The 115972-nt window shown below is 40.3% G+C and overlaps 5 protein-coding genes across 9 annotated transcripts; 3 read left to right on the top strand and 2 right to left on the bottom strand.

Moving 5' to 3' along the window:
* Positions 1-1964: 1964 nt before the first annotated feature.
* LOC135470635 (serine-rich adhesin for platelets-like) lies at positions 1965-28091 on the bottom strand. The gene is made up of 24 exons (XM_064749670.1): positions 27916-28091; positions 27708-27748; positions 22655-22726; positions 22346-22409; positions 14921-15058; positions 13995-14085; positions 13426-13520; positions 12823-12941; positions 12414-12462; positions 12078-12177; positions 10990-11096; positions 10428-10469; positions 9816-9887; positions 9242-9451; positions 8820-8922; positions 8482-8610; positions 8173-8301; positions 7516-7607; positions 7034-7135; positions 6553-6690; positions 6125-6184; positions 4493-5747; positions 2239-3857; positions 1965-2051 (listed from the first exon to the last, which is right to left on the bottom strand). The coding sequence occupies exons 1-24, from the start codon at positions 27988-27990 to the stop codon at positions 1965-1967; spliced, it is 4989 nt and encodes a 1662-aa protein (XP_064605740.1). The 5' UTR covers positions 27991-28091.
* A 4722-nt stretch (positions 28092-32813) lies between these two features.
* LOC135469648 (DNA repair and recombination protein RAD54-like) lies at positions 32814-59068 on the top strand. Of its 3 annotated transcripts, none has more exons than XM_064748192.1 (20): positions 32814-32895; positions 33926-34051; positions 34787-34847; positions 36578-36716; positions 38053-38122; positions 39435-39512; positions 40160-40207; positions 40926-40994; positions 41757-41850; positions 43126-43250; positions 43790-43940; positions 44966-45072; positions 45757-45829; positions 47038-47193; positions 47678-47788; positions 49733-49856; positions 53875-53953; positions 55300-55479; positions 56859-57022; positions 58618-59068. In XM_064748192.1, the coding sequence occupies exons 2-20, from the start codon at positions 33983-33985 to the stop codon at positions 58817-58819; spliced, it is 2100 nt and encodes a 699-aa protein (XP_064604262.1). In that variant the 5' UTR covers positions 32814-32895; positions 33926-33982; the 3' UTR covers positions 58820-59068. The 3 variants fall into 3 exon arrangements, with proteins under 3 accessions (XP_064604262.1, XP_064604260.1, XP_064604261.1); XM_064748190.1 differs by having other exon boundaries at positions 49664-49856; XM_064748191.1 differs by lacking the exon at positions 32814-32895 and adding an exon at positions 32930-32953 and having other exon boundaries at positions 49664-49856.
* A 6797-nt stretch (positions 59069-65865) lies between these two features.
* Positions 65866-67380, bottom strand: LOC135470123 (dnaJ homolog subfamily B member 4-like). The gene is given in 2 exon segments (XM_064748881.1): positions 65866-67165; positions 67167-67380. Coding segments are annotated over 2 exon segments (1065 nt in total). The 5' UTR covers positions 67248-67380; the 3' UTR covers positions 65866-66181.
* An 8142-nt stretch (positions 67381-75522) lies between these two features.
* On the top strand, positions 75523-81343 carry LOC135470037 (uncharacterized). Its single transcript, XM_064748739.1, has 4 exons — positions 75523-75680; positions 77431-77589; positions 79753-79883; positions 81202-81343. Exons 1-4 carry the CDS (start codon positions 75616-75618, stop codon positions 81270-81272), a joined length of 426 nt encoding a protein of 141 aa, XP_064604809.1. The 5' UTR covers positions 75523-75615; the 3' UTR covers positions 81273-81343.
* A 19136-nt stretch (positions 81344-100479) lies between these two features.
* LOC135471387 (eukaryotic translation elongation factor 1 epsilon-1-like) lies at positions 100480-113844 on the top strand. 3 transcript variants are annotated; one of them, XM_064750604.1, is made up of 7 exons: positions 100480-100582; positions 103782-103824; positions 105430-105532; positions 107195-107298; positions 107993-108088; positions 112780-112839; positions 113635-113844. In XM_064750604.1, the coding sequence occupies exons 2-7, from the start codon at positions 103801-103803 to the stop codon at positions 113719-113721; spliced, it is 474 nt and encodes a 157-aa protein (XP_064606674.1). In that variant the 5' UTR covers positions 100480-100582; positions 103782-103800; the 3' UTR covers positions 113722-113844. The 3 variants fall into 3 exon arrangements, with proteins under 3 accessions (XP_064606674.1, XP_064606672.1, XP_064606673.1); XM_064750602.1 differs by lacking the exon at positions 103782-103824 and having other exon boundaries at positions 100482-100582; XM_064750603.1 differs by lacking the exons at positions 103782-103824; positions 113635-113844 and adding an exon at positions 113233-113619 and having other exon boundaries at positions 100482-100582.
* The last annotated feature ends 2128 nt before the right edge of the window (positions 113845-115972 follow it).

Below are 115972 nucleotides of genomic sequence, written 5' to 3'. Positions count from 1 at the left end.
GAGTACAGCAGAATTCCTTAGGATTTGCTTGTATACATTACTTGTACTTAATCCACCCAGGCCATTTTGTTGACATGGTGGACACAAGGTCATGCATTATGTCCTGTGTTCCAACGGTCAAATGTCAAAAAAACTCCAAACAAAAACTCTGTTATACGTGGCAAATCTGTCCACATCCACGACATGCTCAATCTAGCATTTGTTACATCCACGTCTGCTGTCTACTTTCTCTGCGCTCAATCTAGCATTTGTTACATCCACGTCTGCTGTCTACTTTCTCTGCGCTCAATCTAGCATTTGTTACATCCACGTCTGCTGTCTACTTTCTCTGCGCTCAATCTAGCATTTGTTACATCCACGTCTGCTGTCTACTTTCTCTGCACAACAGATTTGCAACTGTTCACTTGTGCAACGTTTCAGTTTCACCTTGCTCAGGCAGAAATACAGGGATGGCAATAAATAAAGCATGATGTTATAAATACTGATGGGGCAATAGACTATGATAATATGCGCTCTTTCTTAATATCCAATGCCCAGTAATGAGGTAGACCTGCCTTGAAAGGCCTGTCACATGATCAGTACAGTGGTTGTTACTGTCCCAGTTATGTACTTCACCATGGCCTGGATCTAGTTCGATGGGATGTTGCTGCCTTAGATATGAAAACTGATGACAGATGATTGGCTGTGATATGGCTCACTGCTGCTGATTGGTCCACACTGCTCTGGTCACTTATTGGTCAGTTCAGGTGTGGTTGTTGTGAGAGTGAGTGTGTGTTTAGGCATACGTTGGTGTTAGCTGATCATCAACCAACCTGTAAACACAGGAAATGAGAAAGTTTTAGCATAGAATTCACACTTCGACAAATTTGCAAATGCTACACTACTAAAGGATGTAAACTTTCATACAGAAAACAAATATGTCTATCTTTCAACAACCATATAATTTTTTTTTAAAAAAGCCATTGAATAAGAATAAATTTTATTCTCCTTACACTCATGATTAAATCAATAATAAAATTAAGGTTTCATTTTTCAGCTAAAAAACAGAATTTTAATGGAATGCTGAATAGAAGATTATACTAATTTATTATGCACAGCAGTCTGTAAAATAAATAAATACATATATATGATTAGATTGCAGATGGAACTGAGAGAATAAAATATATCCTGAAACCTAATATTTAACAAACATAGCAGTATTACAGATAGCAGATTATATGTCATATTAGATTGTAAATGGTTTACATGTACCTGTAACCCACATGCAATCTACATGTGTGAGAACAGACACACACAGACAGACCACACAGTCCACTACAACACCACTCTCCTCACAATCCTCAACAGGGGGAGATCACCCCACCAGGGGCAAATAACCACACTTTGGAGGTTACATGCAGCAGTTGGTATAAACATTTGGAGATGAAGCGTTAGCTGCATTAACTGAGCAGAGCAACATGCAAATCTAGGAGAAGTCAGCTACGGGGTTTGTGAAGCACGCTGTCCGGGATTGGCAGGATTCCGTAAAACTTCTTGCTGTCACAGGCTATTCTACACTGCTCGTTTTGCGGAAGAACAATGTTCCGTGGGAAAAGATGTGAAACAGGAGAGAAAAGAGGTGAGGAGGGGAAAGATGTGAGCACTTCACAGTAACCAAGATAGGCATAGAGGGTGAGAAGCTAAGAAAAAAACCACCAGAGAAAAGTGCTAAAAAAGAGAAAAGAGTGAGAGAGAGTGGAATGCATACCTAGACGAGATTGTAGAGCCGATGCCCACATGGTGTTGCTAGAAGCGGCCCATGCTAATTCCACCACCACCCACACTTGTGACGCCAATCGACGACCAAACGTCCTTACCCTGTCCAAAGTGTTGTCCAGGTGTCCCTCCGTAACTCCCAGCCATAAGTGTCAGCGTGCTGGGCCCCATGTCACTAGATTGGGGGGTCAGGTAACCGGGTGTACTCTTCAGCTCTGAGCCAGAGCCCATGGGCGGAGGTGGAGGTAACAAGGGGGGAGGCATGTTGGGGGTCTGCCCCAGAAAGAGTCCATTTCCTGGCAGAGGTGGGACACAGAATCGAGGGTTATAGTTTGGAGGGGGGCGACTGAAGTCTGCATTACACGAAATAGAGGAAGAGCCTAGTCTAGGCATGTCCGTTGGGGTGGAGAGAAGAGAAGGGCGTGGATGCTGCAAGGGGGTCGACTTTCTGTTGGGGAGCTGCAGACCTGCAGCTGGAGTTACCTTCACTTTGCCGCTATTGTTGTTGGCATGCAGTTTGCTTCCACAGCCTGGTGAGCTGCTGAAGTAACAGGAGGAAGGGAAGCCATTCATTGTAACAGCTGGCTTGGGAAGTGAGGGAGGTATCAGCACTGGCGTCTGTGAAGTGACCCTCATGTTAGGTGGGGGTCGGGTGACGTCTGGAAAGAGCACCGGGATGGTGTCAGGCAATGGTAGCTGGGGAAGCTGGCTGGGGTAGCAGTTAGACACCTGTTTTGAGGGTATGGTTGTAGGTGTTTTATTAGGGCAGGGAATGTTGGATGGCGGGTGGTTCTGGGGGCACTGAGCTGGCCCGGCTCGCCCTTGGGGACAGCTGTTAGCCTGTACAGGAGAGGCCTGCCCTAAACTTGAGGTTGGGGACTGGAGATAGCCTGGAGTGTTGTATGGAGAAATGGTTTGGGGTGTGGTCTGCCTGGGGCGTGGGGGCGTGCCCTGTGTGGGTGTGACTGTCGGGGACAGGCCCTGGAAATTTCTTCCCACGGGTGTGTTTGGCATTAAGGTGGCTTGAGAGCTGTGGTCGTATGGGGAGGACTGGGCTGAAGAGAGGGTAGATCCCAGGTAGGGCTGGGTGGAAACAAAGCCCTGTGGGGTCTGTGCCTTCACTGGGCTCTTGCCTGTCCCTACTTCTCTGGGATATCCATTATACTTGATTTTCTGGCTCTGCCAGCTTTGATCCCTATGGAAATATGTTGAGTTGTTTTTATTGTTCTTCACCGGGACCATCTTCTCTAGTTTGGGCGGGGTGGTATGGTTGGCACTGGGGCGTGGTATATTCTGAACCTGAGAGATGGACTTGTGGTAATTTGGCAGTGACACTGTTGTGACTGGCTTCTTCACGGCAGTACCTCTCTTCCGGGAACTATCACAACTACTGCTGCTGTCACTACTAGAGCTGGAGCTTCGGTGACGCAAGGTGCGACCACGACTTCGGCTGCGACTATGGCTGCTGCTGCTGGAATTACTGCGGCTGGACAAGGAGCTACGGCTTGAGCTACGACTACGGCTGCGGCTGCTGCTGCAGCTACTGCTGTCCGACCTGTCCCTTGTGGAGGGCTTGAATCTGAAGAGGCTGCCCTGGTGGCCGGGGCCTAGTGAGGGAGCGGTGTCAGGTGAGCCGGGTGGTGTTCGGGGTCCACTCATCCCCTGTTGCTGACCCTCCTCCTGGAGGAGGGGTGGTGGAGTGCTAGGTGGTGTGCCGGGTGGTGTGTGAGGCCCCCGGGGCTGTCTAGCCGTAATGCTGTTAGTGTTGACACCAGTGAGGAGGCAGTCTTTAGTAGAAGATACAGCAGAGGTGGGGAGAACCGAACAGATCATGGGGGAGCCCGCTTCCCTCTCATCATCACTACAATCCTCCACGCTCAACTTACTTGCTTTACTCTTCTCCTTTCTCCCCTCTCCCATCTTGTCTGGCGACGGCTGTGATTCAGGCTCCGAACTCTTGCGGCGTAGTTCGCGGTTGCGATCCAGCTCTGAGGAAGCGAAGGCCACCAAGGCATCAAATCCACTGCTGAATGTCTGCCACATCTTGTTGGGAGATTCTGTTGTTTGCTGGGATGACTGCTCTAAACTAGGGTGAGCAACATCTGAAACACACGAAACCAGCACCCCAATGGTTAACTAAGCAGCAAGTGCTACAAGGCTAATAATCACCAATAATTCGGCAAGTCAGGTTTAATGTCTGACGGCCTAATGTCAGAATTTTACATCTCCAACAAAAATACATTCAAAAGCAACGAGAAACCTGGAATTAAATAATACATCTTAAATGTGGAAATGACAAGTTAGAATGGACATGTTATCGTTTCCACTCCTTTTTCCATTACTCAAGAGAATGCTGTATGTATTTAGCATCAGGCATGGACAATGGACATCCAAGAATGATCCTAATGTTGCAAATGCATGTACCTCACTTGTAACAAATGGAGTTTATACAATACCACAAAAATGCATTGACAGGTAATGCAAAGGCAGTTCTTCTCTGTTGTCCATATCTTTCACATCTGCATTTGGCACCAGATTTTTGCAGCTTTTCCAGCTATGCACTTAGACAGTGTTGGGGATATATTTTTAAAAAGGGGTCTCTTTTATAAGAAGCTGCATATACAGTGTAGTGTTTCACTTACACATGATAGATACAAATGTTACAAAAAAAAAAGCCTGTGAAAAATAACTCTTACAACTATAACAATAAGCAAGTACAGTAACACAAGTTACTTACATCCATTCCTCCATGCAGGAGGTTTGCTGGAACAGCCAACGGAGGAGCCCTGGGTAGATGCAGCAGACACTGAAGGGGTACCAGATCTGCTCTCTCGACCCTCAATGCTTACACCAGATAGTGCCAGCTTCTTAGTCTCCGGCTCACAGCTCTTCACAGGTGTCAGACGCTTGCGCTTCATTTTCCGTTTACTACTGCCTAAGTTGTTGGCGTTAGTTATCGTGGGCGTCTGTCCATCAGCTCCAGGTTTGCTAGAGGTGAGGTAACAGTTAGTGGTGATTTGGACAGTGCCTCCAGAGTCTCGGCTACCTGAGCTTACCTGTGTCACACTAGTTCTTTTCTGAACCACTGTCGGGGAGGCTCTGTTAACCAGAGAGGGCTGAACCAGACTGTAGTCCGTCTTCATACCTGATGTCCTTGTCACGGAGTTACCACTAAGCCCTGGCTTCCCGCCCATGCTGTCATTTACAGTTGTCATGGAGAGGAAATTGTTCACAGCCTTCTTCCTCCTCTGACAAGACTGGCTAAGAGGCTCTCTAGAGCTGTCCAAGTCTTCATCAGGAGTGGTTTGAGCAGATTCTGTACTGCTCGAGCTACGCTGCTGATCGTTGGCACCCACCTCTTGTTTAGCATTCTTCACACACGGGTCTACAACAGTCTGCACTCTGCCATACACCTCTAATGCCTCACTGTCCACGGCCTCTGTTTTGATCACAGTTTTGGAGTTGAGTTTGTGTCGGAGGCTATCGCGACCGACCTCTGACAGAGGTATGCTGATTGGTAGACTGGGGCGGGATTCCGGACTAACAGTCCTCAGGCCCTCGGGCGTCACAGTCTTCAGGGATATGCTAACAGGCAAGCTTCTCATACCGTTAGGTGGAGTCACAGCTGCTTTAGCCAAGTCGGCGCCCTGTTTTTGACTCTTCTTTCGTTTGTAAGCAGCGTTAGATCTGAGCCCGTCCTTGCTGTCGACCGTCTTTCCAGCGTCACCCCCTCGAGACTGGGACTCCATCAGTGCCGATGTGATGATGGACTTGAGCTGAGAATCCATGTCTGACCGTGATGACTCGTACTGCTTCACGTCTGCTGCATTCTCCACCTTGGTGTGGAGGGGAAACAGCGACAGACCTGAGGGTGTCGTCCCTCGACTAGACCCTGATTTGACACACTTCAGTTTTGGCTTGGTATCCACTTCCATTCTGCTTGGTTCGCTTGACATGCTGCCTTTACACACATCACCTACATGGTAGCCATTCTGAAAACAGTAACGAACACAATCGGGATAATGGCCTAAATACTTTGGCGGAACCTGTTTCAAAGAGTGGAGCATACCTATCTCATTAGCCGCATTCCCCAAAATATCATTCTTTTCTTTTCAAGTCTAACACCCAGAAAAGTATCTGAAGGTTTGTGCTTAACATCTTCAACATGAGCCAATCCAATTTCTCATATCTGATGTTGAAAAACGATGTTGCCATAAAACATCACAAGGCAATGTCAGTACTGTTTACACTATTACAACAAACAACAGGTTTTATGCAGCTGTACTTATCTGCAATGATAAATTAAATCTACCTTGCTTTGGTTAGCTGAATGATAAACCACCCAAATAAACTGCTGTCAATTTCTCACCTTTCCTAGAAGCTTTTCAAGCAGTTGACCTGAATTTCCTGAGTTTTGATACTTTGATATCTGAAATAAAAGATGAAACATAAAAATTATCTTCCATTTAACTTCTAATACCTGGAGAATAATGTTAAACAACACAGGCATTAGATACAGTCGTTACAGTACGTCACCTGATTCACCCTAGAAATTCTCAGTTATTCATTGTTTAGGATTTTTCTTTTCATTTCCTTTTTACCTCCTTCCACATCCCCATTTTATTTTAACCTTCTGTGTTCAAATTCAGGAAACAACATGTCTTGGAACAGCACTGACCAATTTTGCTCAGGTTTAGAATGTTGCTGACCATTTATATTGCAGTATAAGAAGTTACTGACCAGATTCTGCTTGAGTTTAGAATGGCCATTTAAGATGCAGTAGAAAAAGTTACTGACCAGTTTCTGCTGCTCGGCCTCCAGGCTGGTAATCTGACTCTGCAGACTGGTCACCTGTGTTTCCAGGTCCTTATGACACTGTACAATCTCCTTAGCCTTTGTCAGGAATTCGCCAGGCGTTGATGAGCAGATGCCCAGCTGTAACCATGAAAACATTTTGTATACAGCTGTGGACTGACACGCAGCTCTAATATGGCAGCCCACATAGATAGGCTTTAGTAGGTGCAACGCTTTACATACTGGCATGTAGCCCAGCTCAAATACTGATCAACAAAGCACTCTCACCCTATTGCTGCTCGCTGTCATGTAAGTGAAATGTTCCTGAGTGCAGTGGGAAACTCCAATCAAATAAATAAATAAATGAACAAATCAACACTGCAAGTCGATTACAGTTGTGATTTGCAGTTTTCTGACATAAAAACTAGGCAGCCTAAATACAGCAAGGCAAGGTTACAGCAAAGTGATGCTGTTTTTTCCTTACATCGGTGAGTCTCTCCTTGAGCTGCCGGACACTATCCTGCTGTAGATAGAGAATCTGCTTCTCCAGAGTAGCCACTCGGGACTGGAGCTCCAGCTTACGCTCCTGCCAAATAACAATGACAACCAATAACTCAATGTTTTACTTCAGTTGGACTTTAGTCAAAATCTAAGACATCGTCACATTGCTTAGTTTTTGGTACTGGATGTTAAAATTTTGACACATTGTGAGATAACATTGATAAAGTGGTCAGAAATTAATTTCTGGGGCCCAAAAAAAACCCCACCAAAACCATATTTTAAATTTTTACTCAAGTCAGAAATGGCTTTGTAGAACTGTCACCAGATCTTAAAAAGATCCTGATATTTTAAATTTCAGTCCAAACAAACTCCTCATCCACTGTTCTCTGCTGTCCAAATGCATCCACTAAAAGCACATCAAGAGACAGACAACTAGCTGTACTTGTAATATCTGTAACATCTTACCCGTTCTATTTCAATCTGCTGTTTAATCAACATCCTGTACTGGGGAGTCTGCATTTGGGCCATCATGTGTAAATACATCTGCCTGTAGGAATCTGAAAACAAACCAGTACAAAGTCATGAGAATAGGCCGCTATAGGAGGAAATGTGATGTCATAACAATAGGCTGCTATGAGAACAGGCTGTCATGAGAGTAGACTGTAATGTATAAGGCTGTCATGATAATAGGCGGTTACAGGAGAATAGTATGAAATAACAGGCTGTTATAGGAGAATTGGGTGACATGACAACAGGCTGCTACAAGAATAGGCTGTCATGAGAATATGTTGTCATCAGAAAGAACATTTTGAAATAAACCTAAATCCACTGAAATAAATGCCCCTTTTTCCAGCAGAAACAGTGTACCCTCACTTTTGGGACAAGATGTTTGAACTGAAGGTTAGCATATTTATAAATGCTGCTTTCTTGACAGTACTTTCATACTTATCTTTACTCGCATTAAGTATGCGGTCAAACTTCAATCAGGATTTTCTGCACAATGATTTAAAAGATTATATTTTTTAGATTTTATAGCGGTTTCCAAGACAAAGAAGTTTATGGTAAACGTTGGGTATCAACAGTACCTGTGACACACTATTCACATACTGAAAGTAAACTCACCAAACAGAGCCTGGAGTCCTGGAGGTGTGTCCATACTGGACAGGGTGTGGTTATGAGTGGCAGATTTGTAGTATGTGTTGGAGAAACCTGTCATACTGCGGTCGTTACAGTTTAGCTTGCTGCTCTGGTCTGCAAGAGATTTTAGGAGACAGTAAACCGACTGAGAAAAAAAACCTGCTGTGAATAACCTAAAGATTCTTTTAAAATCAGCAATCATCAGCTGTATTATAACTGACGATTACCATGATTACCAATAATGTGCCTATACTATATGATACAGAATGGTACATGTACAGGTTTAGGACTTACCTGGTGATGTGGATAGCACAGTCTGAGTATGAAGCAAGTTCAAACATTCCAAACTCGGAACCTGCTTTTTACGAGGAGTCAAAGCAGCCTTTCTGCGCGAAGCTGTCAGCTTGGCTTTTCGTTGACGACCTGAAAAGTGATGTAATTGACCTTTTTTCATTTTTCCGAAGTAAAATTTTGCAAGCCAGGTCCTAATAAAGTTAAAACATACAACATACAAGAGCCGTTTTACCAACTCGTACGAATAAATTTGACTAAATTAAAATGTGACTCGTATGACTAAATGAACAAGCTTTTGATTAAAGATTCACAGCATGTCACTGAAATAATGTTCTTACGTAGGTTCTGTGCAGAATTACGCTTGGTTCTCTCCCTTATGGCACCATTCTGTATCCTATTAGGCCGGTTTGTTTTTCTGGTCTTTTTCTTCGGTCCAGTCGTCTGAAATATCACAGAAATAATTTCTTTTGTCAACAGCACATTAGTCAATACCACAAAAAGAGCCAAGCAATTTCTTTTAATGTCTTCTTCTCTTCTACTTTTTTTTCCTCAAATGAACATATTTAACATTAATAAATTTTATTTGCATTAACTGCTTTGACAACTAATTCAACTAAGATTTCCATGTACAGGCACATCAAGAAACATGGAATGTTGAAGTAATTGTCGTATGCAGCTTATGCCTCTGATCATCAATTTGTAGCTGTATCAAGTCTGCTCAAACCTAGTACACAACAGCGACTACACGACCTGCCCTCACCATTTCAACATTCTCCTGTTCTGCTGCAGAGGAATTGGGGCTCTTGGCGGGCTTGGTGACCCACTCAGACCACTGGCGGCGAGTTGTGGGTCCCACCAGTGAGCCCTCGTCCCCTGTGCTCTGGTTACTACAGCTGTCAAAGTCCAGCTCCTTAGCTGACTGGTAGGTGTGGTCCTGGTGCAGGCCACGCTTCAGCTCACTCTCTCCATCCTGATCACAATAAGCATGGCGAGTGGGTTTATAGATTGCTGCAGCATCGTTATTAATTTATAATAAAATTCCTTGACCCAATTATGGTAAATGAGCTTAAATTTCACCCAAAAAGTGCATTCTTAAAAAGAAATAAATGCCATAAAATACAACTTTTGGTGCGGATACATATATTTTTCCATTAGGATACCTTCAAATTTAATGTTATAAAACCTTTCATAAACGATATATTATAGTGTATTTTATCGTAATGTTGGCACAGGCTGTTTTCTCTCTCACATACACCTGGCTCTGGTCACTCACAAACATTTTTTCCTATACCATTTATTTTCCTACTTTTTACAATCATTGCACGACCACTTACCTGTGAGATAATGTTGCCTGACTCTTTAATAACACGGCCTCGTCTATCCCTCCTGGGCTTACATTCCTCCTCCTGTTAACCACAAACAATCTGTATGTACATGTACTTAGTAATATTATAGTTATATGACGACGATCCACGTCAAACAGGACAAAGTCAAGCATCAGTTATTACACAGAACTGCTCAGTTCTACTTCTCACATAATTTTTCAAATTTATAAATGCTTTGATTTATTTATCAAATAAAATTCACCTTTCATTTATATTTCAAGAATAGTTTGCTTATATTTATATATTTTAATTTAATGTTACACTGAAGGACTTTTCACTTATAATTGCAGTCCGGTCCAACCAAAGTACCTGTGTACACAAACAACCTCTATCAAGTACCTAACAATAAAACTGAATCAAAGCCACAGCCGAAAGAGCAACAGCTGGATTTGAACTGGGACCTTATTGGTTATTGACAATAATGAAGTTTATAAGTGGAGGAAAATAGGTAGATCACATCAAGCAGAATCAAAATTGAATACATGAAGTTTCATTTAGAGATAATGTTCAACCTGAAACTTGAAAAATCTCTGAGACACATTCTTTTAATGTTGTACTTACCCTCAATTTTGGATTTTTCATTCTCAAGAAATACTTCTCAAGCTGTAAAGAAAACAACTCTCAGCATTCCATTATTGTTCCCAAATGAATACACTTCACCCAAATCCAACAAAATGAAAGAATATCACTAACAGTTAGATAGGTTATATTTCCACCAGTCACTGGCAAGAAACTTTTTTTTACATAAAGATAAGTAGTTTACTTACATTCAAGAAATGAGATGAAAAGAAATAAGCCCCAGGGACTGTTAAATGAAACGAGTACCTGATGATTATCAGCCAGGAATAAATTTAACAAAGAACCAAATTATTCCAATTCAAATAAATTGGAAAGAAAACTAAGAAATTCAAAAGTGTATAATTCACTACCTTTCAATTATCAAAAGTGTTAGTAAAGGCAGAAACCATTACGAAAATTTAACAAAACTTTCCAATAAACATGTGAACACTGATGTGAGCAATATATTTTGATTTCAATTTCAAAATCACTGTCCTTTTTTGCAGAATTACCCAAGCTATGTTGTTGTCATTTCCTCCCTCCCTCCCTCCCTCAGCATACTCACCAAAGTTCTATCAATGGTGTGTAGATAATAAGCAAAGGCTTTGCCAGTCCAGGACACGGCGCCACTGAGGGGAGACAACTCTGTGACGTGCATGATTGTCCCGATATCTGGAGGAAATGGCTACAGTTAAACTGGGAAACTCATAAAAAGTCGAACTTCAACCCTCCTCAATAATGGCTACAGTGCTGCACAAAAAGGTTTCAGATGGAGCTGGTTTCACAAAACGGTTTAAGCTGGAGCTACATGCAGCTTCACAACTGTTTCAGCTGGAGTTAGCTTCTCAAAAGGGTTTGAGCTGCAGCTAACTTCTCTAAAGGGTTTGAGCCAAAAACCTAAACCTAAAGTTATGAAAGGGTGTGAACTGAAGAACTTCAAAGAGGACCTGAGATAGAGATAGCTTTACCAAAAGGTGTGCACAAAGCAGGGTTTGTCTTGAGGTCAAATTCACAACATGGTTGCAGATGAAGCATCCCTAAATATTATACTTTGACTATAAAACCGATTGAGACAGAATATTTGTAGTATTTCTCAAATAATTGACTGAGATTTAAACGGTTCAAAAATTTAGTCTTCTCTGAAACAAACTGAATGTGAAGCACTGTATAAGGGGAGAAATTGAAGTCAACTAGAAACAGAACCTGTTAGTAAACTTAAGTGAATAGGGTAGGGCACTTTACTCACCAAACTTCTATCTACAGTATGAAGATAATAGGAGACAGATTTGCCCGTCCAAGAGACCCCGCCCCGAAGAGGGGATAACTCATTCACGCGCATTATTGTACCAATATCTGTAAAAGGATTGCCGCGACCTCTCGTTACTATATCTGTTAGCATGAGCAATTTTAACATTTTAGAGAACGTATGTGCAGTTTGAGTTCTGTCTTTGCTTGACATGCATATGGTCACATTTTTTCTGGTCAACAAGAAAGGTAATAAAGAATTAACAGCGTTTTTTTTCACTTAAAATAATACACAACACTCATCCTTTTGGAATAAATAATCATCCAAACCCTTGGCATTTCCTAATCGAACCATGAAAACAAATCAACAGGCCAAGCGAACATTTGTACAATATTATGAAGACTTACCACTAAGATTTCTATCAGTTATACGGAAATTAAGCGGACAGAAAGCCTTGGAGGACACGATTTTAGCACCTTCCTTCATGTTGGCAAACCGTAGCTTAAGCTGAAATCAAGCCCAAGAAATGCTTAAGAATCTGTAGTCGCTTAATCATAAGAAGAAAATAATACTCTCAACAGTGCTTAAGAAAAATTATAATCTCTGCTTAGCAACAGTATGAACCCAAAAGCTCAACTGAAAATAAGCCTAAATTTTCAACACAAGTAAATCTTTTACGGAGAGTCAAGTGGGCTTCACGAAGGTTCAGCATATAATGAGTCTATACACATAATGAGTCCTACCTGATGATCTACTTGTGGCCCAAATGCAAAGTTGTTCACAAATATAACCCTGAAACAAAATGTACAACCTTATTACAAATGTATAGATAAATGTACATCGTGTTATCAGAACCAACTTCATTTTTCAGCTCGTACAGTATAGTTTGTATGCAAGACATTCTGGCCAGCTAAAATATAGACTATGTTAAATTTTGATGAAAAGTAGGAGCTACATTTATACATATATTCTACCATTGTTTGAATTCAGTTAACCCTTAAGATGGAAAGATAATAAGGAAAGTTTGACTCTGGTGGTAATGGCAATAATGTAAGTGACTCATGGTGCTGGCAGTAAGGAGACTTTGCCCATGTGGTACCGACATTACAGAAACTTTGGCTCACGGGGCTGGCAGAAAGGAAATTGACTCACGTGGCACCGTTGATGCGTTCTTTCATGTGATCCTCCAGAAAGTCCCCTTTGTCGACTTGGTACGAGGTGTGTGTCTTACCGTACCATTTTATCCATCGTCGGAACTCCCTGTCCATTACCTGCAACAATGACAACATGCCAAAATTTCGCAACCCTCCATGACAAGACTGATCAAACAGAATGATATATCCTCCACTGTTAAAATTCCACACCTATGAACAGCTCTGTCTAACATTCGGAGACACATAATATGGCTCACCAGTTCCCACAAAGGGAAGCTAACCTTGTAACTCATGGGAAAATAGTGCCCTTTATGTACTTCAACAACAAAACCAGCATTTTTGATAACAGTACAAGTGATAATGAATGACTAGTTTTTGATTTAAGTCAGCAGAGGGCACTGCTTTTCCATGGGTTACAACATTTACTTCCCTTTGTAGCCGGCTTTGTGAGTGCCATTACAACTGTTAACCACTGTGTAAAAACTTTGGTTAGTGTTTTAAATTTTTCCTTAACCCGGAATTTTCAGAATTTCACATCAACCACTTGTGGTTCTACCTCTCACAATAGAATTATCTAAGTAGCAGAACAAAGCCAGCTTACCTCAGCATAATTTGCAGGCCACTCTGCCTTCTCTATCCCGTAACAGAACTTACAGTTGGTGGAGGCTGCTACCTGGAGAACCACCTGACCAACACCTGCAAACAACAAACATCACAATCCTTAACTCTGGTTAACAAAGATCTCCAGCATTAATTCAGGTTAACAAACATCACCAATATTAACTCGGGTTAACAAACATCACCAGCATTAATTCAGGTTAACAAACATCACCAACATTAACCTGGGTTAACAACATCACCAGCATTAACTCAGCTTTAAAAATCATTACTGGCCTTAACTCTGGTTAATAAAGATCACCAGCATTAACTCAAGTTAACAAAACTTAAACATCATTAACCCTGGTTAACTATCACATTCATTAACAATCACAATCATTAACTCAGGTTAACAAACATCATCAACATCAACTACTGTTAACAAACAACACCAACATCATAGCAGGTTAACCACCATTATCTCAGTAGAAAAAACATCACCAATAGTACTAGTTCCACTAGTAAGCAGCCTTTAATATTACCACAATTTAGGTTAGAAATGCTGTGACTTACCACTTCCTAAATCTATGAAGACATCATCTTCTCCAAACTGAATAGAGCTAACCATTTGATGCACAAGCTCGAAAGAGGTCTCACCGTACACCTAAGCAAAGACATTTATTTAGTTATTTATTTATTTATCTGTCTACTTCAGAAACATTTCACTTTACACAGCCACAGTTTGCTTTAAGGGTCAAGGAAAGGCTCTGGTTTATATATTTACACTGTGCTTATACGTTTCACTTATACGGCAGCATTTTCGTGGGACGAAAAAGGGCAGAGCCCAGGAGGAAACCCATGGCCATCTGCATATAGGACCACAGAAGGGGCCAGCAAAAGCTGAACTTGAACTCAAAGCAACCACATTTGTGACAGGCTCCTTGGTCACTGTTCTGCGCTGCACGTTAACCAATAGGCCATGGAAACCTGGTCTGGTTTAAGGCTAAAGGAAACAATCCCAGGGCTCCTTTACAAACTTAAAGGCCAGAACTGGACAAGCGAGAGCAGGATTTGAAAGCAGCATTGGTCAACAGCTTATCAACTGCTGCATGTGATGGAATCAATTTACCATGTACTCAATTTTATCATGTAGCATTACAAAATAAACTAAAAATTTATCTTTGTTTACTTTACTTTTGTTTACTTAGAGTAGAAATGTGAATAATCTCAAGGAATGTCACAGAATAATTCATTAGTTTAGTGGACGTCATTACAACACAAAGAAATTCTAGCCTAAAATGTAACATTATACAAATTTAATTACAAACTGCAATCGTATTTGCAACTTGTTGACATTTGAAGTAAATTTAAACGATGGTAATGCATTTCCAAATCATGTCTTCTATAGCAGTTTTCCACAATCGTTTAAAGATTTTCAGCATATTTCATCACATCTGCCTAAGTCCCTTTCCCACATGGATGCTCTTCCCCTGGCCTACCTCCGGTGAGAAGGGCTCATACTGATTCAGCTTCTCAGGGTCGCTGACAGCGTGGTTGTAACATTGTTGTAAAATGTGCTTAAGCAAGCCAGTGGTTGGGCGGGTGTTCAGTCTGGACGGGCGTGCTGTTCCTTTCCACTGAAAAAACATAAACCACAAATTCAACAAACTATGATGACCACCTAAAGGCTCATGTGTGTATTTGGACAAAAATTTAGTCCATTGTTTGCCTGATTCTATAAGTTCTATTCATCTTAGAAAGAATTTTTTTTCTTGATGTTTTGTTTTTTTTCTGCAGGTAGGGTGATGTCTAACTGGATATAGATGTACTTTAATTTTTCAACCTTTTGCATGTCTGCAAGCTGTTTCTTCAAGCACATTCTGAGGCACTGCTGTGTTGACTGAAAAATTTGTAGTTTTTGTGAAGCCCTGAAACTGACTAAATCAACCCAGTAGTTTTGTCTCAAAAATCAAATCATAAATGTGCATAAATTGCACTGAAAGTTGCTCTTTTATATGCTGAAATGTAGAGGAATTAGGGAAAATGTAAGTTTCAGCATTATGTTTTCAAAAAGCAACATTTTATGATCTTCATCTGCATCTAAAAATGGACAAATGGAACAATGAGGGCAAAAATTCCTAGCCAATAAATCTGAGCCCGACCCAAATATATAAACACCTCCAGTTTTATGTACATGAATCAGGCAACTGCATGACCTTGTCCCAACAGTGAAGAAAACAAAATTAAATGAAACAGAAGTAAAAACAAAAAAACAAAAAAACAGGAAGAAAAAACGGAAGTAAAAGAAATCCACAAGGAGAGGTGACCCTGTAATACAGGAGGCAATCCTCTTCTCTGGGTGCATTCCCCTGAGGTGACCCAGCAAGACAGAGTAAACACATCCCCCCTCCCTCCCCCATCCTTAACAGGATTGGTTATATAATAGGAAATCCCTGACAGCCAACATGTTCCTGGTTCACATGGCACTCATATCAGGTAAGGTTTAACCCGAGTCAGGGAAGGATCAATCTGTAATGCACCTGTTAAACACTTCCCTTTTGGTCTGCACTAATCCTGTTTCTTTTAACAATTTATTTATTTATTTATTTATTTGATTGGTGTTTTACGCCGTACTCAAGAATATTTCACTTATACGACCGCGGCCAGCATTATGGTGGGTGGGAAACCATGACCATCCGCAGGTTGCTGGCAGAAGCATGAGCTGGTTTCTTCTGTACCGGTACACATAGATGTATAATTTGCAAGTATTTCTATAAGGTCAGATAATTATGAAAGTCTCATAGAGTTTGCTTAATGAAAATTGTTAGAATCTGAATCACACCTGTGTCAATCAGTGAAAATTCAAAAGTCTTAATAATCAAGCCCAATGTATGATTTAAAATATAGCAGATGTCAGTGATGTATAAAAATATGAATAAGGTGAACTGCCTCACTGCAGTTACAGATGAAATCTATACAGTGTAAACTGCAAAACGTGGAATAAAAGGTGTCTGCGTAAATTCAAATAGTTAGACGCCAAACATGTCAGTCTAATTATTACATGTGTAATGAGAAGACAATAATCAGCAATGCCCCAAGCCACAGATACAGATAAAAAGAGACATTACAGAGGATGGAACGTCAACGAAGTCATTCAATGCCCTTAGATTTATTCTTAGAGCTCACTTCTAGACCCTCTTCTTGGAAGTGTTAAGACATCTCAGCCAATGGCAAGCCTTCATCTGATGAACGTCACACGAATCGCAGATTAAGACCAGCCCCAGTGCGGTGCGCACATAGCATATTCCCTCTGGCGTCAGCACTCCTCAGTTCACGCCAGCCAATCTCTGGCCACCTGTCTCATGATGACCGCTGCCGTAGGGCCATCCTTGTGACATCACCACAGCCTCTCCGCCCACAAACAACCAGCTTTTTCTATGGCCTTCCCACAGCCATAGGTCAGCTGCGGCGATCGATAGCTGAGGTTATCCTCAGCTACTGAGTACAGCGGCCAACCAGACACCAGCAAAAAGCACAGACATTTACCTACACCTATTACAAAGGTGTGCATCTCCGGCAGAAAAATCAATATGACAGGGTTTTTTTTGCCTAAAGAGTGTTCATCATGAGAAATCTGTGGCTGGAGCCTAGAGGGCCTGGGACAGATAACAGCATAATAGCCAAGTCATGTCCCGAGGAATATGCAGTGCTATGACATGTACATAAGCTCCTGGTTATGTTCAGCAATACTTCACTGCTGTGACATGTATAATGCTCACAGCAGACTATGATACTGTGAAGCAGGAATCTCTGGGGGTCACAGATCTGCTTTACACAATGCATGTACACGTACATACTACACAATGCACGTACACGTACACACTACACAATGCACGTACACACTACACAATGCATGTACACACTACACAATGCACGTACACATACACACTACACAATGCATGTACATATACACACTACACAATGCATGTACACGTACACACTACACAATGCATGTACACGTACACACTACACAATGCACGTACACACTACACAATGCATATACACACTACACAATGCATGTACACGTACACACTACACAATGCACATACACGTACACACTACACAATGCACGTACACGTACACACTACACAATGCACGTACACACTACACAATGCATGTACATATACACACTACACAATGCACGTACACACTACACAATGCATGTACATATACACACTACACAATGCATGTACACGTACACACATCAGTTACCATGATGTAACAAAAGAAAAAATTTAGGTTTCCCTGTCAAATTTTCACAGAACACAGAATGTCAGTGTACATGCAAATGTAATTCAATGACATCCCAATGCAATGTACATGTGTAACTAGTTTCCTATATGTGTTATGCATATGATCATCACATACATGTATGTGGCATAAAATTAAACATGAATGTACATGTAGCTTAGCAAAACTCAAACCCACATTCGAAAACCTTCCCAGAAATGGCATGGTTTCTGTGTTTTCATGGTTTCTCTGTTATCATGGTTTCTGTGTTATCAAGGTCTTCTGTAACACACATTCCCTATATTATTATTGCCATCAAATCCAAAATTTTCATTTTGAATGACCTTTCCTGTAGGTACATGTATATTACATGTAAATTGGGATGGTGTTCGACACAAACAACATGGCAAACTTACTTACCATATATATTAAGTTATATGGCTTTTCATTTTGGTTACATACTGTTTGTGTAGATCAACCGATCGACAGATAGACGGATGCACGGGTGGGCATAATCCCTCAGCACATTATGACCATAGGGTAAATAATGCATGTCCATACATTAGCCATATCTCTGTGCATCTGAGCCAGCTGTAGTGACAAATCCATTAAGACAGAGACAGACAAGCTGGCCTGCAGGGGCAATGCAAGGAGATTGTGGGTTGTTGGCAGGGCTGGGGATACAGGTGGAGAGGTTTAGTGGTCTAGCATGCCTAACAGCCAGACACCAGCAGCCCTGACACTGGGGAGAAGGTTATATAGAGGCCAGCCTGGCTGTGCTGCACATGTAGGCCAGCCACACTGACAGAAAATCAATAAGGATGCGAGAATGAGGTCAGTGGGAGAAGCAGAGGCTGGGGGGAGCAGTAGCCAGCGCAGAGTCTGAGAGACAGAGAGAAAAAGAGAGAGAAGGGGGGTGGCAGACAGAAAGATGAGGGAACAAGACCATTGTTCTTAATATGGGACAGGGGGGTGTTATAAAACACCAGGCCGGGACATTTTATTATATAGTTTCTTCGCATCAGATCATCACCAGACAGAGTAAAACACTGATGCAGCACTGGAAATCATGCATCATCAACTTCAATTCCATCTTTTATAATTGACAAAAACCTACATGTACACACCACAATTAAACGCTCCATCTACCTGACAGTGTCTGAATTTGTCCCAAGCCATAAATGATACCTTTATTTTCCTCTGTGGTTTAACAATAAAGAGCTGCATTTCACACAAGCACAAGTCAAGCTTCTCTGAAAATGGCAAAGCTATACTGACATGTATATAATTTACCATGACAGAATAAGTGCATGTTATTTGCAGGAGAATTAAACTTAGATCCTATTATTTATAGCCTGTATTTTCTACGGCTATTTCACTAACATTAATAGTGTTAATACAGGAAATGATTCTGTAATTATAATTAATATCCATCAATATAAGCCTTTTCTTAACTAAATCCTCACCCACACTCGGGCAAATCTAGGCCTTGACTTATACTACATACACGTCAAGGGTCCTCACAACTTAAACAGTTCCAATTACTCATCTGATCAGTTTTTTTCTTAAATACGAGATTAAGAACAGAAAAAGTAAATTGAACATAAATCAAACCAAATTGTTCACATCATCAGCAGGGAAGGCACTCTGAAGGTACAAAAACCCCACCCTTCATATTTGCTGAGATTACATACAGAAAAACTGAATGCTTTCGTAAAATCATGCCATGACTAGACTTAGCGACACTCCTGGTAAACATCTCTCGCAAGTAGAGAACTAAGCCTATGACGTAAGCACTCCTTTCCATGGTACAACAATGAGCATGGGGCCGACGCATGATATTTTGCAAGATCAGCATTTATAATGTATTGATTTGTCTGCTTTATGAGGGTTTTATTTTACCACCTGTATAAGGCTTTCTGCACAAGCCTTAACACAGGCCCTACAGGTGAACTAACAACGCCCCACAGTGAGCCAGCCAGCCAGCTACCTGTGCAGCCAACGAAACTAATCAATGCCTGCCACTGCCATGGTTTTGCTGCAACAGTGTTGATTTACAGCAGTCTCACATTGCCTATGCAAGTATCACTACTTTTACATGTACACCTTATGTGCCATGTACATGTAGCATTTCAGGTCACAAGTACTGGGTGTATAGTCCTACATCAACCTATTACATTCAATACCATTACCAAAAGATGTCAAAAGGCCTGATGGAAATACACTGCAAAAGTTCATCATATTTCATATACAGTGCTTCATTTCTTTATGAGATGCATAAGGCAGCATATACAAATGAATACCCTTATCCCATAAAAACGTTTTGCTGCTCTCAAAATAGCTGTCTGACAGCCCTATATTTAGCCGGCATGCCAGCAGGCATGGGCTGGTTTTCCCGCCATCCCTGAACCACAAGCACCCACCCTTGTCTCTTCACATTGTTTTCTGGGAGCTGGCTTCGCTCCTAGAACATGATGTTCTACTTCTGATGACCTCTGGCCTCTGATCACCTGTCTAACAGACAGGTGTAGCATGGCTCTCACAATTAACCTATTCTGCAACCCTGGTCTCACAGAGGCAATATTTATCATCCTTTGAGCTTGTGTAAATATGTGTTTTGTGCAAACTCACTTTCTGTATCATTATGATGTGAAGTACATGAAAGACATGGACATGAGAGAATATAAATATATGCCTAGGCTCTAGACTACCCGCTAAAATTCAGGATGCCACTAACAAATGAAATCCAGCAACAGCCTAGATTTGCTAACTGGGCATCAAGTACATGTACTTGTATATCATGTCCTGTTTACTTATTCCATTTGTGAATAATGATAAAAGTTGCAGTTTCACACCTATCCACACATGACTGAGGTAAACGATGAGAAGTGAGACCAGATATTTCTCATAAATGACTTGCCTGGGCAAAGTCGGTGTATACATGTAAATACACCTCACAATACTAACCTACATGTGTTCTCTTAACACAGATCACTTTCAAATACAGGTGGTAAAGTTCACAACAAAAGGGTTTCATTTACTGTTTGGTAAAATTTCGTTTCAGTTTCAGAACACAACAGCAGTGTGGAATGCACACTCATACCAGCAGTGATACATGTACAAGTATCAGAAGTAACATCAGCTTCACAAGGTGAAAGCAATCATATTGGAATGCTTACAACCAAAGTCAATATGAATTGATTACTCCATTCACCCCGCCTACATATATTTGATCGTTTTTTTTGCTTGAATGTTGCTTTCAGCATTGTTTCTACCTTATCATGACTGACTCTTTTGTGCTGCCTCACTGTGATGCCTTGCCAAACACACCAGACATGACACCTGTCATAACACTGGCAACAGACCAAAAAGTACCTTGCATTAAGCTGCACGGTTTTTATACCTCAACCATACCTACATCAGCGTAACACTAAAAAAGGCACTACCATACATAATTGATCATGAAATTATGTCAGCCATGTTTATCAATCAACTTTTGATAGTCAAGTCCAACCAATGACTACATACGTCATCACTTAAAAATTATTCCAACTGATCTTGTTTGATGACAAACTGAAGACATTTCTGACACAAATATAGATATTCATGATTAATTTCCCAGAGCACCAGTTGGCCAAAATTTTACAATACTAGCAAACTCTGCAACTGATAGGTAGTCCTGTGTGTGACATAATAGCAAATCAAACTAAGCAAATGGGTTACAACATACAGATGCTTCATTACAGAAATATCCAATTATGATACTGAATTACATGTACCTGCAATTGGTTTCAATATACATTGTTTTGGGTATGAGGGCCTTGGAGGAAAACAATTTTTGTTGTAAACTGGCTTAATTACATGTACAATGTACAACCATAAATACTGTTTTCATTTCAGTGTTTCAGACTTTCACTTTTGACTGTTGTTAAATACTGTTGACTGTTGTTAAATACTGTGCTCAACAAGCAAGATATTGGGGAATGAGTATGATACATGCAGGAATTGTATTCCAGAAACATACACTTAAAACTCAATTTCCATGCTTTGAGGCTTGTAAGCTGAAGAGGAAAGTACAAGAAGGCAGATCTGACTCAGACTGACAACATGTCAGCTGATAGCCCTTCCTGACTCACAGTCTGACCATGGGACTTAAATCAAATCTCAGAAGCATTGGAAATTATGAGTGAATACCACATTATTACAGGGTTTGGCAGTGTTTTGACCGTCAACCGACACTCCCTGATGACCAGCCTCTGATAATGATTCTCCATAAACAAACCCACACCATCCCACATGTGCCTCCTTGGCCTTCCTGCAGAGTTAAGCAAACCCATTATGTCCACCTGGTAGATGCCATCTAACAAAACTGTATGAACCCTATTTCTAGCACACATCACCTTTTGGATGAATATTTGGCACTAAGCCATAATCATTCTTTCATTCATTCATTCATTCTTATGAATACAGTTAGATGGACACTTGATATATTAAGAGAACATATGGACATGTGTGGAACAAGTAACAACAGAAGGGTGGCTGAGCAGGCGGGGGTTGGTTGTGGGGGAGGGGGGGGGGGGGGTTGTGAGTGTCTGGGGGTCACTTATGGTTTTAAAATTGAAATTTTTACTCACCAGCTGAAGAATGCTGTCAATGGCTCGGTTATATTTGTCACACAGACTCTTCATACTGTCATAACTGAAACGTAATGTTTGGCTCATATTACTCTTACTCATTTATTTACCATAAACTCAGAAGAAACAAAGCAAGAGAATTACGCAAGAGTTACATGTAGGTTTTAAACACAACATTGCACCGAACATAGCACAGTTCATGTAATTCTATTATCAAGACATATCAAGTAGAATCACAGTGTGCCATGTACAAGTATGCATAGAACTAAAAAAACAACACAAATGGAAAATAGAACAGGTGAATCATACCTTTTTGGATCGTAGTCATGAAGAATGTTTTCCATGGCCATCTTCAGCTCAGGAAAGTCATCACACACCCATCTGCCAACAAAATAAAGTATCCCATTCCAGAACAACTACAGCATTCAGTCCCAACAAGCTAAACATGGAACATAAAATTTGGAATAGTGCCCTATGTACCCCCAACACATATTGCTAGATTGCAAGGTTTTACAGCCTCTATAAAATTCCAGGGGGCATTAGTTTCTGTTTAAAGGCAACCCTTTCTTTGATACTCACAATAGACTTAAAGAAGACAGGCAATGCCATTAATTATGGCCAGTTAGTTTAACCACAGTGTTCAGCAGTCTGAGCATTTCCACACGCGTCATTCAACACTGCGTTCCTGGCAGACACAGACACAAAAAAATCACTTCACAGAATCAATAACCTGATCTCACAGTACATGTGCCTGAATCTACCCCAGACATGGACCCAATGATCCTGGATCCTGTGATCGGCCTATGTAAAAATGTACTATAGAATCTGCTACAGAAATGTTTACATTAAAACAGCGTTCATGTACAGGACCCTCGTAACATTGGCCATGCTATCTAATGGGTTCTCCCAAGGTTGAGTATTCCATGACCAATGAGGTCGCATGTTGTCAGAATCCTGCTCCCTGTGGTTATGTAGCATCTCTGGTTATGAGATTTACATGTAGGCCTACCCAGCTAGCTGCAGATGCATGTATGATGTCAGAATCCTGCTTCCCGTAGTTATATAGCATCTCTGGGTACCAGATCTACCCAGCTAGCTGCAGATGCATGTATGTTGTCAGAATCCTGCTCCCTGTAGTTATGTAGCATATCTGGGTACCAGACCTACCCAGCCAGCTACAGATGCAAGTATGATGTCAAAATCCTGCTCTTTGTAGTTATGTAGCATCTCTGGGTACCAGATCTACCCAGCCAGCTACAGGTGCATGTATGTTGTCAGAATCCTGCTTCCCGTAGTTATATAGCATCTCTGGGTACCAGATCTACCCAGCCAGCTACAGATGCAAGTATGATGTCAAAATCCTGCTCCCTGTAGTTATGTAGCATCTCTGGGTACCAGATCTACCCAGCCAGCTACAGGTGCATGTATGTTGTCAGAATCCTGCTTCCCGTAGTTATATAGCATCTCTGGGTACCAGATCTACCCAGCTAGCTGCAGATGCATGTATGATGTCAAAATCCTGCTCCCTGTAGTTATGTAGCATATCTGGGTACCAGACCTACCCAGCCAGCTACAGATGCACGTATGTTGTCAGAATCCTGCTCCCTGTAGTTATGTAGCATCTCTGGGTACCAGATCTACCCAGCTAGCTACAGATGCATGTATGTTGTCAGAATCCTGCTCCCTGTAGTTATGTAGCATCTCTGGGTACGAGACCTACCCAGCCAGCTACAGATGCATGTATGATGTCAGAGTCCTGTTCCCTGTAGTTATGTAGCATATCTGGGTACCAGATCTACCCAGCCAGCTACAGGTGCATGTATGTTGTCAGAATCCTGCTCCCTGTAGTTATGTAGCATCTCTGGGTACCAGATCTACCCAGCCAGCTACAGATGCAAGTATGATGTCAAAATCCTGCTCTTTGTAGTTATGTAGCATCTCTGGGTACCAGATCTACCCAGCCAGCTACAGATGCATGTATGTTGTCAGAATCCTGCTCCCTGTAGTTATGTAGCATCTCTGGGTACCAGATCTACCCAGCCAGCTACAGATGCAAGTATGATGTCAAAATCCTGCTCTTTGTAGTTATGTAGCATCTCTGGGTACCAGATCTACCCAGCCAGCTACAGGTGCATGTATGTTGTCAGAATCCTGCTTCCCGTAGTTATATAGCATCTCTGGGTACCAGATCTACCCAGCCAGCTACAGATGCAAGTATGATGTCAAAATCCTGCTCCCTGTAGTTATGTAGCATCTCTGGGTACCAGACCTACCCAGCCAGCTGCAGATGCATGTATGATGTCAGAATCCTGCTTCCTGTAGTTATGTAGCATCTCTGGGTACGAGACCTACCCAGCCAGCTACAGATGCATGTATGATGTCAGAGTCCTGTTCCCTGTAGTTATGTAGCATATCTGGGTACCAGATCTACCCAGCCAGCTACAGGTGCATGTATGTTGTCAGAATCCTGATCCCTGTAGTTATGTAGCATATCTGAGTACGAGATCTACATGTAGGCCTACCCAGCTAGCTACAGATGCATGTATGATGGGTTTTTTATACACATACCAGATTTCTTACACTAACAAACCCTACTCAGTTCAAAAGATGTGAAATAATTTTTTGGGCTTCAAGAAGTGTTATATTTTAGAAATCCTACTTCAAGAACAGACTAAACCACAATTTCAGCATAAAGGGAAACCTTAAAATTCAAATATAACACATTTTTAGATAAAAGTCTGTTTGCTAATGCTTACCCTGTACGCACAACAATTATCACAGCTTTTCATTTTCAGTTTACGAGTTATTTGTTGTTAAGTGTGCATTTATGATTTCTGAGGAGCCCCTAAAATCATATCATCTTGTTTTATTGCTTTCAAATTGTATCATAATGAAGTTACATATAAGTAGGTCAAACGTGGAGGTCTTTGTTTCCCTGCAGGACATCCTGGCCTTCACAAAAATAGAAGCTACTAGGAATTCACACATTTATGTATGGACTACATCAAGTGCAGTGTATGTACATGCATGTACATGTGTATATATACACTAACTTATCAACCCATGTCAAAATTAATCACTCAGCATTTATCTGTCCTGTAGCCCTAAACATAAACTGTATAAGGTTATAAATAAAATCACTCCGCATGGTTCATGCCTTACCCTACACATTATTATACCTAGAAACGATAACAAAATCATGAATGATTTACTCATAGACCCATATTTACAGCCACAAATTGTCAACAGCTTGTATCCTCAACAATATATAGCAGTTTATACCATATTGATTTATCTGATTGGTGTTTTACGCCGTATGCTCAAGAATATTTCACTATGACGGCGGCCAGCATTATGGTGGGAGGAAACCGGGCAGAGCATGGGGGAAACCCACGACCATCTGCAGGTTGCTGGCAGTTTGTACTGTAGGACAACTGACAAGAAAGCATGTTACATATGTATGTACAAACAAATGATTGGTCAAATCATATTAAAGATATAAATAATTCCAGCTGATGACAAAACAACTGTGATCTGAAAAGAACCTTGCACACAACTTAATAACAACATCCTTTTAATGTTGCAGAAAGAGTTCAGTAAATAATAGAATGATCAAGCTTCGCTATCATATATTCTTGTATAGAAACTGAGAGAACATTACTCATACAGTACTGACATATGTAGCATATGTAGCCTATGTATCATATGTCAGAATGCCACAATAATATCACATCTCAAACTGTTTGCCATGAACTACATGAGCACGTATAAGCTATTGTTGTACCATACACATATCATATGAACATATATATGATATGTAAAATATTCTGCCTGCAGTCACGCACTACCAGCCATCAGACAAGTATAAAGCTTGACCTATTTACTTGGCCAAGTGCACATTACAGACTGTTCCCCCTCTAGATCTGGTCATGTGACATTTCGGGATAATGTCCACCATCCCTCCTGTGTCCTGCTGTGCTAAGGTCAATCTTAGCTAACTCCAGTTTTAACAAATAGCTGACATGTCTCACGTACACACGAGGTCACCTGAGATGACATTTTAACAAATGTAACTGCCTTTAATATCAGAAAGACTGAATACTGTAAAGCTGCAACCTTTTCAGCCACTTTTTTCAGTGGAATTTATGCACACAATTATTATGAAAATGACGTCAAAAATGATTTGTGTTATCAAAGATGCGAGATTTGTAAGACTGTGCAAATTATCACTCTACACCTCACAGTTCTCTCAGAATGATTCAAAACATTGGTTGCAGAATTAAGGTACATTAGTCTCCTTTAGTACAATTCTTTTAATGTAACTGTCAACAGAAGAGCTACAGAAAATAATTTTTAGATGTATCTAGCCAACTAGATTGTGGCCATCATATTTTTTTAAAATTTTTATTTTGAAAATTCTTTGTTCAGTGGGAATAATCAATATGCTTTACTCCCAATACTATACCCTTCAATGCCATCAGTTTTGTTGAAAAGTTAAAGGGAAAACAGTGTGCAACAACTGATTGTACACATGTAAGAATTAATAACAAAGCTTGAGAAACAACTTACTCACTCGTACTTAATTTTTCAGTGAGAACCTTTCCTATTCTTATTTTCCAATGCTGATATGGCTCATCTACTTATTTATTTGATTAATGGCAAATTCACTCATTTTCTAAGTTTATGAATGAATGAAACAGGAACGCCCAAAGTAAACCTCTTGACTCAAAGCCAAAACCAAGCCAAAGAGAGCTCAATTTGGACAGTGAGAAGGCAACTCAGCCTCCAACATGGTTAATGTTGACAACTTCTTCTCTTCAAAGAAGAAACTTATGTTCAGAAATGAGAAATAGTGTGAAACCAATAAAACTGCAAAAGTTCAACATGCTACTGATAAACCTTAAATTATTGCAATAATCTTACATGTACACTATAATGCACAACATTTTACTGCTGTTTTTTGCCCATGCTACACACAAACAATACTTTGGAGATATCCACTACATGTTTTAATTTGTTTGCAAAAGTTTACATTGTAATAGAAAATGACTGGCGAATTGAGGACCGATTATATGGTGTGAAAAATGCCTGATCCTTTAACATGCCACTGATCAATATCATTAGTGGCATACTGCTACACAGTGTGAAAATCGGACAACTATACAATTGTGCTGAGAGTCTTGACGTTTGTAGTGCAGTTGTGGGTCAGTGGAACAAAGTGAATGCTTTTGTCCCACACTGATGACGTCAGGTACGTCAGGTACATCGTGCCGACAAAATTATCCGGTACGTGAAACCTAGATGTAGGTCAAGTACGAGGAATGTGGTGGGGAGAGAGGGAAAGAGAGAAGAAAACGCCTACCGTATTGTGTCAGTGATTTCGTGGGCTCCATCCCTTCCTTCCTGTAAATTGTAGAAAAATAAAATTTACACTTCAATTTCGAAAGAAACTTTACCCACATGCACTTAACTTCAAAGGTAACTAAAAAAATCGTCCAATTTATTAACCCATTGATCAAACAAAGTGGACGTGCTATAATTTTAGAAGTCTAACCCAAGAGCATGCTTACCGTCGTGGGCAAAGGCCACTTGTACACGGCGGCCTCAGCCCCGGCCGGGCTGTGTAGTCTAAGTTCCAAAGTCATAGTTAAATCTCAGCTTCCCCTTCCGCCATCCGATGGTCAAATAATGAGGATGGAAGTCAAAATTTGACCATTTCTTTCACCCAAATCTGACCCACTAACAGCGTCGGTCCCACCATGAAGGGAAGCGCCGTCTCCACCAAAGTCGATTTGATTGGTTGTCTCCGTGTGACCTGGCCGGAAGTCAAAGGCTACGTTCTCTACGAAAATGGCGGCTACTTTCGAACACGAGTGTTGAGAAGATCGACGGTTCTTTAAATCAGCGTTTTTGGTGGGGACGATTGATACAGCGAATGTTCTAGAGTGTAGAACAATGTGACGGTTGTGTTTTCCACACCGCTTATGAGTCAGCGTTATTGTTACGCAAGACTGAAATAAAGGATGGTAGGTGTTTCCTCTAGTATCGGGAGGTGTTGCGTCACAAATATCCGCCTACAATTTTTCCACGGAAAGGAAAATAATTTGCCGTGTTTAAGCTTTGTAATGAGGAAATACTTCGGTTTCTTTCGCTTTCGGGGATATTGCAAATTGAATCCCCTCCCCGGAAATTCGCTTGGAATGAAGCTTAGGGTTGATGTATCCTACATATATACACACTCGACTCGAACGGTGCCTGTCGTGTGAGGTGGATCGATAGCCGTCACTAGCACTCATTTATTATGGCTTGACGTCACACAAGACAGCCTACACGTATCCAAGGCATAAGCACACAATGTATGGCTTTTCAGTGATGACAAACCTTGAAAAAAATAGCAACAATTATTCAGAAAAACATGAAGTGACAACCATGGGTGGAAAGTGCTGTATATAGTAAGATACTCATTTTCTGTCATTGGTATGGAAGGCATTTGTTAATTTATTTTGAAAAGTTGATGTATTTTGATATCCCCCCCCCCATACAGGTATCTGTTTTTTTACACTAAGCACCATTCTAGAGTTCTTCAAATAATTGGTATAAATTCCTTCCTTAAACGTCATGAGGTTAATTGCCAGGCAGTATTCATAATTTTTATAGTTAATATAACATTTTTATAAATACTCCTCATGATGTTTTTGTGACATAAATCCTGTACATAATTTAAAAACAGCTGTACTTCAAAGCTATGAATGTTTACTATGAATGGGTGAGAAAGGCAGTGGACTACATGTACATTATGTAGGCTTCTAAAATTATTTTAGCATTGAGTGCACTTGAAAGACGAATAAATAATTTAAAAAGTAATAACTGAAAACATAAATAGTCAAGGGAAAAATAAGATGAATTTTAAAGATGGTGGGCATACCACAAAACCTGTGCAGTCAACATGCAATTGTTCAAAATTAGTAAAACGGTCAAGAAGAAGGCAAATTATCAGCAATAGAAATGTTGAAAATAAAAGAACATGCACTCCATTTCAAGAACAGGTAATTATTTTGAAAATATGAAACATTTATTGAAATGTTTGCTTTAGCTTGCTTTCATTCCTACAGTTAATTAAGAAGTGGAGTGAACAGTTAGAACACATGTGAATCACTGATTTGCTCAAACATGGCAGTTTTTCTGTCTTTACGAAGCCATTTACCAGTTCTAAGATAAATCCACCAATGCAGTTTAGGAATGAATGAATGAATGCTAGGGTTGTAAGGTCTTACTTAGCATTTTTCAGTCATATGACGATAAGATGTCAGTAGGTGTGGATACATATATCGTGTCTTCTTGTGGCAGGATGAGTCCATGCCATCAAAGTGCTACTACCACTGAAGTATCATGCCAAAGACACCAGATATGACACCCCACCCAGTCACATTATACTGACACTGGGCCAGCCAGTCTTGTTTCCTTGCTCTAACCTCTCAGTGCTTAGAGCCAAGCAAGGCAGCAACAGGTAGCATTTTTAGTCTTTGGTATGAACCGATCCGGTTTTGATTCTGATTCTCTCGACTTCGAGTGAGTGGGTGCTTGGGATTTATCTTCCAGCTTCGAGGTGGCAGCTTTGAACCATTAGGCTGCTAAAGCAGTCAACAGTTTAGGAATGAATGAATGATTATGGCTTAATGCCATCAACAGTTTAGGAAGACACCCTTTTATTCACTAATCCTGAATTAGAAGTGTACATTTTCATTGCCTTGTCGATGATCCAAGAGGATTTTTTAAGCAATGAGGCAAAGAGAAATATCAATTTTGACTGATCAGTCCATTCACATCTTGTGCTGGTATCATTTGATCTGGGAATAGGAATTTCCGAGTGAGACTTACTGGCTTGAATAGGGCCGTGCCGAATTACCTCCCTTTAGGTTTGGTGGGACTTCATAAAATGGCTATTGCCATCTTTTGGAGTCACAGGGGCGTAGACTAGTTGAAAACCTAGCTTTATAACAGATCTAAATTTTGTACATTGATTTGGAAAGTCTGGGCTCCAGAATAAACCTTATGTTTTGTTTTTTTTGTGTGTGTGTGTTTTTTTTTTATCCATTCAGAGGCAATTTAAAAATCCTGACCTGTAATTGATTACTGCAGACAGTTTCATCAAATAAGTATATTCTGCCTAAGCTGAAAAACATCAGCTTCATTTAAGATCATACAACATTTCTGTGACTCTCAAAGGCAGATGTCTTTTTACATTCTGTTGCCAAGAAAACACTTGTCACTGTCATGACGTAAATCACATCCTGTGTACTTCAATAGGCAAGGTCCCACTTCTTATAGTTTCACGCCTCAAAAACTAACCTGGCGTTTTATCATAGTCTCTGAATGATTGTATTTTCTTATTATTATTTTCTTGTTATTAGATTCATGTACATATACCATAAATTATCACATGAAGTAGCTAAAAATTCATAAATTCAGACAACTCACAACTAAAAGTAAAATTGCCAACATTTCCTTCCACAAATTTTTACGGCTTTAAATCTTCAACATTTTTGCATGTTTTCATGGTGTTTTTCAAGCACATTCTGAGGACATTATTCATGTAGACTGACACAATTATACTTTGTTTGAAGCCCTAAAATTGAACATCCCAACTAACGTTTTTGTCTCCGAAATCAAATTAAAAAGGTGCATAAATCGCACTGAAATTGAGGATTTACGATACATGTATATATCTATTTTATGAAAAACAATAAATTTTTGTGCCTGAATTTTTCTCTGGATGAAATGCTGAAAGCGTTACAGTACAGTTAAATATGCAGGAGTCGTAAAGTTCACAAGCTCTCGTGATGTACACGTGTGCTGTTATCCAACGGATTTCACATTTATTATCTACTATTGTCTACTGTTGCTTGGCATGTTGGCACCATTACTCTTCCTGAAAAAACAGGACACTTCACCTCCTTAATTTTGATTGGTTTGTACACGTGTGTCGCCTACGGGCAGGGCTGTGTGGTTTGACACAACAGTGCCGTGACGACATGATTGTGGATGGACGTATATGGTCTTTGTCACAGCCTCGATATTGTGCCAGCTTACTGGCACAGATACAGTGTACATACACATAGGTCTGTCAGTGCCTCTTTTTCCGTTACTTGTATTCTGCACATGGTTGCTATGGTGATGTTAAGGCTGGAGGTGTTTATGGGACTGTCGGGAGTGACATTTAAGTGGCTCTTTCGAAAATTGGTTGTGACCTAAGTAAAAATTCTTAGCTGAGCAAATGATCAGTTCGTAATCAATGCAGTGTAAATGTAATTGTAGTATGTAAAGAGGTACTGCAGCATACGATTATCATATTCCGTGATCACAACATGCACAACATGGCATGTTCCATCACAACATGCAAATAATGACTGCCTTGTGCATTGAAAACTGTGAAGGTCTGTTAACGCGACCGTCAACACCTGTTATCATGGAGATGAAGTACGGGTAATTGTTTATTTATTACCTCTTAGCTCAGTTCATATCTGTTAATGCTGGCTTCATCTCTGTCTGTACAGGTGGGAAGGTCTGCGAACAACCTGTTAGTTTGCTGGCGGCCATCATAGAAGTGAAATATTATTGAATACTGCGTAAAACACCAATCCAATAAGTAATCATTCAGCCCAGTAACCGTAGAAAGAGAAATTAAGAATACTGACCTTTTTTGCAGTATTAGAACAAGATTGTAACATCCGATTTAAATTACGGGTTATTGTTGGTTTGTTACTTAGTTCATTTGTTAGTCATTCAACCCAGCAACAGTAGAATCAAAAATTCTGTCTTTTAATGTTGCATCCATAACAGTCTTCACCTACAAGGATGTTCATGTCCCATTAAAGTTCACTAGAGTCTCCTGCTTTTGTGTATTATCAATGATCTTGTTTCAGTATGCTACAAATGGTTCAGAATTCCGTATCCATGGTAACCTGTCTTTCATGGGATGAAGAGCTTAAAACCCCTCATCTTCACCTTGTAGTTGAAACTCTACCTTTACAGTACTCCAAAGTTAGAAAGATAAGCCTATGGCTTTATAGACGTGGAAACGTCAACTGTCAACCTGTGGATGGTTGTGGGTTTCCCCCAGGCTCTTCTCTGTTTCCTCTTACCAAAATGTTGGCTGCCATTGCATAACTCAAATAACCAAATCAAATTTCTTGTATTTATCTAGAAAACCTGAAATTATTGCCATTCAGTTAAATTCTGCAGAGGCCAAGAAAAAGGTACACACGGTTTTGAGTGGTCAGTTGGGTCATGCCCCACAAACATATATTTATAATCATGGCCTACAAGCATCTGATGTGACCTGCAGGCCAGTATCAGTATGTAACACCTGGATTAGTATTTAACTTTCCAAATATTAAGTAACATTAAGCAGCAGTGAAATATCATGCATTAGTTCATTGCCCTTGTTTTTCACTGATTTTCAGAGAAGAAGTCATGCCCCCAGTCAGATTGGGGCTACTCCTACATGTAAACGAACAGTGGTGGAGGATGACATCACAGCAAATGACAAGGTGAGAAGCCAGGTGAATGTTACGGTAAACACAGGTAGTCCCAGGACCATATTCCAGGGTAAGCGATCGAGGTTGTTAGTTCTGTTACCCCTTCATTCGTTGTGAGATGTACATGTGCTCACGCCACCATGTCGTGTATGTGTACAAACTAAATCTGTGGGCACAATAAACACTGGTCACAGTTTTGAAAGGATTTCAACAGATATTTATGCACAGCGTGCAGTTATCAAGAGGACGGACCATATTAATTTTCAGGTCAGTCGACCAAAGATCAAACATACCCTACCCGACCCTTAACCACTTACCTAGTTATAGGAGAGGACACTGACGGCTAGGTTTGTTTTGTTAGTAAAGCACTGGGAATTACATCAGGTGACATTCTAAGTCAGAAATTTTCCTACTGAGTGTCCTAGAATAATACTTTCCATGGCATGTACTATGTGTTCTTTAAAAAAAAAAGAAAAAAGTTTCAGATAACAGTGACTCAAATAAATCTGAATATTTACAGTTTGTTTTGATCATGTTTGAGATTCAGTTGTACAATGAGGAAAAGTACACTAAACAGAGTAAAAGATACAAATACTTGAAGGCCACCATGTTCAACTCATTGGACACTGACCTGTTCAGTGTCTGGAGGTAGTAGTATATCTTATGATCTTGAATGCTTTCCATATTTACCTCGCTGTCTATATCGAGGATGCCATGTATCTTTTGTGTCGGTAACAAAAGGAGATTTCCATAATTCTGCCTTCTCATTGGCTAACGGACCACAGATCTAATTATAGGCCCAGACAATGGCAAATCCAACAGAGGTACATCTTCTGCTTGGTTTTCTATGTTCATTTTTTTTTTGCGCCATGTAGTTTTTCAAAAATCAAAAAAAAAAATTCAAAATTCTTGCTATAGGTACTTATAACTTTCATTTCTATGATAACTGAGACTTTTCTCTTTTTGTTCTCATGAAAGGGATCTTCATGTACCTTTAGCCATTATCTCTGACACAGGTGTCTTTTTTTTTTCTCTTCTACAGGTTAAGAGGCGAAAGTCTTTATCAGAGTCGGGTGACGGACACCCCAGCTCTCAGTTCATGTCACCATACCGCAAACCCCTCCTGTCCATCAGTAACCAGCCACTGCTGTTAGACAGCTCCAGCCATGTAAGTATCGAGACGTAATTTGTGTCATCTCACAGTAAACCCCTCCAGTCCGTTTGTAACCAGCCCCTGCTGTTAGACAGCTCCAGCCTTGTAAGTACCGTAATTTGTGTCACCTTACAGTAGACCCCTCCAGTCTGCAAAGTTGACTTTAAATGTATTGTGTGCCCGATTTTTAAAGTTTATTTATTGATTCTAAAAAAAAGGAATAAATCACCTTACAGCACACGAAATTGATTTTAAAGCTCGCAAATTGCCAAAACACGTGTTGTTGCTTTGCTTCAACCTTCTGTTGTGAGAGTTATTGCCCTTTGTTAACAAACTGTGTCAGAAAGGAAAGTGATGAAGAAATTATCATCTTTTTGTATTTTGTATACATAGTAATTTAATACATTTGTATTTTCAATATAATTTAACAACTGTCAGCATTGATTCAACCATCTAGATAAGTGCAGAGCAGTAAATTAGCTGGCTATGGTAAGACTACTGAGCTTTAGACAGTTTTATTTTTCTGAAACAGCCTAGTCAATTTTTTTTACAGTAGTTGATGAAATGACCCTTACCCAACTAACAGACCTTAGACGGCTACAGAATTTTTGTGAAACTGGACCCAGCTTTATTAGTACATCTATTGCAGTGATTGTCTCTCTATATACAAAGGAAGTCTAGCATGCTCTTGTGGTTTTGAAACCTCTAATTGGTGACATTCAAAGCATAGGTTGTTTTCCTATTTCACAGGAAGCATTCATTAGGAAGATTTTGAACAAACCTTTCAAAATCCCCATACCAAACTACAAAGGTAATAAACAGTATTTGGTTTTATTTATTCACTATGTAGTTCTTGTTGACAGTACAGACAACAGCGAATGTTTAGAAATTAGAATTATATGAACATATTGTGATTTCCCAAAGATAATATAATTATGTAATTAGTATGCATCAGTAAATAAATATACCATGTATTGATGTTAATATATATGGTAAATGACCTAAAGTTTTGCACGTGAGTTACTGTCGTTTACTTTCACACAATCTGAGTTGGCAGCAAGATGACAGAAGAGAGTGGTTAGCCCCTCGCCAGTTTCTTTACCCTGCATTGCACTTAGCAGCTCTGGTTGCTGATCCTCGTCACATGAGGTCAAGTCACTGACAATGAGGTGTGCAGGCCTCTAGACTAGTAGGCCTACATGTCTAAATATACCAATGAATGAAATCGAAGGAAGTATCAAGACAGGCGATGTCTATTCCAAACCTTTTAAATTCCAAACACTGTCTCAAAGCATGACCACGCCAAACAAGGAATGTCCATGCACAACGTACACTGAGGACGAATGGATTATTCGGGTTAGTCCTACATGAAAGTCACCTCACGCCCTTATCACATGAGCGGTTGTCTGCTGAGAGCCCTCATTATGCAACAAGTATGCATGCAAATGTATTTCAACTAAAAACGAATTTCACTGAGAAATATCTGTTATTAGCTTCCTGTGTTCCTGTAATTCAAATTTAGCATGTCAGTCTACATGCACATTTTGTTTCTTTACAGCCGGAACTGTCCTCCTCTTGCAGAAGAGTTCCGTTTCAATTTTTTTTATATAGGAAATCTCCCATTAAACACAGAAAACATACTCCATGCAAGGTTTCCCAAAACTAGCATGATTTACTTTTATCCTCCTATCACTGTGCGCGAGTCTGGCATATCAGGAGACAGGATTTGTTTGCGTTCGCACAACACCGTCATTTGTATCAAAATGAAATGCATGTTTTAAAATTTCCTGAATACAGTTTTGCCAAGATGTGATTTACATGTCGACTGATAAGATTATTGTTTTGCTATTCGCCAGCAAAAATCATTTGATCGATGAGTAAACACATGGAAATTTCAAGCCCTGCGATTGTAAGTGACTTCTGTTTACCTATAGATAAAACTATTCTTTGACACTAAAATTTCATTCAAGGGGCCTCACTTAAATCTCAGTTTGACATCTTGATCTCGTCTACTGGTAGGCCTAGTTTTCAAGTAGGTTTTCCTACCCCGGCTACAGCTATGTATACAGAGAGCTCTGCAGTGTATAAGCAGATATTTGACATGACACTCCACATGTGTAAAGGCACTATGTAGTCAGGCTTAATCTCCACAGGGTTTTCTCCAGAAGTCCCATTATCACAAAATAGTGACAATAAAACAATGAACCTGTTGCGAAGTGCTTGTACTAAAATCATTTTGATTAAAACTGAGGAAAACATGAAGTTATTACATTCTTGAACTGTCAGCATAATCCCCTGGTCACCCCTGATGCTCTCCCACTGGGCCCAGTCAATAACAACCACAATCAAGGCAGTGATTCATGGGATACACTTTCCAAGTCCCAGGGCGAAACTTTAGGTCATTTACCATATGTATTAATTTTTATTTGGAAGCTTTCTGCATTCTTTTTTTTTTTGTCATTTATTTATTTTTTTTCTTCATTTTTTTTTTTTTTTTTTGTATGTTAGTCATTTTACAGTAGTTTGCCAATATGTTTGTAGGAGCATGTTTGGGAAACCGAGCCTTGGGCCTTCGTCGGCAAGGGACAAGACAGCCGCTCCATGACCCTTATGAGGAGGGTGCCTTAGTCTTGTACACACCACCGGAGTTGTCTGCCCATGACAAGCTTAAGGTGGACATGTGAGTACACCAGTTAAGTAAGAGAAAGGATTTTGCAAGACTGGTCTGATCTGTCGTGTGGAGTTTCTTATTATTATGGTTATGTGAACTGGTGGGTGAGCCCAAACTGGTAGTGATGGTATTTTCAGAGCACTGGTAGGGCCTGTGAACTGCAAACTAACTGTCCTTGGTCTTCGTCATTGTGGCTTAAAGATGGTGTGGAGCAAAGGTGAGATCTACGGGGAAACAAAGAAATGTAGATAACCTAAATTTTTTTCCACAAAAATGTTATAAACTATTATTATTTGTGCTGAAACTTTTTCCAGGAGTTTATCATCCAACATGTACCTTCCAAACAAAACCACAATAGAGTGTCTGCTTTGGGAGCGGTAGATCCAGGGTCAGTCCTGGGTCGAGTCACACCTAAGGCCTTAAAAGAGAAAGTTGTAACTTCCTTGCTTCGCATTCAGCACAAAAGGGATAATGCAACAACTGGTTGACCCGTATTAGTATAATGGCTTGGGTAAAACTTGTCTTCAGTAAGGCATTTCAGTGAAGCAGCACAAGATAAAAGAGCGGTGGGAATCATAACCACAAAACCCCTTTCTAAGGTCAATAGAACTCTCTGAATCAGGCAACGTGCTGCATATGCATGGGTGAAGTTGGGGGACATTTACCTAGTTTAAATCTTTTTCAGTGTAGTTATTTGAAATTGGAAGTGGATAATTGTAACTAGATTGGATTCACTAAAGCTGGCTGTCAAAGTCAGTGGACAAAAATGCAATTTCTCATGACTAAAAGACATGCTTTAGTTAGAAATAGATGTTAAATTTTATGCGTTCGAACTGTGATAACCAGTATTTTAATGCATGAACTATGTCTTGCTGCAGTAAAATAAACAGGGCCATTGAAGTAGGCTGTAGATGTTTTAGGTAGCCCAGAGTCCTTGTAAGATTCAGGACGACATGGTAGGTATGTTTTTGTTGCTTGTTTGTGGTTTGGTTAACCAGGCCCCGGGATCATAAAGCGATCTTAGATTTGAGTCAAAAATTCAGTCATTACATTTTTGTATATTCTTGTCATTATTTTAGCTGAAATTTGTTGTACAAATAACTAACTTAGAATTTACGTTGTCAATCAAAATTTTTACCTAGTAACATAAACAACATCTTTAATGTGCTGTAAAATATTGACTTAAGTCTAAGATCGCTTCATGATCTCGGGGCCAGGGGTCTCAGTGTGACCAAATTTCTAATAGTGCTGCCTCACTGTATGACATCACCCTGCCACAATACACAGGTGCTTGGTTGAAGAGTCTGTACACTTAATGTCACCATGTCTGTTATTGGTTTGTCAGGGAGAAGCAACCAGTTCATGTGGTGGTGGATCCTATCTTATCTAAAGTCCTGAGGCCTCACCAGAGGGAGGTATGAGAGTCAGGGGCTGTATCAGGCAGTTGTCCTGTTATTTCTGGAAATAGATACTGTAAATGATTTAGGAGCCTACATGGGTCAGGTGGTCAGTGCGCTAGCGTAGCGTAATGACCCTGGAGCCTGTCACCAATGCGATGGCTGTGAGTCCAAGTCCAGCTCATGCTGGCTTCTCTGTGGCTGTACGTGGGAAGGTCTGCCACCAACCTGCGGATGGTTGTGGGTTTCCTCCTACCATAATGCAGGCCGTCCTCTTATTAGTGAAGCATTCCAGAGTCAGCATAAAACACCAATCAAATCACATAAATAAATAAAGTAAATGATCTAAAATTTAGCTCAAAGTGGATTTGTGGACTCCAATAAATGTCATAAATTTTTTTTTTTTTTTCAGTCTTAAAATATACATTTTTCCAGTGAGATACCCACCTTCCAAAAAAAGCTCAAACTCCTTTCTACAAGCAATAGAACTCTTAGAATCAAGGAGCAACTTTGTCTTGGACGACATTTGGAGTCATTTAGGATAGATCTACGACAAGACTAATCATCAGTGTTGTGTACATAATGGTTACTTAAAGAATGCGTGAAAAGAATCTCTAGAACAAAAATCATGGTTATATCTGTAATGCAAAACATTATGCCAAAACTTTTTTAAAAAGTTGTCTTCTTTCAAAATTATCCGTGTATTTTTGTTCATAAGATGAAAAGACATCGATAGTGAGTATGACTGCCAACAGCTATCATCATCACAACTGCAGGTTGTAGGAAAACTTTTTTGACTTTAAACGTGTAAGAACACCTCCTCAACTACATGTTAAGAACTAAAAACCATACATTCCATGTATCTGTTACACGATGTTAGTTTCAGAATACCAAACTCCATTGGTTTCTTTCTCACAGCAGATTTAGCTAAAACAAAGAAATTTTATTACTAGTTTTGAGGATCAAACTTGATAAACTTTGTAAGTTGTTTTTATTTCAGTAGGCAAAGTTTTTGTGACGATTGACTATATTAGTACACAGTTATTTCATCTAAAGTTTAAAGTTTTTTTCAGGTGATAAATTTTGTTTGATTCTTATCGATTCATCTGCCTTATGGGGCTGCTTGGGAATTTTCTTGTGAGTTTTGATTATTTTCTTGAGTTTTAGCTTTGAAAGTATACTTTTAAGTCTTTAGTAAGCTCCTGGAAATATATTTGTACATACCAAACTTTAGATGAAATACAGTATTTAGCTCATGAATAACATTTCCACATATATTTATGCTAAATGTGTTTGAATGATATTATTTGTTGCATCAATTTTTTTCCAGGGAGTGAAGTTCATGTATGACTGTGTGACTGGCGTCCAGATTGAAGGCAGCCATGGCTGTATCATGGCAGATGAAATGGTGAGGAAAACCTGCCTTGTAGGTTGTCAACTCTATCCTTGCTAAGGGTCTCCAGGCTCTCTTGCCTGCAATTAACTTTACTTGCCAGTTTAAAATAAAAACATTGAGCCCAATTAGTGTTTTTAAGACTTTCTGTGTTATTTACATGTGAACTTTGTTGTACACCAGATGATTTGTACCTGACAAGATGTGATTTGATATTAAGCTGCTTATTTGCAGGCTTGCTCTTGTTGATATCATCAGTCTCGTGGCCAATTTTTGGTCATGGTTAATGCGCTGTATTATAGTAAAACAGGTGGTCTCTGTGACCTTGGTGCGTATTGTGCCAGGGCGTTGCATTGACCGAGGAGCCTCTCAGTTGCTGTAAGTTCAAGTCCAGCTCCTTGCTTCCTCTCGAGCCATACATGAGAAGGTCTGCCAGCAACCTGCGATGTGAAAAATTGTCTGAAGCTATGATATAGTATCATGTAGTGTACTGTGTACTGTAACTCCAGATTACTGTTAACATTATGTTGACATTGATTGACCTGTTCTGTTTTGGTTATTTTTGCCAGTACTTGAAATCCCTTATGCCAATAATCCACTGCATCTGGTATCTTTTTGGTGTAAATTTGTGGATTTGTGAGTGTGAAACTTATGCATTTCAGGGCCTGGGGAAGACTCTACAGTGTGTCACTCTAACATGGACTTTGCTGGTAAGGTATCAGACATAAACTTTGTTTATCCATTTTCGCATAAATTTAGTTGGAAATTATGTTGTATAGGTTTAATGCCATTAATTGATAAGAAAACTGAAAACATTTCCAACGAGGGATTAAATAGTTCTGTACAAATGACTCTGAAAACATTTGTACCATATTTTAAGGTTTTAAGTTTTCTTGAATTTTTTTGGTGAGTGGGGAAGAGTGGGGGGGGGGGGGGCTTTTAATTCCATTAGGTAATAGGGTTTCTGAGGATTGTTTGACTAAGTTTTATATTGGAGTTTTTGTGAACTGGACTTATTAATGGCCTGGTTGACTTATATGTGTTTACTTTCAATAATTATGTCATCTGAAATTTGAATGAAGTCTTTTTAAGTAATAGAGCATCATGAGGTAACCACATACCAGTTTACACGAAAAAGAATTTTAAATAAAATAGTTGCCCTTTGAAATCATGCCTGAAGTCTTATGCTCAAGTCTACAAGAAAAGATTATTACCTTACTCATTTTGGACCGCTTCGGTGGGCTAATGGTGAGAGTGTTCGTCTGAGAGTCGTGAAGCCCAAGATCAAACCTGGTTCAGGTTATACCAAAGACATTAAAAATGTATTATCTTGGACTTTTTTTGGACTCCCATCATGTCAGTCTGGAAATAATAAAAACAGGGTACAGATTTTGATGTTGACCATGTTTTTCTTTTTCCACCAATTAGAAACAAAGTCCTGATGCTTGCGCCCTAGTAGAAAAAGTCATTATTGTCTGTCCAAGCAGTTTGGTCAAGGTAAGGGAGATAACTCTGAATACACTCCTTTGTGGAAAGTAATTGGGATGCAGGGGCCGGTTTCGCTATGCATACTTTGTGTTAAGTCACCCTTAACTAAGTGCACTTCATATCTCTACAACATACGTGGTCATGGTAGTTAAAGGCAAACTTAGCTAAGTGAGCTTCATGAAAGTGGCCCCAGGAATATACAATACTGTGGTATATTAAAGGAGAAGAAAACTTAAAAACATGACATTATAGGCTGAAAAGATCACATTTTTTGGTGGTATCTGTTGAATAATTTTGCGATTTTTCCTCGCCATACACGTAAAGCCTAAAAATGGCAAAGCTGGTATAAATCGGGGAGTCCGTCGTGTGGATCGTCAGAGATTTTGGTCCTGACTTTATTTATAATTTATCGACTTGAGGTACATATTAGAATTTTTTTTATAGCATACACCTGCGAGGAAATGCATACTCTTTTCAGTGGTAGTTGACTGATATTTAAATTGTCTTCTTCTTTAAGGCTTGTAGTCATCCTAAGGCCTGGTTTTATTTTCAGTGATTCTTGACATTAAGCTTTTTATCAGTTGTATTTTGTGTCATCTCAATTCAGGAACATCATTGTTCTAAGTATTCTCTTGAGTCAATTCAAATTTTATTTGACACCTGTGAAGTAATAACAAAAACTGTCAAGTTTTGTAAGAAATCAGTTCATTAAGCGCATATATCAACACAAAATCTTCAAAGCATGTTAAAATGCTTTTTTTTTTATTTCAGAACTGGGCCAATGAGTTTAACAAATGGTTAGATGGACGAGTCAGATGTTTGGCGGTGGAATCTGGATCAAAGGATCAGATTGACAGAGATTTGGGTCAGGGTCAGCTCTACAGGCATTATTGGCTATAGAGAGAGTGTCAAACTCATACTCCTCACAGTGTGTGTGTGCTGCTTGCTATGCTCGCTTTGTATCACTGGCACCAGTAGGCAAGCTTGACCTATAGAGCCTGTGCAGCGCACATGGGTTCGTTTAGGCTTATCCCCACCACTGGTCTCCGTGCGCAGTACTTATCAGGTGATCGTTACAATTATGTTGAACATATTTTAGATAAAGAGAATATGTGTGCATCAAGTATTAAAAGAAAGAATAGATTTGTATTTTGTCACATTGCTTCCTACCTTATCACCATGACCCCAGTGACATTGACCTTGTTCTAGATTTCTGTGCAAAATTTGCTGGTGGCGGCAGTGATGTGAAGCGAACAAAGGGAGCAACACATGCATTGCGAGGAGTATGTCTCAAACAGTTTGGATGCGTTTTTCTAGAATGTTACATGAATGTGTTTACAGAGCCCCTACCAAGATGTATGTACCCTAATTTTTCAACCATTTCACTTATGAAAGAGAGACTTTCGGTGCAATTTATATACATGTTTAATTTGATTTTGGAGACGAAAGTTTCATTGGTTGGGTTGGCCAATTTTCATAGCTTCACAAAAAGTTTAATTTTTTCTGTCTGCACAGAATAATGCCTTCAGAATATGCTTGAATAAACACCTTTCAAACATACATGTAGGACATGGATGAAGAATTACAGTAGCTGATCAGAAACATACTGTTATGTTTAAGATGAACTGTCACATAAAGCAGCAGATAGTAATTTTGATACTTGTAAGAGAAAAGTTAATAGAAAAATGAGAAAGGTAATACAGATTAATAGACATTTCATCAAACTCAAGCTCGATGACGTGTTTTCATATAAAAGGGCACTATATCCATGTTCAGGGACTGAGCCCTGGACGTGTGGTTAGAGGCACTTACATTTCAGTCTCAGGACTTATTATGTGTAATTTCCCCACTCTCACTGCTCACTCTGACGGTAAGCAGTCAATGACGCTCGTGGTCGTTTACACTGTCTAACGGTCACTGAAGCCCACTTGTCTTCCATCATCGTGGTGTGCATATCTGTGTGTCACAATAAGTTGCCTAAGGTGGGTTGCTTATGTTGGGCTCTCCAGGTTCCTTCACCCATAAAACTGACCGCCATTGTATAATTGAAAAATGTATGATGTTAAGCATCAATCAAATTAATAAAATATTCATGTTGTTTCTTCACTTCTCATTGATCGTGTGTATGTCTGCATTTCAGTACAGTTCATGGACCAGACTGGACGTAGAGTTCACCAGCCTGTTCTTATCATCTCCTACGAAACATTTCGTCTTCACGCCTCCGTGTTACACAAGAAAAGTGTGGGCATGATCATCTGTGATGAGGTAAAGTGACTGTTGATCATATAACCATGCTGCAGTTTGTGTGGAAAAGCTTGTTATTAGTTAATAAAAAACGAGGATTTTCTTTGAGCACTGGGTGCTACCACCAAAAAAATTGATGGGAATTGTGTAAGTAAGAAATTCTTGTCTGTGAGTGATATAATTTTGCTTTATTTATTTATTTATTTGATTGATTGGTGTTTCATGCTGTACTCAAGATTATTTCACTTATACGACAGCAGCCAGCATTATCGTGGGAGTAAATCGGGCAGAGCCGTGGGGGAAACCCACGACCAGATATAATTTTGATTATGTCTTATTGATATACATCATACATGTACATTACTATAGATTATTTTGCCATCATCAGTCCATGCAGCATTTGTTCTCTTTATCACTTATAACATTTAAGAACTATCATTTAATATAATCATGTGTTGAAGGTGATTTTTCAGTCTTGCTAAATGGAGTTACAGTACATGATTTTCTCTCTGATCTATTCGTCTCAATTGTCTTAGCCATTTGGTTTCTCTTGTATGAAGGGTCATAGGCTGAAGAACTCTGACAACCAAACATACAAGGCCCTGAGTGAGCTGAAAGTGGAACGGCGAATCTTACTCTCCGGAACTCCTATCCAAAATGACCTGCTTGAGTACTTCAGTCTGGTCCATTTTGTAAACAGAGGCATTCTGGGTAAAGAATTTTTTATGTGCTAATAATAAAGATCTCAAGAAAACATGAGTCCATGAAATATTCATTGGACTTGGTGCATCACTAAGGAAGTACTGGTGAAATGTTCACTGGACTTTGTAGATCCATAAGGTGTTAGTGAAAGATTCACTGGACTTTGTGCATCCCTAAGGAAGTACTGGTGAAATGTTCACTGGACTTTGTGCATCCTTAAGGTGTTAGTGAAAGATTCACTGGACTTTGTGCTTCCTTAAGGAAGTACTGGTGAAATATTCACTGGACTTTGTGCATCCCTAAGGAAGTACTGGTGAAATATTCACTGGACTTTGTGCATCCTTAAGGAAGTACTGGTGAAATGTTCACTGGACTTTGTCCATCCCTAAAGTGTTAGTGAAAGATTCACTGGACTTTGTAGATCCCTAAGGAAGTACTGGTGAAATATTCACTGGACTTTGTACATCCATAAGGAAGTACTGCTACTGCAAACAGTGTAAACTGAATAAGCAATTTCTAAGGAATGAAAATATGATGCCTGGGAACAGTTTGAATAAATGTTGCAAAATAATGACCAGCTGATAAAGAAGTTTAACCCAGAAGTTCTAGATGGGGTGTTTGTGGCTGTTGTCATGAAATGTAACTTTCTGGTGATCGATTTGAAAACTCCAGAATTGTGCAAATCTGTATGATTTTCTCAAATCTGTGTAATTTTCTCAAATTATATGAGAGTAGAAAACAACAGTGATGACTGCCCAGCATAAAAAGTTTTAGGGATTTCTGGGCATATTTTTGACCATGTATTGAAAATGAATGTACCTGTGTTTTCTTCAAAACACAAGTACATATTAGATTTATTTGAATATTTTGTCTCTTTCATGGGTTAGATACACTAATACATGCCATATATCCTTGGCTTTGCAAGGTCCTTATTAGAAGTTCAAATTTGTTCACATTTCCAGAATTACACAGCGAATAAATAAAGTGAGAGCTGGTTTTCAGTATTGATGTCTGTTACTAATTTTTGTTTTCAGGCACAGCCCAGGAGTTCAAGAAGAAATTTGAGACGCCAATTTTACGTGGGAGAGATGCAGATGCAAGTGATTCTGACCACAAAAAGGGACAGGAAAAGCTTGAAGAGGTAAATTATCAGAAAAAATTTTATTGTTTGCTCTGTCAGAATCCTCTACATTTCATCTTTATTTTTTCGTTATAGTTGTGAGGATTTCATGGACATGATTGTTCCATTTACATGTTCGTTCCTAGGTTAAAAAACATGATCAGAAAGTTTGTTTTCCCTCCAAAAAAGTGCACAACGAACATTTAAGGGAGTGATTGATGTGATGACTTGAAGGACACATGAAACATGATTTTATTTTTTGATGCGGAATATATGATATGGCCTAACATATAGTACTACAATAATTCTTATCTGCCGGTTTTTCTAAAAAGGACTGATTTGAGCATAACAGTTGCTGATTTTGGTCTAACGAAAGTGCAATCCCTTTTCCTAGTGATTGTTCAGCTTAGTAAGTCAGAATGTGTTGTTATCACGAATTGTCACACAAATATTAACCGTCAGTTTTTCAATCTCTGTTAGCACAGTGAGACAGCCGTACTGTTTCATTTTGCATACACAGTGGAGAACTTGAAGAGTAAGGAGTTAGCAACCAGCCAAGAGCTCTAAAAGAGAAAATGGTGTTTCACAAGAAATTCTCACAAGAAAGTCGAGTGCGAGACTGTTCACTGTCTGCACACCTCATTGGGCAGGGGAGATAACTCAAACTCACATAAATTGAGTGCTTGGACGTGTTTTCTGTTGCAGCTGGCCTCAGTTGTGAATAGATGTATCATCAGGAGAACTCAGGCACTGCTCACCAAGTACCTACCAGTCAAGAGTAAGTGTCCAGCTCATAAACTGTTATCTTCACCACTTCCTCCTGTCACATTGCAAGTTTCTATCTCAGATAACAGCAACCTTGTCCCATAGCAGTCTCTCGCCTCCATATCCTTCAGTTACACACCACAGGTCCAAGCTCCTGACCCCAGGATCATGAAGCGATCTTAGAATTACTCAAATTTTTAATCTTCAAATTTGGTGTGTTCAATTTAATTATTTCAGCTGAAATTTGCTGTACAATAACTTACTCAGAATTTATGTGGTCAAGCAATATTTTGACTTTATTACAATTTTAAAGTTTCTCTGCACACTCTGGTTTCCACCACCACCCATGAAACTGATCAGTCAATTGATCAGATGGATTTCTCCCATATTCATGCCTTCACTGTGCCCTGGCCTTGCCATGGCTTGGCTTTATCCTCACCATGTTTTACAGCCATATCCTTCAGCTTCTCACATATAGAGAGATTTCAGACTTACTTATCCATGTGTACATGTACTTTTATAGATACTGACTTGTCATCACTTTATGTGGTATCCGTGACGAATGCTGACACGTCATCCCTTTGTGTAGTTGTGATATCCATAATAAACAGGCCATTCTTTTGTGTGTTTTCCACCATACATGTCAGTTTTGATGAGAATACCTTGTGCTGTAGTTCTGGGTTGTATTGGCAGCTTCTTGGGACACTACACTCAGAACAGAAACAGGGAAATCCAAGTTTCTTCATGTGTGAACGCAGATGGTTAAGGTCATCATATTCATATCCCTAATGTGTATTTCGTACCATTGAGCACATGGCCATATCTATACTTTGATCACCAGCCTTGTATATGATTTCTCTGTTCTCTTTAGCTGAGCAGGTTATTTGCTGTAGACTGACTCCTCTCCAGACAGCACTGTGCAAACCTCCTCACCTCACCAGACCATACCACACAGCACTTCAGCACACCACACACCTCCTCACCTCACCAGACCCTATCTATACTTTGATCACCAGCCTTGTATATGATATCTCTGTTCTCTTTAGCTGAGCAGATTATTTGCTGTAGACTGACTTCTCTCCAGACAGCACTGTACAAACCTCCTCACCTCACCAGACCATACCACACAGCACTTCAGCACACCACACATCTCCTCACCTCACCAGACCCTATCTATACTTTGGTCACCAGCCTTGTATATGATATTTCTGTTCTCTTTAGCTGAGCAGATTATTTGCTGTAGACTGACTCCTCTCCAGACAGCACTGTACAAACAGTTTGTCCAGTCCAAGGTCGCAGAATGTCAGCTGACATCCAATGGCAAGGTAGCTCTGAGCTCATTGTCATCCATCACTCAGCTGAAGAAACTGTGCAACCGTAAGTTCTTGCTTGTCTTATGACATGTGAGTTCATGCAATCTCATCATATATTGATATGGCATTAGTTTATTGATGTGTTATTATGAATACCGTAATAATACTAATTAAGTGGGTGTGCTTCAATCTAAGGTTTGCCTTTTCCTCAGAAGGGCAAAAAAGCAAATGTATACATGTATGTCTGATAAACCTAACTCAACTGCTGATATGTCCACCTTGAGAAACATTGTCCGCCTGAAACATGTCAGAAATTGACTCTTCAGCTAAATTTAAGATTGAATTTTTAAATTGAAGATGAAACTGTTAACTGTGAGATCATCCGAAAGAGCATTAAATTTCTTGTCAGTCAGATATCAACACCAGTACTGTTATAGTAAAGAAGAAATGAGATCTTCGTGGAGAATGGAAGCTAATAGCCTTCTCAATGTTTTACATACACTTTCAAGTAGCTTGCTCGTGAGAGTTGTTTCCCCTGTTTGCTGCAGATCCTGACCTGATCTATGATAAGTGTGTAGAGAGAGCAGAGGGTTTCTCTGATGCCTTGGATTTGTTCCCTAAAGGCTACAGCCCGAAAGTCGTACACCCAGAATTCTCAGGTATGCTCCTTGTGTAGTTAATCATTCCTTTTTTGTTTTTCTTTAACTCTTTGAGACCTACGCTCGACTGCAGTCGAGCCACGAAAAACTCGTTTCACGGCCGAGGCTCGACTCCAGTCGAGCGAGTATCACACCTGTCATATGACGCGTAATAGGGGGAATCCCGGGAATTAGGTTATTTTTAACATCAACGGCAGGAGTCACGTGATCTTGGGGAAGACCTTTTCTATTTACAGCATGTCGATAGGCAGCCATCTTGATAGCTAGTTTTACAGAGTTCGACGTGGAATTTTGTTTTTGTTTTCGTGGTCAGCTGATAATGGCGGCGAGGTTTACAGTTCAGGAGGTGCTGGAGGAACTTCAAGCCGATAGTGATTCAGGTGATGATGACTTTGACAACGAAAATGACACATTTAGTGAGGATAATTCTGACATCGAAATTCGTGATTTTGCCGAGGTACAACTACAACATGCACAAAACAGTGAACATGACATGTCCGATACCGATAGTGGCGGAGGTGACAATGAACCAAGTGCTCATTCTGTCACTGGCACGTCAGATAAGGACTCAAATAATGAACAAATCAACGCCGATAGAGCAGATTCTGACAGTGATACTAACTCAGACCCTTATTTCTATTTCTGTAGGAAAGGGAATATCTTGTTTTGGAAATTGTTTTTTTCACATATTCAGAGGGATAGGAGGTGACTTTACAGCCACACCCCCCCCCCCTCAGACACAATTGTTTTTTTGTTTTTTTTTGGGGGGGGGGGGCACGTACAACCTAAAACAACAATATTCTGAAACATTATTACCTTTCCAACAATTGTTTCATTCATGTGATGACTGAAAATAAATATCTTCCTTTACTTCTGTAAGAAAACAATCACAAAATTGTCAATCTGTGTATTTTTTTAGAAGGTGGGGGATTTGCCCCCCCTTACATTTGTGGGGGGGCACCTACACCTTCAAATTATGTATATTCTGAAAGCTTATTCAATTTCCTACAAATGATGCATTGTGTGTTTTGACTTTACATGAATTCTTCTCACCCAAAATCGCTTTTGAAAAAAATGCTGTCGTTATCTAAAAATTAATCTAGGTCATTATGACATATGGTGTCAAACGAATGCAGTACCGAAATGGGTTAATGTGTCGTCTAGACATGACGTGGGGCACTTCATGAGCTGCTTTTAATGTCGTGAATAGCATAAGTTTTTCAATTTGCTAGTGAAATTTTACAAAATAAACTTTTGGTGATGATTTTTACCATCTGATTGTTGTAATATTTTGTATGGTGATGTTAAATTCACCGCAACCTGGCCTTAGACAGGGTAATTTGTAGATTCCCCCACTCCTACTGCTTGTGGGGAATATTGGTTTCTATAAGCAGTCAGATGTGCCTGTGTGGCACACTCTAACGTTGATTAGCTGAAGTGCACGTGTATGGCACCAATACGGTGGGCATAGATGTATGTCTTCTGTATGATGGTTTGTCAGGAAATTGTCAAAGTTTGGAAGTTTTCCTCCAAACTATAGTTTCCTCCACCCATAAAACTGGCTGTCATAATCAAAGGATACATGAAACAGTTTCGTGTTTATTTCTTAATATGTAGTTTAGAAGAGTACAAAAAAAGTCTCCACCTTGTTTTTATTGGGTAAATATGGCTGTGAAGTACAGTACAGTTTTCTAAAGGCCCCAGCGGTCAGTCCGAAAAATGTGTAACTTGCATTGATGAAGTCAACCATGAGAGCTATCAAAAAAAACTCTTTTAAAGGGGGGAGGGGGAGACAAAATTAAGGGTGCAAGGCTGTTCCTAGGAAGCTTTTAAAATGGGAATTCTCTTTCGTTTCTTGTTTCAATTTTTGAACAGATGGTTACCGATTTGTTCTGGAAGAGGAAAATGATGTGGTGTTCTTGTTTTGTCTTCTGTTGTGCCTAGGAAAGTTCTTGGTGCTTGACTACCTGCTTGCTCTGGTGAAAACTCAGACAGATGACAAGGTCGTGCTTGTCTCCAACTACACACAAACCCTGGATCTGTTTGAAAAACTCTGTAATCAGCGACGGTAAGGCAAACTCACAAAGAATATAGCAGATAGTGCACCAACATTCTATAATACAACAAAATATTGTTAAAGTGAAAGATAATTCAGTCAAACAGTGAAGGAGTAGGTGAGTTATCTTATTAATCTATCTCAAGGGCATTTACTCTGTTTAAAATATTTCTTCCTGTAGAAGAGAAGCTGATATTGGTACTCGTTGATGTTTGATTTGTTTGATGTTTGGTGTGTGATAAAAATGTTATCGATGGATACTAACAAATCATTTATTTAATCATTGATGGATGGATATTTAATAGTTTTATTTTGTCATGGTGCTGAGGAGTGTACAGGAGTTCATGCTTGTACCACACAGATATATAACATATAATATATTTATTTTGCAGCAGTCATCCAACAGTTTTACTAGGTACTTGTAGAAAATTTTAGTATACCTGAAAATGAAAATTCAACACGAATATGTAAAGTTATTCTCATCATGTAGTTGGTTTTGCCTTTATGAAATATATGCTACAGTGATAAAATCATTGGCATATCTTGAAGGTGTGTAATGAAAAGTTGGGACCTCCATGGCTGAGGTGGTGTTGTGTGGTGTGGTCTGGTGAGGTGAGGAGGCAAGTGGTGTGCTGAAGTGGTGGGCTGTGTGGTGGGGTCTGGTGAGGTGAGGAGGCAAGTGGTGTGCTGAAGTGCTGTGTGGTGTGTTCTGATGAGGTGTTTAGCTGTGTGGTGTGCTGAAGTGCTATGTGATGTGGTCTGGTGAGGTGAGGACCTTTATGGTGTGGTCTGGTGAGGTGAGAAGCTGTGTGGTGTGCTGAAGTGCTATGTGGTGTGTTCTGGGGAAGTGAGGAGGTGTGTGGTGTGCTGAAGTGCTGTGTGTTGTGGTCTGGTGAGGTGTGAAACTGTGTGGTGTGCTGAAGTACTGTGTGGTCTGGTGAGGTGAGGAGCTCTGTGGTGTGCTGAAGTGCTGTGTGATGTGGTGTGGTACGGTCTGGTGAGGTGTGGGGCTCTTTGGTGTGGTCTGGTGAGGTGAGGAGGTGTGTGGTGTGCTAAAGTGCTGTGTGGTGAGGTCTGGTGGGGTGTGGAGCTGAGTGGTGTGCTGAAGTGGTGGGCTGTGTGGTGTGGTCTGGTGAGGTGAGGAGGCAAGTGGTGTGCTGAAGTGCTGTGTGGTGTGGTCTGGTGAGGTGAGGAGGTGTGTGGTGTGCTGAAGTGCTATGTGGTGTGGTCTGGTGAGGTGTTGAGCTGTGTGGTGTGCTGAAGTGCTGTGTGGTGTGGTCTGGTGAGGTGAGGAGGTGTGTGGTGTGCTGAAGTGCTATGTGGTGTGGTCTGGTGAGGTGTTGAGCTGTGTGGTGTGCTGAAGTGCTATGTGGTGTGGTCTGGTAAGGTGAGGAGGTGTGTGGTGTGCTGAAGTGCTATGTGGTGTGTTCTGGGGAAGTGAGGAGGTGTGTGGTGTGCTGAAGTGCTGTGTGTTGTGGTCTGGTGAGGTGTGAAACTGTGTGGTGTGCTGAAGTACTGTGTGGTCTGGTGAGGTGAGGAGCTCTGTGGTGTGCTGAAGTGCTGTGTGATGTGGTGTGGTACGGTCTGGTGAGGTGTGGGGCTCTTTGGTGTGGTCTGGTGAGGTGAGGAGGTGTGTGGTGTGCTAAAGTGCTGTGTGGTGAGGTCTGGTGGGGTGTGGAGCTGTGTGATGTGCTGAAGTGCTGTGTGGTGTGGTCTGTTGAGGTGAGGAGCTGTGTGGTGTGCTGAAGTGCTGTGTGGTGTGGTCTGGTGAGGTGAGGAGCTGTATGGTGTGGTCTGGTGAGGTGAGGAGCTGTGTGGTGTTGTCATGAGGTGCTGTGCTGTGTGGTGTTGTCATGAGGTGTATAGCTGTGTGGTGTGGTCTGGTGAGGTGAGGAGGAGTGTGGTGTGCTGAGGTGCTGTGCTGTGTGGTGTGGTCGTGCGGTCTTTAGCTGTGTGCTGTGGTGTGATGTGAGGAGCTGTGTGGTGTGCTGAAGTGTTATATGGTGTGGTCTGGTGAGGTGTGGAGCTGTGTGCTGTGGTGTGATGTGAGGAGCTGTGTGCTGTGCTGAAGTGTTATATGGTGTGGTCTGGTGAGGTGTGGAGCTGTGTGCTGTGGTGGGATGTGAGGAGCCGTGTGGGGTGGTCTGGTCTGGTGAGGTGTAGAGCTGTATGGTGTGGTCTGGTGAGGCGAGGAGCTGTGTGGTGGGCTGAGGTGATGTGCTGTGTGGTCTGGTGAGGTGTGGAGCTGTATGGTGTGGTCTGATGAGGTGAGGAGCTGTGTGGTGTGCTGAGGTGGGGAGCTGTGTGGTGTGGTCTAGAGTGGTGTGGAGCTGTATGGTGTGGTCTGGTGAGGTGAAGAGATGTGTGGTGTGCTGAGGTGCTGTACTGTGTGGTGGGGTCTGGTGAGGTGTGGAGCTGTGTACTGTGATGTGATGTGGTGAGGAGCTGAGGTGCTTTGCTGTGTGGTGTGGTCTAGAGTGGTGTAGAGCTGTATGGTGTGGTCTGATGAGGTGAGGAGCTGTGTGGTGTGCTGAGGTGCTATGTGGTGTGGTCTAGAGTGGTGTAGAGCTGTATGGTGTGGTCTGGTGAGGTGAGATGTGTGGTGTGCTGAGGTGCTGTGCTGTGTGGTGTGGTCTGGTGAGGTGTGGAGCTGTGTACGGTGGTGTGATGTGGTGAGGAGCTGTGTGGTGTGCTGAGGTTCTTTGCTGTGTGGTGTGGTCTAGAGTGGTGTGGAGTTGTATGGTGCGGTCTGGTGAGGTGAAGAGATGTGTGGTGTGCTGAGGTGCTGTGCTGTGTGGTGTGGTCTGGTGATGTGTGGAGCTGTGTACTGTGGTGTGATGTGGTGAGGAGCTGTGTGGTGTGCTGAGGTTCTTTGCTGTGTGGTGTGGTCTGGTGAGGTCTGGTGAGGTGTAGAGCTGTGTACTGTGATGTGATATGGTGAGGAGCTGTGTGGTATGCTGAGGTGCTGTGCTGTGTGCTGTGGTCTGGTGAGGTGTGGATGCATTTCCTCCACACATCAAGATACTGGGAAATATGAATGTAAATGTAGGTGTGCATATCACACTCTGAGTGTTCACAAAGAAACTTAAGCTCATAAAGAAAATGGAAGGCCAGATGTGATACGATATCAGAGGTCAAATCAATAATTGATAGATCTGTAACGTTCAACCTGAGATGCCACACAGCTTGTGAAAATAACCTGTTAAATGAAAAGTTTGAGTTCTGCAATATTGGTGTCCAACAAATGAATGGGAATAGAAAGCTGTTGTGAGAGTATTGTTTCTCAGAAAGGATTACCTGTACACACAAATGCAAACACTCACTCTCTCACACATGTACATCAACTAGAAAGGCACCAAGGGCTATTACAGTACTTTAAGAGGGCCTCCGTGGCAAAAGCTGTTAGTAGTGACTAACCAGTTTGGATGCTGTGAGTCCCAGTGAGGCTCATGCTGGCTTCCTCTCCAGCCCTATGTGAGAAGGTCTGCCAACAACCTGTGGATGATCATGGGTTTCCCGATTTCCTCCCTTCTTAATAGGGGAGTTTTGAGTTCGAACTCTGTTATTGCTGATGGTGAAAAAGTCCTACCATATCATTTAACCTGTCAGAAATGTTAAGTAACTGTTGGTGGCTACATTTACTTTACCATAGGCATCTGAGAAAAGTCACACAATCTTATTTATAAGAGGATGGAGAAAATTGAGGACATGAAAGTTTATGAACTTAAGAAATTCCTGCAGGAAAGAGGTGCCATATATGCCTCCAAAACACACTGAGATAGGTGATCAGTAACTTATCTTCAACTAGACTTGCATAACTTTTTCCACAAGTCACATGATACGGTAGGACGACTCCTACCTTTACAGATGAAAGAGTTTGAACTCGATCCTCTCCTGTGCTGTCTGCCCTCGTATAAGTGAAATATTCTTGGGTATGGCATAAAAGACCAATCAAATAACTAAATAGTGTACTTACAGTTATATTGTATGTCAAAACATTTATTATATCCTGTATCTGTTATGTTTGCAGGTATCAGTATGTTAGACTAGATGGAGCCATGTCTATCAAGAAAAGGGCAAAAGTTGTAGAAAGGTTTAATGATCCCAAGGTATGGAGAAAGAAAAATACTGCTAAATGTGTGCATGAATGTGTTTTCTGAGCCTTAGTTTCAAGTGGAATTATGTTTCATGAAATACCTGATGCTAAAGTTTGAAGTATTGTTTATTTCACTCTTTTTTTTTTTACCTAGGGTTTGACTACTATGTGTAATAATATAGTTAATAACCTCTGCAGACATACATTTATCTGTGTGTGATGACTCAAGGCTGCTGTGGCTCTCATTATAGGAACACCCCTCCTTGAGTTGCTGGGTTAATTGGCTAAATTTGCACCATGAGTAAGGCTCTTTTGGCACCCAGTCACACAGAAGAATATCATTCATAATTCATTCTCGAGTTGCAGACAGCTTTTTATGGAACAGGTGGTGTGGAGATTACACTTGGTTTTAAATATTAGGAAAGTTAACACTGTAAATCTTTAACCTTTTCGACCTTTTTCCAGCGGAATTTATGCATACAATTACTATGAAAACTGATTTGATTATGTCACTGTACAGATTATTTCTCTACACCCCACAGTTTTCTCTGAATGTTTCAAAATGTTTGTCTCAGTGGTGGTGGAAGAATCAGAATATACTTGCATGCTCATTGATATTTAATATAAATATTAAAAACCAAATAGGGGATGTTCCAGTCTGTGTTGAAAAAAATAATTGTGTAAATTTTGAATAAACAAGGTTAGGTTTTTTACATTGTGTCATAAAAAATCATCAAAACACACCCATACCATTTGCATTCAAACTGGTAAGTTTCCAGTTAAGTTTTTATCTAATTAAAGACGCAAAATGTTTAAAGTTGTGGCTAATTAATAGAAAATACCACTTTGGCGGGGAGGGGGGAACAGTATACAACTATAGACCGTAGCATGCCTCCTTGGTTGATTTTTTCAAGATTGGGCTGCATGGTCATTGTGACTATTCAACAATGCCAGAAAACTGATCCAGTTGTCCAACAGTATATTGAAAGTTAAGTCAAACTTAAACTTTGTGGCATGGTGCAATGACCCAGGAGCCTCCCACCAATGTGGTTGCTGTGAGTTAAAATTCAGCTCATGCTTGCTTCCTTTTCGCCCATATATAGCAAGGTCCGTCAGCAACCTGTGGATGGTCGTTGGCCGCTGTGGTATAATTGAAATATTCCTAAGTACGGCGTAAAACATGAATCAAATAAATAAATAAATCAAATAAAAAGATTTAATCTGTGCATTAGGTTAGGTTGGATGAGATGTACTTGAACATTACCTGTTTGAATTATCAGCCCCATGTGTGCTATGATTATACTCTGCTTATTTATACAAATGTAATCAGAGGAACATCTTTTGGCTGAATGTTTACAGTGCCCTGAGTTCATCTTCATGCTGAGCAGCAAGGCTGGTGGGTGTGGCCTGAACTTGATTGGAGCCAATCGGCTTGTCATGTTTGATCCAGACTGGAACCCAGCCAATGATGAGCAAGCCATGGCAAGGTGCTGGCGTGATGGACAGAAAAAACAGTGCTATATATACAGACTGATTGCCGTGAGTGGGTGTTGTTGTGTTTCTGTTAGCTGCTCTCACATAGAGGATGTGTCATGTGTGTAAGAGGCTCCCAGGAAGAGGGCAGAGGGAGGGTTAGGCAGGTTTAAACAAGTCGTTTAATCATTTTCAAGTTAATGAACACAGACTTTTTCCCCCGAAAAAAAAGAGAAAAAAAATTCCTGGTCTTTGATTACTTGAACTGGAGCCGTTAAGAGAAAGGTTTTAGGCGTTAACATGAAAGTGTCTGGTACATGTGAAACTTTCTGGGTGGAATTCATAAATGTTTTTTTTTTTTTTTAAGGTGCGTGTAGTCTTGTCTTTTACACAAGGGATAAACACCAGTCCGTGTGGGTAGCTAAACAGTTATTTGAACTCAGGAGCTCAGACAGTTCTCCATTTAGCTGTCAGTGGGTCACATTTGAATAAATGCTCGTTGTCTCATTGCTGTGAAACCCACACATACCCCTAATTTCAATCAGAAATGATGCTTTAACACATCATTTCTGAGGAAGAGTTAATGCAGGATTCCTTCTGGTTACAATTTAGTAGCCAATAAAATGATTCTTTTTGACATTGGAGATAATGTAACATGGGATAAATTTTGTACCAACATATTTCTTTGGGGGAATAATTCTGTTCTCAAGACATGACAGTGAATATCGTGCATCTCTTGCTCTTTGGTGTCTTGGTGTGCCAATCAAAAACTTCACAAAAAGTACATTTTTTCTGTCTACCCCACAGCAAGTCTTAGTTACTAAAAAATTAGGATGACATTGTTCTTCAATAAAATAATGCCTTACAGGTGTGATTGTTTTTGTTTCCACTTGGTGTTTAGTTTATAAACATACTCCAAAAAAAAATCTCACTTTTATGACTAACATCAAATTGTTTCATAGAGAAAAAAATGCACTCAAATTGACCTTGTAGGAAAACACATATGAATGTGATATCTGGTTAATGTAGATACAATAAATTAGTACCTTTTCTTAAGGATGAAATGAAACCAGCCAAGGTTTATATGCATTTACAGGAAATCTCAGGAATTCCCATGTTATCATTTTATAGAATTTATTTCCGACATAGATGTTCTAGAACATTCTTTTTCATGTATAAAGCATTCCCAAATCACTGTGTGCTCTTCATATTCTGCTTTGTCATTTCCTGCTATATTTAATCTTAGCTCTGCCTAACTATATTTTTTATATACATGTGTATTCGTAATTTTTTTCTTTTTTTTTTTCTTTTTTGTGTAATGTTAATTTTGTGAGATCCATGGGCTGTTTTACCTGAACATGAGCACTATTCACAGATTTCCTCAGAAAGGAGAAAGTAGCCAAACTGGTCTGAGTACAAGCACAGGTTTGTCTTCTAATTCACAGACTGGGACAATAGAAGAAAAGATATTCCAGAGGCAGACCCACAAGAAGGCACTTAGCAGTTGTGTGGTAGACAAGGAAGAGGATGTGGAGCGACATTTCAGCCTGGGCGAGCTCCGTGACCTCTTCAAACTGAATGAGTCTACCATCAGCGACACCCATGACAAGTTAGTTGTGCAAAGACAAACGATTGTACCAGTATTCCCAGCTGACGTCCAGATGCTCTGGTCATTATGTCATGCTGTATTAAAAAGGACAAAAATACATGTAAAAAAAAAAAAAGAGGAAAAACAAGAATATATTATCATTAAAAAAAGGGGCCTCCGTGGCTCAGTCGGTTAGCGCGCTAGCGCAGCGTAGTGACCCAGAAGCCTCTCACCAATGCAGTCGCTGTGAGTTCAAGACCAGCTTATGGGGGGCTTCCTCGCCGGCCGTACGTGGGAAGGTCTGACAGCAACCTGCGGATGGTCGTGGGTTTCCTCCGGGCTCTGCCCGGTTTCCACCCACCATAATGCTGGCCGCCATCGCATAAGTGAAATATTCTTGAGTACGGCGTAAAACAACAATCAAAAAAAAAAAAAAAAAAATCATTAAATAAATGTGACGGCTGCCTCCTGCCATAGGTCACATGTAAGAGAAATGTCGTCAGTCAGGACGGTGTCATTAGTGTATTGTGCTAAGTGTTATCTGTTTTTGTTTTTTTACCATTCTTTGTCTGAGAGACGACTATGGCCAAGTGTGGTGATGGTGTTTGCTGTTCAGTCCTTAAGACACACAAGATGGGTTCAAAACTGGCCTTGGACACAGAATTTGTATACTGTCGTTGTTCATTGGCCTTGGAGATAGCAAGCTGTCAGCAATGCTTGTGTGGCCATTGTGCAGTCTAACATTTGTGAAGGACCATCTTCCTCCACCATAGTTGGGGCTGAGGTGGCCAAGTTGCTTGGCGTACCAGCACGGCGCAATAGTTCAGGAGTCTTTCACCAGTGTGATCTCTGTGAGTTGAAGTCCAGCTCATGCTCATGCTGTTATTTAAGAGAAAAATTCTTGAGTTCCCTCTTAGGATTTTTTAAAATTGATATCACCATTAAGACAACATGAGATTCTGATCTCCATGCATGGCCCAGAAGCATGGACAGTTTCCGTGGTTGACTCTAAATGTTATGGAAATTCCACGTTGCATTCTGCACCCTAAATCTGAAGTCCTGAGTTGGGCCATAACTTTGAACTTAGCAATCTGGGTACTTCCCTGGCTTGGTACTCATCATAATGGGATAATGTCAAGTACAGATTAGCTTGGTGTCATTTTACTGTGACTGGTCAGGGCATAGTATATGATACCATAGGATGGTCGGGGGTTTCCTATTTGGTTTCCGCCCACCATAATGCTGGCCGCTGTCATATAAGTGAAATATTCTCGAGTACTGGTGTCAGTGTATGTATATATGCACTGATATAAACCATCCAACATGAAGATGGAAATACACAAACTTTTTGTCTTTGTGATGTTGCATGACCAAGATATTGCAGTTCAAAGTAACCAAACTATGAAGCGCTGTAATCAACGTCGCCCAAATCCGGGGTTGCCTTTTAATTAAAGCGTGTGACGTACGAGTGACAAGACATTGTGTTTCTGATTGCTTTTATAATTAAGGCAACATAATTTAGGAAAGTGTTGAGAATTATGAAGCTTTGTGCAAGAGGTCTCAACATTGATTCATTTGTATCGCTAATGTTTACACCGTTCTACCTGTAATTTCAGACTGAAGTGTCGTAGGTGTGTGAACCAGATCCAGGTGAGGCCCCCACCGCCAGGCTCGGACTGTAACTCTGACCTCTCCCAGTGGCACCACTCCACAGACAAGAAGGGCATAGAGGATCGCATGCTGAAGGGGGCGTGGGAGGCAGCCGTCACATTTGCCTTCCACCATAGGTCACATGAGGAACAGCGCAAAACTGTCTGACTGAACATCTACACCCTGGCAGCACTGACATGAGGCACTCCACCAAGGAACAGATAATCTGTTTTTGAGTGCCAGGGACAGAAAAACAGTGCACATCCTGATGGAGATCAACAAGGTGCCATTTTTACCACCAAGTTTGAACCAAAATGTACACACTATATGACCAAATCCCTTACTGGTAATAAACATGCTGTATGTATCAGAAGAGGTGAATAGTAGAAGCTTTGTTTAAATCTCCTTGCTGTGGTGAAAGCATGTGGTGCTTTGACAGAAATTAACAAGCAGCCCGAGCAATCCTCAACGGCTTGGTGACTGTAAATATGTGATGTGTCAGTATCACAGAAGAAATGTACATGTGGTGAGCTGGTATGAGTGTGTGAACAGTGTGTCAAAACCTTTGTATCATGGTCAACATGAATAACATGAAAGGTGTATGGCATGATGAAATGAATGGGCTGTCAGATGAAGCTTTCTTGTCCTAGACGAAGGCCTGATCTGATAAATATGTTGATTTCTAGTGGTGGTCAGTCTAGAGATATATCATACTGCAAATCCGAGGAACAAAAACATACTGCAGATCTGAAGAACAAAGAGGTAGGAAACATGGTAAATACACAGGCATGACTTTAACCAAGCAGTCCATTTTTGTCCATGTCTAGTAATAAACAGGCTGATACTTCACTGCACATTTAAAGTAGTTTAATGTATTGTTGCAGTACATGTTACTAATGGTTGTCACATTGAGCGTGGATGAAAAGGAATCCTATTTTCAGCTTTTACATGATTTTCAAAAGTTCAGATGACTGACTGGAAATCCTAGCTTTGTACAAACTTTGTAGGTTATGTAGATAAAGGATTAAATTGGAAACATGAATAGTATTAGTGCTGTCTACTAGAAATGAGTTTGCCGCTAATGCAGATCTGTGAACTTTTCGTGTACTCACATCATTAGGCCTACTCAAACAGAATACGTTGTTTTATGTTGTTCATATGGTCCTGTTTACCACTGGTTAGAAATCATGATTACTGGAATGTGTTAGTGACCAGTGAAGTCTGTGATGTAGAGGCACATTTCTGACATCTGATACAATCGTGGCTGTTTCAAATAAACCTAATGCCTTATCTTGTCAAAGATTAAAAAAAAAAACACTGTTACTCGAAAACTGTCAGTACCGGTAGTGGTTCATGTAACTAACCTAATTTTTCAACCACTACTGTGAACAATATTTTGAAACAGCTTGAGAAAACTATGGAGTGTAGAGAAATAATCTGCACAGTTTTATGAAGCTTGCATTTTTGTTGACACAAGTGAATCATTTTTGGTGTCGTCTATTCATCATAATTGTATGCGTAAATTCCACTGGAAAAAGTGCTTGAAAAGGCTGACAATTTACAGTACTGGTATACATGTATGTAGTGACAGGACCTGCTTATCTGTTTGGCTAAAAGAAATAGACAAAATAAATCAGTATCTTCTACCTGATGTGCAGGTTACATTTGTCGTAATCGTTTGTAATTTTTGGCAAAACCCAGGTGGTTTACATATTATTGTACACACGCACCTGTGGTCATGATAAATGATATTTGTCACGACATGTCTCTAGGCCTGTTGCTGAAGTTATGAAGCTCACTTGGCTAAGTCAGCTCTTAACTACCATGACAATGTAGAGATGTTGTAGATATAAAGTACACTTAGTTAAGGGCAACTTAACACTAAGTATGGTTCGTGAAACCGGCCCCTGATTCACTCGTCTCCAGTTAAGCCTATGGATACACATATATGAGCTCACTTGCCAGTTTTCTACGTTTAAGCCAGGCAGCTCTTCACGTTTTACGTCAATACATCTTTATTACCTCATGTCTAACACTTGCCAGGTGTTGAGTAAAATGTCAGAGAAAGCCAAGCCAAGTCTCCCAGCCTGGCTGGTATCCAGGTACAGAGGCAGTGGTTAACAGATGGCAATAGCTATGTGCTTGAACGCAACCTGGTTTCGTTTCTGAATATCTCCAGTTCATGTTTGTGGAATAATATTTTTTTTACTAAATCCAACAAAAGGACTTCAGTTGTCCTGATTCTGGACACAGTCATTTCTGTTATACTAGGTGAACATTTGATTTAATTTGACAACAAACGAGAGAACTGAGAATTCCTCTGCCATAGGTAAGTTTTACGTATTGCAATGTCATATGGAGTACAGGTATCACAGCACGGATGCTATCTTTGAACATTGAATGTTTTACATGGTTGTCATTTTGCAAAAAGTACTGTATAGTTGAATAAATTCTTGTACCTGACCTATTCTAACTGATGTTTGTTTTTGTTTTGACCTATGGTAAATGACCTGAACTTTCACCCAGGACTTTGCACATTTTGTCTGAATCTGAGAGTTCTGAGAGTTGATCTTACAGAAGGTGTTTTGAGGCATGCTTGGAATGTAGGTTGTATTATGACATGTTTTTGCCTCTAATATTGTGCTTTTGGGGTATAATTTTAGGACATTTACCCCACTCATAATTATGTATAAGTATGAGTGCAGGTGGAGCATGCCTATTCATAAACAGCTTGACAACCAATAATAAAGGTTCGAGTTCTAATCCTGATTTCGGCAGCATGATTACTGCTCACGTCACTTACATGTTTAAATGTAGTGTTCAAAGGGACTATTTCCTTCCACCTGACCTCCTTCACACTGAAACCAATTTCCGTGCAATGGGGCCAAATCCAACGCCCAGCCACAGGTGTGCAAAGGGACTATTTCCTTCCACCTGACCTCCTTCACACTGAAACCAATTTCCGTGCAATGGGGCCAAATCCAACGCCCAGCCACAGGTGTTCAAAGGGACTATTTCCTTCCACCTGACCTCCTTCACACTGAAACCAATTTCCGTGCAATGGGGCCAAATCCAACGCCCAGCCACAGGATTCTGATGTTTTTTCTCAGCTCATTTAGATGTCAGATTTAAGGCAAGATGACGTTATAGTAGCTACGTTGTAACATTGTTCATGTAACCTGCTGCCTCCCCATTACATGTACATGTATACTGACTTTATGAAAATTCGAGAAGATTAAGTCAGGAGGTTTGTCAGTTACCTGCTGAAGGTCAGTGGTTCATTACATCTTCCTCCATCCATAAACCAGATCTGGTATGATGATGTGGAAAATTCTTGTACATAGGCTTAGTGTTAAACAGTAATCAATAAATAAATCAATCAATGCAGATTAACTATTAACTGAGACAACATTATACGATGTCTGCATTTTTGTAACATCGTAAAGTTGACAGAGACATACATTTATTCATGTATATATACTACTGTAATTCTTCAATCTTTTCGCATGTTTGCAAGGCGTTTATTCAAGCATATTTCTTAAGGCATTATTCTGTGTAGATTGACCACATTATACTTTTTGTGAAGCCCTGAAATTGGCCAATCCAACTAATAGTAGTTTATCTCCAAAATCAAATTAATAAATGTGCGTGAACTGCTCTGAAAGTTGCTCTACCATATGCGAAAAGATTGAAGATGGTATTGGTACCTTTTAGTTCAGTGCTAGACCTACATACATACACATCATTTGCTGAATGGTTCAATGCAGGACACAGTAGTTTTCGCATACAGAAATGAAGTTTTGGATTGTCATATAATTACCTCTACATGTGTGCCAAGCCCAACTGAAGCCTGCCATGAACTGCTCAAGCCTACTGACAACTCTGCTTCAAAATAGCTTACATGTAGCTCTTCAGTGTTGTTGGGGCTCCCAACCTCGAGATAATGTAGACCTTTAGTTAGTAGTTCATCTTGTAACCTGTGATTCTAGTTTGAAGTTACAAGTTATGCGTTAAACTTCTAAGTAAAGGTCTCTGTTAGATCTTGTATGCATTTTCTGTGGTCACTACAGAATTCAGGTAGCTTGGTGAAACCTCTGTCCCTGTCGGCCTGAAACGGTAACAACCATCATGTCAAACTACAGGAGTGTCCCATTTCACGTTGAGCATGTGTGAGGATGCCTAGTTCCAACATGTGTCTAAGATAGCCATAGGCTGGCTATGAAAATCAATTCTGCACACAAAATCAGCTGAGAATTCTCCAGAACATTTTGTGCCATAGGCCTGCTTACAAAAACAGCCTGCGACCTATATCCTGTAATCGTTGAGCTGAGAAATATAAAAGCTAGCAGTACCGGCAGAATTTTCCAGAGTGCCTAGATTCCTGCCTGTCAACATAATCATCCACAGCCCCTGGGGTAAGCAAATAGCTAGGTCACCTGATAACCCAGTTCTAGCTGTTTACAACACGTGGATCACAAGGTATCATCTGGGCTTCTGCAGTTACAACACACATTCACATGCACAGATCTTCACAATTCTAGAATAAACTAACTGTAGTGAATATTTTAACTTACATGCTTTATGCCATATTTTTAAAGCTGGTCACCCTGGATATTATCACTTTACATGCCGCAGCCACATAAATCCTGCTTTTAGTGTAGCGGAAATCCGTTGAAATCCTTACAGAGAATAAAACAGTTCTTGATTAAGGTATAGATTCAGTGAATTAAATGCAACCAAGGTAACAGGTCATGCAGCACATCATGCCATTTACAATCTGTAGTTACACATACAATAATCTTCATCCCAGAGCTACATAGAACCCGTTCCAGGTTTGATACCGGTACTGCTGAATCCACATAAAACATCCTGAGATGTTGATATTCAATTCCTTCACACAAATGAAATATTCTTGAGTATGGCGTTAAATAATAATCAAATAATTCAGCCGTTAAAAAAGGCTTTAACCGGCTGCTGCAGTTTCCGTGTATAATATTCTCCCATTTAATTTAGAAGTTCGTAAAAAACAGGAATTCCAAACATCTGGGGCCCATTTCATCATGAAGTAGCAACTTGTGATATGCCTGATGACCACACCATACTGTGGGTGCAGACATCTCACAACTGATAACAGCAATTGCTCAACACTGTCAACCACTCGCACGAATCAAATTTCGAGGAAGTGTTTGGTGTCTAATGTCATACTCAACTATTTTTCAGTCATATGACGACGAAATTAAATTTCGAGCACCACTGAAATGACATCTTTTCCACGTCAAGTTACACAAACTGACTTCGAGTGAGTGAGTGAGTGCTTGGGGTTTAACGTCGTTCTCAACAATTTTTCAGTCATATGACGACGAAGGAATCATTAGGGTGCATGCACGTGTAATGTGCCTCCTTGTTGCAGGACGGATTTCCACCGCTCTTTTATTTAGTGCTGCATCACTGAGACGACTTACCGAAGGTAAGTAAGCCGCCCCGCCCGAGCCATTATACTGATACGGGTCAACCAGTCGTTGCACTATCCCCTTCATGCTGAACGCCAAGCGAGGAAGTTACAACTTCCTCTTTTAAAGTCTTAGGTGTGACTCGACCAAGGATTGATCCTGGATCTACCGGTCCCGAAGCGGACGCTCTACCAACTGTGCTATCCGGGCCGGTCAAACTGACTTCGAAGCTTTGGTTATAGACCAATGGGTGACTTGGATGTTTTATATTTATACGAGTCAATCCAAGAAATCCAGATGAATACTACTGGCTGCATACTACAACAACATGTATACTCCTCCATCCCCGTACAGACATCAATAAAAACAACCATGCCCACCTGTAGCAAGCAAACCAGTTAATTTGCACAATTTCACATGTAGTGATGAAACATCTGGTTTCTTCCGTACAGTTCCACCCTTCCACTCCCAGATTTCTCCTTCAATGCCAGGCATTATTCACTCTCTCCTGTCTCTGTTTTTATACATTTAGTAGAGGGTAAATGTGTGTTTCCTGGCAATATCAGCTGATGAGTCATTTATCTCAACAGCAGAGATGTCCTAAAATTATGATTGTTGAAGCAACATTTGCTGTACTAAAGATAAATTTCCTTTTTTTTCTTTGTTTGTTGGGCTTGTTATAACTATACCAGCTAGTAAAACAATACATATCATTCACAAGTCAATTACCCATCTGGAAACAACTCTGCATAAATCTACTGAGTTTGTCAGACTATTCTACCATATTAAGACCACTTCTCCACTCAAGACACTCTGCTCAACTAAGCTTGTTTACAAGCCTTCAATGTCTATGAATAAACTTCTGTACTGCATCACGCTGTATCTCCATGGCAACAGAGACCTCAAATAGTGTATAGAGATGACTAACGTCTTGGCAGAACTTTGGGATCAGGTTTACTGCCCCAGGAGTTTTCACTCTAAATGAGCAACTCTTAATCCAAATTTCAAACCACTGTTACTAGGTCAATGAAACCAAATCTGACCACTGGCCATTAGCAGACTAATTCAATGCTCTTACTTAGAGCCCAAGACGTGAAAACTGCACAATTAAGCCATATTCTCAGTGATCACATATTACTTATCAAACTAGAGGAAAGTCTGCTACAGCAGTAAGGCTTCAAGTTCTTTAGATAACATGCAGTTTACACTTCAAAGAATTATTCAAGATGAAATACTTAAAGCCTATTATATACAATTACACAGTCAACGCAATCTTACAGTACACATTGTTTGAAATTCGATGTACACTCTCAATTTTATTAACAATTATACAATCTGACAATCAACTAATCTTGAAATGTTTTTGATACAAAATCATTGGTTTACTTTCCCATTAAAATTAACATCAGGATCCTTGTTTTGTTTGGACATTTTCACATAAGCTGTGAGATTATCAGTAACTGATCTTCTTGTAAAACATTTTCTCTGGCAAATGACAATTGCTTTGTGAACCTTAAATTAAATTATTTGATTTAACTTTTTACTGTTATCTTAAGCACAAAATAATATCTTGATCTTACAGGTGGACAAACAAAATTTTGAAGGGGATTTTTTTTCCTTTACAGGTGTGACACATAAAACATGTTTAATGACTTCAGTAATGGTAACATAAATGTGTTTAAACACTTGTTCGAAATCTTTGTGATGGGATACTGATATTCATAAATCCCATAAACAAACATTGCTACACAAATTTTAACTCATAGGTTTTAATCCTGTACCTCAAGCAATCTCATATATTCAACATAAATTAGTTATTTCAATGCCACATAATTTGAAATAATACTTGGCAGGCACTGCTGTAGTCATTGTCCTCAAAGGAACTGTTCATCCATGCCTAACACATTAATTACAATGTGCAAAACTGTTCAGCAAGTGGGATACTGTACACAACACATCACCACAGCCTGGGCTTGACATATGTACCAAGTGTACATCGCATCACTCCAACAAAATTCAAATGAGGTACAAAATATCAACTTAAATAAACGTCATTCTTAAATTACACTGTTCCTATATGCTATGATCTTGGTAGACAATCACTTAAAATCTCCTTCACATTGGTTGATAAAGAACTTGGATATTTAATGTCAAATTCGATAATAAGATCACCACGCCTGTTTGGTTGTTTAGGCATTGGTAACCCCTCCCCCTGTATCCTCTTCGTACTGGATGGTTTAATCACCTCAGTCAGCCGCAAAGGAATGGTCCTTCCGTCTATAGTTGGTACTTGAAGTGTTGTTCCACACAAAGAGTCTCTGAGAGTTATTTTGGCCTTGTACCTCAAGTCACTACCATCCCGTACAAACGTGGGATGAGGTTTGTCTTTGATCACAAACACAACATCTGCTGGCACACTGTTAGGCCTTTGGTCTCCCTCCTTGGGGAAGGTGATCTTGGTGCCGGCTTTCCAGCCTGGCTTCACTTCAATTGTCAGTACTTTATCCTCTGATCTCACCGATCCATCGGAACCGATCACCTTCTTGGTGATTTTCAGTCGCTTGGTGCATCCTTTGTATATGTCCTCTAATGACACTTGCAAGTCCCTTGTGATCGGGGCGTCCTGCTTCTTTGGTCTGTTTCCCATCCGTGGACCTCGACTTTGGAACCCGTGCATGCCGTGAGAACCGCCGAAGCTTGCGAACGGGTCGTCGTCCACTTCCATATCTTCTTGTCCACCACCAGGGCCGAAACGGAAGGTCCTGGAACCGCCTGACATGCCAGGACCGCCACCAAACGAAAAGAAGCTTCCGAATGGGTTTTCATCACCAAAAAACATTCTGAATGTTTCGTGGGGATCTCCTTGGAAAGTGTAGGTTTGCGGTCCGCCAGGATTGCCACCTCCAGGGGGTGCACCGGCCCCCTGTTTTAATCCTTCCTCGCCGTATTTGTCGTATATCTCCCGCTTCTTTGAGTCACTCAGGACATCGAACGCTTCAGCAATCTCCTTGAATTTGTCTTCAGCCCCCGGGGACTTATTCTTGTCCGGATGGTATTTGAGGGCCCATTTTCCGATACGCCTTCTTGATAACATCGTCGTTGGCTCCTTTGTCGATGCCCAAAATTTTGTAATAATCTTTCCCCATATTTACGTCCCAACAGGCACACGTCTGCCTGGTAGTAGCTTTAGGTTGGGTAGTATTCTCAAATATTCTTCTCGCTCAGTTTTGCACAACTTACTCTGACGGTTGCCACTGTGCATCTAATCTAAATATTCTCGTCGTCACTTCCAGCGCGCCGTCGAACGTTCGGGAACATTCTCCTGACGTCATTTCCTCGCCGTAAACAACCGAATATAACCGAGTCAGTCTGCTCGCTGTGACAATTGTGAATTAGTGTACTCTGAGAGGAGAACAACTTGGAATGTTCTCGGATATTGACACACGTGGGCACCGCAACGAGCAGGTGTAGCTGCGAACTAGATTTGTCCGTTAGCACACCTGTTCCGGGCTATTGAATCTACCATTAAAGTAAATATAGCTCTGTGCATCATATCTGCATGTATTTAAGAAAAAAAAAACAGCTCTTCCCTGTTGACAAAAAAGGCTATTCACCAACCGTTCCGAGAGCAGATTCTGCTCAGTCTGCATGGGATTAAGATACAGGACTGAATATCGAGACACTACATAGGCCTACTGTACCTTCTAGCGTGCTGGCTTTTCTATAAAATATTACAACAGATCTAAACAAAAACTTCTTTAAATACTGATAACAGGATAAATATATTCATCCTTAAAAACAAGAAAGCAAAAATATTCCTGTCATGTAGACAGCCTAGACAATCAGACCTATTTACTTACTTGTTTGATTGCTGTTAAGAATTTTGCCCATATACGGCGGCAGCCAGCATTATGGTGGGAGAAAAACAGGGCAGAGCCCGGTGGGAACCCACAGTTATCTATTTATCTACTGAACTGAAAATTCGCGAGCTAAATGATCTCGCTTCTTATTTAACGTTGTTCGGTTACTGAACTTTTTCATGTTTGTAACGTGTGGTAGGCCTACTCAAGATTTTGGTCACATAACTAGGCTATCAGCGTTGAGTACTGCAAATCCATTAATGCACCCTTCGCTAGCGATATACGTAGGTTGTACTCTCTTTAAACTATAGCATTTAAACTTGTTTAAATCAAACATTTTCGCAGTGATGGAGGACAGAATTAAAGCATTTACATGTACAATGTCAGGTAATTCTTTCCAAATTTTTAGAAACTAACACCTCACAAAATGGGTAAAAAGTAAGATTCTGTATCTAATTAATCCTGTTAACGTCAAATTAACACTTTCAGATGTCTCATTGTTCCAGATAAATGTAAATTAACAATCTATATTGTAACATTATTTTATAACTTAATTGCAAACAATCACTGCAAGACGTAACTCATTAAAATGTTGGGCTCCAAACTTTTACGGCATTTAACATGGGCCTTTTAAACATTAAATAATGTTGCCAGTATGACATTTTGATATAGTTTTGCTTTTGAGTTTAATAAAATCTCCTGCCGGTTGTTCAAAACTCTTCTAAGACTTAATACTAGACATAACTTTATGTTTAGTCCTTCTGCTTCTTTTGTGCTCTAATTTTAGCTGCTGAATTTGGCTAAAATCTTTATATAAAATATGACTTAATACAAGTATTAGCTAATACACTTTTGAACAACTGGGCCCTGACTTAAGAGTCACATGCAACGGAACCAGAAAGCGCTTGGATTCGAGCATGTGATCTAGCTCATTAGTCAGGATTCTATATCAACTTTGCCGGAAAACACGTAAGTACACGCTTTAGGCGATTTAGCCAGGGCTATATCTATTTATGGCCTACCTCCGTATATGTCGCAATTCATAAAACATAACAGTAAACCTATATATAGCTCTGAACACATACATATCTATAGGCTACCTGACTACTGTAAGTCTGTGAGTCAAGCAATCTCTTCTCTATATAAGCAGAATGATAAGTAAGTTTAATAAGACAAACATTGAATGGAGGAACTGATACAGTACATGGCTCCACCATGATTTAAAAAAAGCAAAATAAACTTGTACCTGCCCACAACACTTTTTAGTAGGAAAGCCTGCGGAGGAAAATTCCAAGTCTAAATATAAGTTTGTTTGGTCATGCCGTTTAACTATTTTTACAGAAGCAATTATACATTATACAGGTTTGAGACATGAACTGACCCCACCCCCCGCCCCCTGGTTTTTCGGCCCCTTGCGCCCAGTTCCTGCTCCCCCCCCCCCCCCCCCCCACAATACACAATATATATTCCAACCATCTAAAATGAGGTATGCTGAAATTTCTCAATTTTAGCTTTTCTATTAGTGTTGTCGTTTTAACTACGTGGATGCATCCTGGAGAGAAGTATACCTTCTTACAAGTGAAGTGTTATAGCTTTATTTATGATAAACCTAACAATTTGACAGAGTTGAAAGAGGAAAAACATTTATAATATCTTATGTCAGATTTTAAGAGTGTAGATATTGTGTTATTCGACATTATTTATTAATGTTAAAAATCTCGTAATCTAAATTATGCTGCAACTTCAAAATTTGTGCGGTGCAACATTTAACAGTGTTGGCTCCTACATTTTACGTTTAGTTACTACGAACGTTGACTGGCTATATGTATAGGGCGATAGGGCTTTTTCTGGATTCCCCTTTTTGTACGCGTTTAGATCGATGTGATGACGAAATGAACATACTGCACACAGTTTCGCAAACTAAAATAAAATATCCACCAGTGCCACTGAACAGAGACTTGAATTAGTGTGAAACTGAATTTTGAGAAATTTATAGAAGTCATTTGCAGTCAGTCATGCAGATACAATGCATGAACGTGAAAAAGAAGTAAACAATAGTAATGCATTCTGAAGCGCATGTTACATTTATGCTAAAGGACCTGGTACGGTAAGACGAGAATCGGTCACAGTGCGAGAAAGTGTACACCACAAGTAGCGAAACTCACTTGAGTTGTATGTGACAGGTACTGACACGCACGTAAGGATACTTCTTTTTTCAGGTCTGTTTTACTCTTCTTTTCTTGTTACATGAAAAGTATGCGACTGGTAAAGCTCTCGTCTCCTGCCGTACATGGGAAGGTCTGTCAGCAACCTTCGGATAGTCGTGGGCTTTGCCTGGGCTCTGTCCGGTTTCCTCCACCATAATGCTGGCCGCCGTTGTAAATTTATGAAATATTCCTGAGTACGGCATAAAACACCAAACAAATAAATAAATAAATCAAATGTAAAAACTCCAAACATGCACTGTATGATTCCACTATAGTTGCAAATGTTAAGGCAATACCATAACTTAAACACTCTAATTCATAATAACACTTAGGTAATGCCAAGATTGCCCATTTATATCTTTACTCACACAAAAATTATGTTTGCAAAGAAGAAATAAAAAGATAGCCTACAAAGACTGGAACTATTCCTTCAGGTGCAACCCCCGTTTAACACCAACTTCGTTAGCCCACTGTAGTATGGAGGTTGCCTGACATATTATTGCAGAAATGTGGATATAGACTTAGCAAAATATTACATAACTGATCACATTATAAAGTTTATGTTTTACATACGAAGACGTTACGTTAACCAAATAACTTTGACAGCACGCAGAAATACACACATGAAAGTTTCAGTAAAGATATTATCTGCTTAACGTGATCTTCATACTGCAAACTAAAAAACACAATGCCTCGTTTGAACGAAAAAATTGGCGTGTAAACATTTCTTTATGGCCATTTAACTTTTATGGGTGCTTCAACCAAGATTTATACTTCTGATATGGAAATTTAGAGAAATTGTGTTGGGATTTTGAATGTATCGCACCTCTCTTCGGCCGCTTCTCGCCTTACCGTATCAGGTCTTTTACATACTGACAGTAAAGAATATATATATATATATATATACATATATATATATTATATATATATATATATATATATATATATATATATATATATATATATATATATATATATATATATATACATCGGAGTCCCTCTTATATGTCGAACAAATTGTGTACATAAACAGAACACTGTGTTCATATTCAACAGAATAATCCTGTTAGTCTAATAGAATCTTTATGTTGGATTAATAGAATATGAGTTTTATATTTAACAGAACAATATGCTGCAAAAGCGGTATGCATTCTACCATCACTCAGGACAACACACTTTCTGTTTAAATTAACAGATTATTTTTTTGAGTGTATATAGGCTATGATTAAAAGATATAAGCTAAAAATGTCTGCAATGTGTTCTCCTGTACAGCATTATATTTACAATGGTTTATGAATGATTGTAACATTATTAACGCCACCTTGGCAAGCAATGAGTTGTATGGTCGAATCCATGATGCGATTCCTGCATGGCGCGGTACGTGCATACAACTTTGCTTGTGTTTTGTCAGGTACATGACCAAGGGCAGTGGTTTCGTCTCGGATCGGTTTCGCCTCGGATCGGTTCCCCCATGCGCCTGTATATGACAAAGCGGTTTTGCCTCGGATCGGTTTCCCCATTCGCATGTATATGACAAAGTGGTTTCGCCTCGGTTCGGTTTCCCATTCGCCTATATATAACAAAGTGGTTTCGCCTCGGATCGGCTCCACCATGCACCTACATATGACAAAGTGTTTCCCCTCGGACCGGTTCCCCAAGGCACCTGTATAGAACAAAGTGGTTTCGCCTCGGATCGGATCCCCTATGCACCTATATATGACAAAGTGGTTTCGCCTCGGATCGGTCCTCCCATGCACTTATACATGACAGAGTGGTTTCGACTCGGATCGGTTCCCCATATACCTATATACATATATATGTGTGGTTTGTGGCTTGATCACTGTTATTTAAGTAAAACATCTCTGGAGCACAGCGTAAAAAAACACAAAATTATTAATGAATATTAATGTCAACCGTAGCGGTAGGTATACAAAATTATTAAAATTATTATCTATATAACCCTATAAACAAATTACTTTATGATATACATTTATATGACCCTGCGGGAGTTTGTGGTTTGAAGTATGTAAATGTTGTACGCCATATATACTATGAGTTACAAAGAGTAAGCTCATTGCGGAGATATCAGTAGAACATTACTCTTAAAGTTATGCTTTGCTACTTATATCCGGCCGTGAAAGGACGTTTATGAATTATCAACAAATGTGCATATGTATATATTGAATCCAGTCTGAATTGAAATTGAATTTAGCTGTCACTAAGAGTTCCCCAGCTTGATGATGGCAGTAGAAATCGCCAAACTCTCGAGTGATAATTAACGTCATTCATTAATTATTTTAAATTTCGCTACAGATGTTTTTATCAACGGAAAGTAGAGCCGTGATTCAGAATTGACACAGAATAGGGGAGAGAACTCTGCAGCGCAAAAGCACACAAACGCACTACTGTGTATTATCTGGTTGCGCTACTGGCTGGTTGATCAGTCACAAAACCTATTATTTGGACATGTTTATGAGCTGATTAGTAAATTCTCGCTTTAAGCTTTTTTGCTGAATTTATCGAGTCTTTGGCTTGGAGATCCAACGTTTGGTTAATCAAGTGTTGGGAGAATGAGAAAAGACTACAGCTGCTATGGCTGGAACTGAATTCACTCTCAGTGACCGTCTAGCTGATGCATGTATGTATGTATGTATTTATCTGACTTAATCGTGTTTATCGCAGTTTTCACACCTTTTTTACGAAACAAATTTAGGAAAGCTAGGATCGGCATAAATTAATAGAATGCTCTGCATCTCAGAGTATACACTGTTAACCACCATGGCTATTTATAGGGGAATACTCCGTACTGCACTCGGGTTCTGCCGTAGTTTCTGTGCTTTTGGAGAACGTTCTTGGATAGCCACCACTGCGTCTTTAAAAGGAAAACGACCGTTCTGTATGCTGTCTGTGAACTGTGCAGGGGGCCACAATGTCGCTTTTGGGGAGTGCTCGGTGCTTAGGACTGTGTGGATCATGGTGTCACTTTTGAAAAATGCCCGGTGGTTAAGACTGTGTGGACTATCGTGTCGTTTTTGGGGAATGCCTGGTGGTTAAGACTGTGGGGGCCATCGTGTTGCTTTTGGGTAATGCCCGGTGGTAAGGACTGTGTGGACCATCGTGTCGTTTTTGGGGAATGCCCGGTGGTTAGGACTGTGCGGACCATCGTGTCGTTTTTGGGGAATGCTCGGTGGTTAGGACTGTGTGGATCATGGTGTCACTTTGGGGAAATGCCCGGTGGTTAGGACTGTGGGGGCCATCGTGTCGTTTTTGGGGAATGCCTGGTGGTTAGGATTGTGGGGTACATCGTGTCGCTTTGGGGGAATGCTCGGTGGTTAAGACTGTGGGGGACATCGTGTCGCTTTTGGGGAATGCTCGGTGGTTAGGACTGTGTGGACCATGGTGTCACTTTTGGGAAATGCTCGGTGGTTAGGACTGTGTGGACCATCGTGTCGTTTTGGGGGAATGCTCGGTGGTTAAGACTGTGGGGACCATCTTGTCGCTTTGGGGGAATGCCCGGTGGTTAAGACTGTTGGGGCCATCGTGTCGTTTTTGGGGAATGCTCGGTGGTTAGGACTGTGTGGATCATGGTGTCCCTTTGGGGAAATGCCCGGTGGTTAGGACTGTGGGGGCCATCGTGTCGTTTTTGGGGAATGCCTGGTGGTTAGGACTGTGCGGACCATCGTGTCGTTTTTGGGGAATGCTCGGTGGTTAGGACTGTGTGGACCATCCTGTCGTTTTGGGGGAATGCTCGGTGGTTAAGACTGTGGGGACCATCTTGTCGCTTTGGGGGAATGCCCGGTGGTTAAGACTGTTGGGGCCATCGTGTCGTTTTTGGGGAATGCTCGGTGGTTAGGACTGTGTGGATCATGGTGTCCCTTTGGGGAAATGCCCGGTGGTTAGGACTGTGGGGGCCATCGTGTCGTTTTTGGGGAATGCCTGGTGGTTAGGACTGTGCGGACCATCGTGTCGTTTTTGGGGAATGCTCGGTGGTTAGGACTGTGTGGATCATGGTGTCACTTTGGGGAAATGCCCGGTGGTTAGGACTGTGGGGGCCATCGTGTCGTTTTTGGGGAATGCCTGGTGGTTAGGATTGTGGGGTACATCGTGTCGCTTTGGGGGAATGCTCGGTGGTTAAGACTGTGGGGGACATCGTGTCGCTTTTGGGGAATGCTCGGTGGTTAGGACTGTGTGGACCATGGTGTCACTTTTGGGAAATGCTCGGTGGTTAGGACTGTGTGGACCATCCTGTCGTTTTGGGGGAATGCTCGGTGGTTAAGACTGTGGGGACCATCTTGTTGCTTTGGGGGAATGCCCGGTGGTTAAGACTGTTGGGGCCATCGAGTCGTTTTTGGGGAATGCTCGGTGGTTAGGACTGTGTGGACCATGGTGTCACTTTTGGGAAATGCCTGGTGGTAAGGACTGTGTGGACCATCGTGCAGCTTTTGGGGAATGCTCGGTGGTTAGGACTGTGCGGACCATCTTGTCGCTTTGGGGAAATGTCCGTTGATTATTTGATCGGTTACTGTATTCCAAAAAAAAAAAACGTCATGTAAGTGTCATAACCGTTTAGTTTTCCAGCCGGTCACTCATCGTGGAGTGTGTCCATCGAACGAAATTTAGATATAAAAGAGGATGAAAAAGAAAAATTAGGATCTGTCAAACGTTGATCGGTTACTGTATTCAGAGATTAACATGTGCATCGTCTATATATTTCACTTTTCTAAGCTAATTAAATGGTATACATATATATTGTGACGCGTCATTAACTACATTTACACTGTAAGAATTGAATGCAGATTTACAGCCTGAAGCACTGTATATTGTTACAGTAAATCATGTTGTAAATATTTTACACCATTTCCCTGCATATTTCTGCACCTATGTGGTGTAATTTTACTCTAATCAATGTGTATTTACGGCATTGTCTGTAACTGTAGCGGATTGGCCATTTACAGCGCACTTTGCTGTAAATGTACACTGGTTTTCTTGGTAGATTGTAGGATTGTTGGATTGGTAGGATGTAGATTTTGTTAATTTGCAATGGAGTTAACTGATTCATTTACAATGGTATAAGTGGAAATATACTACTATTTTGGGTGTAAATATTAAACAGCACGTCTTGTAAATCTACAGTGAAAAGAACTGCCAGCACTTTTCACTGTAAAATTTCAGTGTAATTTGTGACAGTGTATATACATATCCCATTAATATAGAGTCTATAGGGTCTCTACGTGGCATGATATACCTCCACATCCGGGTCTTATGCACATCACAGCCGGAGAATTGGCCTTCCCACTGACAATGGCTTGTCGCCTCCTGTGACGTCATTATGACAGGCACAGCAGGTGAGTATAAGGTGTTTCCTGGTTAATGATCACTAGGATAGCTAGGCGGGCGAGACGAGCAAGTATCTGTTCCAAGACACAAAACCTGGTATCTGATAGACGATGAAGACTGTATTCCTGTTGGCAGTGATCTGCGTATGGGCGATCACATCATGTGAAGGCGGAAGGTAAGTGTGTTTAACTACTGTTTCCTTTTACAAAATTCTGATTATTTTATATGTGCTGCTTATGCTGACTTCCTCTGCGGTCGTATGTCGTACAACAGAAAATACATTTTAATAGCCTAAAGTATCAACATATGTAACTTTTTATGGCTTAGAACATATCTCCCTCTCCGACCGTACGTGGTCTGACAGCAACCTGTAGATGGTCCGGAGGTTCGCCCGGGCTCTGACCAGTTTCCTCCCACCATAGTGCCAGCTGCCATCGTATAAGTGAAATATCCACTGGCTGGGCACCAGGTACAAGAAGAAAAACATTTTAATAGCCTAAAGCATTAACAAGCATGTGACTTTTTAATTAGAACATATCTTTAGTCCTTCTCCATTACTCGTGAAATTTCGGTGCTGAAGCCTTGAACTGAGAAAGTGGAGTCTTATCCATGTGGTTAAAACGCTTGTTTTTCAATCGCTTGTAAACGCAACATGGGGGTTCAAGTCCGGTCTTAGGGAATTTGTACATTCCCCAGTCCCCAATGTTCGTGGTGCTTTTGTGACAATAACTGATCGACGACGCTCATGTGACTGTTTCTGCAGCCTAACGGTCGTTTATAACCTAATACCACATGTCTTTACTGATTTTTTTACACCATTCGGACTAAGCCAAATTGCTATGGTCGGTGAATAGTTAGAATAAAACCCTGTCGGAGGTAAATTGACAACATATACCACAAACTGAGGTAAATTGACAACAAGCCAAGTTTCACCAAGTACATATGACCATCTGCCAACAATATCACACTCTAGTCGCTACTGTCCGTATTGTAGTCTATTATATTCCACCTACATGCACTGTGCCCAAATCTGTGCATCACTCATGAAAAGTACGCCAGTAAATTGCCGAATGTTGGTGAGGTACATCGGACACTCTGGTCTCCTACGTCCATAAACCTTACCGGCATCGTATCAGGTAATAAACAATAAGAAGAATAAACAAATTGTTTTGATTTATTTATTTATTTGATTGGTGTTTTACAGGCCCGGTTCAGAATATATGGGGTATATATACCTAAATAGCTTTCACATATTGGATTCAGCATTCGGCCAATGGCTTTTCAAAGATTTAAAAGTTTCCACTTCATTTATTTAGGGGTACCAGACGACAAATACTCTAAAGCTTCGGCAAGATTTATTCATCGGTTTATATGCATGTTCGAATCCGGTTTCTGCTGATTAAAATAAGGATTGGCGCGTCTAATCAAGCAGTTAACCAAAAATACAGCACGGTCTGTGTTTGTTTTCAGAACAGGAAGTGCACGTGCCAGTTACCTGTGTCCTAACTATTTCATGTTCTCTATATATGATTTTGCACGAGCGGTCATCGCTCCATCGGCTACTTACACCCATCGCGACAGAAAGAAAGCTGCGTGTATTTCTTTTCCTCTGGGTTTTCTTTAATACCTTTTTTCAAAAAGCGATCATTTCAAAATGGAGTGATTATTGGGTGAATTCTATTGCTCATAATGGGAAATTAATCACACAAGATGTTTTTTTTTTAATTCAAAAAGCAGTTAGTTCTTTATTATTTCCCATGTATTGGACACCTGTACTGTTGAAACGAGAGTCTGAATTTAGGATACGGCTTGGTGCCAGGATCTGGCGGCTTGTACTGTAGAACACAGTGTTGAAACGCAAAGCTCCAAACACTTAAAGAAAGAAAGCTAAATTGTAATAAATATGTGCCTGTTATGCTTGCCAGGTGGAATTGGTGGTCATGGCGTCGTAGAACGGTCACCTACACTATCCGGAACGTCCTGCAGGAGCCCATGTTTGAGATGACGCAAACCCTCCGGCTTTACCGCAGAGAGCCCTTCCTGGCTGTCATGGAGAGAGCTGCCACCGCCAACAGCAGTTTCAGGTAAAACGACCGATATTCCCATGGCGAAAGCACCGTCGTGCCTTTCAGAGAAAGCATTTTATTGCGGTCGGGTCGTACGGTGTTGTCCGATTCCACACAACTGTTGTTTGTTTGGACATTGCAAAGATTTATTGATTTCAAACATTGATGGTATTAATTTAGGCTTTTTATTGCTTGGCTGATAATAAAATTTTGATCACGGAGAACTTGTTGACTTGGACGCTGCCTTTTTTCTGTTCGTTGTCAACGTCACCGCTATAGATATCCCTTCTGTGCGGATGTTCAATCGACATGTAAGTTTCCTTTAGCCAAGTTTGCAGGTGAGCGGTGCATATATAAACTGAATTATATTTGAGATGGTTGCAAAGACACGACCGTCTCTTTTCAGTCTAGGTACATTGTAAATACACTATATTATTCAAATACTGCATGACTCCAGGTTCGTTTTTGTGTAATCCCATCCGCGTATAGCTGAGTAAGACGCCGTCTTCAGTATACCCACACGTTATTTAATATATATATATTGTAAATGAAAACAGTGTCACGGACGACAAGGTGAACACAATTCTGCTGGCCAAAGAAATTCGGTCAGATGTTCCTTTTCAATTTTAAGGCGTCTTCCTTAAAAGTTGACCCCAAACTATATACCGTCTGAAAAGTCGTCAAACAAGCATATACGCATGAATGTATGAAAGGAAACCATTAGTCATTTGTATGTTTTTTGTCCCATGTCATTGGCACCGTTTCTCAGACCAGTTCGGTGCTGGAAAACCACTGGCCCTCTTTTATATTAGCACGCCTTGGAGTAAAGAGGTTCTGCTTTTACCAAGACACACCCGGGTACAGGTCTTTTGTATACGATTCGCGCGGCACTTACGTGATGGTCCGGCTTAGTTCGGAATATCCTGTAATTGTCTGCACTAGTGAATGTTCGACCTTCTTTCTCCGAATGGGGGCTTAAACATACGAAGTAAAATCCGAAATGTTACTCATTCATCGGCAAGGTACAACAGATGTTGTCGGGCCACCGCATGGCTTTGAATTGTCATATTTCGTGACAGTCGCATTTGTTTATTAGGCATACCTACTTCAAAAACATCCTTTTATAACTTTTATAAACCTTTTGCGAAAACTCTTTAGGTGAAGGACGCACATGTTTTAAAATACAGCGGCTTGGATTTAGAACTTCCAATAAATAGCCCCGATGGTTAGGTGCATGTATACTCTCCTGACGACTGTGTTATTAGTAAACATGTAGTACCCGACTACCTGTATACATGTAACTAACATGCCAGTCGCTGGGCTTAGTACTCAACATAACTACCAAATAAAGCAAGCGCACTCGCTTTTAACATCTTTATTAAATACACTTTGGTTGAGTTACGGTGGTAGCATCAAACGATTGTCTGACATGTTAGTTTTGGATGTCGCATTCAAGGTTAACAGAGGGCCTTTCTGGTCTCTTTGTTTGTAACGTGCAAGTGACTCAAATCCTTTCACCAGTCCGATCGCTGTGGTCACCATAATGCTGGCTTCCGCAACATGAGTGAAATATTCTTGAGTACGGCGTTCAAACTCTAATGAAACAAATCAATAAACTCTAAAGAGGTGACGTTTTTCTGAAGGACTAATTCAGTTTTCAATTAATAATTGGGAAATTCTGACTTGTATACATAACTCTTCTGAAAAAGTGATTTGAATTGTATTGCAGGACAAAGCTCTTATGCACGAACATCAGAGAATACAGGTTAAAACCATATAAAGCAATTAACTTCGTGATACCACAGCACTGCATGTGTTCTACAACATTATATAGGCATGTTTCGTCTCTGAAAGCAAATTCATATATACAACAACTCATTCTTCAAATCTGAGATGATTTCGATTTATTTATTTGATTGGGATTTATGGCGTACTCAAGAAAATTTCACTTATACGACCGGCTTTATGGTGGGAGGGCGTAATGTATATGCTTATGTATTGTGGTGAACCATTTTGTGGAAAATTTTTAATTTAATTGCAAATAGTATGAAATTCATTGTTTTATATATCGTACAATGATGACTGCAACATTATATAGAACATATTGTTGTGGGCACAACCTGTCGGATTACTAACACTCTGTAGATTCGTTTACTCTGATTTTTCTTTTCCTCTTTGCAGATTTAGTGCTGATTACTTCAACCATAATCTCGGTTACTTCATCACGACCATAAACAAGTTGTCGGCTAACTTTGAGGAAGACAAAACCTTCTGGGAGTTTCTTAGCGCACCAGATATCTTTCTCCAGAAAGGTAAGTCTGTCTCGTGTAGACATGGCTGTAAGACTGACCGGTTTGTTCATGACGTATACATTTACTTTTACTTTGCTTCCACGTCACAATATTGACTGACTCACTGACCCACTTTTACTTTGGTTACCCGTGACAATACTGATTGACTCACTGGTCCAGTTTTAATTTGGTTATACGTAACTATACTGGCTGATCCATTGGCCCACATTTACTTTGGTTACACGTGACCACGCTGCTTGACTCATTGGCCCACTTTTACCTTGGTTACGCGTGACTAGACTGACTGATCCCTTGGCCCACATTTACTTTGGTTACAACCGGCAATACTGGTTGACTCACTGACCCAATTTAATTTGGTTACACGTGGCCACACTGCTTGACTCATTGGCCCACTTTTACTTTGGTTACACGTAACCACACTGATTGACTCACTGACCCAATTTTAATTTAATTAGACGTGACCACACTGCTTGACTCATTGGCCCACTTTTACTTTGGTTACACGTAACCACACTGATTGACTCACTGCTCAACTTTTTCTGTGCTAACACGTGACAATACGGCTTGATTTATTGGAGCCGGTTTCATGATGCGTACTAGGAATTAAGTTGCACTTATTTAAGTGCACTTTATATCTCTACAACATACGTTGTCATAGTAGTTAAGACCTTATTTAGCTAAGTGAGCTTCATGAAACCATGAGACATTTCGTTTGGATACACTTTACCATACACGTTGACTGTTTGATTTATTCGTTTATTTATTTGATTGGCGTTTTACGCCGTACTCAAGAATATTTCACTTATACGACGGCGGCCAGCATTGTAGTGGGAGGAAACCGGGCACAGCCCGGGGAAACACACGACCATTCGCAGGTTGCTGAAGACCTTCCCGCGTACGGCATGGTTTACTATTGGGCTTGTAGACATAATAATACTGACTGTATTGACGGAACCACTGAACAACTTTCCATTTGGTTACAACATTCGCAGTGACTGACTCAATGACCGGCTTTTAAGTTCGTTACATTTTATTACTAAATCAAGTGTTCATATACCGTGTGGTTTTCTGCCTGGTGTTGTTTTCTTTATTAGATATTTATTTCCTCTTATTTTTTTTAAACAGTGCGTAATTGAAAAGCGGATAAAACGTCCAAGGTAGTAAATATTCGTGAAAAAATATTTACAAAAAATTGACACAGGCTATATCTTTGATCCCCATGTACATGAGAATGTACGCCATACTTTTGTCGAATATTCTGACCTGTACAATGAAATATTCATATGTAATTGATAACTTGTAAATTGTTATTTTCCAGGCGTGAGTAACTATTTCCCACGTTCAGGAGAGCACATTATCTTCAACTTCACGATGGGCGGCCATTCTTAAATCCAAATGATCTGACTTTTGTTATATTGCTATATTTTTGTAATAAAAGGGAACGTGTCAGAATTTTTAAATATGTTTTCTGATTGTTTTCATTGCGTGGGGTTTAACGTCGCTCTGACCATTATTTCGGTCACATATTACGACGGTATCACCTTGTTTAAATGTCCATGTTGGTTAAATGTTGGTAAATGTTGGTTAGCGCGCTAGCGCAGCGTAATGACCCAAGGGCCTCTGACCAATGCGGTCGTTGTGAGTTCAAGTCCAGCTCATGCTGGCGTCCTCTCCGGCCGTAAGTGGGAACTTCTGCCAGCAATCTGCGGATGGTCGTGGGTTTCCCCCGGGCTCTGCCCGTTTTCCACCCACCATAATGCTGGCCGCCGTCGTATAAGCGAAATATTTTTGAGTACGGTGTAAAACACGAAGCAAATAAATAAATAAATCTTTGATTATTATTCATAAAGTAAACATTCAACCAAATAATACAGTCGTATAAACGATAAGATTCCAACTTTTTCGCCGCCGTCTTCTTACATCTGACACAAAGTTATGGCCATTGGTCGCATACGTATAGCTCGCCTTAGTTCTACCCTGGCTGGATAAGAAAACGTATGCGAATGGTGTCTCACATTTAGCCCGTTGCACCTAAGACAGAAAGAAGTCAATTATATAAGGGCGGGGCTGCATGCTATATATTATAATTTATTTAGTCCATATATACCTCTTGAAATCTGTTTATTTAAAAGCTGTCTCGTTGATATGGGAAGTGCATTGTACGTCTAAAACAAGTGGTATTTTCTTTTGTTCCTTTTAGTTCACAGCTGTTTCTCTATAGACCTAATTATGCTCGTCAAACAATTAAGGACGTACAATGTATAGTTCACAAGCACTGCAGCGTGACGGCTGAGAGTTTTTTTTAAACAGACTGGACTTGGCCTGCTAAGTCGATTAGGCTCATTGCAATCTTGTTCTTGATTTAAAATACAAGTTATTTATCGCATGGTAAGACCCTAGTCAAAATATGTAGTTATTAGTGAAAGATGCTCGTCTGTGGCTGCCATATTGGCTGTTGATAGCAAACGACCTATGATTGGCCGATTAAGTGGTGGTCCCGTCTTTTAAACTTGGGGTCCAGACTTTTAAACTCGGGGCCCAGACTTTTAATCTTGGGGCCCAGACATTAAATTCGGGGGCTAAAAAAAATATTTTCTCTTCCAAAATGTATTTTTCATCATGTTTTATCCCTCCCCCCCCCCCGTCAATTTTTCATCATGTATTTTTGTTTTCTCTTCCAAAAGTTTCATTTTCACCATGTCACTTTTACGGCTCCGTAAGATTCACTGGTGCTTCTAACTTTCCATTTTGAAGTATTATACATGTAATTCGTAAATTGTTGAGTACGGCGAATGACACGACAATTAATCAAATAAATAAATACATAAACATTCATTCCATATACATGAAACAGAAGCTCTCGATATAAAGTAACGGATGTTGGTATCGTCTTTTATGAGGACAGCATCTTCTTTCCTCACACCCTGCTGAAGGCAATATATATATATATATATATATATATATATATATATATATATATATATATATATATATATATATATATCATATGAACAAAAGAATTATACATAATAGTATAATGTGTAAAAAAAAATACCTGTACACACGTAGGCTATACTTATATATATTGGTATATTTTCTCGGACTAAATTAAAGGCAACATTTTCAAGGGACTTGAGCACAATTCAAGAGGAGATAGAGTTATTATGAAGCACATTATATAGGCATACACATTTACGTATCGAGCAACATGCTTTATGTAGGCAATGTACGAGTAAACACGCACGTTGACAGATGGTATATTACGAGTAGCACTGGGCAGCCGCCATCCATGAGCAGAACGTCCACGAGGAGAACGGACATCCACGAGCAGAACGGAACAAGTAACTTGTTCGTTTACGAATAATTGGGCAAGGTACGAGACTATAGGCCTGTATATTTATATAGGCCTATAGCCGAGCAGATAAATTCTCAACACTTTAAACCCCTTATTATCCGAAAACACAGACATTACTGTAACCCTGAAGACCTTCTCTAATGTGTCATTGTTAATTAGTAACCTAATACTCCTCCATCACTAACTGGAAGAAAAAATATTAAAGATCCACGAGGAGGACCTTGCCTAGTTCACCTCCCCATAGGTATAAAGTATAACATCCACGAGGAGGACGGTGGCTAATTTACCTTCCTACTGGTATAAGATACAACATCCACGAGAAGGACGGTGGCTAATTTACCTTCCTCCAGGTAAAAGGTACAACATCCACGAGGAGGACGGTGGCTAATTTACCCTCATATAGGTATAAAGTACAACATCCACGAGGAGGACGGTGGCTAATTTACCTTCCTATAGCCATAAAGTACAACATCCACGAGGAGGACGGTTGCTAGTTTACCTTCCTATAGGTATCAGGTAGAACCTCCACGAGGAGGACGGTGGCTACTTTACCTTACTGCAGGTATCAGGTACAACATCCACGAGGAGGACGGTGGCTAATTTACCCTCATATAGGTATAAAGTACAACATCCACGAGGAGGACGGTGGCTAATTTACCTTCCTATAGCCATAAAGTACAACATCCACGAGGAGGACGGTGGCTAATTTACCTTCATGTAGGTATAAAGTACAACATCCACGAGGAGGACGGTGGCTAATTTACCTTCATGTAGGTATAAAGTACAACATCCACGAGGAGGACGGTGGCTAATTTACCTTTCTATAGCTATAAAGTACAACATCCATGAGGAGGACGGTTGCTAGTTTACCTTTCTATAGGTATCAGTTAGAACCTCGACGAGGGGGACGGTGGCTACTTTACTTTACTGCAGGTATTAAGTTCAACATCCACGAGGAGGACGGTGACTAGTTTACCTTCCTATAGGTATAAAGTACAACATCCACGAGGAGGACTGTGACTAGTTTACCTTTCTATAGGTATAAAGTTCAACATCCACGAGGAGGACGGTGACTAGTTTACCTTCCTACTGGTATAAAGTACAACATCCACGAGGAGGACGGTGGCTAATTTACCTTCCTACTGGTATAAAATTCAACATCCACGAGGAGGACGGTGACTAGTTTACCTTCCTACTGGTATAAAGTACAACATCCACGAGGAGGATGGTGACTAGTTTACCTTACTACTGGTATAAAGTACAACATCCACGAGGAGGACAGTGGCTAATTTACCTTCCTACATGTATAAAGTTCAACATCCACGAGGAGGACGGTGACTAGTTTACCTGCCTACTGGTATAAAGTACAACATCCACGAGGAGGACGGTGGCTAATTTACCTTCCTACATGTATAAAGTTCAACATCCACGAGGAGGACGGTGACTAGTTTACCTTCCTACATGTATAAAGTTCAACATCCACGAGGAGGACGGTGACTAGTTTACCTTTCTATAGGTATAAAGTTCAACATCCACGAGGAGGACGGTGACTAGTTTACCTTTCTATAGGTATAAAGTTCAACATCCACGAGGAGGACGGTGGCTAATTTACCTTCCTACATGTATAATGTTCAACATCCACGAGGAGGACGGTGACTAGTTTACCTTCCTACTGGTATAAAGTACAACATCCACGAGGAGGACGGTGACTAATTTACCTTCCTACATGTATAAAGTTCAACATCCACGAGGAGGACGGTGACTAGTTTACCTGCCTACTGGTATAAAGTACAACATCCACGAGGAGGACGGTGGCTAATTTACCTTCCTACATGTATAAAGTTCAACATCCACGAGGAGGACGGTGACTAGTTTACCTTCCTACATGTATAAAGTTCAACATCCACGAGGAGGACGGTGACTAGTTTACCTTTCTATAGGTATAAAGTTCAACATCCACGAGGAGGACGGTGACTAGTTTACCTTTCTATAGGTATAAAGTTCAACATCCACGAGGAGGACGGTGGCTAATTTACCTTCCTACATGTATAATGTTCAACATCCACGAGGAGGACGGTGACTAGTTTACCTTCCTACTGGTATAAAGTACAACATCCACGAGGAGGACGGTGACTAATTTACCTTCCTACATGTATAAAGTTCAACATCCACGAGGAGGACGGTGACTAGTTTACCTTCCTACTGGTATAAAGTACAACATCCACGAGGAGGACGGTGGCTAATTTACCTTCCTACATGTATAAAATTCAACATCCACGAGGAGGACGGTGGCTAATTTACCTTCCTATAGGTATAAAGTTCAGCATCCACGAGGAGGACGGTGGCTGATTTACCTTCCTATAGGTATAAAGTTCAACCTTTATAGGTATAAAGTTTTCCATCCTTCAGGTATGCAGTACAACATTGATGATTACCAAATTAACTTCTAATAAAGATTTAACTGATTGATTGACACACACTTATGAGGACAATAGATAAGTTATATGTCGTTTTGGTACAGCTAAAATCTATATGCGGAGGACTGTTGCCTTGTTTATTTCTGAGAAATATATATAACATATAATGTATAAGTATGTATGTAAGGTGATGGATACCAGGGTTTGTTACATGTTTAGGAAACTTTTTTAAAACTAAGTATTAGCCCGATTTGAATGGAAGCCCTATAAGTTATATAATAGCTCTTCGCCATCCTGATCACACTTGTGTGGTAATTAACCATAGGTTGTTATTTGTTACTTAGAAATGTTATATGTTTTATGTACATGATTATTATTATTGCTTTATTCTGTGTACAGTTAACTTCTGACGCTTAATGTTGTAATCCCTTTTGATCTCTGCCTGTGCATAGCTGTTCACAGCGCTCTTGTTGTCAATTAACGTTCAATGGCCATTTAATTAGTATGTAAAAACTTGCAGAGATATAAAGCCTGGCGAATTGTTACGCTCAATTCCTTGATAAGGACAAACAAGGTCTTTGCTGCTGTTGTATAGCCTTATTTATAACCCCAAAAATACACATATGTAGCTTGAGACCATAATTTGTGTAAACTGCAAAAAACATTGAATATTTAAGAAAGCTTATTTTGCCAAAGATATCAAGTAAGTTTTTCAGAGTTTACTTCTTAACACACCCCACACATTATTTCCTCTTATGGCAGAGAAAGGTTCAAGCGTCTAAATTCTGTGTGTCTGACCTCTGACTTTCATGCATGACCCAGTTTATTTTGTTATACCGCAGAAGCTTACATCCACATATATCAGATTTCACTGGTGGACAAGTGATCGCCCGCTTTATTGCTCCTGAATTCTCTAAGTGAAAACATTTAACTTGAAACTAAATTAGGCGTCTCCATCTTATAGGGTTTTCATATGTCGCGCTACCATAAAGTTACTTGCTTTATTTATGTATTTATTTATTTGATTATTGTTTAACGCCATACTCTCTTTAGGACACATGGTTTGTTTATTCACAACCTAATGTATATAACATCCTAGCCCAGCAAACCACGGTGGAATTTTTAGAAAGACAATATAGTCCTCAGACTTAAAAAGGAATTCAGACTTATCTCCTTGTCAAGGAAATCTGTCAGCTATAACTTTCTCATACCCAGAATTGTTTTCTTTGACCTAAGCAAGATGCATTTATTACTACTATTATTAAGTTTTAAAAAATAAAATGATCAAAATCATAAAAACCCACACATCACAAAATATTTCTTAACAAATATGTGTACAGGCAAAAGAATGCAACAATACAGGTGTATGTAAATATACCGTCAATGTAATTATGTAACTCAATTCGCATTAAAATTTGCCTTTCCCTGCCCGACAACCAAGGAGCAGAAGATCCATGTATAATACAATATGAATTGGGGTCGGGCTTTTTGAATAGCGCTTTGATTTTATTCATACAATGAATGAAATCCCCATGAAATGGCTGAAAAGGAAGTATGTCAAGCAAATACCATTTCATTTGTACTACCTAGCACATTGGGCCTACTATAGTGCTTGAAAGTCATATCTTCAGTGTCGTGATAACTTTTGTTATGGTTGAAGAATTTAAAATGTACTTCGGACCAATATCTTCATCTTAGAAATTAAGTAGGACTATTTTATTTTGTTCATATGGACATGTTGTCTCACATGAATGATCTTGATGTCTCCTTATCCCAATTTACTTGGAATTCGACGGTGGAGAGTTATTTCCAGAAAAATTAACGAGTTCTATCATGTACGAGTTTGTTTATGCTTTTCGGACGCCAGAGCAATACAATATTTGGAAAAACTCTATGTTGATAGAGGTATAAATGATTTTCTAATTCGATTATAAGATAAAACATTTTCAGTTAAAGTTAAAAACGTGGAGTTTCTAAGAATATTCAGTATATAGGCCTGCTCTTTCTACACCTTTATACCTCCGTGTATCACTTGCCACAATGTCTAAACAAAACAAATTTATGGGTAACTTTCGTGTGTCTGGACCGTGGAAAGCCGAGGTGGCGGTGTGTTTGTAAACACAGTTTCCCATCGCATGTCTGCTGAAGTAATGCTATCTCAGGGTGACTTGTTAGCTTTGCAGTTTGGCTAATGTAGTACATAGCTTTTATAAAAGCTTTCCACTTTTCCGACGAGTTTATTTCTGGACGCTGCAATGTAACAATGACAACACACCAACCTGTCGTGATTCAGTCTGTGGATGAATTGTTAAGTTGTGTAAAAAGTTGCAAGGATTGTTGTAAAGGAGACTATATTTCATTCCATTGTCCGTTATGTCCACCGTCAAAGTTCAAGCCAACAAGGAAGAAGAAAGTAGAGAACCATTTGAGAGCTGTATACTGGAAAGCACGCGTTGAGGGACAAAACGGTACGTAAAATTAAGCATCAATAAGTTTCATTCATCTAAAATACTGTGTACATATATAGTTATCGTCTGCGGCTTTATATGATAGGCGAGCTTTTTGATTAACTTTTCATGTTAAAAAAATAGATACATTCCCTGTCAATGAGATGATATGTTCTTAAATTATTTTTCTACATCTTTTTTCGAAATGTATACTCCTAGTGGTCATCCAGACGTATATGCAGATTTATCGGCTCTGTAGGTGACGTCAATTTAAAATATTCTTCCACTGATGAGGCACAGTAAAATAGGTATCAAAGCAAATCTAAACTTACAGGTCTTGTTTTCGTGATTGGCCCCGGCGATGGATGTAAAACAAAAAGATGCCATCAACTTCCGGTCGGGCAAATGCAGGTGTCTAATTTGCAAGGGAAAAAATAACTAACACGAATAGATCAGATCATCTATGCCTGCAATTGAACTTCTACTCAATGGCCTCATGTGAATAGTAGTTGTGTAGTGTTTGTGTACATATTCTCTCTATTAGACCAACAGATTAGTCATTTGGCGTGTATGTTTTAATACCACACAATGTAAAGAACGCTCCCGCTGCGCTAACCGTAACTCGAAAGCCAACAGATGTTTTTCTTACATAATGCATGAACGGTGGCAAAAATTTTAATGCCAATCACTGGAAAACTATTCATCTGAAATAATTTGATACGAGAGAAGAGCACAATTTGTCCTGCTGACCAACTTTCAACATTGCACCATTGCTGCTTTTCGCATCGTGTCTCAACAATCAGAATAAAGTTTGCCTAAAAGCGAAAACTTCTTTAGAACCAAAACAAAGCCACATTCGTGGTTAGCTCTTTATGCCTAATGCATGAACAGTAGGTAAACTGTGGTCAAACTTTTTAAGCTAGAACAAAGCTAGAACAAAAGCAAAGCCAGATTCATAATCTATTTGTCAAATTACACTGTATATATTCACACAAGAAATTGGATCAGCTCTGCACGGGTTTAAACTTCTTTCCAAAGGCTTCACTGTGCGAGCAATCTAATTAGGCTTTAAGTCTGCGCTATATATTACAGTCCATGCACATATGTCCATAAAACTGACCGCCATCACATGGGTTGTAAATTGAGCTGTTTTTGAGGCGTAAACACCATTGAAATAAATAACTAAATTATCACAATGTTCAAAAGACGTGTTTATTTTTGTAGGTAAAAGTGCCGTTCTTTGCCATCTAACTGAACACAGTTCTTCACGGCATTTCCATTGCACGTCATGTTCAAGGATAATTATTCGCACAGAGAACTTGAAGCACCACGTTCAAACATGTGGTAATAGTCTTAACACCTGTTGCATCCAAATTAATCCCCTCTACCCGTACAGCGAAAAATTCTTATTCGTCGCGTGCAAAACACAGATCAGAAAACCATCAGAATAACGCAGTAGAGGCACAGGAAAGTGACGCGGTGACAAGTGACAAAGACCATTGCTATGCCACCCAGAGTATTAATCTGAAGACGACTTGTTCTAGATCATTGGATTCCCATATTTCAACAAAGACGTCATCCCTTCGAGCAAGTTGTACACTATGTGGTAAAATTATAACAGTGAAATGGATGAAATCGCACTTGAAATCTCACCAGTATCTACAGCATGATGTTAATGTCTACAATCATCCCCATACTGTTGTAATCGATCCAGCCAAAGGAGTGTATTGTTCGTCCAAATCAAGAAGTGGTCCTCAAATCCCGATACATCTGCAGAAAAATACGCTCACAAATGCTCCGATCAGCATTTGTGAAAACAACTCATGTATTGAGTTGAAATCGGCGGCAAGAAGAGGTGGGAACAGTTCCTTTGAGTGTGATCACGTTCGTTCCGTTCCTTATGCCATTCCTGGAAGAGAAACGATTCTTAGACAAGACACACTTGAATGCATGCGGAGTGAAAATTTCATCACCGAAAGTAGATACAATGAACTAAAGCAGTGCCAAGAAACAGCTGAAAGCTCAGGACGCCCATTTGTAGTACTCATTCCACCTCATCAGTCGACCTATTATCCTAGACATATTCATCTGTACACGGGGAAAAAAAGGTTCTGGTGCAAACTACAACGGACTATAGTAACGTACGATAAACAAAGAAACACCACAATATGCAGGTGCACAAAAAGCATTCGCACATGCCTCCATAAACTCATCTACAAATGGTATCTAAAACAAGAGCTACCAGAATTGATATCGTCAGATGACGTGCAGTCATTACCTGATCAAGAAATTGACCAACAAGAATCTGACACCGAACAGGTAAACGGGAGCCAAAGGCCAGTTCCACTGAGAAATAACAGCCAACATTTCCGATCATTACCAAGGAGTATACCAAAGGATATCCCTCTGGAAGTCAGGCAAATTATCAGAAATCACAAAAGAGACGGTATCCTCGAAATCACTCCAAGAGAAACATCATGTGTTCGATGCCAAGGACCACTCGATGTTCGTCTTGTTTCCAGCAAGTCGAAAATAATACATTTACAACTGGTGGTAAAAGGTAAGGTCTCCAACTATCAAGAACTTTAGGTCACTGTGCTCAGAACAACTGAAGGAATGAATGGTTATGGACATGATATATCGACAATATTCTTGTCATACGGTATCCTGGCACAAGCTAGGTCCAAATTCAGGACACTAAGCAGAACTGAACAATGAAAAAACCAGCTTGGCCTAATATTAAACATGACATTGTAATATATTCACTGTTAAATAATTATATTAAGCCTTTATGTCTGTTCCTATATATCATACGCTCACGGCATCGCGAGCAAAGCTGTCCGGTAATTGAAAAGATTATGTGGATATTTCGTCAAATATACACCCACGTTGGAAATGTTCTCATAAAAAACACAAAAGCTTTTGGAGAGAGTGAAATACGTAAATATCATGTAGTGTATTAATGATTCAGCATGGAATGGTTTAGCATGGCAGTTCTTATAGTTCCTTGATTTTCTATTTGGTTACATTTATCTGAAATTAGACCATGTCTGGATATCCTAATGGTTCGCCGTTATATAATTAATAATAGTTAATATAATTAAGTATAAAATTTTAGAATTATCAAACGCCTTCTCTTTCAGATATAACCGTATACAGCAAGGTATGCAAACGATGCCAACTGTTGTATCAATTGTGTCCTTTGTGGGTATCACCCTTCCATACTTATCTTCGACACCTGTCGCAAAGTAGCGTTCCGCCATTCAGGTAGGTGGGCATGCAGCGTATATGACAAGACATGTAATTGGATGATATACCTTTCTGAATATTCTGAATCAGAAGATTAGATTTAATGTTACACAATGACATGTATAAACGTGGTTGAAAAGCGATATTAACATTAACACCCCAACAGCAAAACCATAAATACATATTCGATTACCTGCCCATACATGTCAACTTTCACGCCAAAAGCATAAAATTGAAAGTAGTTTCATAAGCCATCGGACTAGGTCATATTTGGATTTTTGATCAATTCTAAAACTCTGATGGTGTTAAATAATTATTCATCCTGGAAGTATAAAGTCAAAATTTCCGACATATCTTGCTGTTACTTACTATGGCAAGCCGTTCCGGCCTTAGAGCATTTATTTAAGACATTTTGAATTCATTCCAGATATCTTGAGTTCATTTGGACATATCTGGAAATCATTTTCAGACATCTGAAATTCATTTTAAGATATCTAAAATAAATTTCGTGCTGCATATATCACAAAAAGCATTTCCAGATATAACAAAATGAATTCAAGATTTCTTAAATAGACGTCAATTTGATATATCTGGAAGTCTCTTTGTGATAGGTGCCCTACATTTGTCTGGTTATTTATGTGAACAAAATGTATGCTCCTTAATTATATCACCACGATCATCCATGATGGCTTGCAGTACGCATGAGCAGATCTGTACTTATTCTGTTTCCGCTCAGGGAGCAGTTATTGCATTTTGTACATTTTGGCGCAATTTCTGTGGCTCTTTTACGGTTATGTGCATCCCTGTTTTTTATTCCGAGATATGTTCAAAAGAATTTTTGATGTCTGGAAAGGATTTTCACAAATGTGAAACACATGATCTATATATTAACACAAGGCTGCTATTTAAGAAATCTAGAAATGAATTGTAGTTATCTGAAAATTAATTCAAGAAATCTTAAAATAAATTCAAGATATCTGAAAAAGGCAGTTTTTTGTTTCTCACACAGGTGCCCTGTAGAGCAGAAGATGACAAAATAGCCTCACCTGAGCTACACGAAGAGCTCCCACAGTAAGGATAACCTTATTACTACACGTAGCGCAGCGCAATGACCCAGAAGCCTCCCACCAATGCGGTGTCCAGCTCATGCTGGCTTCCTCCCCGGCCGTATGTGGGAAGGTCTGCCAGCAACGTGCGGATGGTCGTGGGTCCCCCCTCCCCCGGCCTTTGCCAGGTTTCCTCCCGCCATAATGCTGTCATGTAAGTGAAATATTATTGAATACGGCGTAAAACACCAACTAAGTAAATAAATAAATATTACTACACGCGGATTGAATGAGTGAGTGCTTGGGGTTTAACGTCGTACTGAACAATTTTTCAGTCATATGACGACGAGGAGTTCTTCTAGGTTGTGCATATGAAATGTGTCTTCTTGTGGTAGGGCGCCAAGGTTTGCCGCCACTGGAACGTCATGCCGAAGACACCAAACGTGGCACACCCCCCAATCACATTATACTGACATCGGACGGAACAGTCCTGTTTCCTTGCCCTAACCTCTCAATGCTGAGCGCCAAGCGAGGCAGCAACAAGTTCTGTTGGTATGACCCGACAAGGTACTTCACGCGGAAACGGGCCTGTCAGCCTAGAGTGCCTCAATTCATAACACTAATTAAGGAAATGCATTTCAAATCTGAATTGAATATTATACTCGTGTATATCTGCATTGTGGTGCTTGGGGCGACAAATGCTGGGCATGACTGAACATTGTTGCATGTCTTAGGGTTAAGGTCTTTGTCTTGAACACATTCTTTCCAATACGTTTTGCTTTAGAATGTGTAACGATGTAGGCGTCGATTTCGATAAGTGTTGCAGTCATTTCTCGTATGTTTTCAAGAAAGATACAACTTTTGTGATGTCTTGATTTCTGTAGGTTTTCGTCAGAAGACTTACAAATGTCCAGGATTATTCCATTTGAGGACGAGGAACTCAACAATGAGGAGCAGGATTCCAATATGTTTATTTGTGTATCTGATGTCATTTCACAGGTATGGATAAGGGAGCAGTTGTCATGCAGGTGACATTGATTTGTTTATTTGATTGGTGTTTTACGCCGTACTCAAGAATATTTCACTTATACGACGGCGGCCAGCATTATGGTGGGAGGAAACCGGGCAGAAATTAAATTATAATTTACAGACACAGTGTATTTAATTGACCCTTGTATTTGACTATATACAGTAGTTTTAAACATATGATCATCTCTGTATTTCACTATTCTTCTATAGTGGCGTGCAGCACCACTGTACATTCATATCACACAAACTCGAAAGATTTCGCTGCTATTTGAAGAATAGTTGCTGCGATACAAATAATTAATTTGTTACATGACATATAGTTTAATGTATTGTTTCACATCATAAAGCCACACTTGATTGTAGCATGTGATTTCATGAAGATCCTCATGCACTTCATCGCCCGGGATATATTATTATGTATCTAAAAAGAGTGTTTTAGAGTGTTTCACTGTGTTATATTGATATCTTCTCCTAACCCCTTCCTCGTACAACTGTATACATGATTATGTGTTTATCTAGGTCCGAGAGCTCTGAGCTGGAGATTTTCTTGACAAATCCGAGAAGGGAATTTCTAAAGGGCTTTGGTTTCGGTTATGTCTTGGACTTGGTACGTAAAAGTGTGATTTCGGTGTATAAATTGTTTATAAATTGATATTGACTTTTTCGTTTAGCTTGATTTATATGTACTGAAAATACCCTTTGTATGGAAAAAGCCCTGTTACTATATTTATATATGTTTTACGTACCAAAAACAACGCTGCGGGACTTTGGAATTTTGTAAATGTTTTGTGAGTAAATTATGGCCATTCTGGGTGTTATTGCGAATGGGTATGCGTATGGTACTTAATAAGATTTTCTCTTTTAGGCTTATACATATTTCGAAGCCTATGTGGAAAAAAAGTTCTTCAAATTGAAGCTTAGGGACAAACGGTACGTATAGGTACATGTAGGTAGGGTGGTTGCCAGTAATCCCGGTCTGCTCCATGCATGTTTCAAATTTTTTTTTGTTTAATGTTTTATAAGGGTTTTTTTGTTACAATACAGATCTGGGATGTTCTGTTTGTTTGTTGTCACAACTTATTTTGGTCCAAGAGTGAAGAAGAAAGTGACGGATTCATTGCTGCTTACATGGAGCGTGATTAAATTATGCGAAACAATCTGCATATGCTTTTGTATACCTTGTCTGTATATGTGCATTGGAAATAGGCCATGATTATCTTTCACTGTGTGATTATATTCTTGTGTGAAACATTGCTTCAGGCGCCCCGCCACATCTGGATTTGTACACAAGCTAGTCCAGCTACCAGGAACCGAGCGAATTAAGAAGATTTTAAATGTGGGTGGGTTTGTATTTACCTTGCATTTTATCTGTCTGTTTTTATTTTTTGGTATAATTAGATATGGCTATTTTGGCTCCAGTTATGCATGGAGTAGTATCGGAATGGCTTTCCAGCTTTCAAGTTATCTATATACAGACAGTTCAAATGTGTATAAACATTTGACAAGGCTAAAGCCATAAAAAAGGAGGAAAGTAACTAAGAATATTGCAGTCATCAAGTAGTCATTTACATGTAGATGTGTGTTTAATTATTTATCATTATAATTTCATAATTTTGTTCCGCGCATGACTTGTTAAAAAGTGTGCAGGCATATATGTTTAATTAGTAGTAATCTATATACATTTCCAGATTTCAGTCTTTTACAAATGAATAGGAAGCCTTTAACAGGATTGCATTCTGTTCACATCTTTTCTTTGTAGGTACGAAGGGACAGTCAGGAGTAGGAGATGTAAGGAAGCTTTGGTTGGGGATGTAGTCGCACTGCTTGTATCCAACAAACTGCACATATCTTTACCAGAAGCAAGACGAAGATGCTGTCAAACTGAACATCCATCGTTACACACGGCACTTAAAAAAAGTTAATCAGCAGTACCGAGTCGTAAATGGCATGCTGTGTGTGTAAATAATAGATGACTGATGAGTTGACAATGTGTATTTTATATCATTGTTATCATTGTATCATGGCTATATGCCTTGTACATATAGCCTACACCTATAATGTATTTTCCATTCCACCTCCATACCATTCATTGCTTCACTTACACATGCATAGAATCTTAGAATGTACAAGAGAGTTAATACATTAATAAACTTGCCTAGGGTACTGCAGCATATGTAATGAAACACAACTTTTATCCGTACATCTCAGTAAAGTGTTCTTCAGTTTATAATAGTTTTTCTGTAAAGGTTTTTGCAAACCGGATGAATACAATGCTGTAACCATTTTTAGGGAAAGGAACTTGTTGAATTAGAGTTTCTGTTGGCAAACTCTCCATGGGCGGTGGGTTATGGCACTGCGACAGGGCTCCTTAAAATACATATATTTAAACTAGAATGTGGTTGTTGACTTTTTTATTCAACTGTCCTGAATTGGTGGTCACTGGATTTCTCATATTGGATGATTCGAGGATTATATTCTAAGGCTATGTGAAAACTTTCTCATCTACGTACGTGTAGAGAAAGGCAAACTCGGTTTGTCCTCGTTCGTGTTGGGCTTTTCCCATCTGCGGAGAAAAAGGATGGTGAATTAGTCACCGTCCTCCTCGTGGATTTTGTACCTGATACCTATAGGAACGTCAATTAACCACCGTCCTCCTTATGGATGTTATACTTTATACCTGCAGGAATGTAAATTAGCCACCGTCCTCCTCATGGATTTTGTACTTTAAACCTATAAGGATGTAAATTAGCCACCGTCCTCCTCGTGGATGTTGTACTTTATACCTGCAGGAACATAAATTAGTCACCGTCCGCCTCGTGGATGTTGTACCTAATACCTATAGGAACTTAAACTAGTCACCGTCCTCCTCGTGGATGTTGTGCTTTATGGCTTTAGGAAGGTAAAGTAGCCACCGTCCTCCTCGTGGATGTTGTACTTTATACCTGCAGGAACATAAATTAGTCACCGTCCGCCTCGTGGATGTTGTACCTAATACCTATAGGAACTTAAAGTAGTCACCGTCCTCCTCGTGGATGTTGTATCTTATACAGTACCTATAGGAAGGTAAGTTAGCTACCGTCCTCCTCGTGGATGTTGTACCTTATACCTACAGGGAGGTAAATCAGCCACCGTCCTCCTCATGGATGTTGTACTTTAAACCTATAGGGATGTAAATTAGCCACCGTCCTCCTCGTGGATGTTGTACCTTATACCTATAGGAAGATAAATTAGCCACTGTCCTCCTCGTGTATGTTGTACTTTATAGCTATAGCCTCGTGGATGTTGTACTTTATACCTGCAGGAACATAAATTAGTCACCGTCCGCTTCGTGGTTGTTGTACCTTATGCCTATAGGAACATAAATTAGTTACCGTCCTCCTCGTGGATGTTATACTATATACCTATAAAAAGGTAAAGCAACCACCGTCCTCCTCGTGGATGTTGTTCCTGATACCTGGAGAAAGGTAAATTAGCAAGCGTCCTCCTCGTGGATTTTGTACTTTATACCTGCAGGAAGGTAAATTAGCCACCGTCCTCCTCGTGGTTGTTGTACTTTATACCTGCAGGAAGGTAAATTAGCCACCGTCCTCCTCGTGGATGTTGTAGTTTACACCTGCAGGAAGGTAAATTAGCCACTGTCCTCCTCGTGGATGTCGTACTTCACAACACCTGCAGAAAGGTAAATTAGCCACCGTCCTCCTCATGGATGTTGTACTTCACACCTGCAGAAAGGTAAATTAGCTACTGTCCTCCCCATGGATGTTGTACTTCACACCTGCAGAAGGTAAATTAGCCACCGTCGTCCTCGTAGATGATGTTCCTGATACCTGTAGGAAGGTAAATTAGCCACCGTCCTCCTCGTGGATGTTTTACCTTATACCTGGAGGAAGGTAAATTAGCCACCGTCCTCCTCGTGGATGTTGTACCTTTTACCTGGAGGAGGGTAAAGTAGCCTACGTCCTCCTCATGGCTTTTGTACTTTATACCTATAGGAACATAAATTAGCCACCGTCCTCCTTATGGATGTTGTATTTTATACCTGGAGGAAAGTAAATTAGCCACTGTCCTCGTGTATGTTGTACTTTATAGCTATAGTCTCGTGGATGTTGTACATTATGCCTGCAGGAACATAAATTAGTCACCGTCCGCTTCGTGGTTGTTGTACCTTATGCCTATAGGAAGGTAAAGCAACCACCGTCCTCCTCGTGGATGTTGTTTCTGATACCTGGAAAAAGGTAAATTAGCCAGCGTCCTCCTCGTGGATTTTGTACTTTATACCTGCAGGAAGGTAAATTAGCTACCGTCCTCCTCGTGGATGTTGTACTTTATACATATAGGGATGTAAATTAGCCACTGTCCTCCTCGTGGATGTTGTACTTTATACCTATAGGCAGGTAAATTAGCCACCGTCCTCCTAGTGGATGTTGTACTTTATAACTATATGAAGGTAAAGCATCCACCGTCCTCCTCGTGGATGTTGTTCCTGATACCTGGAGGAAGGTAAATTAGCCACCGTCCTCCTCGTGGATGTTGTACTTAATACCTATAGGAACATAAATTAGTCACCGTCCTCCTCATGGATGTTGTATTTTATACCCATAGGCAGGTAAATTAGCCACTGTCCGCCTCAAGGATGTTGTACCTGACACCTCCAGGAAGGTAAACTGGGCAACTTCCTCCTCGTGGATGTTGTACTTTACACCTGCAGAAAGGTAAATTAGCCACCATCCTCCTTGTGGATGTTGTACTTTATACCTGCAGGAAGGTAAAGTAGCCAACGTCCTCCTCGTGGATGTTGTACCTTTTACCTGGAGGAAGTTAAATTAGCAACCGTCCTCCTTGTGGATGTTGTAACTTACTTCTATAGGAAGGTAAATTAGCCACCGTCCTCCTCATGAATGTTGTACCTTATACCGGCAGGATGTTAAATTAGCCACCGTCCTCCTCATGGATATTGTACTTTATACCTAAAGGAACATAAATTAGTCACCGTCCGCCTCGTGGATGTTGTACTTTATACCTATAGGAATGTAAATTAGTCACCGTCCTCCTCGTGGATGTTGTACTTTACACCTGCAGAAAGGTAAATTAGTCACCGTCCTCCTCGTGGACGTTGTACTTTATACCTGCAGGAGGGTAAATTGGTCACCGTCCTCCTCGTGGATGTTGTACTTTACACCTGCAGAAAGGTAAATTAGCCTTCGTCCTCCTCATGGATGTTGTACTCTACACCTGCAGAATGGTAAATTAGTCACCGTCCTCCTCATGGATGTTGTACTTTACACCTGCAGAAAGGTAAATTAGCCACCGTCCTCCTCATGGATGTTGTACTTTATACCTTTAGGAAAGTAAACTAGCCAACGTCCTCCTCGTGGATGTTGTACTTTATACCTGCAGGAAGGTAAATTAGCCACCGTCCTCCTCATGGATGTTGTACTCTACACCTGCAGAAAGGTAAATAAGTCACCGTCCTCCTCGTGGATGTTGTACTTTACACCTGCAGAAAGGTAAATTAGCCACCGTCCTCCTCGTGGATGTTGTACTTTATACCTTTAGGAATGTAAACTAGCCAACGTCCTCCTCGTGGATGTTGTACTTTATACCTGCGGAAAGGTAAATTAGCCACCGTCCTCCTCATGAATGTTGTACTTTACACCTGCAGAAAGGTAAATTAGTCACCGTCCTACTCGTGGATGTTGTACTTTACACCTGCAGAAAGGTAAATTAGCCACCGTCCTTCTCATGGATGTTGTACTTCACACCTGTAGAAAGGTAAATTAGCCACCGTCCTCCTCGTGGATGTTGTACTTCACACCTGCAGAAAGGTAAATTAGCCACCGTCCTCCTCGTGGATGTTGTACTTTACAACTGCAGAAAGGTAAATTAGCCACCGTCCTCCTCATGGATGTTGTACTTTACACCTGCAGAAAGGTAAATTAGTCACCGTCCTCCTCGTGGATGTTGTACATGATACCTGCAGGAAGGTAAATTAGCCACCGTCCTCCTCGTGGATGTTGTGCATCACACCTGCAGAAAGGTAAATTGGTCACCGTCCCCCTCGTGGATGTTGTACTTTATAACAGTATGAAGGTAAATTAGCCACCGTCCTCCTCGTGGATGTTGTGCATCACACCTGCAGAAAGGTAAATTAGTCACCGTCCTCCTCGTGGATGTTGTACATGATACCTGCAGGAAGGTAAATTAGCCACCGTCCTCCTCGTGGATGTTGTGCATCACACCTGCAGAAAGGTAAATTGGTCACCGTCCCCCTCGTGGATGTTGTACCTTATAACAGTATGAAGGTAAATTAGCCACCGTCCTCCTCGTGGATGTTGTGCATCACACCTGCACAAAGGTAAATCAGCCACCGTCCCCCTCGTGGATGTTGTACCTTATAACAGTATGAAGTTAAATTAGCCACCGCCCTCCTTATGGATGTTGTACTTTATATCTATATGAAAGTAAATTAGGCACATTTTATATAGATGCCGGGGGAAAACCACTGTCTTGCCAAGTACCTGCATATTGTATAGTCCTACAGGCCTATGAACCCCATGTCGGGACAACGGGTCTGGAGAGGCCGTGGGCTGTTGGGTCCTTATGATATAGAATACCTTGTCTTATTCATCATCTGTCTTCGATAGTTCGATAATTTATACTGATAATTTACAAGATACCTTGTCTTATTCATCATCTGTTGTCTATAGTTCGATTATTTGTGAGAAGCCCTGTAGTAAATAAAATTTAAGTTAATAGTATGAGATATACAGTGATATAATCTGTATGTCTTTTTAGTGAACACAAATGTGTAACTATATCCCACTACTTTACATTTCGCGCCATATGTTTGGTCATGCGCACTACACCGTCCTCCTGATGGATGTCCGTTCTCCTGGTGGATGTACTCCACTACTTTACATTTCGCGCCATATGTTTGGTCATGCGCACTACACCGTCCTCCTGATGGATGTCCGTTCTCCTGGTGGATGTACTTCCGTTCCCCTCGTGGATGTAGGCTGACGAGTACTGTTGTATATTACAGCAAAGCCGCTAAGTCAACATGGCAGACACGAGAGTCTGGCAGTTAGAGATGCTGTCCAATCTTCTCGGTGTTACAGGCAACTTTGGAGTCAAGGAAGACTCTTCTAAAGAAGGGGTAAAATTAGTTAACATGATTAGTGAAGTCCACAGTTGTCTTGATTTCAGTGGTCTCAGTAAGCGTGGACTAGCAATATTTGTTGACTGTTGTTGTTGTTGCTACTGTTGCAATAGTGTGTAATCAAAACCATGCCAAAGCCGGATCTGGCAGAATTGGCTATTCCATCAATTGAACTGAATACCGTGCCAAGCATGGAAATAATTTAAGCTGATGCAGGATATAAATAATGGCAAATCAACCAACTATTAAAAAGAGACAGTATTATTTACATGGATTTTTTGTCAAACATTTGTCCCCTCTCAGGCTGTCGAAATACAACGTGTATTTTTGCTGCTTATGGCCATAGCTTTTTCAGCCTTCCCATTTTGAGAGGATCTGAGAGAGAAGTAAAAGAAACCAGACCACATTTACCTACACCACGAGTTGCCTTACCCACTACGAACATGAAATATATCAACACTGGGATGAAAAAGTATCATTTGACTGCAATTACCTACAATGTAGATATAAAACCGTCAGCCGCCACACAGCCACCCACTCAGCATGAGTTATGAGATTTTTAAAAGCCAGGATAGATAAGAAATTTTGCCGGATATCTGCCATTAAATGCACCACTTGTTGTAGACAATGTTGGGTATGTTCGAAATTATAACCCATCCTAAAAACGAACATAAATAGTCGTTAAACGGAAAAAGGTGATAAAAAAACTTGGGACAGTGACTGACAGACAGACTAATACTTGACTGGCCACAAAAGAACAGCCTAGTTGGTAAGCGCGCTAGCGCAGCGTAATGACCCAAAAGCCTCTGACCAATGCAGTCGCTGTGAGTTCAAGTCCAGCTCATGCTGGCTTCCTCTCCAGTCATAAGTGGGAAGGTCTGCCAGCAACCTGCAGAGGGTCGTTGTTTTCCTCCGGGCTCTGCCCGGTTTCCTTCCACCATGATGCTGGACGCCATCGTGTAAGTGAAATATTCTTGAGTACGGCGTAAAACACTAATCAAATAAATACATAAACAAACAGAAGAACAAAAAATACTAAAGTGTGTCACATTAACTCATTCTCATATGTTAAAATTTCCGAGTATGAAGGTAGTTCTAATTTTAGCATCATCTGTTTGCAGACAACATTCAGCTTGAAATTTCAATGAATCCTGAACCACAAAACTATTTCATACTCATTTGCTAAAGGTTAGATTTCTATATTCTTAGTGATAAATGATGCACTGTATCCTTAGGAGATGTCTTAGATGAAACTTATTAGTTATTAGATTTTTTCTTAGTCCACCTATGCAAATAGTCCATATATCAGACCAAATGTTCGTTTCACTAATTTACATGATATTCTTCTGATACATTTATGGATGCTTTTAAAGAACGTAACATCAGTAAGAAGTCTGAAAGAAAGGCTTACTGAAAATTTACCGATGATGTGAACTCATCTGAAAACAGTGCAGAGTGATTTCCATCAGGCCACAGTTAATGAAAATGAAAACAGTGGCTGAACGTTTGATTTTATAAGGCAGTAAAATAAAGTTACTTCAGGTGATAATCGTGTCAGATATGTTGGAATAGTTTCAAGGCTGCATTTTCAGGTAAATTGGATAATATGGTAAATGGCTCAAAGTTTCGCTTGTGAGTTACTGTTGTTCACTTTCACATGATCTGAGTTGGCAGCAAGATGACAGAAAAGAGTGATTAGCCCCCACCCATTCCCTGCATGACACCTGGCAGCCCTGGGTGTTAATCCTCACCACATGGGGTCAAGTCACTAGCAATGAAGTGAGCAGGTCTCCCGAAAAGGTCTACATGTAGGCCTACATGTACATCTCTAAATATACTCATGAATGAAATAAAAGAAATTATTAAGACAGACGATGTCTATTACAAACCTTTAAATTCCAAACATTGTCTGCAAGCATGACCATGCTTAACAAGGAATGTACATGCACAACGTAGATTGCAGTCAAACTGCTTGTTCAGGTTAGGGCTACATGAAAGTCACTTCACATTGTTATCTGGTGAACGGTTGTCTGCTGAGAGCCCTCATTATACAATGAATATGTGTTCAAATGTATTTTAGCTAAAAATGAATTTCACGGAGAAAAATTTGTCATCAATTTCCCGCATACATGTAATTCCAATTGAGTATGTCAGTCTACACACACATTTTGTTTCTTTACAGTCCTATTGCTGAAGAAGTTCGTCGTCATAAAACTGAAAAATTGTTGAGTACGACGTTAAACCCCAAGCACTCTCTCACTTCTATTGCTGAAGAGTTTCTTTTCCTGCATTTTTACTTCGGAACCTCCAACACGGGAAACATACTCCACGCAAGGTTTCTCAAATCTACCACGATTTACTTTTAACCCTTTTTGGTAGTACTGTGTGCGAGGCCGGTATATCGAGAGACAGGATTTGTATGAGTTGTTAACACATTACATGTAGGAGTTCGCACAAAACCGTCACTGGCTTTATTAACAAAATGTTTTATGATTTCATATATGCAGTTTTGAAAGACATGATTTACATGTCGCCAGCGGCTGATAAGATTATTGTTTTGCCTTTCGCCAGCAAAAATCTCTTAATCAATGGGTAGACACGTGGAAATTTTGAGTGCTGTGATTGTAAGTGGCTGGTGTCTACGTGTAGATAAAACTAATATGTGTGACTAAAATTTCATCTGAGGGGACTCGATTAAATATTAAGTATATCAAGTATTCACGTTTACGAAATATGGAATATTTAATATATAATATCTAGAATGAACACGAAATATGTACCTGCAGCAGCGCAAACGCACATGTGTAGGTGTCGCTTTGATCGCAATTTGACATCTTCATCTTGTCTGCCGGTATGCCTAGTTTGCAAGTATGGATTCTTCATCTTGTCTGCAGGTATGCCTAGTTTGCAAGTATGGATTCTTCATCTTGTCTGCAGGTATGCCTAGTTTGCAAGTATGGATTCTTCATCTTGTCTGCAGGTATGCCTAGTTTGCAAGTATGGATTCTTCATCTTGTCTGCAGGTATGCCTAGTTTGCAAGTATGGATTCTTCATCTTGTCTGCAGGTATGCCTAGTTTGCAAGTATGGATTCTTCATCTTGTCTGCAGGTATGCCTAGTTTTGCAAGTATGGATTCTTCATCTTGTCTGCAGGTATGCCTAGTTTGCAAGTATGGATTCTTCATCTTGTCTGCAGGTATGCCTAGTTTGCTAGTATGGATTCTTCATCTTGTCTGCAGGTATGCCTAGTTTGCAAGTATGGATTCTTGATGTACTTAAGCCTACTACAGCTTTGTTTACGGAGAACCCTGCAGTTTTAAAATGGATATTTGACATGACATCCACATGTGTAAAGGCACTAAGTAGTCATGCTCAGTCTCCACAGAGTTTTCTCCCAAATTCCCATTTATCACAAAATAGCGATAATAAGACATTGAACCTGTTGTGAAGTGCATGTACTGAAATTATTATGGTTAAAACTGAGGAAAACATGACCTGTTGGTGGTAGGAGCATAGACTAACTGATCAGTGAAGCGTGAGCTTGTTTGTTGCATTCATGAACTGTCAGTATAATCCCCTGACCACCCCTGATGCTCTCCCGCGATGCTTTAAACATGCCATTTAACCTGCTCGATCCCTCAAACAACAGATGGTTCAGTGCAATAAGTAAAGTATTAACTAAGTGTGGTTGAATTCTGTACTACCCCTAGAATCTGTTTTGTTGTGGGCTGCAGCCTATGCGAACGCAAGTCGAATTATAAAAGTGTACATGGTCATCCAGGGCTAGGTACAGTTTACATGTAGTCCAATACAAAAAGACTCTGTGGTTTGTAGATCTGACTTGAATTAGGCTCATAATTGTTTTCTCTTCGTTTGTGGCTATTTGAAAACTACCAAACCAACATGTCAGCCAAACCCACCATAAATTTGGCGCAGGAATGAAGCCAGTCAGCTACGGATTCTGTACCTGCTTGACGTTTCAAGCCAATTTTCTGAAACAGCCAAATCTCTGACGTGCTTCAGGTTGAACATTGCTTCTGTCACACAAAATCTAGCACGGTGTATGGCATTAGTTTGCAGCAAGCATCTGGAAGGCGGGGTGCCAATGGGGAAGTGGAAGAGCATGGCAGTGAGGCAGCACCAACCAGCTCTATGGAAACACTGTCACCATCTCGCAAGGATAATACTGAATGTAACGTTGAACTCCAAGTTTTTCCCATGTTTCCCTCAGGAGCTGAACGGGTACCTGTCAGACCGGGTGTACTTGGTGACCTCTCATGGCATTTTACTTCAAGACGTTTAAAATATGACATGCATGGCCAGCATTGCTTTTCCTCTGCAGATAAATGTATAATATATACATAAAGTTACTTTGTACATCAGGTGGTACCCTTCCTCATTTCCTCAACCTTTTTGGGTATGAAAGAGCAACTTTCAGTGGAATTTATGCATATTTTTAATTTAATTTTGGAGACAAAACTACACTAGTTCAGTAGGCCAGTTTCAGGCTTCACAAAAAGTACAATTTTGTCAGTCAACACAGAATAATGCCCTCAGAATTATGAACATACTTGAATAAACACCTTGCAAACATGAGAGAAGGTTGAAAAGAATTACCGTAGTCTCTCAGAAAATGTCTCTGTGCATCTCGATTTATTCATGTCCAGTCTCCCTTTTTTAGCAGTCCAATTACAATTGTAATTGGACTGCTAAACTTTATACCACAAACAATGTGAATTCATATTTACTTGAGCACTTCAATTTGATATCCTCATTAGAGGACATACCAGATTAACTTGGCTTTATTTAACAAATTTAAGTTTATCTATTCTTTATGCTTTCAGACCCCTGTATGGTCAAAATGGGATGGTTCTGGAGTTGTGAAAGGTTCTGCCTGCATAGCGACTTGCTTGGGGCGGACTTCCAGCAGGGACAAATCTGTGTTCAGTATGTGTTGACAGTTAAGTGATAACAAGTTAATCAGCTTAAAATAGAAATCATCATCACTACACAGACTCATTGGAGAAAATTTTTACGAATTTTTCTTAGGTGCTCTTTCATTCATGGTTATATTATGGTTTTTTTGAACATCCAGCATAGTATGGAGAGAGGAAAAAAATGTTTTTTGATCAAACCAGCATGGTTGTTGATAAGGCCCACCATAGAGTATACAAGTATAAGCATATCAATACATTCACTTCTGTACGTGGGAAGGTCTGTTGGCAAGCCGCAGATCATTGTGGGTTTTCCCTGGGCTCTGCCCGATTTCCTCCTACCATAATGCTGGCCGCTGTTGTATAAGTGAAATATTCTTGAGTACAGTGTTGAACACCAATCAAATAAATAAATAAATTAACTTCTGTGTATTTATTTATTTACAACTTTGTTATGAATACAACATTAAAACGTTTCATACATTTAATACAAGGAAAATAAAGGGGAGTTTCAATTTCGAACTCTTTTATGGATGAAGTTATAAAAAGTAAAACTGTATCATGTGACCTGTCAAAAATGCTACAATGCTATATTTATAGCACATATGATCACATATACTATAACATGGGCTTCTGAAAAGAGCTTCATTAAGTAGATGAATAATGAAGAAAATTGAGGAGTTGAATGTTTGGGAATTGAAGCAGTTCTTAGAAGAAAGAGGTGTCATTTGTGCCTCTGGGACAGGGTGAGACAGGTGATCAGTAGATTGTCAACCTAACACTTTTCACAAGTGACATGATGCAGTAGGACTGTTTTAACCTTTAATGACAAAAGAGTTTGAACTTAAAACTTCCCTACTGCGACAAGTTTCAAAGATTTAAAATATATGGGTTTTATGTCAGGGCTATAGCAAATAAAAAATCCATCAAGTTTTACCCATTTATTCAAGGTTGGAAATTGGTGACTTCATCTGGCATGAGGGAAATTGAAAATTTTGACATGTGTAGTATGTTATTTCAGATTACTAGTATCACTTCACACTGTTGTTGCTGCTCCGGTTCCAGTCTCTGTGCTATAGGTTTTTAATTATATTTAGTAGTTGCATGAACATCCTATGTGCAACAAATTAAATAGCACATAGGTGCTCTCTGCCAAATACCATTTGCATTCCAATGGGGTACAAGCAGATTTTCCTCTCACAAAAGGTCAGACATAGGACTTGCCCGTCTCCAAGTCTTCTTGCACGACGTAAAACATGTTGCGTGCTGCGGTTTCATCTGTAATGTATTTGACCTTGCAGTGAAATGTTCAGTGTCACTGAAATGATGTAATATATGTCCCACTTCAGACTTCTACTGGTATCCCATTGTGTGTTTTCATATTGATGCAGATAGCCTTAAAGGGTGACAAAAGTTATCTCCCCTGAACTGCATTGGCAGAGAAGTGGAGAAAAATGCAGGCAGTTACAGAAGTTTCATGACACCATCCCCTGTCAGTAAATGCCAGTAATTTTGGTTTGTTTAATATCTGTAATGAGCTAATTTGGAAAAATGATACAACAAAGAAAATGACATTAGAAACAGTTAAAACAGTGGGACATTTCCCATTATTGTTCAGCAGTAGGCATTGGTGCTTGTCTACCTTGTCCATCTAGGATTTACCCTTTAAACATAGGTCATGATCCCCAGGAAGCTGCCTTAATTGACCAGTGGTTAGAATATAAAGTGAGTTACCTGGACAGGTGTACCAGCGAGAAGGATTTACACAATGCTCTTCAGGTAGGTTCCTCCCCTTTACCATTAAGGTCCCAAGCTAGAATCCAGCTCCTATAACTACGGCTTTACGTCAGTGGGTTTGTTGAGTGCCTGGCAAAGTGTGGGTGTTTACTCCCACTCCTCTTCTAGACCCTTTAAAACCATTGAAATTGGTACATTTCTTTTCCAGCCTACCTACCACAATAGCCAATCGGAATCAATTTTGTATCCCATTCAAGTGCTAGTCCTTCAATAGTCAGAATGTGAGGTAAAAAAAAAATGTAATTTTCTTTCATTCTTGTTGATTGGGGCAACCTTGATGACAATATGCTCAGTGCTCTTGTTACAGTTTGTGCAATGCAGTGTTTGTTGAAGACCACTTGTCTTCCATCATTATGTTGTGCAAATCTCTGCGTAACATGTGAGAAAGTTCGTGAGTAACTTATCAGCGGTCGGTGATTTACCCCAGTGAAACATGGGTTTTTCTCCACCAACAAAACTGACCATCATCTTATAAGTGAAAATTCTCCATGGGGGTGGTAAAGGACAATCAAATAAATGAGTAAGCAATGCATGAAGTAGGTGTCCAGGGCATCATGTCTGGGGCATGATATTCCAGTGAGGCAGCACCAACCAGCTCTATGGAAACACTGTCACTATCTCGCAAGGATAATACTGAATGTCACATTAAACTTCAAGTTTCCCATGTTTCCCTCAGGAGCTGAACGGATACCTGTCAGACCGGGTGTACTTGGTGACCTCTCACATGACCTTAGCGGATTTGGTGCTGTATTATGGACTGTACGATACTATGGTGAGATAATACTGGAATCAGGAGAATCAGTAATAGTAGAAAGAAGAGTAGAGTAATGAAAGAGTAGAAATGAAAGTAGGGGAGGAATGAAGGAGAAATAGGAGGATTAATGCTAGAGAGGGAAGATGAGTAATGAGGTACATGTGAGTAGGGGTAAGGAGAGAAAAAAAGAGGAGTAATGATAGAAATGAAAGATGAGTAATGGGATAAATATGAGTAAATACAGAAATGGAAAATGAGTAATGAGGTAAGTACCCAAAATGACCTAGAAATTGAACCATAAAGAACATTTCTGAAGACAAATAAATGTCATGAGATGTTGCCTCTGATCTTCCCAGTAGGATATCATCCTACCTTCCAAAAACCTCTTAAAACACCTTTCTAGGAGAAGGAGAAATAAGAGGAGTAATGATATGAGTGGAAGATGAGCATTGAGGAAAATAGTAGGTGAAAGGGGAAGAGTAATGGGAAGAGTAATGATAGAAACGGAAGATCAGTGATGAGATGAATAGGAGTAATTATTTAGAGGTAAGATGAGCAGTGGGGTAAGTTGGAGTAAGGAGAGAAATAGGTGTAATGATAGAAAGAGAGATGGGTTAGGGAGGAAATAGCATTAAGGGGAGAAATAGGAGGGTAAGGGGAGATATAAGAAGAGTAATCACAGAAATAGAAAATGAGTAATGAGGTAGATACATGAAATGTCCCGCTTAATCAGTAAGAAACGTTAAATCCCCGGCGTCCTGTTTTATGTTGTGCTGTATCTGATATATTCTTACTTTCCGTATGTGTGCTACCATTTGTGTGTTGTAAACTGTCTGTCTGTAACCACTAAGCAAGGTCACAGAGTGCACTTCATGAAGTGAGTGCAGCTAGCAACTGTAGTGATGATGAGGATTTCTTTCCTGGTGGTATTTCCGCGATTTACAGCATTGGGAATACCAATAGCAATCCATGGACGGTCGATGTCAAATGAACGAATATTTGACTACGTTTAAGCTTGATTGGGTGCAGATGTTACTGCCATTCCCATCAGTCTGTACACTAAACTAGGAGGGCCAAAGCCACAGAAGCCAGCATCTAGAAGATTGTATGGCCCCTACAGATATGAAATCAAGTGTAAAGGGACATTTACAGCACCATTATCTATGATAGACAAATCAGCAGTAGAGGAGATTTACGTGATAGGTTTAGAACTACCATTACTAGGCAGCCAGTGTGTTGACCTTCTGTCTGTGTCAAAGTCAGCAGACCACAAATCCACAGTAATGAAATATCACCCCAAACTGTTCAAAGGATTAGGACAAATGAACTCGACATAAAAAGTAACATTAAAAGAGGATGCTAAACCATTCGCAACTTCCACACTGAAATGAGCTCCACTGCCATTATACGAAGCCACAAAGAAAGAGACCGGATGTTAGAGATGTCGGTGATATCCAAAGTAGACAGAATGGTGCGCCCCAATGGTAGTAATACCAAAAGCCAACGGAAAGATCAGGATATGCGTGGATTTCTCTATACTTAACATCTACGTTCAGTAGGAAAGCCATCCACTACCAGCAGTTGACACAGCATTAAGCAGATTAGCAGGTACTAAAGTACTCTTGAGATCAACGCTAACTCGGGATTCTGGCAGATCAAACTGGCGGAGGAGTCCTGACAACCTTCATTACCCCATGGGGTAGATACCAGTTCAAAACCTAGTGCCATATGGAATCAACTTTGGATCCGAAAAGTTTCAGAAGTGTATGAGTCAGATGTTGGAAGGCCTTAACTAGGAGTCGAGGACAGCATTGTTGATGTGTTGGGTCACGGAAACTCGCAGGCACAACATGACCAGAGGCTTGAATCATCTTGAGAAGGCTCGTGTAACCCTCAACAAGGACAATTGCCAGTTCATTGTCAGAGAAGTAGAGTACCTAGGCCACAAGATCAGTGGGAATAGAATAATACCAGATCCTGCAAAGATCAGGAGCATTCAAGAGATGCTGCCCCCAAAGAATGTTCAAGAAGTTCCAATGTTTTGGGGCATGGTTAACCACCTAGGGGATTTCACTGATCACCTCGCAGACAGAACCAAAGTGATCAGAGAGTTACTCCAATCGAACATAGACTGGGCATGGGAGACGAACTCAGCAACGTGCTTTTGAACAAATCAAAACTGAAATGATGAAAGCCCCAATGTTAGCTTTGTATGACATGAACCGAGAAACAAAGATCTCAGCAGATGCTTCATCTCAGGGCCTTGAGGGCGTACTGTCACAGCGACAGGACGGTGACACAAGGCATCCAGTGTGTTTCGTGTCACGCTTACTCACACCAACAGGAATGAGATAGGCACAGATCGCGACAGAAGCTCTAGCATTGACGTAGGCCTGTGAAAGGACTACTGACTTAATAATCGGGAGGTCAATCACAGCTGAAACTAACCACAAGTCACCGGTGGCACTTCTCATAAACCACACTCTAGAACAACTTCCTCTAAGGATACAGCGTTACTGAATGAGGTTGATGAGGTTTGATTTCAAGGCAATCAGCCACCTACTGGGAAAGGAAATGTACGTATCAGACGCTCTGTCGCGCCTCCAAAGCCGAAACCCATACCAAACTTCCACAATCAGCAACGTGGAGATGGAGGCAGACGTAGACAACATAAATCAAGGCTATACCAATATCAGAAACAAATTTTCAACTGATCCAGGAAGCTCAGCAAGAAGACGAAGTCTGTAAACGAATTAAAGCCTACACTCTGGAAGGATTGCCAGAGAAACATTAATTCAGACTCTCCGAAGCGACTAGAGGCAAAATATCACTCGTCCAAGGGATCCTAATTATTATACCATCTAGTATGAAGTTGGACATAGTCAACAAGCTCTACGAAGGACACCATGGGATCGTGTAATGCCAACACTGAGCACAACAATCCGTCTGGGGGCCTGTTCTCAGTCCGGAAGTCCAAGATTTTGTGGAAAACATGTGCAGTACACAGAACTCCCCGGGCAGGACCATTAATGCCTACTCCAGCCCCTGAGCGACCCTGGCAAATGGTCAGCACAGATTTATTTCACTTGCGCAACAAAAACTTGATCGTAGTGGACTATTTCTTTCCCTGCGTTGATGTAGTAGCAATGACAAACACCACGAAAGGTACAGAAAGTTATCAAAGCTCTAAAAATATCTTCTCACGCCATGGTATAGCAGAAGAACTTCGTTCGGACAATGGTCCTCAGTATGTGCGGTATTCGTCTATTTTTCGGAAGAATGGGGATTTCGACATAATACCTGAGGTCCAAGATTACCTCAGTCAAACGAAGAAGCTGAGCGTGCGGTTCAGACCATCAAAAACATCCTGAAGAAGGAATCTGAGACAACAAAATCTTTGCTAGCTTACAGATCGACTCCTCTAGCGTGCGGATGCTCTCCAGCTCAGCTCCTCATGGAACGAAAACTTCGCAGTACAACAATACCAGTCATACACAAGGAACGTACTCAGTCTTGATCAAATTTGGGAAAACAAGCGACGTTGGAGAAACAGAACAAAATGAAGCAGAAAGCTTACTTCGACAGGTAACATTATGCTCCCTCACTCGCACCTATTTCACCTGGAAGAACGATTAAGATGAGGGATTTGGACAGAACAGGAGCAGTACTTCGAAAGGGTGATAACCCTGGGTCATGGATCATCGAGACTTCTGGCACTGTGGTGCCTGAGGAGTCTCTCAGCAGTACCGCCGTCATCAAGGGTACAATCAGAATCACAGACCCAGGCTAAACCATCCCCTGTCAAGCCTGCAGTTCTGATTAAACCATCACATAAAGTTCGAGAAAACTTGGGACTGAATTAATTTTCAGCAGAGACAGTTGAATACTTGAACAGTGTTTTATTCATTGTTTAAATTTGTTTAGTAAATACTAAGGGAGACTTAGGAAGCCATTGACAATCTATGTTAAAGACAATTCGCCTTTTGATAATGTTTCATTTCAGATAAACGGATAAACATGTGCTATTCTTTACATGTAGGTCTTACCTCGCCTTATTACGTGACAAATATCACGGGCCGGCAAAATAAACAGTCAAGTCTCCGGAACAAACACTCGTTGCTCGATCAAGTCGATAATGACATAAAACTCCTGGCAAATATTTAAGGAATTATATAAGAATAAAGAAAGAATGGCGGTCGTGTATGGTATGTGCTTATATGTATGTTTATGCTGAAATTGTTGAAAAAATTTTTTTCAGTTCCTTATAACTATGCTTGAACCATGTGAAAACCTCACCATGAAGTTAAGTGGTGTTTACAAGTTGCGATTGTAAAAATCGGCGCATCAAATAGAATGGGGGCCTCCGTGGCTCAGTTGGTTAGCACGTTAGGGCTGCGTAATGACTCAGGAACCTCTCACCAATGCGGTCGCTATGAGTTCAAGTCCAGCTCATGCTGGCTTCCTCTCCGGCCGTACGTGGGAAGGTCTGTCAGCAACCTGCGGATGGTCGTGGGTTTCCCCTGGGCGCTGCCCAGTTTCCTCCCACCATAATGCTGGCCGCCGTCGTATAAGTGAAATATTCTTGAGTATGGCGTAACACACCAATCAAATAAATAAATAAATCAAATAGAATGAAAATAGGCCATAGAATATTATTAGGCCATACGAGTCTTTTCACCTCATAACTTCTGTGACATTTTTTTTTTCAGAAAGGCTTGACTTTTTATGAGAAGGAAAGGTTTATACATCTATCAAGGTGGTTTAACAATGTAAGTTTAAAAATATTCTTTTAAATGCCAGTTTCGGATGTGGAAAATTGTCTGCCATCCATGCACATCCTAACCATGGCTCAAAATTGTTTACTATAATGCAAGCAGTTTTTAGCTGTGATAAGCAGTTCTTCAAGTCACTGTCTTGTCTGAGTGTCGGTCGGTTCCGTCGGTCGGCCGGTAGATCCTTGTGTGACACTGGTATGGTGTGTATATCACTACTTGTCATAACCCAGAGAAAGTTTGAGCCTCTGATTGGTCAATCCGCCTTGGATAAGCCTCATGCGTTTTATATTTTGTCTGTACATTTACAGTCAGGGACGCACGTGCCCAACAATAGCAACGCTTGTCGACAATGTACAAGTCAATATCTTTCCATGCTTTCATTTTTAGATTAAGAATATTTCTACTTGTCCTTCGGGCTCGTGAAAGTATTGCTTGCCAGAGGTCAGAGGATTACCCCGATGACTCGAGTTTTCTCCACCTATGAAGCTGGCTGCCTTCGTAGAAGTGAAAATTGTTGAGTCTGTATGGTGTTAAGTAATAATGAGAGAAATCGATTTATTTATTTGATTGATGATTTACGTCATACTCAAGAATATTTCACTTATATTATGCGGTCCAGCATTATGGTGGGAGAAAACCGAGCAGAGCCCGAGGAAAACCCATGACCATCCGCAGAAGAGACGCAGGACCGCTCTGTATTTTATAATAGAATCAAATTAACATGAGTATGATGACGGTGTATACATGTTAAGGCTTGAAAGTGAGAATGAACTTTCGGTTTGTTGTCAGGTTCAGCATGAGGAGAAAATATCTGAGAACTTGGCTATGATCGTGTTCCAGAGGAATTTGCTATATTCTGTATGCGGACTAGCATAGTAGATCATTACAACAGTAAATCACTGTTGGGCAATATTTACATTAAAACTCATGTATGTAATTGAATTTATGTTGTTTCAATAATTCTATAATTAAATTATGAATACCATTTTGGTGTACAAACCTAGTTGTTGGTGTTTTGTCTGTACATTAATCACGTGCTAATTAAAAATTCGGAACCAGCCTCTATAGCACAGTTGGTAGAGCATCCGCTTCGGGAGGCGGTAGATCAAGAGTCAATAATGTGTCGAGTCATACCTAAGGCCTTAAAAGATGACGTTGTAACTTCCTCGCTTGGCGTTCAGCATGAAGGGGATAGTGCAACAACTGCTTAACCCGTATCAGTATAAAGGCTTGGGCAGGTCGGCTGACTTGCCTTTGGTAAAGCGTCTCAGTGAAGCAGCACTAGATAAAAAGGCGGTGGAAATCCGTCCTGCAACAAGGAGGCACATTACATGTACTCCATGGATTCCTTCGTCGTCATATGACCGAAAAATTGTTAAGTACGACGTTAAACCCCAAGCACTCGCTTTAAACTTCGGTAACCTTATGGAAACTAATGCACAGTGAGTTTTGAAGATGAAACTACTTTGATTTAATGAAGATGGACAAGCTTCATAGAGGTTCCCCCCCCCCAAAAAAAAGTGTACTTACGACTCTACTCTAAATACAGAAAATACATGTAATAAACGGGAAGAAAAAAGATGCTTAGTTACAGTTAGATTTGTATCTCTGCTCAACCTTATGGTACTGAAATATGTGTACTAAAGGCTATCACAGAAAAAAACATTTTACCGCCAGGAGTTAGGAGATAGACCCTTCGAGTCAAAGTCATCCCCTACTGTACAGAAAACTGGTGTTACTTAGGCGCAGTTGCGAAAACCATTACATTGCCCAAAAAGTACCTTTCCATTGCAGGAAGAAACCTTTATTGGTGTGAGGAAAGTCTTTGCACATTGGCCGAGGGGGATTACAATGACCGAGGAGTCTCCCACCAATGCAGTCTGTTTCATTTACGGCAAAAAAACCCATTTTTACTGTGGGCAAATAGTTTTCACCATTAAGAAAACATTTACATCGCAAATTAACGACATTACATTGCAGAGTAAAGATATATCTCTGCTGGGGAATCATTTGCACAACAGAGAAAACCTTTAGATATATGAGAAAAACACAGGGAAACCTGGAAAATCGTTTGAACCACAGTTGTGGAACCACAACGAATATGTAGACCCTCATGGCAAACCAAATTAACCAGAAAAAGAATAGTTGCACCTTGAGGGCATTTTTTTCTATCGCTGTTGCAAACTCTTGTTTCGTAACTTTTGTGTTTTCTTGAAACTTGTTTCAAGTGTATAGATCACGGTTATCACTTCGGTGCGCTTAACAGTAAGTCCTGAGAAATCTTCCTGTTAGCTGCTATTCCGATAATTACGGTTAAATTTAGATGTGGATTTTATATTTTAAAAAGTGGAATTACAAGTTAGTCAAATATATTTAAAGTGGAGTCAGTGATTTCCAGAACAGCCTTTTTCACTTGCATACATGTCTTGATGTCTTGAGTGTCTGGTCTTTCTTTGATTGGGGATTCACTTTGTGTTGTATTCTTCCACATAGTATAATTGTTTTTCTGGTTTCATCCGTGTCTGAATGGTTCCACACATATCGCGTTGCCAGATGGGCTCTGTAGACCTAGGTGGTAGGCCCAATCCTTGAAAGTTTCTGTGATGTATATGTCTGGAAACATGTCCGAGAGTCAGATCTGAATTTGGTATACCCACATAGCAACATTATAAGTCATTTCGGCTTATTGTTTAGACATTATATCTTGCTGTAAATTATAATCAGCCTGATACATGTATGTAGTCCCCTATAATGTTCAAACATCGATTAAGACTTACAGCTGATTTTGGTTGACCTGTGATAATCAGGGCCCGGTTGTTCAAAACTGGTTTAAGACTAGTACAGCACCAGATTTAACTTTAGGCCAAATCTTCAGTCTTCAATTTTGTGCTTTTCGTCGTCATATGACAGAAAAATTGTCAAGTACGCCTACGACGTTAAACCGTAAGCACTCACTCACTCAGTTTTGTACTTAACCTAACAAACAGTATATTAAATATGAACTAAAACTGGACTGATGGCAGGCCTTTGCATCATGCAGTGTCAAGTTTAGCCCCGAAAGACTCCCATTCCTTTTCTCATATTGGCCTAGCCTTCGTTGGAGTCTGGACGCTGACAGTGTTAATTT

The sequence above is a fragment of the Liolophura sinensis genome, chromosome 7 (genome assembly GCF_032854445.1).
Source record: "Liolophura sinensis isolate JHLJ2023 chromosome 7, CUHK_Ljap_v2, whole genome shotgun sequence".
NCBI lineage: Eukaryota > Metazoa > Mollusca > Polyplacophora > Chitonida > Chitonidae > Liolophura > Liolophura sinensis.
The sequence above is the reverse complement of the archived record's forward strand: the minus strand, read 5'-3'. Positions and strand labels throughout refer to the sequence as shown.

Coding starts and splice junctions, on each gene's coding strand:
- LOC135471387 (XM_064750602.1), top strand. CDS start 100,487: ATGGCAGACACGAGAGTCTGGCAGTTAGAGATGCTGTCCAATCTTCTC. Junction 105,533..107,194: donor CAGGGACAAATCTGTGTTCA/GTATGTGTTGAC, acceptor CTTTAAACATAG/GTCATGATCCCCAGGAAGCT. Junction 112,840..113,634: donor TATCAAGGTGGTTTAACAAT/GTAAGTTTAAAA, acceptor GTTTGTTGTCAG/GTTCAGCATGAGGAGAAAAT.
- LOC135469648 (XM_064748190.1), top strand. CDS start 33,983: ATGTCACCATACCGCAAACCCCTCCTGTCCATCAGTAACCAGCCACTG. Junction 47,194..47,677: donor GCTGAAGAAACTGTGCAACC/GTAAGTTCTTGC, acceptor TGTTTGCTGCAG/ATCCTGACCTGATCTATGAT. Junction 53,954..55,299: donor AAAGGTTTAATGATCCCAAG/GTATGGAGAAAG, acceptor GAATGTTTACAG/TGCCCTGAGTTCATCTTCAT.
- LOC135470037 (XM_064748739.1), top strand. CDS start 75,616: ATGAAGACTGTATTCCTGTTGGCAGTGATCTGCGTATGGGCGATCACA. Junction 77,590..79,752: donor ACCGCCAACAGCAGTTTCAG/GTAAAACGACCG, acceptor TCCTCTTTGCAG/ATTTAGTGCTGATTACTTCA. Junction 79,884..81,201: donor AGATATCTTTCTCCAGAAAG/GTAAGTCTGTCT, acceptor GTTATTTTCCAG/GCGTGAGTAACTATTTCCCA.
- LOC135470635 (XM_064749670.1), bottom strand. CDS start 27,990: ATGACTTTGGAACTTAGACTACACAGCCCGGCCGGGGCTGAGGCCGCC. Junction 14,086..14,920: donor ATGAGCCCTTCTCACCGGAG/GTAGGCCAGGGG, acceptor GTCTTTGCTTAG/GTGTACGGTGAGACCTCTTT. Junction 2,052..2,238: donor ACAATAGCGGCAAAGTGAAG/GTAACTCCAGCT, acceptor CACCTCTGCCAG/GAAATGGACTCTTTCTGGGG.